General features: G+C 32.9%; 8 protein-coding genes and 1 pseudogene across 8 annotated transcripts; 8 read left to right on the forward strand and 1 right to left on the reverse strand.

Annotated features, from left to right (window-relative positions):
• The first annotated feature begins 2,114 nt into the window (after positions 1-2,114).
• LOC133193735 (cytochrome P450 2C20-like) lies at positions 2,115-9,136 on the forward strand. The gene is made up of 4 exons (XM_061329680.1): positions 2,115-2,530; positions 4,324-4,830; positions 5,841-6,284; positions 8,284-9,136. The coding sequence occupies exons 1-4, from the start codon at positions 2,212-2,214 to the stop codon at positions 8,460-8,462; spliced, it is 1,449 nt and encodes a 482-aa protein (XP_061185664.1). The 5' UTR covers positions 2,115-2,211; the 3' UTR covers positions 8,463-9,136.
• A 2,547-nt stretch (positions 9,137-11,683) lies between these two features.
• Positions 11,684-17,721, forward strand: LOC133193702 (cytochrome P450 2C20-like). Its single transcript, XM_061329656.1, has 4 exons — positions 11,684-12,066; positions 14,677-15,189; positions 16,917-17,360; positions 17,527-17,721. The coding sequence occupies exons 1-4, from the start codon at positions 11,748-11,750 to the stop codon at positions 17,703-17,705; spliced, it is 1,455 nt and encodes a 484-aa protein (XP_061185640.1). The 5' UTR covers positions 11,684-11,747; the 3' UTR covers positions 17,706-17,721.
• Positions 17,722-22,453: 4,732 nt separating this feature from the next.
• On the forward strand, positions 22,454-35,608 carry LOC133198153 (uncharacterized; annotated as a pseudogene).
• A 9,510-nt stretch (positions 35,609-45,118) lies between these two features.
• LOC133193758 (cytochrome P450 2B4-like) lies at positions 45,119-47,928 on the forward strand. Its single transcript, XM_061329693.1, has 4 exons — positions 45,119-45,434; positions 46,110-46,622; positions 47,048-47,491; positions 47,681-47,928. The coding sequence occupies exons 1-4, from the start codon at positions 45,119-45,121 to the stop codon at positions 47,857-47,859; spliced, it is 1,452 nt and encodes a 483-aa protein (XP_061185677.1). The 3' UTR covers positions 47,860-47,928.
• A 6,379-nt stretch (positions 47,929-54,307) lies between these two features.
• LOC133193723 (cytochrome P450 2B4-like) lies at positions 54,308-56,691 on the forward strand. Its single transcript, XM_061329672.1, has 4 exons — positions 54,308-54,623; positions 55,059-55,571; positions 55,820-56,263; positions 56,451-56,691. The coding sequence occupies exons 1-4, from the start codon at positions 54,308-54,310 to the stop codon at positions 56,627-56,629; spliced, it is 1,452 nt and encodes a 483-aa protein (XP_061185656.1). The 3' UTR covers positions 56,630-56,691.
• A 2,068-nt stretch (positions 56,692-58,759) lies between these two features.
• Positions 58,760-61,646, forward strand: LOC133193683 (cytochrome P450 2E1-like). The gene is made up of 4 exons (XM_061329639.1): positions 58,760-59,214; positions 59,619-60,131; positions 60,671-61,114; positions 61,284-61,646. Exons 1-4 carry the CDS (start codon positions 58,896-58,898, stop codon positions 61,460-61,462), a joined length of 1,455 nt encoding a protein of 484 aa, XP_061185623.1. The 5' UTR covers positions 58,760-58,895; the 3' UTR covers positions 61,463-61,646.
• An 11,827-nt stretch (positions 61,647-73,473) lies between these two features.
• On the forward strand, positions 73,474-77,920 carry LOC133193714 (cytochrome P450 2C18-like). The gene is made up of 4 exons (XM_061329662.1): positions 73,474-73,801; positions 75,624-76,136; positions 76,503-76,946; positions 77,109-77,920. The coding sequence occupies exons 1-4, from the start codon at positions 73,486-73,488 to the stop codon at positions 77,285-77,287; spliced, it is 1,452 nt and encodes a 483-aa protein (XP_061185646.1). The 5' UTR covers positions 73,474-73,485; the 3' UTR covers positions 77,288-77,920.
• A 5,562-nt stretch (positions 77,921-83,482) lies between these two features.
• Positions 83,483-86,120, forward strand: LOC133193692 (cytochrome P450 2E1-like). The gene is made up of 4 exons (XM_061329649.1): positions 83,483-83,846; positions 84,174-84,686; positions 85,160-85,603; positions 85,763-86,120. The coding sequence occupies exons 1-4, from the start codon at positions 83,528-83,530 to the stop codon at positions 85,939-85,941; spliced, it is 1,455 nt and encodes a 484-aa protein (XP_061185633.1). The 5' UTR covers positions 83,483-83,527; the 3' UTR covers positions 85,942-86,120.
• Positions 86,121-128,890: 42,770 nt separating this feature from the next.
• LOC133193577 (eukaryotic translation initiation factor 2A-like) lies at positions 128,891-140,802 on the reverse strand. The gene is made up of 17 exons (XM_061329541.1): positions 140,767-140,802; positions 140,108-140,177; positions 139,891-139,965; positions 139,536-139,654; positions 139,171-139,270; positions 137,008-137,090; positions 136,398-136,498; positions 135,566-135,794; positions 135,012-135,080; positions 134,825-134,926; positions 133,609-133,783; positions 133,165-133,331; positions 132,838-132,942; positions 132,580-132,653; positions 131,030-131,137; positions 130,769-130,834; positions 128,891-129,425 (listed from the first exon to the last, which is right to left on the reverse strand). The coding sequence occupies exons 1-17, from the start codon at positions 140,783-140,785 to the stop codon at positions 129,363-129,365; spliced, it is 1,725 nt and encodes a 574-aa protein (XP_061185525.1). The 5' UTR covers positions 140,786-140,802; the 3' UTR covers positions 128,891-129,362.
• Between the last annotated feature and the right edge of the window lie 3,377 nt (positions 140,803-144,179).

Raw genomic sequence — 144,179 nt, forward strand, 5'->3', positions numbered from 1 at the left:
GTACACAAAGAATTACAGTCATCTTAATTTCAATAAACAAATCATTTAAGTAAACTTTAGTGAACATGTATATAAAGTAATGTATAAGACATAAAAAAATTTCTCCGTTTATCTCCTTTCATCGACAATTATTAATTCATCCCCGACAAAAACTGCGTGTAATTGTATCACTTTCGGAAATCGTAGTCCTTTCTCAAGCTCTGTGGAATTTCGGATACGGCTATCACCTAACAATTTAGGGAATTTAGAGTCTTCAAACCACCCCAGAATTGCCAGTTTTCCAAATCTTTTCTGGAGAACTATGTCCATCAAATATAATCAAATGATATACAGAATGTTGATAATGATAAAAAAGAAAATGAGGATGGAAATTTTCAGTGACCCCCCCCCCCCCTCATACACACAGAGTATGCAGTATGGTCACCTTTTTATTGTCAAAGTTTTGATAAGGTGACTTGTCATTTTTTATTTTCTCCCTACCTCGGCCCAGCTTCCCCCTTCTCCACTTTGTTAATCAATTTTAAGTGTCTGCTTGATGTAGACAAACTTATATTCATCTAGAATGTTTGATCTCTGACACCTCGTACAGTTAAACTTTGTTAACTCAAACCCTTGGATATATCGAAGTTTTAATTGGTCCAATCAAGTTTGAGATAACGAGCGTTGACTGTATGCATTATGGGGAATATGTCTTGTACTGGTAAAGGTTAATTCTAGAATGAAACAATAATATATCCTGATATTGAGAGAGAGAGAGAGAGAGATCTCCCTTGTTGAACCTTTCTTTTATTTTTTAACAATTTAATAAAAATATAGATTACGTATTTTTTTTTACTAATTTTATTTTTTTTAAAATCCTTCCATAAAATGATAGGTGTGAACAGCAACTTGATACGTTTCATTAGAAATATTACTATATATCTTATTTTCCAATGAATGGGATTAAAATCAAACAAGAAACGATGGAAATGTTACCCAACGGTTAAATCATCGGGATCGAGATGCCTCTCATACTTCGATACATAAACGGATACGGATACGTATACGGATACGTCAGATAGAACAATCTCTAATGGGGATAAATCAACTTGTATTATTGATGTAAGGTTTAGTATAACTTTTAATTTTGTTATATAAACTTTAATACTTTTAGAAATGAACACTTTAAATCATAAGACTACATGATTTTACCCATATCTATTTGCTTAACAAAAATATTTCTACCAAAATCAGTTTTTTTGTATCATAAAAAGACACAGGGTCATTATTCTACGGGTTTATTTTTCTACAACCCACACGGAGAAAAATGACCCAAAGGCCATAATTTCTACAAAAAAGTGGGACATTTTTCTAAGTAGAATATTGACAAGGAGGTCAAATTTCTACGTAGAGAAATGACCCACGGTCAATATTCTACGGGGGTCACTTTTGGTCGTTACATCAGCCCACAATAAAGAGTTTTAGCCGTCATCGCCGGTTTACATCTTTCTTGCGTTTTCTGGTAAAACTTTTGAGCATGTCTGGAAAAAGAATTATATAGACTCTAAATGGGGAAAAAACTTGACATCTATTGTTTAAAAAAATATATTTTATTTCACTGATACAATGCTTTGATCGTGGAAAATTTTTTATCAAATATATGTAGAGAACATTTGATGCATATTTGCTAATTTTATTTTCAAAGGAATGCCTCCCAACTCCCGCTGAACGAATCCAAGGATTAACACGATAAAATGGTTTACACTTTGTAGATATACAATCCCCCCAGGCCTCCGTCAACAATTGCAGTGGAACGAGGTTTTTTTTTTCGATTTCCAGCCATGCAGTATCGAAACTACTTATTACTATTAAATTCGTTCTGCACTGTGAAAGTGATTTGAAAATTAGACTCATGATAAACATTTCCATGTACTGTTTGTTAAGTTTGAGAAGTATATCCAAATAAAAGCACCAGGATTTCGAAATTTCTTATAACATGCGTTAAATATTCAAATGTTAATAGGCAGCGCATGTAAAGATTTAGAATTCTTCTTGGCAGTGAAGCATGATACACTTATATAGCCGACCAAGGACGCACTGAGGGGCAAAATCTGTAACGTTTCAGAAAATAAATATTTGTCAGCCCTGGCATTTCACTGATTAGGCTATTTGTCATTCACTATACGTTACTGGGGTAAAGTGTTGCCTGACAGTGTCCATGTTTGCCGCAGTATGTGGGTGACAGTAGCCATTGTTTCCGTGATTGTCTGCTTATTGTGGAGTCTGACTGGTCGACGGAAGGGACTCCCACCAGGTCCGACATGTTATCCAATCATAGGGAATGTCGGACTCATCAAACCGTCAGAAGCCGTGAAAGATCATAGAAGACTAAGGAAGATTTACGGAGATTTCTACTCCTTAATGATCTTCCATAGACCTGTCATTTTCATCCATGGTCTCCATAACATACGGGAACTTTTGGTCAAACACGGGGATGTGTTCTCAGACAGACCAAAGGTGTTTCCATCTGAAGTCCTTGCTAAAAGAAAAGGTAAAAACATTAGCATCATTGATTTTATATTTTCTTCATAAATGTTAGTTGTCCCTGTATTCCATATCAAGCACAAACGAAAGGTATAATCTCAAATTGACTGAAATCTTTAAAACTGAAAATACAGATTTAGGAATTCATACAGAACTAGTACAAGAAACCCAAGCGTGTTAAGATTTTATAATGTTAAACAATTGGTAGTCCCCCACTGGTTGGGTCCATATAGGGCAATCTTTATATGTTGTATCGGTGTTATTTGTATGTCCTGTCAAGTTTGTCAATCATAAAAAATTGAAATTTTTGAATTTATCAAGATTGAAGCTTCTCAAAACTGTATCAAACTTCAAGATAAAGGTCATGAGGTCAAATATCAATACATTTTGAAAGGTCTTGCTATAAGTAGTGCACAGGTGAAAAAAAATATAAAATCCTTTTTCTTCTGGGGCAAAAGTTAAAACTTTTGATATGTAGGTCAAATTTCTAGGTCAATGTCATGAAGTAAAAAATAAATTTCTTTTGAAAGGTGTTGTCATGGGTAATGTTCCTTTAAAATATTAATTCCTTATCTTCTCTTATTCAGAAGTCATTGCCCATGTAAAAAAAATTGGAAAAAGACTAGGTTAAACTTTTAGGTTAAAGCATGTCAAAAGTCAGAGTATATTCGGAAAGGTATTGAAACAGGTAATGTACATGTGAAAATCCTAATCTTCTCTCATTTAAAACTTATAACCAGTGTTAAAGTTTTTGAAAATTTCAAAGATCAAGGTCATTGCGTTAAATTATAGTATATCTGGAAAGGTTTTGTCACAGGTAATGCATATCTCAAATATAAACGGCCTAACTTCTCAATATATTAAAATTTTTGAAAATTAGATCAAACTTCTGGGTCAAGGTCACGGGGTCAAAAATCATAGAACACTTATCATTTCTCATTCAAAAGTTATAGCCAATGTTTAAATTGTTGAGAAGTAGGTTAAACTTCAAGGTCAAGTATACGGGGTGAAAAATCATAGTGCATTTGGAAAGGTCTTGTCACAGGTAATGCACATGTGAAATATGAAAGCCCTATTTTTTCTCATTCAGAAGTTATGACCAAGGTTTAAGTTTTTGTGATAGACAGCCAGGCTGACTGACAGATACACAGAACTGACTGATGAATGAGATTTAATGTTCCATCGCTTTCTCGAAAGCTGGGGACAAAAAAAGAGAAATTCAAAATGAGTTCATCTTTCTTCATCGTCGGAACCCATGGGTTTTCTCTCCGTTACACGTACTACATTCTAGTGTAACGGAGAGAAAACCCGTGGGTTCCGACGATGATCTTTCTTCAAAGATTAAAGTATATCTAAAACACAAGAACACACAAGCAGGGAAAAAATGGAAACACACACACACACACCCTCACACACACACACACACACACACAGAGAGAGAGAGAGAGAGAGAGAGAGAGAGAGAGAGAGAGAGAGAGAGAGAGAGTAATTCCAAAATTCTTATCGGAGAATTAGAACAAACAAATAAGTAGTAAACTTAAGGGGGACGTGAAGGCAATCTGAAATCATGAAATTCTTATCCTCAGTATTTTCAGATAAGTATTTTTTCATGCTGATTATCATGGAACATAAGAAAAAATTAATTTTTAGAACTTTATCTTTCCTTTGTTATTAGTCTTGAAAGCATTTCTTTTTTCAATAAAACCATTTATATATTCAAAGAGATTGCACTTTTTGACAAAATTATTAAAACTAATACTTTGAAAAAATAAAACAGGGATATGTATAACTTTTTTTAAGGTTTGGCCTGGTCTTCTGGGTCATGGTGGAAGGAACAGAGAACATTTGCTCTGACAACGATGCGAAAATTTGGATTTGGAAGACGATGTCTCCAAAGCCAAGTGATGGAGGAAGTGGACTGTTTGATGGAAGAGTTTGAAAAATACGAAGGTCAACCATTTGACATCCAAGAACAACTAAAAATTAGCATATCAAATGTGATATGCTCACTTCTATTTGGCAAAAGGTTCGACTATGAAGACGCAAAATTCAAGCGGTTGTTGGGCTTGTTCAAAACAATATTGAAAGCTTTAAATCTTTCAGCCCCGGCATTCTTTTTTCCTCAGTTGACCCCTTTTACTGGCTTTAACAAAGCACTTCCAGTTATCAAAGCTCTGACTGAATTTGTTGGTGAAATTGTCGAGGAACACAGACAAAACTTTGACGAGAACAACATCAATGATTATATTGACGCCTACCTCGCAGAGCAGAAACGCAGGACTGGTGAAATTAACACCACATTCACAGGTAAACATGGAAAATACAGTAAAATCTTATTATCTCGAACTCGACAGGACAGATATTTAACTTCGAGATAGTTTGAATATATAAGTGAATAGCGTACGTCCCACTCAACGATTCTATTTTTTGTGCAACAGCTTAAACATGAATAGAATCTAACAGAGACCAAAATGAATCTATTACAGAAAAATTGAATTTCAAGAGCTAGATTGTCTAAATCACTGAATTTAGATGAAAGCGTCATCTGGTCGTGTAGATTCTTTTCTAAACATGGCATCAGGAGCAGTGATGAGGCCACAGTTGGGTTAAAAGTTTAGCAGAGAAACTATTTTTTTTTTACTTAAAAATATTATCTAAATCAACAAAGCATACCCAATCATCTCCATCTAGTACAGATCTAAATTCCTGACGTTGGAAATATATAGAGGCATGAAAATTTATATATATATATATATATATATATATATATATATATATATATATATATATATATATATATATATATATATATATATATATATATATATATATATATATATATATATATTCGGGAATCAAATAAAAGTCTACATTTTGAAAAAGTGAATTTTATTTGTAAGCATGCTCCTGTACCTACCACTTCAGCTTTTTTAATCTATGAACTGAGAAAGAAATTGGATTAAAAGGACGAATAATTTCTTTTAGCAAAATTTACCATTTTAAAATTTCAAAAAGAAGAGGGTAATTTATTGTCAATGTAAAATGAAAATGTCTTCATGTAGTTAATTTATTTATTTATTTATTTATTTATTTATTTTATTGTTTGTTTGTTTGTTTGTTTTTTTTGCAATGCTCGGTGGACCAGGGGGAAATTGGTATGTTTGGTTTTTAAGTTTCACAAACTTGTAGGAAAAAAGAACACACGGTTCAAAAACTTGGTCTTTGTGAACATATGGTTTTTAAGGCACATGGGCCTTTAGCCAATGTTTGTTTACTTTATACATGGTTCAAACTGTATATATTCTTTGTTGTTGTAGATGAGCAACTCACTGGTTCTGTTCGAGATTTTTTCACTGCTGGGACGCAACCGACATCATTAACATTGACTTGGACCCTTCTGTATTTAACTAACTATCCCGAGATGCAGAGAAAACTCCAGAAGGACATCGATAGTGCTATAGGTCAAGGCCAGCCCAATATGGAACATAAAGAACAGTTGCCAATGGTGGAGGCATTTATACTTGAGGTTCAGCGAATGGCGAACATTGTTCCTTTGAACCTACCGCATACAACAAACGATGACTTTTGGTATCAAGGTTATCTCTTTCCAAAGGGAGCAGTTATGTTTTTCTTAATAGATTCTGTGCTGTCTGATCCGAACATTTTTCCAGAGCCTTCGAAATTCAGACCAGAGAGATTTTTGGACGAGAACGGAAAATGTTCTTCAGTGCAGAAAGACAAACTCATTGCTTTCTCAACAGGTTTGTTATTTCAATTTTTCATTTGAGAAGATAGGATTTCAAAAAAATATGTTATGAAAATAGTTGAAACATTTTGCACAGGAATTCATTATTCCTAAAACATTTTTGTCACAACTTTTCATTCAAACCCGTCTTTCTAATTGCATACTAAAAAATATGAGTTGGGACCTTTTCTATGAAATAAATCACTAAACCAATATTTTTTTTCCTTTAAAATCGAAAACTTCACCCCACGAAAATAAGTAATTTTACAGTGCATAGGATATCCTAACAAGTGACTTTACAGCAGCTTAAATACATGATATATACCAATATCTAGGAAATCTTTATGGATTTTTGGGGAAGGATTTTTATCATCGATTTTCAATGTTTTGCATTGTTTCAATAGATAGAGTTCTAGGAGAATACAAGAATAAGGATGGCTTTAAAGGAGAATTTTGTAATGAATATGTGTTGAAAATAAAGCCCGTGAAAAGAAAATGGGTGAACAAGGCGTGCAGAATGCCTATAGCTTCAGATATTAAACAAATCATATTCAGTTTGTGAATTAAGTATTTAAGGTAAAGTTCTCATTATTGAAATTTATGAAATTATGATCAACAAAACTTTTCTGCGAAAAAAAAAGACCTCGGAAAAAATATTCTTTTATTAAAAAATAAAATGGTATTCGTGGGATTCGAACCCCTAACAATAAAAATCCGGAGTATCATATTGCTTTGAGACTAACACGCTAACCACTACGCTACACAGCTCCTAATGAATAGAGGCATTTAAATCATGTTTGTGATATGACCCTTGACTTAGTGGACTCAAGTATTTCTCGGAAAGATGCGAATGCTTTGTCATAAAAATGTACTTTTAAGGTATAGTGGGTCTTTGCTCCATGTTTTTGTAAACCAAAAAATGTATATTTTTATGCCGCGAAGACCCACTCATATCGAAAAATTTTGTTTAAGTATGAGAAAATGATCCTTTTTGTCCTCTTTAGTGTGTGTATGCTATTTCGTAGGCAAATAATTTCAGACTTCGTGAGATTTTTGTAAATTGTAGAGATTTTACATAAAGTATACTTTAATGTTAGATGAAATATCAAAGAAAATTTTGATATAATTGAGATTTTATTTTTTACTTCATGTTTGTCGCACTATAGGCATTTCGCCCGCCTTGTTCACCCATCTTCTTTTAAAAAATTATCATTGGATAATGTTTGGCATCTTCTGTTCTTTATTTTTAGTAGAAAAAATATAAACTTATGGTGAAATATGAAGACAATGAACAATAATCACGCTCAAAAGTCCATTGAAATAATACAAATTTGGAGTAGAGCCTCTAAAACATCAGAGGTTAGATCAGGTGCCACGGAGGAGTAAACATCCCCTGTCGACAGGTCAAACCCGCCGTGCTCCTTGTCATGATCGGACAAACGGGGAAAATCCCTATACAATTCAGCGTGAAAATAATGGCCAAACAATTTGTATGAAAAAACGTCAGTTAGCATTTGACTTAATGAAAGATTGTATTTGCTGACAAGTTCATTGTATTGACCATAGAATTTGCGAAATGCTGACTTGAAATGAGGTTGTCCATATTCTTGTTTCATCAACTTATAAGTGATGAAATTTGAAGATAACGAACATTAATCAAAACTGTTCATTATCTCCTATTTCTCTTACCTCCTTTTAGAAATTGTTCATACGTAGAGCATGCTCTTGCGTATCAAATCAAATGGGAGATATAAACCCCAGAAAACAGATTGTCTTTAAACGTTATTTGTTTTTAAATTTAGACGAATAGAATTAGGCTAGGTGTGTTATTTTTTAAAAGCGTTATTTGTTATTTGTTAATGAATTGAACTAATGAACATTAGGATGTGGTTAGATAAATCCGTAGATTACTATCATAAGTTATGACTTTGATAAAAAAATAAATGGAATGACCCTTTTTTGAAATACAATATCTGTATATTTGTCTGCTGAAACAATTTTATAATGTTTATCAGGTCGCCGAATATGTCTAGGAGAGCCACTCGCCAAAATGGAGCTATTTCTGTTCTTGACAAGAATCTTGCAGAGATTTGATGTAAAGCCAGAAAGCCCTGATTGTTTGCCATCCCTGAAGGCATCACTTGGTTTTGCCAACGAGCCGCAAGCCTTTAATTTGAGACTTGTTAAACGTTGAGACACTACTCTTGTAATGAAGACGAAGAAGTTTCAGTACAGTGTCCAGGAGCTTCAAATGAAGAATCGTTTTCATTGCGACATAAATAACAGCAGATGTAGATATTTTTTAAAAATTGTGTTTGTCTGTTATAGAATAAGTATATACGCCCAAGAAATATATTAAATTGTGTAATGTAGATCATTGGAGACTTATGTTAGCTCCAAAAGTCTTTTTTTGAATTATAAATTTGAACTTATTGTTGACACTTTTTCCGTTTTAAGAACGTAAGTTGTGCTTTTCTGTTTAAGGAAAGATAATGGTGAAACTGGATTGTAAATATAATCACGTTTAACTGTGTTGATGATCCTTTTTAATGTGATTGTCACCGACTTCTGAGCCTTTAGTACTAAATCCAGGGTAACTTGCAAGAGAATTCTTATTGGTTAATGTGCTAGGTGGATAACCTGAATTCAGGCGTAAGTAACTTGAAGTCACAATGCATTGTCTTTCTACTTGCTTTAAAACTATCCTCAGATATTTAACTTAGTACGCATTTCATTCAAATGAAGTAAATAATCAGGCTGCAGGGTCCTTAGGCAATTTTATATTTGATTCAGAATTTGTATTGTGTTTTTGAATTGTATTATAAAACACACATGAAATTTTAATTGTTATTAAACAAATTTCCCTTCCATGTTGTTAATTTGATTTTAAAGTGTTAGTTAAAATTTTTGAGTTGATGAATGAATGAAATTTTGGCTGTCTTAAGAGACTTTTGCATGATCTTGGGGCCAATATGTTCATGCAAAGTGGAACAACTCGTACAATTCAAATTAATTGTACAGATCTGTCTGCCTGTCTAAACATAAATGAAGAGGACTGCAAGTAATGCTTAAGTAAAGTGTAAGTCAGCCTTTATAATTATTAATGCAATGCGATTTGATTTGTATATTTTTTCTGTATGTGCAATAGTTCATTATGTGGCTACGATTAATAAATTATTAATTAATTTTTGAATTAAAATTAAAAATGGCAAAATCCTTGAAACAAATTTTGCTTTCAATGACAATAGTTTTATCTCATAGACTGTTACTCCAGTGTAAAGAGGATATTACAAACAATAAACTAAATATTTACAATATTTACAATAACGCATGCGTGAGGGGAAAAAAATGCTAAGTCAAAAACCAAGATAACCAACACTCTCAATTATAAACCCAATTTTGCACTGTTTAATCCTTTATATAATAAATAATTAATTGCCCAAACTTAAAAAAAAATAGGATTTGTATTATAATATTTGCAAAAAAAAAAAAACAAACAAAAAAAAAAAAACAAAAAAAAAAAAAAAACACGCTAGTATATTCCGGGAAATAGAATTCATTCTTTATGTTTTCTCTTGCAATGTTATACTATCTTCCTGTCTCCAGTCCTAAATCACAGTATATTTCATACAAAGACTAGACGGTAAATTCAACAAGTATTTCTCAAAAGTTTATGATTTTTGTAAGCCATCTATAATGAAGACTTTTTGGCGCATTTTACAAGTCACTATACCAGGTTTTCTTAAAATGATCTACAAGAACAACCGTTCACGGTAGCTCAGACGGTAGAGCGCTCGCTCCGTGATCGGAAGGTCGTGAGTTCGAATCTCGGCCGCGACAGACCTAAGTCGATAAAAAATAGGTAGCAACTGTTCCTTCGCCATGCGTTCGGCACTTTTAAGTGAAAGTTGCGGGTCCTTCGGATGAGACCTTAAAAACCGAGGTCCCGTGTCACGGCAGGCGTTGGCACGATAAAGATCCCTCACTGCTCAATGGCCCTGAGTGCCGAGTAAAGGTCAAAATTTGAAGCCCTTCACCGGTATATGGTGACGTCTCTATATGAGTGAAATATTCTCGAATGGGACGTAAAACAACATACAATCAATCAATCAATCAATCTACAAGAACATGATACACTTTTTTCTTTAACTGCATGTAGTATTTATAGGGCTTTGTTATCATGCATAAGCAAGTCCACAATCATTCAGCATGTTTAAAACAGCAGTACACCATTATAATGTAATGTAAATGTAATTTTTGTAACACATGAAAACCCCCCCTCCTCACACTTAGTACATTTCAAGTATCAACTTTAAACAGTGAGGCGATATCTTAAGGACAGATGATACAAACAAACTTTTATCAAAAATCCTAAAAATAACAACCTAAGTCATATTTATATGAGTAAAATGAATAAGTTTAACCGCATAGATTTTAATTTTTCAGTCAAATTTTCACAATAATGGAATTTTAAGTGACAAAAATTTGTATAGATTAATAAGGATGGTTAGAGGAAGGTAAAATTTTGAACATCATAGAAGGTTTACAATTTCTTCATATTTTAGAATTTTATTATTCACAACATTTACAACCAATATAGGTCAAAAAATATATACCAATTCAGGCATTCATATTTTTGTTTGTATCATCTGTCCTTAATAATCGTGTAGCTCAAGCAGACCGTATCAAAACATTAGGCCGTCTTTACCCAAGCACATGTTTATCACTGATTCTGTACAGGAATGAAAATGTTCACATAATTTATTAACTTATCCCTTACATGAGTCCCATTTTAATCTCTTGTAATTTAAATGCACCTGTATTAAATTAAGAGTTGAAAAATTCATTTACTAAAAATAAAAAATAATTAAGACACAGGCGATTAATTAAGTAACTCTTGCGAAATCTGATTATTAATTTTGTCAAATTTGGAAATATTTTAAACTGAAAATTATCTTAGTACATTCAAGTTAAAAAAAAAGGGAACTTAATACTGGACATCGCTAACCAGTAATTCCGTCTAATATTTAAAGATTTCTGTCCAGATAAAGCCGTCCGTGTTAAAAGGTGGTAAGTGATCACTGAAGCGTATCAAACTTCACAGTAAGACAAAATTAAGTGTCTGTCCCTGTAAAGCAATTTGTAGACCAAAGTTATTATTATATCAGCAAGACACGTTCTATTTCAATACATTGGAAAGAAATTGTTCTAAATATTAGCTTTGAGAGGATTTTCTTCCCGTTCAAAACAAGTTGAACTTGAAACATACTTGTCCAAATAATAGATCAAGATTTTGAAACGGAGAGTTGAAGAAATATAACGACAAATGTACAGACAATATATAAAATCTCATTAAGTAAACAGGTTATGGGCAAAATTTCACGGACTTTACCAACTGTAAGACATTCGCCCTTAGTTAAGTAGCGTTATTAACTAGAGTTTGAAACAGTTTCCGTCAGTCGTTATATCTTGCACGAGTATGTGGGTGACTTTAGCCATTGTTTGTGTGTTGGTCTTTCTAATTTGGAGTCTGACCGGACGACGGAAGGGACTCCCACCAGGTCCGACATGTTATCCAATCATAGGGAATGTCGGACTCATCAAACCGTCAGAAGCCGTGAAAGATCATAGAAGACTAAGGAAGATTTACGGAGATTTCTACTCCTTAATGATCTTCCATAGACCTGTCATTTTCATCCATGGTCTCCATAACATACGGGAACTTTTGGTCAAACACGGGGATGTGTTCTCAGACAGACCAAAGGTGTTTCCATCTGAAGTCCTTGCTAAAAGAAAAGGTAAAAACATTAGCATCATTGATTTTATATTTTCTTCATAAATGTTAGTTGTCCCTGTATTCCATGTCAAGCACAAACGAAAGGTATAAACTCAAATTGGCTGAAATCTCTAAAAGAAAAGGTAGTTATTTGATTCAATTTTTCAGTTTATTTTTTTTTTATTTGAATGAATTGATTCATTTCCTAAGATGTAATTAAACAATAGCAAAATAAAGTGTATTAAGATAAGTAATGGGTGAATTAAAAAAAAAAGGACCACCAAACTGAATTTTTTTGGCAAAATTCAACTGCTTATAAGATATTTTTCACTTATATCATCATATTGCAAATGCATTCTAGTTTAAAATCCTGAAGTGGCAATAGAATAGACAATTGGATTAAAAAGTTTCAGAATTTTGAAAAAAGAAAATATCATTACACCTTAAAGACTTTCTGAAATACAGAATCACAAGAAATTATAGTTTTTTATGCTTCAAAATGGTAAAAGGGGTATAAATGATTAAATCTAGACCTTGAATGAGTATCTTCTTTTGTACATGTGACTAAAAATTGGCTTTTTGAGTGTTATTTTACATTATTTTTTCAATTCTGGTTTGAAAAGTTTTAATATGAAAAAAAATATGAAGCAATAAAATTCCCCAAAATTCACTTTTTTGTCCGTTTAAGTCAATTCTTTAAATCTAAGCCAAAAAAGAATTGTTACATACGAGTTCTCTTACAAAAAATACTAGATTTTGAAGTGACCCTATATGTTACATTATTGTGTTGCACTCCTGACATGTGATATGTATTTTATTTAACATTGTTTTAAAAATTATAACACACAATAACCCATTCTTACTTTGTAAATCAATTTGTCGTGTTGATATTTTTCATCGTTTACAGCAGGTTTTTCATATTTTGAAGACCTTAAAACATGATTATTTGCAAAGTGTAATATATATAAATCGTATTTAAAATATATGTGAAATGATGAAAACTATTCCTTTAAAATTTCTGTAATTTGTTGATAGACATAGTGTTTTGAACATCAAATAGTATCCAGCATTTTTTTTTTTCAACTTATATTTTAGTAAAGATAGTTAAAAAGCATCGGTAATTATGAAGCAGTTTTGTTGCACTCCTGACTGCAGTAAAATTTTAAATTAAAACCATAGAACATAAAAATTCATAAAGTGTTGGCAACATGAAGTGGTAATGAAATTTTGAAATATTTATAGTCCAATACTTCATAATTAAAACATGAAAGTATTTAAAATTCGCATTTTATCTGGAATTGTACCCTATTTTATGCCAAAAAACTAGCTTAAATGTATATTTAGAAGATAAAATATATTTTATAGCATATTTTCCTTTAGAAGACAAACACAGTAACCCACCAGAAAAATTCTACTCATCATTTTTTCTTTATTTTTATTCTTATTGGATGATTTATAATTCTAACATATTTGTTGCACTCCTGACCAAAAGCATTGGGGCCCTTAAAGTAGAATTGTGAAGTGAAAATTACATAAGAACTTGTTCTGTTGTTTCAGTGAAGTTGAGGAGGAATTACTTGAATTTTATGACAATGTTTTAGTGTGTTTATTTTTAACGTTCATTAAAAAAATCACAAAAAAGATAAAAACACATCTGAATTGATAAAATTGAAAAAGGAAGGATTTTAATAATAAAACTGTCAATAATTTATATTAAATTATATAAAGAGATCATTATTAATTAATGAATACTTTTAAGCATGAATAGAAGTCTTTTCGTCACACAACTTGAATCTTCAAAAAAAATGTGTTGCACTCCTGGCCATAGAAATATGGATCTGAAGCACAGACAGATCCTGTAATTGATAAATTTATTTGGTAAAAATGTTCTTTATGTCTTTATTTTCAAAATAAAAATCAGAAAATCATATAATGATAATAGTTTTTTCATGCTTGAGAGCAAAACATCAAATGTTGCACTCCTGACATTTTTGGGTTTGCACATATACTTGACTCTCATTAATGCTGCTTGTGATTTATATAACATTTTTAAGTTTTAAAATGTATATCAGTTATTGTTTTACACTGCAAAAATTCTTTTTTGTCTTAATTTTCTATCAGAATTTTACAATTGATGTTATTTTGGCAACACTAATTTTTTTCTGTTGCACTCCTGACATGGTATAACATTTTTTTAAACATCAGCCATGACCACAACTTGATTAAACGAAAGTTATGACAGTCCACATTTAAAGCTCAATACTTTGAATATTATCAGGAAAGTCTTTATTTTCAACATGAAGCATTATTTTTTATTTCACAGATCTCCACAAAATATTGAAATTTCAAAATGTCACAAAAAGGTGTTGCACTCCTGACAATTTTAGCATCATTTTTGGGCATAACTTTTTTGTCAATTGAGATATCAACGAGATATTTGGCAGGTATTTAGACACTATCTTAAGACATATGCTGAGACATAGAAATCTATTTTCATTGCCTGTATTTTTAGTGTGGGTTGATAAATATGCGTTTGGTCATTTTTTTTTGAATTTACCCTAATTCAACTAAACCAGAATTCAACAAAATCAATCACAATTATCATCTTGAACAATGAATCAAATAATTAAAGGTTTGGCCTGGTCTTCTGGGTCATTGTGGAAGGAACAGAGAACATTTGCTCTGACAACGATGCGAAAATTTGGATTTGGAAGACGATGTCTCCAAAGCCAAGTGATGGAGGAAGTGGACTGTTTGATGGAAGAGTTTGAAAAATACGAAGGTCAACCATTTGACATCCGAGAACAACTAAAAACAAGTGTATCAAACGTCATTTGCTCACTTCTGTTCGGGAAAAGGTTCGACTATGAAGACGCCAAATTCAAGCGATTATTAAATTTGTTTAATACTCTAATAGCAGTCTTAAACTTCTCGTCCCCAGCATTCATCTTTCCGGAATTAGCAAGTTTTAAAATTTTTAATTTTGACAAAGCAGCCCCAATTATCAAAGCCCTGAATGACTTTGTTGCTGAAAAGGTGGAGGAACACAGGAAAAATTTTGACGAGAACAACATAAATGATTATATTGATGCCTACATCGCAGAACAGAAACGTAGGACGAGTGAGATCAATACCACATTCACAGGTAAACTTCAAACATATATATTCTCTATAAATTCATTTATTTTTCACCTGAAATGATATTTGTTTTGTTTTTTTATAGAAAGGCCACACATCATGTGAAATATCAACGTCTAAATTATTTAAGTAATATATATATTATCGGTAATTCATCCATAAAAAGGGGGGAACCCACAAGAATCTTGAAAGCAGAGCACGGCTTTGCTTTCTGCTTTCAGAGATTTTTAGAAAGCGATAGGTCGCAAATATAATACACTCATGTATATAAATAAGTAGAACTTCCCCTTACCCGTCCATCTTCTCCAGAATTGAATCAATTTAGACCGAACATGCTTCAAAGTACCCTTAGATTATGGAAGATTCAAAAGTTGTTCAGATGAAAGATCATGCCTACTCCTAAAATGATATACATAAGTGAAGATAGGTGTGATTTAAAAAGCATAAGAAGCACCGCTGAAAAAAGTAGGTAAAAAATTCTTAATATAGTGAAGATTCAATTAGCTTCAAACATCATCGTCTATGGGAAACTGAGACAACAACAGGAACAGAAGTTGTATATAGAAATAAATGCGGATTTTCTGCTCAGTTCTAAAAGGTCATGTAGTGTAGATGAAAACTATACAATTTAGGGGTCACATATTAGAATATTTACATTTTATATTTTGCTATATATTTCTACTAAGCCAACTGTGAAATTGATTTGAATGCCATTTTCGTGTATACTCACGGGTAGAAATATGCACGGAGAAACTCGCGCTAGAGTGACGTCACAATGAGCTACAGAGACGTTAATAAAAATGTAACGATATAGGGCATCAAATAATTTAAACATTGAGTATATTTTTGGTGCTTTTGAATATTTAAATGTAAATATAAGGAATGTTTTATAGTTTAGTGTGAATTATTGGTGTGCAAATCACACAGACTTGCACGTAGGCATATTTTTCATGAAGCGCTAGCGCTTCATGAAATATGCCTACGTGACAAGTCTGTGTGATTCACACACCAATAACTCACACAAAACTTAAAAACATTCCTTAAATGAAATAAAGGCATCTTGTACTTATTATTTCGTATGAAATTCAAATACAGGCAGGGGTTAAATTTGAATTCTATGCTTCATGGTCGTATCGGCTATTTTTTTTTCGGTGTTAATCACTGCATTTATATAACATCCTCGTTTCTTTTTATATTTCTATGCCTGTTTTTGAAAACAAAAAACATATCAATGAAAAAAACAAAAAAACAAAAATAATATGTTGAAATTTATAAAGATTTCCTTAAAGTTTCATGAGTTCCAAGCGCGAATAGGCCTAATTATGTTATAAATTTCGTTTACATTATTAGTTATCCAGGTCCAATCAAGGGTGTACGGGATTTACCCCGTTTATTCCATACACCCTGAGGCAGAAGGCCGAAGGGTGTATGGAATACAACCCGGGGTAAATCCCCGTACACCCTTGATTGGACCTGGATAACGAATTTATTTCCTATGTACCCAAATAAATTCTTTGTAAACAAGTCCAATCAATTGTGTTTCAAGCTATCAATAAGATTTACTACGTCCTACAATGCATTTGCTTTTTATCATAGAGAAACAATGCATTGTGACGTCACGATTTTTACCCCCGGCTCAAGTCGGGTGTACGGAAATTTACACCCACTTTGTAACCAATCAAAGCTCATGTTACAAGCTACATAGGAAATAATAATTTATATTTTTTCTTATAGACGAACAACTCGCTGGTTCTGTTCGCGACTTTTTCACTGCTGGGACAGAAACGACATCTTTAACACTGAGATGGGCTCTTTTGTATTTGATTCATTATCCCGAGATACAAGAGCAACTCAAAAAGGACATTGATAGCGTTATAGGCCAAGGTCAACCCAACATGGAGCACAAAGAGCAATTGCCAAGGGTGGAGGTATTTCTTCTAGAGGTACAACGCGTGGCGAACATTCTTCCATTGAATCTGCCTCATACAACCAGCGAAGACATTTGGTACAAAGGATATATCTTCCCAAAAGGTGCAGTTATGTTTTTTCTGATAGATTCTGTGCTGTCTGATCCTGAAATCTTCCCAGAACCAGCCAAATTCAACCCACAAAGATTTTTGGATGAGAACGGAAAGCTGTCTGTGGAGAAGAAAGAGAAAGTGACTGCATTCTCAACTGGTAGGTTGTCTGTGATGGAAATTTTTAATCACAATGCATAAAATTTAAAGTTATGAAATTTAACATTAAATCCTGATTTTCTGCATGTGATTTTGCAATGCTTATCAGTAAATCGTTGGTACTGAATGCCAAGTTATAAATATAATGATTTTTCATACTCTTAAAGGTCGCAGGATGTGTCTTGGAGAGCCACTCGCGAAAATGGAGCTATTTCTATTTTTGACAAGAGTCCTGCAGAGATTTGACGTAAAGCCAGAAAACCCTGATTGTTTACCTTCCCTTAAAGGAACATTTGGAGCAACCAATGCCACTAAACCATTCAAACTGAGGCTTGTCAAACGTTGAGAACTTTAGGGTTAACCATGGCAAGACGACCTATAAAAAATTTCTGTTGTTATGGTCACTGGAATCAGTATAGTTTTTCATGACTTTGAGTAGTGTTGAATACGTACTTTTGAGCAATATTGTTAAAACATTATCTTTTTGATCATTGATGAGTTAAAATTTTCACAGAAATTTGGTCCGAATAGACAAGATAAATTAGGATTTGGACAAATATTTGTATGATCCAACAACGACATTTCCGCACCAAACTATAGATATACTTCAATATTAAAAAAGTTAAGGATGATGTACAAGCGAACCAAAGATATGCTCCAGTACTGCATACAGGGTTATTTTCGCCCCGTGCTATTTTCGCCCTTTCAAACCTGCAAATAATTTTGCCCCGTTTCAAATTCGCCCAATCACATTTCTGTTTAAGAAATTATACTGTGTTTTTTGAATTCGCCCCGTTTTAAATTCGCCCCACCTGTGAGTAGGGCGAAAGGGGCGAAAATAAAACGGGGGCGAAAATTTCCCTGTATACAGTATTTAAAATAGCTTTAAACGAAATACCATTTAGTGTAATATACATGTAGATAGCGTTATTAAATGTAAATATAAAAATTAAATGTAAAAAATGTTTTTGTTGAACAATTGAAGACCGTCGTAGATGATGTGGCTACAGGTTAAAAAATTCTCTGTAGACGCTGAGTATAATGTTTATATTTATGAAACAACTTGTGTGTGTCTATTAAAAGATAATAAACTTATTCCTTAAATAATAGACATCGTTTGATTAATTCTTTTCTTTTTGAAGGAGACTGTCGTTCGGTGAATATGAATATTTTAAATCAGCATGGAAAGATACAATGCAATTATATTGCAAACTGAAATTTAACAGAATTAGTCTCCTTCAACCAGGCACAGGGTTTGCTGTTTCAATGTACAATACAAGCAGATTGAGGGAGTTATTAAATACACTGAAATAGTGGCTCTTTGTATATCAGTTAATGTAGAAATCCATTTAAATTTTATGTTTTTGAACAGTGAGCTAAGCTTATAGAAGAACGTATTCAAAAGAAAAAGGGAAAACAAGGTGAGAAAATGTAACGTTTATTTGGTCTCATTTACAGACAAAGAAGACTAATGTGGTCAGTAACAATGAAATAAAGCTTAATTCAACAGGAAAGCAGAAAAGAAATTGTGGTATATTATTGTGGTATATTAAGATAATCAGAGCAACATCTACACTTAAATAAGATTTGCTAGAATCATTCATGACCTGCACTGATAAAAACACTCTCAGATGAGGTAAGTATTCTTTATCACCTTGTACCTAAAAATAACAATTTTTAGTTACATTAAACCCAGAGACCCACAGCCACAATGCTCACTTGATTCTCTCTGTCCCGAGTATTTTATATATAATTTTCGTCTTGATTACCATAAAAAATTTCATCCAATATTGTTGCCCTACTCCAGCTCCAAAGGGTCGTAACATATATAAACATGAAACGTGATCAAACTAGTGATTGGGTGTGTTCTCTATCTCCAAGACAACTTGTTAAGGTCAGAGGATGCTTAAAATTCGGAAAAGTGACTTTTTCACATATGTTTTTGTATTTTATGCTTTTAGATTAAAATTAATTGCTACATGGTGAAATTATAAGTAAATCTACATTTATTTTAGGATATTTATTTTTTTATGTTTTTTCGTTGATTTCGATATAGATTTGAGGAGAATGATAAAATAAGGGTGTTTTGATAAGAAATTTTTGTACTTAATATGTGTTTTATTTATACTAAAGACTGTACAAACTGTTTTACAAATTTTTATAACATATTATTTTGAGTAACTTATACTAAGTATCTTGAACTCAATTGTTTTTACCATTTAAATAAATACAAATGTATTACAAGTATAAGGTTTTTTACTGATTGGACAACCACTGACCAGACCGTGGTCAGCATGCACCTTCCCTAATTTCTATTGTTTTGCCTTCCCACAGGTACCTGCCGGAAGTTCCCTCACCCCATTGTTGACAGTCTTATTCAGTTTTCATCTATTTAAGCCGTTCGCTTATTCGGGTTTTACAACAGCCATGTTTATTAGCTTCGTCAATAAAGAGATTTAATCAGTTCTTTCAATACACCACGTATAACCAAAGTATATCTCTGTAACTCGGTATTCTACGGAAGCCCGTTGAGGCCATTGCAGAGAAAGAAAAATTTTAAACGCAATAATTATTGTAAAACATTGCATTTAATCGTAATAATCATTGCGTTTAAACGCAAAACGTTGCGTTTAATCGCAATGGACACGATCAAACGCAATACTTTTGCGATTTAACGCAATAATCTTTGCGTTTATACGCAATAATATTTGCGTTAAAACGCAATGATCCTTCCTTCTAAGGATCATTTTGCATTTAAACACAATGATACTGTAGTTCAAAAATCAGACATCAATAAGCCAAAGCTAATAATTACTAGGATCCAACACTTTAAAGAAGAACTGTTTGGTTCTCTGTCCTTTTGTAAAATGTTCCAGCTTTTGAGAATTGTAGTAAAACAGTGGCATCCTAACAGCCAGAATGTCTTTAACGTATTAGAACTCAACACTCTTAATGAAGCCTTTGTTTAATTGCTTACGTATCATAACTTATTAAATTAAACGTAGAGATTATTGCGTTTAAACGCAAACATTATTGCATTTAATCCAATGCATATTTTGTTTAATCACAATCTTTTGTGATTAAACGCAAATATGCATTGGATTAAATGCAATCTTTTGCGATTAAACGCAATAGTAATTGCAATTAAACGCAATGTTTGCGTTTGAACAATAAAAAAAACTTCTTTCTCTGAAGTGGCCTCAACGGGCGTTCATAACATTCCAACGTACAATAAATATAAAATAAATGGATACAGTCCACATATACCATTTCCATAGGCGACTCTGTGGTGTCTTTATTTCGAATTCACTGGGATATATCTAGTCCAGATATGAATTGAATCAAATATTTTTAATTGATAAAACGTTGTCGATATATCTGAATGTCGAATTGAAGGTCACAGGAAGGGTATTCTTTTCTGAACATTTTTGAATTAATTCTGCTTCATAGGAATACAAAATTAGATCGGTTAATTATGGAGCACCACAATTTGTGTTCAGAGGAATTCCAACAGATTGTTGGAAGACCTAGTCTCCAAAGAATACATATATGTTGTCAATGAGGAACTCCACCATCCTTTTAATATCAACTTCAGAAAACTTAGACGACTCTTGATAAATGATTCTTTACAAAGTAATTTTGTAGATGACCAAATACGAGATATGAAAATTTCCGAGTTCCATTTTTATTGGAGACGCATTTCTCTATGATACCAAAGAAGCCTAGTTTTTAATTATTCCTGAGGAATAGTTGTTTGTTTGTATGTTGTTTAACGTCCCTCTCGAGAATTTTTCACTCATATGAAGACACCATCACTAACCGGTGGAGGGCTGCAAATTTTAACCTATACTCGGCACTTGGGCCATTTAGCAGTGAGTGATCTTTTTCGTGCCAACACCTGCTGCGACACGAAACTTCGGTTTATACAGTCTCATTCGAAGGACTGGTCTCCACGTCCCACAGTGGATTCAAACCCATGGCGTAATGATCAATTCCTTACCCCACGACTCTAGAGCAGACGCTCTAACCACTACGCCTCCGGGGCGACAGGAATAGTTGTATAAAGTGTCGAAAAATCTTATGTTTTGATGTTACTGACTTTTGAAAGGTTTTGAGATTTTATATTTTCTAAAAGTTCGGTGGTGTTTTAGAGAATCTACATTAAATTTACACTAAGTTTTGGATTTTTCTGTAGTATGTCTGAAGATTCCTCTTTACAGCAGTTATTTTTTTAGGAGTAAAGATAGGGGTATTGTAGGGCATTTGCTGGACCCAGCAATGTATCTTTGTTTGTAAGGTTTAGAAACCTTGGAATTGAATATTGATGTTTTGAGTTTTTTAAAGGAAACGTGGCATTTGAAAGGCATGTGACAGAATATATATATTTTTAATAATAAAATAGAAACGTAGGAATGGTTTTGAGTTACTGCCATATATGTTGTCTTGATCCCTTCCTGAATGATTAATTCTACGGGAAAACAGAAAAAAATGTACCATAATAATAAAGCTGTACTTCAAAATAAACTGAAACTAAGAGTGTTGTCGAATATCGGTGAAATACTGTAGAATGTATCTAAAAATTGTCTGTCATATAAATACGTAGAGAAAAAAGTCCTTACTAGATTTATTTAATAAAATAATATTAAAAAAACTCTAATGAATGATATCTGACCTGGCCATTGACAAGAGATGAAGACTAATATACTGCTTCATCAATCACATTAGTGGCGTTAGCAAACAAGATAAACTAAATATGGCTGTATGTCGAGCTCTGACTGTAGGCCAATCAATAAAGGAAACAGAATACATGAAATCAAGGTGTAAGAATTCAAACAGTGTTTTCTGTCGTTTTTTTTTCCTTTATTTATCATCGGTTTGTATACAGCGGCATATCGTGAGTGAGGTGACTAACTGGAACGTTGATTAATTTTTCAAGGTCGGATATTTTTCGTCAACAGTGTTCAACTTATTTTTGCAGTGCCAGCTTGATAACAAAATATACTTTTCTAGAGAGGGGCGCGAGGTGAATATCTTTTGTGAGGTATATCAATTTAATTTGATAAACTATATATTTCACACAGACCTTTTTGCACCATGTGGATTACCGTGTCCCTTATTGTTGTGTTGGTCTGTTTGATTTGTGGTCTTTGCAGACGTCGGAAAGGTCTTCCACCAGGTCCGACAAGCTATCCAATTATCGGGAATGTAAGACTATTCAAACCAACCGAAGCCCTGAAAGCTCACAGAAAACTAAGGAAGATTTATGGAGACGTATACTCCTTAATGTTTTTCTACAAACCTATGATAATTGTGCATGGATATCATCACATTAGGGAAATTCTGGCAAAGCATGGAGATGTATTTTCAGAGCGACCAAAACTTTTTCCATCTGTAGCTATTGCAAAAGGAAAAGGTTTGTTTGCAGCACATAATTTTCTTAACTAGGCAATGTTAATGTATCCTTTGTAACAAAACAATTAATATATTCCAACACTGAAAAAGATTAATCAATTGAACATTGAATGTAGTCATCGATTCAATATTTTTCTTCGTAGGATTGCTTTGGTCATCGGGTCCGTTATGGAAGGAACAGAGGACATTTGCACTGACAACGATGTGTAAGTTTGGATTCGGGAAACGTTGTTTGGAAAGCCAGATCATGGAAGAAGTAGACTGTTTAATGGATGAACTAGAAAACTATGGACAAGATGCTTTTGACATTCAAAGCATTCTGAACAACTTTGTGTCTAACGTCATTTTTCATTTTATTATTGGTTAAAGGTTTGATTATAAAGATGCAAAATTTAGAAAATTAATTTGTCTGCTAAATGAGCTATTCGCTACTGCCAACGTTTCTTTAATTACCTTTCTTTTCCCTTGGTTACGCCATTTACAGATGAGTAACACTCGCATTAGAATGAAGAAAATTAGTGCTTTGACTGCATTTGTGACTGAAATGGTTGAAGAGCACAGGCTGAATTTTAATAAGAATTACATCAATGATTACATCGATGCTTACCTTCTGGAGCAAAAGCAAAGAGGAAATGAAATAAACACGACATTCTCAGGTAATCAAAATGCAATTAACGCCCAATCTTCTTTCGACTCTTTTAGGTAACGATATTAAATGTAAACGTATTTTGCATGAAGTATGAAGATAACTTGCAGTAATCATGATCAGAAGTCCAAATAAAACAAAACAAAACAATCACTGGCCACTAACAACATCAGATGTGGAATCAGATGCCATGGAGGAGTATTCTTCCCCTGTTGACCGGCAAGATTCGCTTTGTGTTCTTTGTCATGAACGAAAAAAAAACACGTAGCCAATTCAGTGTCAAAATAATGGTCTAACAATTGGTATGAAAGACGTCAGTCAACATTCGACCTAACTACAAATTGTAATTACATACATGGTTATTATATCGACCATAGATCTTCATGTATTGAAAATGGAGGAAGCTTTAATATAAGGCTGAATGATAACTTTCATATGTCTATACGGGAAAATCGATTTCATTGTGTGCTTCACATATGTTGACTTTCTGTCCTTAGAAATTTTGAATTAAATGGGTAAAGATAATGAAGGAATTCTGCTTTTTTCTGAACTCGAAATGTATTGCAGGTCAGAATTCCTCAAAAATAACATGTAGACTATATCCTTTCGAAGTCAAGGCACTTCTAGAGCTGCAAGAAATTCATATAGCCAAGAGTGTTTCCCTGAAAGACAACCGCAACGTAACAAACGGGAAATAAAAAAAAATCTATCATTAAGTTGAATACTGACTGATTTACTTCATACTAATTGTAAGGCCATTATTTAAATATTGAATTGTCTATGGAATTTTTCGTTTGCCCGATCATGACAATGTGCACACGGCGGGTGTGATCTGTCGACAGGGGGTGCTTACTCCTCCATGACACCTGTTCCCACCTCCGTGTTTGCTCTGCTCCCGATTTTTTATTGTTTTAATAGACTTTTTAGCTTGGTTACTGTTCGTTACCTCCATATTTCTTTGAATAGATAAAATTTGTTTAGCGAAGCTTAGTGTAATACATGAAAGATCGATATTTTAACGTAGATAAACACACTTGTTATCATGATGTTTTTGTGGAATATGTAACATTGTTTTCCTAAATATTTCCTTAAAAATTTGGTTCTTGAGAAGATTTTTAAATGACCATACCCTAATTGTTAAGCCATGATTTATATACTGAATCGTCTACGGAATTTTCCATATTTCCCGATCATGACAAGGAACACTTGACGGTTGGGACCGGTCGGCAGAGGATGCTTACTCTTCCATGGCACCTGATCCCACCTCTGATGCTTTAGAGGTCCCTGTTTACTCTGCTTTTGAATTGTATTGTTTGAATAGCTTAAATACTGTTCGTTATCTCCATATTTCACATACGGTGCCGTCCAAAGGATATAGGAGATTTGTCTTTAGTGCAGACATTGTCGTTTTCTAAGAAAGAGTTTTGAAGATTGAGATAATAATCTTTGTTTGCTTAAGCGTCTTGAAATGAAATTCTTTAAATATTAAGAAATACTAGTATACTTTATTCAGAGAGATAAATCTACATTCTGAGTTTCACTTTTGATAGATGAACAACTTGTCGTCAGTGTACGAGACTTCTTTGGTGCTGGCACTGAAACTACTTCTACAACTCTTAGATGGGCGTTTCTCTACTTGATTCATTATCCACATTGGCTAAAAAAGCTGCAGAAAGACATTGATGAAGTGATCGGTCAAGGTCAGCCTAAGATGGAACACAGAGAAAAACTGCCCAAGGTAGAGGCGTTCATTTTGGAAATTCAGCGATTAGCAGATATAGTTCCCATGAATTTGCCACATGCATCCAATGAAGATTTCATGTACGATGGACATCTTTTTCCTAAAGGAGTCGTATTTTGCGTTTTAGATTCTGTTATGTCGGATCCTGAAAATTTTCCTGAACCTTCGAAGTTTAAACCAGAGAGGTTTTTAGATGATAAAGGACTTTGTCAAGGAGAACAGAAAAGTAAGCTGATTCCATTTTCAATAGGTATATACAGAAAAATTTGATAATTGGGTACGGCAAGAGGTCAATATACAAACACATTTTATAAGTCAGTTATCTTGATTAAAACTTAACTGATCTATTTTGATATTACTATAACATATAACTATGTAACTTATAACATATAACATATATACTATAATATATAAGAAATATTTCCTCAGAAATTTGCAAAACATATAAGTAAATATGTCTTTAATTTACTGTTTCAGGACGCAGAGTTTGTCTAGGAGAATCGCTTGCCAGAATGGAGCTTTTCTTATTCTTCACCAGATTTCTACTGAAGTTTGAGATAAAACCAGAGAATCCCGATTGTTTGCCTTCTCTGGGGGGAATCTTAGGGATAACACACATGCCAAAAGCATTTAAAATGAGACTCATAAAACGTTAGATGTTTATAAGTTTGAAAGAAAACCTCTTACATTTATAGACAGGAACCAGCCTTCTTGTTTATATTTATGATGATATAACATAAGTTTGAAAGAAAACCTCTTACTTTTAAATGAGGTGTCAGCATTCTTGTTTACATTCTTAATGATCTATCCTTTAAAAGCAGAACTGATTTTGAGATCAACAATACATAGTCAGATTAATTGACAAAACGTTGTTCCATCAAGCCCTTGCTATAGAAATACTTATAAAGTTTTACGGAAAAACAGAAAAGAAATTTTAGCATTCAAAACTTATGTTTAACATACATTCTTTAACATACATGGCTGTTGCATTTCAATTTAATTAGCCTCCGAGAAAAAAAAATTAATAGAAATATTTACGATATATACGTTGGTAACAAAACTTCATAAAAATATCCTGATGTTTTAGTTTTTTCTGTCCATATCAGAAGAGGTTGACATTCGTTACTCCCTTCTACAAAAAAATAACATGTATGAAAGATCTAGGTTAATTAAAAATCCATCTTTTGCATATCATAGACCCTATTGCAAATGTATCTAATTCTTAGTGGACGTGAGAAGACCTTATCGACGGTTTCGCCATCAATGATCTTTTTAGGGCATATTTGTGATGTAATCCATGCCATCAAATTGAAAAAAAAAATCCTTAAACAAACATTTCATATTAGTTAATAAAATATTTATAATTTATATGATTTTTTATTATACAATGTGCAATATTGCAAACTTCGTCAAACCTGAATCAACGGAAGTGATGAGAAAACAATTTATTACTCATTTCCTCCAAACCAATATGCATACAATAAATGTACACGAGATAAAGTTTTGTTTTTGTACGAATTCTTAACCAGAAACATACAAGACAATATTGTTTCGAATTTTATTTTTACATTTTACACGAAATATCTTAAAAAAAAAATAAAAAAAAATGAGTATTTCAGTAAAATTGTGTTTTAAAGGGCCATAACTCTCAAAAAGAAACCTGCTCATTATATAAATTAAAATAAATAGATACCTTAGGACTAAGATGGAATACTTTGGATACGATTTTTCATCTGAAGGTATCTGACCAAGTAGCAGTCGAGTTGAACGGATCAGCCAGATGGAAACTCCAACGAACCTTACAGAATAAAGCAGATTCACTGTAATGTTAAACTACCTTGGGCAATTTAGTCCCGAGTTAGCCTCATTGATCAGGCCAGGGACAGATCTGCTGAAATCCCGAAGTGCCTGGTAATGGGACCAAACTCAACTAAGCAATTACTCACTCGTGATCCAGTATGGACATGTATGATCCACAAAAGCCGATTTTTTTTCACAGCAGACGCTAGCAGTTTTGGCTTAGGGGAAGCACTTTTTCATCTTCTTATCAGATGCTTGTTTAACTGATTTTAATGAGAGAATCTGACTTTATAATTTTAAAAAGAATGAACGCAGACAGAAACATTCTATCATGTGTCTTTTAATTAAACCTCCATTATTGTACAAAATTGTATCTTCAATACAAAATGCATGTTAATAGGCACACATCAGAAGAGATCAAAATTCTCAGAGCATAATTTTTCTTTATACATATCAAATCAGAAGCTAGACAACGTAACACATGAAAAGATTCTTGGACTATATTGAGATAATTCTTTACAGTATAATGTACATATCGACCATGTGTGTAAATCCCTGTCACATAAAATTTCTACCCTCCGTAGAATTAAAAAGTATTTTCCCACTCAAACACGCAAGTTGTTTTATGATGCATATATCATCTATTGATTACTGCCTTACAATTTGGGGCAAAACATCCCGATCAAATCTTGACAGAGTTCATAAGCTTCAAATACATGCTGCAAGGTATATTTTAGATGCTCCCCCTGATGCACCCTCACGACTTCTTTTTGATGAACTTGATTGGCTAACTGTCTATGAACAACTTACTGTAAATAAATATGTATTACTATATAAATCCCTCTTTAATTCTTGTCCTACTTGTTTAAATGGCATGTTTCAATTTCAAAGTGATAACCAATACAATCTTCTATCGGAATACAAGGTTGACTTGTGTGTGCCAATTCATAAATGTTAACTTTTTGAAAATTCCTTCCAGTACTCTGGTGCCATGTTATGGAATGATTTACCTGTACAGTCATATAAAAATGTCACCAACTCTTAATGCTTTCAAGTAACAAGTAAAACATTATGTAAAACAAAGTCAGAAAAATTTGTGATTCATATTTGTCTTTGTATATTTATGTATATATTTATTATACATATGTATATTTGTATGTGTATAACTATGTTAACTTTATAATGTTTATTGACAGAAGACCCTGGGGAAGAAAAGTGCTTGCACTAATCAGGTTACCTTCTTTAAATAAAGTATCATTGTCCCCCGCTTTAACTGAAAGTGGGGGATATTAATTTAGGTCTGTCTGTCCGTCCGTCCGTCTGTATTTCTGTCTGTCTGTAACTCTTTCGTTTCCGCGCGATATCTCAAGAACCCTTTGAGCTTTCGCAATGAAAATTTGCATAGCATCTCCCTATGGACTAAAGAAGAACCCTATTAATTTTGAGGTCAAAAGGTCAAAGGTCAAGGTCATAAATTTATAAATTCTGTCTGTTTTAACACTTTCGTTTCCGCGCGATATCTCGCGAATTCTTTAAGCTTTTGTAATGAAATTTTATATAACAACTTCCTGTGGCCTAAGGAAGACCTCTATTGATTTTGAGGTCAAAGGGTCAAAGTTCAAGGTCGTAAACTCACAAATTCCATCTGTGTGTAACACTTTCGTTTCCGGGCGATATCTCAAAAAGCTTTTGAGCTTTTGCAAAGAAATTTTATACCATAACTCCCTATGGCATCTCTCGCCCCTCTCAAAGTGTCCCACCCCGGTTTTTTTTATTTATTGTATATTTAAAAGTCGATTGGTACTATTTTTAGCACAGGGGCATATGGAGAGTTATTACGTATAATACAGGTTGTCGGCCGACTTTATATTCTAATTACATCTATTAAAACTGTTTAGTAAAGGCTAAATTAGACAATAAGTAATGTGTAAAATTTTGACAATATCGAACGTGAATATAAACATTATATGTGACCTAATGTTTGCATTTAATCAGACTTAACTCAATATGAGTCATATTATGGAAATGAGTAGATCAACTTCTTGTTACATAGTCAAAGAAGCATAACTCTTACGACATTATCATTACTGACTTTTGTGTGTGACCTAATGTTTGCCTTTAATTTGCTGTATAATCAAGTGCCTCCGTGGTCTAGTGGTATGTTGCTCGCTTCGCAAGCGAGAGGCCCGGGTTCAATCCCAACTGGATTTACTAAATTATACTATTCAACATGTGAAATGAAAAAGTTATGATGTCTGGCGTGTACAAACTCATAAAATCATTATTACAGTGTGATAAATATTCTGTATATTAAAAAGAATTTTCTATACACATATTAAAGAATAAGCAATCAAATCTTTCTATCCATATTGGCATTTTTTTAGTTTGCTTCAATATACATGTATACATTTAATAATTCTACAAATACAGGGGGGCAGTGTGACCCCCCCCCCCCCCGAACTGCGCATGCTCTTCTTTTTTCCCTAAGCAGGGGACACAAAAATTTTAAATTAGCCACAGGTACTTGTGGACAGGACCCCCCCCCCCCCCCCCCGATATTCAACCCCGAGGCTTGTTGGACATTTTTTACACAAATTATATTTATTGCACTTATTTATCACGTGTACCATAGGAATAAATCGTGAAAACCCCGAAATAATCTTCCACACAAAAAATACCCCACTATACATTATGAAAGAGAAAGGTATGCCACTCCGGTTTGTTAACGTTGTACCCCCACTGGTCTTTCTGGGTTTAAAAACAGGTATTTATTTTATTTTAACCTAAAATATCGGTTCACACTGTCTCTACATATATTTCTGTCTTAGTTCATGCTGTCGGATTAGTTCATGCTGTCGGATTGACTCTGCTCCTCGTAAGAATCCCACAATTTCTCCTTAAACAGCATTGAAGTCGGTGCCTTGAAAAATCCTTAGGTAAACGCAACGGAAGTACATAGACAATATATTACCTATTATGATAACGCCCGAGAGAGTTTTGGCCTGACGTAATAATCTCTCTCGGGTATCAGATGGATGTTGAAATTTCGCATTAAGCGATTGAGGGGCGATATGAAAACCATCTATCCTTCTGTTTTCCACAGTGCAGAAGTGAAACAAAAATTAGATAGATTATACGATCAGTATGTACTGGTCCCAGCTGACGAAACGATACTAACATTATTGTCTTTGTTTGTAAGGCTCATTATTTGAATTGTATTCTAGAGGAACTAGGATTTAATTCTGCAAATGGTAATCCAGCTTTTACTCATAGATCCCTTTCTAAGGAAGAAATTTTTCGAAAACATATGTCAGTTTAAATATTTGTAATATTCCCAGCAATCAAAATGAATTTGAATTACAGTACCTATACTGCATTCCAATACGTACGACTTTTCAACACTTCGTACAACCAGTTAAAGTCCAGGCTTTTTAACATCATAGACAGCTGCTTTTTCAATACAAATGGAACTCGTAAATATCATAACCTTGTCATTGGTCATTTGCAAAAATTATTTTGTTAAAAACATTCTGATTGTACACACAAGTACTCTGAAGTTGATATTAAAAAAATGCTGGAGTTTCTGACTGACAATATCTGTGTAGTTTTTGGAGAGCAGGTCTGCCAACATTCTGTAGGAATTTTCATGGTATTTATTGTGTCTAGTTCACATTGGAAATCCTACGGATTTTTCCTTTTACCCGATCATGACAATGAGCACAAGGCGGGTGTGACAGGTCGAAAGGGGATGCTTACTCCTCCATCGCACGCGAGCCCGCTTCTGATGGTTTTTGAGGTCCATGCATGTTTGCTCTTCTCCGGATTTGTATTGTTTAAATGGATATGGGCTGGAATACTGTTCGTTATCTCCTATTTCATTAAACTCTACACAAATGTTTTCAAGGTCGGATATTGCGTAGGAAAGATGTAAACTTATCTCATATATGAAGTATCATATTTCAGATCGTCGGCTGTGATTATGGCAGTCGCTTTGTACGACAATTCTGTGTAAAACAAAATTCATCGTAATTTCTTTTTTTTTTAAACAAAATTATATTTCCATTTATCTTAATGTTACTCATATTCTTTAAATTGTATATTAAAAATGTCAGCGCATAAAAGCAATCTCCGTGTCTTATAACAAATTGCTTTTCAAAACCATTATTTATCTTTGCATTACATTTGCAATCAGAACACATTTTAGTGCTGACATATGATTTTAGAGTAAGTTGATCTAACCCTACCTTCTGGATTTTTAAACTTCACAAAAATCCTTACAAACCTTACAGATATATTGCCGGGTCCAGCAAATGCTCTGAAAAGCCTATATACTTATTCCTTACAAAATATTAACTGCATTGAAGGAAACTTCTATATAGAAAGAATAAAACACTTGCTGTGGCCTTCAACTCGACATTCAGATGTATCGACTACGTGCTCTCGACTAACAATAGTTACTTCCATTTATATATCGACTCGATATATCCGAATTTGAAATAAAACACATCACAGATTCTTCACAATTAATTCATTTATTATAGCTAATATGCAGCATCAGAGATGTCATGAGAATTATTATTAAACCCAGAAATGTAGAAAAAGACTCAATAATCTGTTTTCATATAAAAACCATGGCTTTTCAGTCTCTGATGATCTATTGCTTACGGACCGAAATTCCGAAATCTTAACTGTATCTAAAATATCTAAATGACATGACTATAATGCCCCTTGAAAAACAAGCATTTATGAATAATATGGTTAATACTTTGCAAAATGCTCTTGATTACCTTTAAAAGATTAAGTATTCTATGACAATTGCTTTATCCGGAAGGAATAACACAACTGGATTCTCTTTAAAGAGTACAGGTATAGGAAGTCATATTAAGATATACTGACAAAATAAAGGAAAATAGTGTTATAGCACAAAAGTGCATCCATACATTTAGAGTTCAATGAATGTAGGACACCATTTACAACATTCGGCATTATGTGGGTGTTTCTGGCCATCGTAATTGTTTTGATCTGTTTCATATGGAGTCTAACTGGACGACCAAAGGGTCTCCCCCCTGGTCCTACATGTTACCCAGTCATCGGGAATGTCGGAAGCTTCAAACCATCAGAAGCTTTGAAAGCTCATAGAAGACTGAGGAAGATTCATGGAGACATCTATACCATAATGATCTTCCATAAACCCATCATATTTGTACATGGATTCAACGACATACGAGAATTACTGTTTAAGCATGGGGATGTCATCTCTGATCGACCAAGATCCCTTTCCGTTGATATTACAGAAGGAAATGGTAAAGTTATAGCACTTTAAAAATAGCTAACATTCTGAAGGATCTATGGAAAGATTTTGTCATATAAAGTACTACTAAGAGCCGGAATGCTCGGAACGATGATGAACCTTTATTGCATTGTCCGAATCGTAAGTAATATTTTGTAATGTGAGCAAAGCTGGTGCTACATTCATAAAATTCATATGACTTAACATTTGATTTTATTTGGTGAAGTCACTTATTTTGATTTAACATATTATTTAGTTAAAGCATAACTGTGGACGATATCACATACTAAATTATCATTCTCTGTTTAATCAACATTTTTAATTTCTTATTTTTAGGTGTGATGTGGTCATCAGATCCGATATGGAAAGAAACAAGGTCATTTGCATTGACGACATTGCGTAAATTTGGGTTCGGGAGGCGTTGTCTGGAAAATCAAATCATGGAAGAAGTAGACTGTTTGATGGAGAAATTAGAAAAACATGAAAACGAGGCTTTTGATATTCAAAGGGTACTGAATGCATCCGTGGCTAACGTTATTTGTTCGCTATTGTTCGGTAAAAGATTTGATTATGACAATACAAGATTCAAGCGTTTAATTGATCTGGTGTCAAGATCATTCAGTAGCGTCACTCTGTCTTCACCAGTATTTATTTTTCCATCTTTACGGCACACTAGAATCTTTAACATTGACATATATTTGGAAAATGTAAATGCTATGAGAGCATTTCTATATGAAATGATAGAAGAGCACAGAAAAAATTTTGACGAGGACCACATCAATGATTTCATCGATGCTTTCCTTCTGGAACAAAAGCAAAGATCAAACGAAATCAACACTACATTCACAGGTAATTGATCGTTTTTTATTATGCTATTACAACGTTTTGAAATATATTCTCTATCAATAAAGGTATTTCACTCTACAGTCTTTGAAAACTATTTGACCAGAACCTCTCACATAAAAATTATTCATTAGAATTGAAATATAAATAAATTTATAGCATATTTATATTTAAAAAAAAAGGCAATTTATACAACAACAAATAAAAAATGACGCTCACAAATTCAAGTGGACAAAATTTATGAATGACTTTTTATTGTAGTGGAGGGACATATAGGAGAAAATTCTCAAAATGTACACATATGTTTTATTCGATGTATAGAAAATTTGGTCCTTCATCTTTTAACTCGTAGAAATTTTATATCATTAAACGTTTGGAATATTCATTTAAGGTTCTAAATGATATTTTGTACATATTTTATAATTATTGTTATGATTACAGCTGGTAAAATATGAAAAAGGTTAAAGTAATTAATTTTATCTTTGTTCAGAAATATGTGCATCCCACTACTCCTGTTTACAGAGTTCTGACCGTCATGAAATCGTTGAATATTTTTATAATGAACAGGTCATTTGATTAAATAACAATGCAAGAAAGAGTGCTGTATATATGAAATTCAAATAAAAAAAATACTGGATTTTGTTAGGCAAAATATGCTAAAATTCTCATTATAACTTCCAAAATAATATAATAGATAAATATCAAGAATATGTATATGGCAGAATGGTCACACATTTTGTAGTTAGTTTACAGTGTGAAGCAGGAGGTGTGATTTGAAAGTTTTTGTTATGAGGAGGCAATTAGGGGTCTTATTGTGGTTGATGGGTTGATGAATTGTGCCAAGTATAAATTATCAAGTGATTAATGAGTTTTAGTAATAAAGGTTACGAAGTGGTACAATCTTATACGTGAGAAGAAGAAAACATTTGTTGTGGCCTTCAACTCCAATTTTAGATATTTCGGCGGCGTATTGTCAATTAACAATAGTTACTTCAATTCATATGTCGATTCGATATATCCCAATGAGTTTGAAATAAAAGATACCACAGAGTCTGACACATATGTTTCATATTTGGATATTTAACTAATTTCAGGAGTGACAAACCTATTCCTGTCCTCTGATTGGATAGTGCTGTGGAGATAACCTATTTTATATTACATTGTATATGCCATTTAAATTAATTTGAGATTATTTATTGCTTTAGTTTCTTTCTTTTTTTCTTTTTATTTAAAATAAATTTTTTATTTTTATTTTTATTTTTTTTTAGGAAAGGACACAAAGAAAGACAAATTACAAAACAAATTTTCTTTGTTTTTCTTCAATACTACTTGGTAGTCAATAGACATTTTGACATATGTGCATGTTCTTAATGAAATATAAAATACTTTTCTGGAAGGCATTTTTTATTTTGAAATGTCATGCTATTATACTTCTTCTTTTACAGATAAACATCTGAACCAAATTTTAAGGGACTTCTTTGCAGCAGGAACTGAAACGTCTTCCACAACATTACGATGGGCGTTTCTATTTTTACTACACAATCCACATTGGCAGAAAAAACTTCAAAAAGAAATTGATGACGTCATAGGTCAGGGACAACCCAAGATGGAACACAGGGATCTATTGCCATTGGTAGATGCATTCATTCTGGAAACACAGCGACTTGGAAATACTACTCCCATTACTGCTCCACATGCCCCCAAGGAAGACATCACGTACAAAGGGTATCTATTTCCCAAAGGTACCACATTACTGTTTCTTTTGGATTCAGTATTGATGGATCCAGAAATATTTCCCGAGCCTTCAAAGTTTAAACCAGAGCGGTTTTTGGATGAAAACGGGAGATGTCGCGGAGAGCTAAAAGACAAGTTAATCCCCTTTTCAGTAGGTAAGAATATGATTTTTTTTTTTATTTTGTTGAAAACATCTAGAAAAAAATATGAAAAAAGTATTTATCATTGACAATAGTCAAATTAGTCTAAATTTGAAGTAAATAGACACGTGGAATTAAGGCATTTGATTATACAGTTTGTTATTCAGAAATCACTCTAAATTTTTTTTAATGCTCCGACAGGACCGAGGATGTGTCTAGGAGAATCACTTGCCAAAATGGAGCTTTTCCTATTCTTCACCAGATTTCTACAGAAGTTTGAGATAAAACCAGAGGATCCGGAATGTTTGCCTTCTCTCGAGGGAAAACTTGGTTTAACTTACACGCCACAATCCTTTAACCAGAGACTTGTAAAACGTTAAAATTCAATAGTCTGTGAACTTTACCGCTACTTCTGTGTCACAGAATTGTTGCCGGGTTCACAAAGTAACAATGTTAATGTTTCACTCTTTTATATAGATGTAACCAATATTCAACAGTCTGAAATAAACATAGACATTATTTAACACACACACACACACACCCTCACACACACACACACACACACACAAAATACACAAAGAGAGATAACTCTTCCTGTTTCTTAATACAAGCTATTCAATAAATATATCTTGCATAAATGTTATTTTTCACTTTACTATAATATTGAGATTATTCCTACAAAACTAAAATTTACTTTATATGATTTACTTTCTTTGTATATCATAATTCTTATAAACTTCAGTGAAGTAAAATACGACAGCAGTAATTCAAATGTAAATCACTACTATTAATGGAATAGAAATGTTTCATGTTATGATTCACATAACAATGGAATGTAAATACATAATATATAGACTCACATTACACCTACAACATATACATCACATATCATACCCAATATATGGTATCAATATTTTTATACCACTGCTTCTTTTACAGATGAAAATAATCATTTGAAATATTAAATTTTAAAACATAGTCTTTCAAAGATGGTTTTAGCATGAATGCCCTTATAAGATTCCATACTTTTCGTATCATTTATCAACAGGGAAAATTAAAGTAAAAGTCGTGGATTACTGCTGCACGTGAGTTTAAATTCCTATGCATGTTCAAAAGATGTCACCTCCACGAAACCAAGCTATGAAATTTTCTGTTTTTGAACAAATAATAATATAACTTATAAGGGAAATATTCACATCCGTTTGAAGAATACTCCTGATGTCGTACGATTAAATCTCATCTTACTCCCGTCTGCAGCACTGAAGGATCGAAATTTTTTGTCAGCGAGCTTGGTTTAATAAAGTTTAAACACATCACGTCGTATTTTTCTTTTATTTAATAAACGGATTTGGGGCATTATTTTAAAATTATGACGAAAATTCCTGTATAGAGTAATGTTTTATTACTGAAAAGAGGAATAATCCCGTTTTATAGTAATACTTCCCCGAAAATGGAACTGTGCCCAACCTGTTCAAGATAAAAATAACATGACAAAATTTCAGCCAACCAAAGCAAGAAATCAGTGATCCATGAATAACTGATCAGAACTAGTATGGAAATCCATTTCTGATATAATATTTAAATAGAATGTGAATAAATTTATGGAAAGCTGTTACTGTAATAGATTAATGTTTAAATTGATTTGAATTTATGTCATAATCTGATTGAAATAAATCAACTCACACACTACTACAGAATGACTAAAATATTTATCAAGAAATAGAAAAAAATTATCAAATCACCACTTTTTTACGAGAGTCCATTAGTACCAATCTGTATATTTATAAAGGAAAAGCTATATACAAAAGCAAACTTCTTATATAAAGAATATGCGACATTTTTCACACAAATTGTTAGGCCATTATTTACAACAGAAATTTCTACAGATTTTTCCGTTTACCTGATCATGTCAAGGAGTACACAGCGGGTGTGACCGGTTGACAGTGGATGCTTTCTCCTCCATGGCACCTGATCCCGCCTCTGATGTTTTTGGAGGTCCGTATTTGCTTTGCTCCGCATTTGTTTTGTTTGAATGGACTATGAGCTTGGATACTGTTCGTTATCTCTATATTTCATTAAACAAAATCTTAGAATATATAAAGGAAAAAATCTGATTTCATATATAATTCATAAGAAATTCTAGTTTTAATTCAAATATTATTTTACGGTTGTTTATTTATGACTTCTTGAACGTCATGGCTGTATCATATGGACTGAAAAGGTGGTGTAGTGGGCTTCTTGACTTTTCGTCGTTGATGTTTACGTATTTTAGAAAACAACTTTTTAATGATTTGTTTTTGAATAAATATAAGATAACTATCAATTGTAAACGAAAGTTGTGTCTTTTGAACATACACAAGCCTTCTTTTACGAGGTTTTATTCAGTATATCATGTTTCATACACTTTGATCGCACAGGTGACCAATGACAAGATCACTTATCTCTCAATGCTATACTTACTATACATTGGATACATTCGGTTTATCTAAACATGAGGGATGACCGGAATAATGCCTTGTAAAAGGGACTGTTGGAATTGAACTCCTATCTTTGATTTATCAAATAAATTAAAACAATTTGCGAGAATCCGAAATGTATTATTCCATAGGTCTGTCTACAAAGGTATATTGAAAATATATATCATGACAAATTGAATGTTGATTTAAATGACGTATTTCTAATTTCTAAGTCGGATATGGTTTGAAAACATCATTGATCGTATTTTTAGCCTTTATAATACTTACGTGTTAAATAAGGAAATATGATCGTTTGATTGTTTGCCTTTACCAATTTGTAATGTTACTCTCAGCATTAGCAACACGCTTAATAATGATTAACATAAGTAACTTAATCATATTCATCTTTAATTACTGATATATATGTTGCTATTTGTATATGACTGCTGTCTTAAATTTTGTTTCTATCTTTTGGATCTCTTGTCCTCTCTATTGTTTATCTGTTTGTTCTTTTATTTATGTTTGATGTTGTTCTCATATGCCCTTCATAGGCCAAAATTGGAAATAAAGATTTTACTTACTTAAGGGTAACGTTAAATGACTGTAATTCATGCGCCTACGATTCACACAACATGTCCATTGTGCGAATAAATATAAGCCAAATAACCGTCCACCGATACAGAGGAGTGGTTTGACAATGATTTTCTCTCGGTCTGTAAAATTTCTCTGTAGAAGGTTGCAAAAACGAAAAGTGCTCCGATATCTTTTGAATTATGAGTTACTGTATCCGATGTTGTTTTTTTCTTCATATGTTTGATACAGAGTCTAACTGGAGGACTGAAGTGTACCACACTTCTTTGCTTGTGGCACTGAAATTACTTCCACAACGCTGTACTTGAATCATTATCCATGTTGACAGAAAAGGCTCCAAAAAGACTTTTATGAAGTAATAGGCCAAAATTTATTCTCGTATGAAAACATGGAACAGCTATCAATGGTAGACGCATTTACTCTGGAAATTCAACTCTTGGCAAACATAGTGTACGAAGAATATCTTTTTCCCCAAAGGAGTCCTGTTTTGCGTTTTAGATTCTGTAAGGTCGGATCCAGAAGTTTTCCCTTAGCCTTCAAAATTTAAGAAGGCTGGGTTATCAACAAATAACCCAGGAGACCCACCTAAAATATAATATTTCTAGCCATAAACTATTATTCATTAAAGGAAAACTTATATTAATAGCAATTAGATATATTATATTTAAAACAATTTCCTTTATATGTATACAGAGTTCTTCTTTTAAAGAAGATTGAAATAGTCTAAAAATGACCATGAACACTCAAACTTCTGTACAAGAGAGGTTTATAGACAATAATGACCGTTGTTAAGGAGAGAAAAAATACGCAGTTTTTGCTTTCAAAAGGAATGGAGTGTAAATATCAAAAGAATATTTGACAATTATGTACGACAAGAAAACGGATCGAGAAATTCATTTAACAAGTCAATTATTTAATCAAAAAATAAGAAATAAAAAGATTTGGTGTAAAACAGGAGTAAACTTTGTTACACTGGATTTGTCCCATTCTGTTTATTAATGTAGAATCTGATCACGTCAGCTTGTGTAGAACTCTACAGAACAGATCTAAACACTCGCTGACTGTTCTCTCAAATATTGAAACCCTTACTATTGACATTTCTTCTAAAAACAGAGGTTTTAGGGTTTCCGATCCTCAGGTTCTGAAAATCAGCAGAAGAGTTCTCAAAAATGTCTCTGAATTCAATAGGCAAAGAGTATCGTACCAAGGTATTTCTTCAAAATTTATCATTATAGTTAATCATAATTATAAAGGGAAAATAATCATATCTGGAACATTGAGATGCATAAAATGAAAATTGTTGCACGAAAAGATTTTGATTCATTTTGAGACTTTTAAATTAAATAATAAATCTATGAGTTATCATTCCTGGCTGAGGAGCGGATATCCTCCAGATATTAGTCGAGTCTAGCATAGATTGACTACTCCTAAACATTAACAAGCCAGACATTAGCGGTTTGAATATCTTTCAATAGGTCTGTGACATACTGTTCATAGTTCATTGTCTCATTTAGATCTGGACCCGGGAAAATCAAATTTACTGACCCGTTTCTTTCAAGCATGAACATATTTCATGTAAATCCAGTATTCTAATCCGAAATTATTGTATAATCCAGTACTTCTAATCCCAAATTATCATACAGCACTTGTCTGTTGTGGAAGGTACTAAGCACACTGTGTTTGAGATCTGATTGCAAAAAATCTCACAGCATCCTTGAAGGTTCTATTAAAACTCCTTACCTGTTTGGTTGCAGGAGGTCTAGAATCTGTGGTTCTTGTCTTGTAAATATGTAACATATCACAAGTTGTTGGAACAAGTTACTCTCAAAGTTAGTACCTCTGTGAAAATTTGGTAAGGAAAACAAAAACAACCCAAGACCTGTTTCCTGTATCTTTCCTCTTTCCTTTGCTGATTGATTATTGAAGAAAGTAAAAAGTGAATGTTTCTGAAGATCTATTGAAAATTATCTCAACATATAGCTAAAAATGTCCTTAATTTTCATCTACAGGACGCAACATGTGTTTAATAAAATCGCCTTCTAAAATGGATCTTTTCCTATTCTTCACCAGATTTCTACAGATGTTGAAGATAAAACCAGAGAATCCCGAATTGTTGTTTTCTCTAGAAGGAACCCTGGGAATAGCTAACATTCCGCAAGCCTTTAAAATGAGACTTTTAAGACTTAAAATTTCTAAACAAAATTTATTATTGAATTGCATTTTTCTCATCTTATGTTTGTTTATTTTATTTGGGCATAGGATACACCCTGATCATGAGTTGGCTTATGGAATTTGGGAATAGACTAGGAAGTGTCATTTATAAGAAAAGCAACCATGGTGCTACAGCTCTCACTTCCTTTTCGACTCCTGAGGTTGATAAATATATAGAGGATATCTAGATTTTGTGATTTGATATTTGCTTTATACAACAAGTTGAAATGGTTATATTCGCGAGGCTTGCCGAGCAAATATATATACACCATTTCAAAGCGTTGGATAAAGCAAATATTAAATCACACTATTATAGATGTTCTTTTATCTCATAGGATTTCATTTTAACAAAACTTTGACATACCCCTGTGAAACTATGTTGATTGATTTCTGTTTTTAATATTAATAACCATTGTTAAGATTATCTAATTCTTAACAACTGGCCAACTGACAACTATGACAAATCAGATGACTTCACTTTTCCATCGTCACCTCTCCTTATTTATGTAGTTGCATTCCGTTATCACCAGCATATGGTGTTTATGTCTCACACCATCGATAAACAAGAACAGGCTAATGACAGAAAAGTTTATGTTACAGGAATTTAAACATCCTCGTTTAAAGTTAGCATTTCAATTTTATTGTCGTTAGTTGGACCACCTTGTTGGCAGATATAACGTTACATTGTGTCGTATTTTGACTGACGCATTTGATACCAATTGTTAGGCCTTTGTTTTTAAACTTAATTTGAATACGGAATGATCCGTTTACCTGATCAATACATAAGGCTCACGGCGTGTGAGACCGGACAACAGGGGATGCCTACTCATCCTAGGCACCTTATCCCAGCTCTGGAGTTTCCAGGGGTCCGTGTTTCATGCCCTCTTCACAGTTTGTATTTATAGATTTATTTTAGATAGATCACTGTTCGTTATCTTCACCTTTGTTCATTCATGAAATAATAGAAGAGCCTAGAATAAACTTTGATGAAGGAAACATCAATGATTTCATCGATGTTCTCCTTCTTGAATAAAAACAAAGATCAAAGGAAATCAACACTACATTCAAAGGTTCGTGTATTTTGCCCTGTTCACAGATTTGTATTGTTGTAGAGTTTTTTGAGATCGATCACTATTACTTATATCTTCATATTTTTTCATATCACAAAGAAATTAGTTCCTTTGACCAATAACCTAACTCTTAAAACAAACTCAAAATCAAGGATGAAAGGTTTGTAATTCGAAAAAAAAAAATACTTACTTGTCTTATGTTTCCAAACTAAATAAATGTTTTTGAGGACAAATCTCTACCACTATCTGGAGAGATAAGTGACATTGTTTATCTCCTTGTCCCTAAAAATGATAATTTTTTCACAAAAGATCTAGATCAATAACATATTATTGATACAATAGTAACGTAATTAATTCTCTATAATGGATAGTGCTAAATTACTACGTGTCACCTTCATTCATGTTTAGTATACTATAATCCAATTTCATTTATAAATCTGTTGATCACTAAAGAACACAAATTAACTTCCATCTTTGTACCAAATTGTTTCAATTGTTTTTTTAGTTTTATCTTATTATTTATAAACATTATTTTTATTCGCCTGCCGAAAACACCGGGAGGGGGGATTACGTGTCTGTCCGACCGTTTGTCCCTCTGTCTGTCAGTCTTTGGTTTTCCGCATTGTTTCTTAATGCTTGCAGATGGGTGTGTTTGAATTGTATTGTTGATTCAAATAATTTATTTCTCTTTTAGATTTACATATAAACTTTGTCAAATTAGTCTTCTTTTTGATTGCAAATTACAATTTGTTTTCGTTGGTGTTGTTGTAATAATAAAACTGTTATTTCTGTGGTTATTTATGTTTTTGTCCGAGCTGCATGGGACTTATTTCAATTCATAAGTATTGTAGTCACTTAGTGAAAGTTCAATGTTATAAGTTCAAGACCTAAAGGCACTATATATAAGCTTTATTTAAAAATTACGTTTTTATGCCCATGAAATCAAAGATTTGGGGGACATATATATTTGTGTCCGTGCGTCTGTCTGTTTCTTTCTCCGCAAAAACATTTATTTTGAACAGTTGGTACTAAGGCTGTCATATTTTACATGTGTATTTATTGTGACACTCTTTGAGTGCTAAAAATTTTCATTTCATGATCCTGACCTTGGAGTTACTTATAAAAACTTTAACCTATTGCCGATAACTTCTGAACAGTTGGTGCTATGGCTTTCACTGTGTATTTCTTGTAACAAGACCTTTCCTTGGGTATCAACATCTTTGACCCTTTAACCTTGACCTTAGAGATTGACTAGTTACTTAAAAAACTGTTATCTTGTCAGAAACGTTTGTGCTACAGCTTTCATTTTTCACATATGCATTCCTTGTGACAAGACCGTTCACAGTAGCTCAGTCGGTAGAGCGCTCGCTTCGTTATCGGGAGGTCATGAGTTCGAATCTCGGCCGCGACTGACCTAAGTAGATAAAAAATGGGTAGCAATGAAATATATGGAGATAACGAACAGTATTCAAGCTCAAAAGTCCATTAATCAATACAAAATAGGAGCAGAGCAAACACGGACCTCCAAACATCAGAGGTGGGATTAGGTGCCATGGAGGAGTGAGCATCCCCTGCCGACCGGTCACACCCGCCGTGTGCTCCTTGTCATGATCGGGAAATAACGGAAAAATCCGTCGACAATTCAGTGTGTAAATAATGGCCTAACAATTAGTGTTAAAAACGTCAGTCAGTATTTGATACAATGATAAATTGTATTTGCTGACAAGGTCATTGTATCGACCATAGAACTTACGAAACGATGACTTTAGACGAGACAGCTGATATTCTTGTTTCGTCAACTTATTTGTCAATAATTTACCTCGTTTTAGAAATTGTACATACGTAGAGTATGCTCTTGCGTATCGAATCAACTGAGAGATATATACCCCGTATGCAGGTGATGAAGGTATATTGCTGCATAAGTAAGGGAAGTTGACGATTGAAAAGTTAAAGTCATCACGTTTATCATAAAGCTTGGTTGTTAGATTACCATTAACGTCTTTTTCAAGTAAAATATCCAAATATGAAACAGATGCGTCAGACTCTGTGGTATCTTTTATCTCAAGTTCACCAGGATATATCGTACCGACATAAGAATGGAAATAGCCATTGTTAATTGACAATACGTCGTCGATATATCTAAATGTCGAGTTGAAGGCCACAGCAAGTGTTTTCTTCTTTTCACGTACAAGATTTTGGACAAATTCTGCTTCATATGAATACCAAAAAAGGTCTGCTAATAACGGGGCGCAATTGGTACCCATGGAAATTCCAATAGATTGTTGGAAGACTTGGTCTCCAAAAACCACATAGATATTGTCAATCAGAAACTGATCCTTCGCCAAGCTCTCGGCACTTTGAAGTGAAAGTTGCGGGTCCTTCGGATGAGACCTTAAAAACCGAGGCCCCGTGTCACGGCAGGCGTTGGCACGATAAAGATCCCTCACTGCTCAATGGCCCTGAGTGCCGTGTAAATTTGAAGCCCTTCACCGGTGACGTCTCTATATGAGTGAAAAATTCTCGAATGGGACGTAAAACAACATACAATCAATCAATCAATCCTTATGATAAGACCTTTCTTTGGATGCCAAAAAAATTATCCTATTGACGTATTTTTGTAAAACTTTAACCTTGCCAATTACTTTTGAAACGCTAGTGCTTTCTTTTTTCAAATATATATATATATATATATATATATATATATATATATATATATATATATATATATATATATATATATATATATATATATATATATATATATATATATATATATATATATATATATATATATATATATATATATATATATATATATATATATATATATATATATATATATATATATATATATATATATATATATATATATATATATATATATATATGGCTTTGATCTTGAAGTTTGTTAATCATGTAAACAATCTTCGATATTAGTATTGTTTTTAAGAATGAAACATAAAGATAACAAACAATATTCAAGCTCGTAGTCCATTTAAACAATACAAATCGGGAGCAGAGCAAACTTGGACCTCCATCAACATAAGAGGCGTTATCAGGTGCCATGGAGGAGTAAGCATCCCCTGTCGACCCGTCACACCCTCCGTGTACTCCTTGTCATGATCGGGTAAACGGAAAAATTCGTTTCAATTCTAGCGTGTATATTAATATTCAAACAACAAGTATGGAAAACGTCATTCAGCATTTGACGATCAGACATGAAAAAAATGTTTCTTGCAGCATCCATTACGTTTATTTTTACATTCACAACCGTTGCAAAACTATACTATAGCAAAATCCAGAAATGTGGAAAGAGCTTTAATATTCTGCTTTCTTTTAATCCCATTTTGCAGCTGTAAGCCAGGTATCGAAATTCCGAAACCTCACTGCATACCTTAATGACATGGCCATTCATATGCAAAATGAATTCGCTTTCTTCCTGTAAAAACGAGAGAGAGGTTTCTGTAACAGCTTTTATCGAAACAAATCCTTTAGGTCCTGCAAAGCCCTCAAGCCTTTAAATCAAAGTTTCAAAACCATGCATATTTAAATGAAAATGTTTAAAACTTTGCAAAATGATTTGGCTACTTTTATATTTTAAAAAAATTTAAGAACTCATAAAATTTCTGGCAGATGGAAGGGATAACAATGCTAAACAATTTTCCTTTTTCAATGAGAGCATATATGAAATATAAAAATAACGAACTGTAAAATTAGAGATTAGAATTTAAAAAATAAAATAAGGAACATAGAGTTTTGGCACGGAATTGCAACCATACAGTAAAGTTCAATGAATGTAGGCCGTCATCTACGACACTTTGCATTATGTGGGTGACTTTGGCCATTATTGTTATTTTAGTGTGTTTGATATGGAGTCTAACTGGACGACCAAAGGGACTCCCGCCTGGTCCTACATGTTACCCAATCATTGGGAATGTCAGAATCTTCAAACCTTCAAAAGCTATCAAAGCTCACAGAAGACTAAGGAAAATTTATGGAGACATTTATACCATAATGATCTTCCATAAACCCATCATATTTGTTCATGGATTCAATAACATACAACATTTACTGGTTAAGCATGGCGATGTATTCTCTGAGCGACCAAGATCACTTGCTACGGATATTGCAAAAGGAAATGGTAAAACATTATATTAATCTTACAATCAGGGTGATAAATAAAATTCATGCTCATTGGTATGCTCAGGACAATAAGGAACCTTTATTGTAAATTAAAAACTGCACACAGAGCCTATGATGATAACGGAGAAGTGAGAGTAACTCGATCCGAAGAGCCGTACTATTAAGAAAAAGAGATTCTGAGTTGACTTAAATTTCCATAGAAACCATTCAACATCATGTTAAGGTCTGTCAATCGATATTGGCAGTTCTTTTCATCAACTATAATTTTTTTTCAGTGAGTTATGGTAAATTTAATTTTGTTTTCTTGTTAAGCATGATCTTTCTAAATCTAAAATGATATACAATAATTCCAAGAAAGTGTTGAATTTGTACACTGTATAATTAATTAATTTGACTTACGTGGTAATTTTGTTACAATTTTATGCAGGAAAAATATGAATGTCCCATCAAAATTTGTAAAACGTTTGTTTGTCCCTAAAGAATGCAAGAGTTCATGTCCCATCATATCTTGCACCGATCTCACCCTGTGATGAATATTGCTTTATCCTTTTGATATCAGTTATTTTGATTATAAAAAAAAATCTATTAAAGCATCACTAATAGAGGGTTCCCATATTATCTGATTATTCTGATTTTAATCAATATTCTTTATAATTTATTTCTACTTGTTTAGGTGTGATATGGTCATCAGGTCCGTTATGGAAGGAAATGAGAACTTTTTCACTGATGACATTGCGCAAGTTTGGATTCGGGAGACGTTGCTTGGAAAGCCAAATCATGGAAGAAGTAGACTGTTTGATGGAGAAATTGGAAAAATATGAAAACGAGGCTTTTGATATTCAAAGTTTATTAAATGCATCTGTGTCAAACGTTATTTGTTCGCTTTTATTTGGTAAAAGATTTGATTATGGTGATACAAGATTCAAGCGTTTAATTGACCTATTGTCCAAGTCCTTCCGCAGTATTTCTTCATCGTCGCCAGTCTTTATTTTTCCCTCTTTACGCCATATTAGAATATTTGACATCGACTTAGTTAAAAAAAATGTTAATGCTATGAGAGCATTTGTCAATGAAATGATAGAGGAGCACAGAAGAAATTTTGACGAGGACCACATCAATGATTTCATCGATGTTTACCTTCTGGAACAAAAACAAAGAGGAAATGAAATCAACACTATATTCACAGGTAATTTGCCACATATAAACTTACCTGTTCAAAAATATCGTGGGTATTTGTTGGAAAAAAAACTTTTCTTTTTAAATTGTGTTTAACGACATGTTCAGACCATATTTTAATTGATAAAACCTGCACGACGATTCTATGGAGCTATGAAAAGAATCTAATTTATACTGTATGTAATTTTTCAAAAAAATATGTGATACTAAATATATAAAAATTGCTGTAATTTCCATTTTAGAGTAGACTTCACGAAAGGTTATTAGTATGTGAAATCATTTTTTAGCAATACTAGACCAAAAAATGCAGTCTGAAGTCTGACCCATTTGGTCAAAGTACAATACCGCTATCTTTATTTTCTTATTTAACCAAAAACATCCTTATTATGGAAAGCATCATTTATTATAAAATGTGTTTTACTTCTATTTTTACAGATGAAAATCTGAACAAGACTTTAAGGGACTTCTTTTCTGCAGGAACTGAAACTACTTCTACGACATTGAGATGGGCATTTCTGTTTTTACTTCATAATCCAAATTGGAAGAAAAGACTTCAAAAAGAAATTAATGACATCATAGGTCAGAGACAACCCAAGATGGAACACAGGGATCTATTGCCATTGGTAGATGCATTTTTACAGGAAACTCAACGTCTATCAAATATTTCTCCCCTAAATGCCCCACATGCAGGAAAGGAAGACACGACGTACAAAGGATTTCTCTTTCCAAAAGGTACAACAGTATTTTTTCTTTTGGATTCTGTATTGATGGATCCAGAAATATTTCCTGAACCTGCAGTGTTTAAACCGGAGCGATTTCTAGACGAAAGCGGGAGTTGTTCTGGAGAGCTAAAAGACAAGCTTGTCCCCTTTTCGTTAGGTATGAATATGAAATAAATGTTTTCAGTGTTAATAAAGTGTCGAAGAAAACAATGAACAAGAAATTATCACGGACATTGCCTAGTTTGATCTAAATTTTAATTGTATAAAACTAGGATATTTGTTTTTATTGTATATTGTATAGAAATTATTCTTGAATTGATGAAATGTCTTCTTTTTGCTCCAACAGGACCAAGGGTGTGTCTTGGAGAGGCACTCGCTAAAATGGAGCTCTTCCTTTTTTTCACCCGATTTCTACAGAAGTTTGAGATAGAGCCAGAGAATTCCGAATGTTTGCCTTCTCTGGAAGGAAACCTTGGGATAACTAACACGCCTCGCGATTTTAGGATGAGACTTGTTAAACGTTAACCTTCAGTAATCTGTGAACTTTATTGATACCTCTGTGCCACACATTGACTGATATATCGGGTTGTTATCATGCAGGAAATACAAAAAAAAATTATTTTTATATAGTTAATTGATTTTACATTTTTATAAATATTCTATTATTTGATATAATTTTTTTCCCCCGGTGATTTATAATCATGGATACGTTCTTCTGACGGATGTTTACTTTGGACTGGAAAGGGATCCTCAGTGGGTTCCCTTACCCCGTTCTTGATGATTATACATTGTAAAAGAATAACTTTTCGGGGAATTTTTTTTCAAATAAGCAATTTGGAACTATTAATTTTAGACCAAAGATGTGTACTTTTGAACATACACATACTATACACTATAATTTATATACCATTGTTTTATATAATGTACTGTTTTATACACTAAAATGTTTTAAATTCTATTTAGATGGATTGGCGCATATAGTATAATACTTTAAAATAAATTTATATACAATATACTTTACAACTATATATGTACTCTCTTTACAATTAATGACTTCTTCACTTGATACTATTAATTAAATTTTACATACAAAAGTTTCTATATTTCATTGGGCGTGGTCTTAATTAAGCTTGAATACTTTCTAAAATAGAAAATTAACAAAACATATTCTCCCTTAAACAGACAGAAATATTATACCAAATTGATATGTAACCAAAAGTTCCTTTTCAGTCACAATATATTCAATATGACAAAGGTATATATTTATATATCTTTTTTAAAAAAAAATCCCCTATTTATTTCCTGACTAAGTCACAATGTACTTCATATCGACAAATACATTGTGTCACGTGTTCTTCAATTTTACATGTGCACCCTAACAAAAAAATACTATAGTTAACTATAGTTTACTATAGATAACTATAGTAAATCAAAGTGTCAAAGTTATCACAATAGTAAATCAAAGTTTTCATACTGATCTATATAGTAAATCAAAGTTTTCATAGTTATCACTATAGTGTCATAGTGATCACTGTAATAAATCAAAGTGTCACAGTTATCACTATAGTTAACTATAGTTAACTATAGTATACAGTTATGGAATGGGTATGAGGGAAATAGCAAATTTATGGTTCCCCAAGGGAGGAAACTATTTCCCGAGGTGGCGAAGCCGCCGAGGGAAATAGTTTCCTGCCGAGGGGAACCATAAATTTGATATTTCCTGAGTACCCATTCCATAACAGTTTTATTATACCGAAACAATCATGGGAGATTTATTCAACTAGAGACTCAGACATTTCTTAAAACAATATAAAGGCATTTAAATAATCAAAAATGCATGTGTTTAAAAATATTGTAAGATAACTAATGCATCAATACCGAGGAAAATAAAATTATCAAAAAATATATAATAATTTCACAGACACTTCGAAGGATTATCGTTGTCTTCATTTTGCTAACTTAGAATTCCACATATGATTTTGACATAGCATGTTAAAATGTTTTGACGTCATAGTTACATTCCTAATAACATTACGTCACAGACTCGAGATTCCTTGAACGCTCCGCCCACTGTTCATTTTAATTGGTTAAAATTATTAATAAATATTCATGAGGGAGTAGTCTCAGGGAGTAGCTTCGATTTTTCAGGGAGTAGTCTCCAGATGAGGGAAGTAGTATCTTCTCAGGGAAATAGACAGTTTTATGGTATTAATTTTATATAGAGTAATAACAGTAGAGGTATAATAATAAACTATAGTTGACTATAGTATTTTTGTTAGGGTGAATACACGTTCGTAGTAAGTTTTAATGGGTGAAGGTCGAGAGTTATTTAACACCTCTTGTTCAGTAAAACTGTAAATGTGAAAAGTTTGTTTATTCCTTGTTTTAAAAAGATGTTGAATCTTAAGTTTACATATTCGTATCCTTATTTATCGGAATTGTACATTGCACAAAAGAAAGTACATATACTTTGTAAATGATATGTCATGTGACTGACATATCGCTGTTCAATAAACTTGCTTAACTTTCTCGATAGAGCTGTATATTTCTATATCTTTAAGAAAAGAAACGGTTATTTACTCGAAAGAAAAGAATGAATATAAAGTAAATATATAGAGGATATCCAATTTTTTTGTAATTGGATATGGAATTTATTTAACGAGTGGGACAGTATTTTACATTTATTTTCAGGAGTGGAAAGCACCAGTGAAAATATTTTTAAAAAATATCACGAGTGAAACACATTCCACATCCAACTACAAAACATTGGATGTTTTGTTTATTACATTTTATTTGATTTTTCTTTCGCCCATCTTTTCGTAACGCAGTGTCGTAGACACACATTGTAAATATGGGTTTTAATAAGAATTTGAAGAAACGTTGGAAGATTTAGATTGTGTCAGGATTATTTATTTACTAGTATTTTTGCTATCCATAGGGAGTATAAAATTTCTTTATAACTTTATAACATTCTTTGTGAAGGGCAGGAAAATTAACAGTTTTGCCGAGATTTTTATATTTCACAGTGAAAATATCAGTTTTGACATTTTCATTTTGAAAATATCACTTGCCAAAATATCACTTTTATTGAAGGAATAAATTACAGCATTTCACTACAGAAAATAATTTTTTTAATTGTGTTTTTATTGTCATCATATCGGATGCTTTTCATGACGTTGTTTCGTGTCATTTAGTTTTCCTACAATGTTTGCAAGATAAGTTTCTTTACTAGATAAAAAACTTTTCTGAAACTAGATTTCAACTTTTCAGTGGAATTTGTTAACTTGACCAGATGTATTGACTTTTCAATGAATAGGAGTCTTTTTCAAGTGCTCTTTGTCATGATCGGGAAAACGGAAAAATCCGTAGACCATTCAGTGTGTAAATAATAGCGTAACAATTTGTATGAAACACGTCAGTCAACATTTGATTTAACGACAGATTGTATTTGCTGACACGGCCATTGTATCGACCATAGAATTTCCGAAATGACTTTAAACGAGACAGTTGATATCCTTGTACCGTCAACATATTTGCCAATAGCTTGCCTCGTTTTAGAAATTGGTCATACGTAGAGCATGCTCTTACGTATCGAAATAACTGGGAATCAACTCATAGGTAATTCAGATATAAAATTTCATTCCAAAAGCTTAATGACTTTTAGAGATATCCGGAAACGAAGTATACAGATAGACAGAATGACGGACAGACAGACCCAAATCAATTTTTCTGTACTTAGCAAAAGCGGGGGACGAAGTCTATTGCATGACAATGTGGACATGTCAGCCGATTTCATCATTTGTATGTATGCCATTTGACCTACGGCAGGTGAGACTAGTTGAGAGGGGATGCTTACTAAACCATGGTACCTTATCCCACCTGTTGTCTTAGGGGTTCCTGATTGCTCTGCTCCCGATTTGTTTTGTTAATTGTATTTTTGAGTTCAATCACTGTAACCTACTTTATACCATTTCTAGAGGTCCGCGTTTCCTATCCTCCCAATTTGTTTTGTATAAATTATATTTTTTTTATCTTAATTAATGTTCGGTATCTTTACATTTCATGTATTTAAATATTTTGAAAATATTTTAAGTATAAGTTTGTTTGGACGCCCTCATCCCATAACTATAACCCGAAAAGTAAAAACACATTTTTGAGGTGAAAAGTTTATTGATCAAAATATGATAATATTTTATCATATAAAGCACTAAACAAACAATGGACAGACTGGAACTGTGTAGCTGAATTTACAATAGTCAAGTTAAAAAGTACATTCTAAAACTCAATGCACCACATAATGAGTATATATAAACCATGTATTTAAAAAAAAAAACTTGAAAGTTTGTTTATTTCGGTCCTCTTTCTTTTATATAACATTAACCTTTGTGTTTAATTTAGTGTTTCATTTTTAGTCTACCTACAATATTACAAAATTATCTTATTGTCCATTAGTAAAATCTTTGCATTTCACAAATAATAACGTTGTTTGCAAATACAACCTATGACTGAGTCGTATTTTAAATGACATGTTTCATACCAAATGTAAGGCCATGTTTTATACTTATTACTCCGTTTACCTGATCATTACAGAGGGTGTGATCTGTCAACAGGGGATGCTTACTCCTCCGAGGCACCCGATTCCACCTCAGGTATCTCCTCTGATATTTCCAAGGGTTTTAAGTTTCTCCTCTATTTATGACTGGTATTGTTTACAGAATTTAACGGATTTATCACTATTCGATACCTTCAGATTTTTTATCGCCGCTTTTTCTTATTCTGAAAATGTGGCGATATACAACATCCGGCACAGGTCATTGTAACGACCATAGAATTTACTAAATGCTTATTGCATAAATTGGGGAAGTTTCAAAGTTAAATCAAGACAAGGATAAGAATTTCGCTCAATTTTTTTCCTTCAAAAGAAGTTACGTACAATAAACTCTTTAAAAAATTATAACATATTTAAATTTTGACAAATCGATCTGAAAATACCAGACGCGCAAGTTCAAATGGTTCACATTAAAGCTACTATATTTGAAGGGAAAAAAATGATTAGAATCAAAAAAAAAATTCTACAGGCGGTTGGACAGACAGACAGCTAGACAGACGGACAGACTGACAGACAGACTTGGTTGATACCAGTTTAACTCTTCACAGTTTATTCTCACTATTTTATGTGATCTGAAAACACTTAAGATTTTTTTACGCGAGGTATGGCTCCGTAACCACTGTTCAGGAAGCAAATTGAAGACACCTGTAGTCACTAGGTGACAAGGTCAGAATGTCAGAATAACAAGATGTAAGAGCACTTATATAAACTTTTTTCGGGGGTGTTAACATAAAAACACAGCTCTTAGGTTAATTACTAAACACATTCCTATATTACCCAAACAAACTTAGTTTTGTTAATACCGGATGAATTCCTTTTCCTGTGATTAATTGAACATTGTATGACTATTTGCTTGAACAATTTTGTAAACACAAAAAATTTTTAAAATACATTATACTGGATATTGAAAGTAAAATAATGCCAACTAAACCTTGAATGTGCTTTATTTCCAGTAACTTTATTTTACAAAAATATAGAAAAATATTCTACACAAAAGCACGAAATTTATTTTATGTCAAAAACATACAAAAGCGATCTGGCTGTCCGCTCGTTGCCATAATATAGCTAAAAGCCTCATCCCGATGACCTCATTACTGGTTACATGGTGCTTCTGATATAGTTAGTAGGGTTCTCTAGATGATACTTCTACACAAGATTAATCAAAATTAGACTTAAAATGTTTGGAATTTCCTCTAATATTTCAAGTTAGTATATTGAGTGCGTATTGCGGCATCTTGAACATGATTGACAATATGCTTTTTTCAAATCATCAGGAAATTAAGGGACTAAGGAATAAACAAGGCTTCAGAATTCAACCTGATCTCACACTGCAGAAAATGTTTCTTGCAGCATCCAAAACGTTATTATAAATATTATAAAATGCATCGGAAACTTCAGCATTCAATAACGAAATGAAATGAAATTCTTAAATCCAGAAATGTAGAAAGAGTTCCAAACTTCCAAAGACCTTGTTACACAGAGAATCACATACTTCGCGAGCTCAGATACTGGGATCCAAATTCCAAAACCTCGCCGCACATCGAAAAGCTATGACCATTCATATTTTAAAATATTTTGATTTCCTTTTTTTTCAATAAAACTGTAGAAAGAGTTCATGTAACAGCTTAATTTCTAATCAACACCATTTTAGCACCTTAAACACATCGCAATTTTATAGGGTTATTGAACCTATATTGGTGAATATTGGCACGAGTTGGCTGTACAAATGCACGAGGTTGCGAGTGCATTTGTACAGCCAACGAGTGCCAATATTCACTAATATTAGTTCAATATATAGTCTAAACATTTCCCATTGATATATATTAATTATTGCAATTAAATCACCCAAAGTTAATGAGATTTTTTAGTATCGGTAATTAAATTAAAACGTCAGCGTCTTTCCTGTAAGTGTTCAATATTACATCATTCCAATCACCCTATCAAGCGTTATCATTTACTTATTGAGGTTTTTATCGAGGCTAATAGGTACTAAATTATCAATTAATTTATTTCAATTTTTAATAAAACGCTAAGATCCTGAGGGCTAAAATTCTCTAGACTTTTAGCAGTTTTTTTTTTATTATTATAAACTATTTATTAGCTGTATGATAACAAAACTTATTGTACATTTACATCATATGCATGTCATCTTTAATACTCAATTTGCAAAATGAATTTTATGTAGGAATTCTCCTGAAAATTGTGACAGACAGAGAGGATAACGACAGTATAATGAATTTCCCTTGAGGTAGTGCAGGTATACAGATTTATATCAGATTTTATAAAAATAGAATTGTAGCACCAAAATGCAACCATACAATAAGTTCAAGGAATGTAGGCCTTTTATGTACGACATTTTACATTATGTGGGTGACTTTGGCCATTGTTATTGTTTTGATTTGCTTGATATGGAGTCTAACTGGGCGACCAAAGGGACTTCCGCCTGGTCCTACATGTTATCCAGTCATCGGGAATGTCGGAATTTTCAAACCATCAGAAGCTGTCAAAGCTCACAGAAGACTGAGAAAGATTTATGGAGACATCTATACCATAATGATCTTCCATAAGCCCATCATATTTGTACACGGATTCGACAACATACGAGCCTTACTGGTACAGCATGGGGATGTCTTCTCTGAGCGACCAAGGTCACTTGCCACTGATCTTGCAGAAAGAAATGGTAAAACTGTAGCATATTTCATTTTTCTAAAGATCAGAATATTATGAGAAAAGAATACATCTTCAAGCCTGAAGGATCGGTTGTATGGAAATGCACTGAACAATAAATAATCTTACTGTTTTGGCATAAATACCTTGTATAACTGCAAGTAGAGCCTCTGATGATATCAGAGAAATAACTTCCGTGGGAGATGAAACAAATCTTTATCAGGATTCTCTTTACAAATCAGGGTTCTCTTTAATTTTTGAGATAGCAGGTGATTCTCAGACTAGGAGCAGGAGAAAGCCAACCCAGTGCCAAAGGTGCAAGGTCTCTTTTGGGGTCGGGGCATGAAATTTATTATCCCGTAGTAGTATCACTGTAAGGAGGTGTCATGTATTAATTTTTATTATTCTGAGTTAATTAACATTCTTTAATTTCTTATTACCTGCCCAGGTGTGGTGTGGTCATCGGGTTCGTTATGGAAAGAAATGAGAACTTTTTCACTGATGACATTGCGCAAGTTTGGATTCGGAAGACGTTGCTTGGAAAGCCAAATCATGGAAGAAGTAGACTGTCTGATGGAGAAATTAGAAAAATACGGAAATGAGACTTTTGATATTCATAGTGTACTAAATGTATCCGTGGCAAATGTTATTTGTTCGCTTTTATTTGGTAAAAGGTTTGATTATGAAGATGCAAGATTCAAGCGTTTAATTGATCTGTTGTCAAGATCCTTAAGCAGCGTCACTACATCATCACCGGTCTTTATCTTTCCCTCTTTACGCCATATTAGAATATTTAACATCCACTCAATTGAAGAAGATTCTAATGCTATGGGAGCCTTTCTTAATGAAATGATAGAGGAGCACAGAAGACATTTTGACGAGGAACACATCAAAGATTTCATCGATGCCTACCTTCTGGAACAAAAGCAAAGATCAAATGAAATCGACACTACATTCACAGGTAATTTATCATGTACACGTTCTATGCCATTTAAAAACTTGATACAGATATGAATAATATAAAATCAAGATGGTTGCGTAAAAGGTTTGCTTTTCTGGTTTCTGAGTAAAATTACAAAAGATTACGTACAATTTAAACCTTTTCATCAATACTACGAGAAATAGATGGGTTGAAATCTGTTCCATGTAATGATTATTTAATCCAAAATACAATGTATCTCATTATGGAAAGAATCATTACTTTTACAGATAAAAATCTGAACCAAATTTTAAGAGACTTCTTTATCGCGGGAACTGAAACTACTTCCACAACATTGAGATGGGCATTTCTGTTTTTACTTCATAATCCACATTGGCAGAAAATACTTCAGAAAGAAATTGATGATGTCATAGGCCAGGGACAACCCAAGATGGAACACAGGGATCTTTTGCCATTGGTAGATGCATTCACTCTGGAAACTGAGCGACTAGGAAACATCACTCCACTAAATGCTCCACATGCAGCCAAGGAAGACTTCACGTTCAATGGGTATCTCTTTCCCAAAGGTACCACAGTACTTTGTCTCTTTGATTCCGTATTGATGGATTCAGAAATTTTTCCTGAACCTTCAAAGTTTAAGCCAGAGCGGTTTTTAGACGACCACGGGAGATGTGGCGAAGAGCTGAAAGACAAGCTGGTCTCCTTTTCGTTAGGTATGAATATGAGAAAAAATGCATGCAGTATTGAAAATGTCAATGAAAAAATATTCAAAAGTAATTGTCATGGACAATACCTAATTTAATGTAAATATTTGAATTTGAATAATTAAAGTTAGCACTTTTGCTATATTGCTTTGAAATTACTCCTGAATCTACCAAATGCCTCTTTTTGCTCCGACAGGGCCCAGGGTGTGTCTAGGAGAGGCACTCGCCAAAATGGAACTATTCCTTTTTTTCACCAGATTTCTACAGAAATTTGAGATAAAACCAGAGGATCCCGAGTGTTTGCCTTCTCTGGAGGGAAACTACGGGATTACTAACACGCCACAAGCTTTTAATATTAGACTTTTAAAACGTTAAGCTGCAGTAATCTGTGAATTTTAGCATACATTTATGTCATACAGTCCAAAATAGTTGTTAAATACTGCATGTTTTTTTTTATTTTCACTCTTTACTGGTTACAAATTTTATCAAAAAATTCTATACTAGTAGCTTATGCTAATTTTTTTTTTTCGAGAATGATAAAGGATTTTTCTTGTCCTTGATTTTCATGGCTGTTTGCTATTGGATGGAGAGGTTTTGTCGTTAGGTTCCCCGAACCTTTGTCTTTGGTGTTTATATCTTGTAGAATATAACTTTTAATTATTTATTTCAAATAAATATTATGCAATTATTGCTGTTTTTGAGGTCAATACGATGAATTAGCCACCTGAGGAGTACAATATTTACCGAGCCCGAAGGGCGAGGTGATCTTGTACTTCGAAGGTGGCTAAATCATCGCATTGACCTCAAAAACAGCAATAATTGTTTTATTATATGATTCAATGATTTAATGATACGAACTTATTATTCATTAAGCAGTTCACGTCGTCTTACTTGTTTACATTTGCAAAAGTTCTAGCTAAATGCAATGAGAGAAGCTAGGTTAAATAAATATTACCAGTCGTGTTAATTTGGAATATTTAAAATCTGCTTAGTTCCTATGAAAAAAAAAAAGAAATTATGTCAGGCTCTTTTATAGAATTGATTTTGAAAGGGGGGACATTATCAGGGAAAAATGACAGTTGAAAAAAAATCTTTGATAAGCCCTCACAAAAGGAGAATTCTTTTAACTTCAAATTTTGTTTTAGGGTTGGGGTGGTGTTAGGGGTGGGGATTAAGGTCCATAAGTGGGGGACCAGTCTTTCAATGAATATCTTTAGTCTGAATCAAAAGTATAAATTTACGTTCAGGAAAAAAATGTTAATTTATATATTCCCTAATGTTATGCTCACCTGTGTGGAAGTCAGTAGCAATTGAAATAGCTTTCCAAAACTATTTGTATCAATTTGGAATTTCACGATCTTTTTTTAGACCAATGTTGAGAAAATAAATCCTTATATTCACCTGGAAGGTCACGTGCAGGTGAATATAACGTAGTATTTTTCTACATTGTTGGATCTCAGCCAGAGAGATGGGAATTATTCAGTCATATAATAAATTGTATATATCAACAGTAAACCAAAATGTAAATATGCACTGAGCTATAATCTAACAAATCTACATCAGTTTTTTTTTACACGAAAGTTAATATTTTCTAGTATATTTACAATCATTGGCAAATAAACTTTACTCATATTGCACCTTACTACATTGCATGTACGTAGTTTCTCTATAATTATTTACTCTCTACTTTAGATTAATGGTTAAGGCAATAAATACAAAATTACTTGGACAACTTTTCTTGGACATAAAATAACGTAAAATTATTGAATACAGCTTTAAAAAAAATTTTAAAATAGCATTCAATCTATTCTCCTTTAACCACAAAGAAATTTTATATGACGTTAGGCAACATTTCATTCCAGAATTCATTGACTTACTCCAATGTTTGTTGGTTCGTTTAAAACGTCCCTTCGAGCCGGTGAAAGGCTATACTCGGTACTTACGATCTTTTTCGTGCCAGCACCTACTACGAAACGGGGCTTATTCCAATGTAAAAATATAATGAGGGAATGTTTCTTGTACAATGTAACGCTATTTTGTAAATTTCTAGAGTAAATGATGCGGATTGATTTTTGTAATTAAGTTACATAGCTGAACACCCGTAATTTATTATGCTAGAAGACATCGATGTTTATTCATCTCTTAACTGTTTGTGTTGTGAAGGGGGGGGGGGGGAGGCGGTGTAAAGAAACTATAATGACTCGGAGTATGAAAATCCCCATACATAATCATTTGCACTCTTCTGAGAACCCCCCTCCGCGGAGTAATACGAGCCTGTATCACAGAAAAAGGTTGAATGAATAAAAAGAAGTTTTACGATAAATCGTTTTATAAATGCCTCCATACAGTCAAATAAACGAAATCTAGTTCTGAGAATTCCAGCTGTGATGTTCTGTCCTCTGCGTGTAAGGTTAATCGTACGCGGGGTGATAAACTGGAACGTTTATTTAAATGACAGCATTTACTTTTCTTAATATAGAAGGTCGGAAATCGTACAAAACAACATTCATCGTACATTGCAATGTTAGCTTAAGTAAATAGAAATACTTCTCTAGAGAAAGGGTCAACACGAATACGAGAGATATTAACAGTTCATCAGATTTTTGGAGTAAAAAAATATAAGTACAGGACTTTTTGCACAATGTGGATTACTGTGGTCATCATTGTTGTGTTGGTCTGTTTGATCTGCGGTCTTTCCAGACGACCGAAAGGTCTCCCACCGGGTCCTACGTGCTACCCCATGATCGGTAATGTAGGACTCTTCAAACCCTCAGAAGCCCCGAGAGCTCACAGAAGACTAAGGAAGATATATGGAGACATATACTCCTTAATGTTTTTCTACAAACCTATGATAATTGTCCATGGATATCACCATGTAAGGGAACTTCTGGCAAAACATGGCGATATGTTTTCAGAGCGACCTAGGGTTCTTCCTTCTGTAGCTATTGCTAAAGGAAAAGGTTTGTTTACAGCGTATAATGTACTAATCTAACCACCGTAACAAAAGTGACCATTCTAACCAAACAATACATTGCTATTGCTAAAGGAAAATGTTTGTTAACAGCATATAATGTACTAATCTAACCACCGTAATAAAAGTAACCACTGTAACCAAACAATACATAAAAAGGTTTGTTTACAGCATATAATGTACTAATCTAACCACCATAATAAAAGTAACCATTGTAACCAAACGATACATTACTATTGCTCAAGGAAAAGGTTTATTTACAGCATAAAATGTAATTATATAACGACAGTAACAAAAGTAACCATTCTAAACCAAACAATATATACTTTAAACAGGAAAATCAGCGTAACATTGAATGTATCCTAGTCATCAATTCAATATTTATCTTCGTAGGATTGATCTGGTCATCGGGTCCGTTATGGAAGGAACAGAGGACATTTGCACTGACAACGATGCGTAAGTTTGGATTCGGACGACGTTGCTTGGAAAGCCAGATTATGGAAGAAGTTGACTGTTTAATGGATGAACTAGAAAAATATGGACAAAAGGCTTTTGACATTCAAAGCATTCTGAACACCTCGGTGTCAAACGTTATTTGTTCACTTTTATTCGGTAAAAGATTCGACTATGAGGATGAAAAATTCAAGCGATTGATTTATATACTCAATGAACTGTTCTCTACTGCCAATGCTTCTTCAATCGGTTTTCTTTTCCCTTGGGTACGCCATTTTCAAATTAGTACCACTCAAACGATAATGGAAAACACCAGTGCTATGAGTGCATTTGTGACTGAAATGGTAGAGGAGCACCGACTTAATTTTGATGAGAACAATATCAATGATTACATTGATGCTTATCTTCTGGAACAAAGTCAGAGAGGAAATGAGATAAACACGACATTCACAGGTAATTTTAAAAACAGCCTCCATCCTCCGTCTTCCCAAATTAACACTATTGAATCTATATGAATAACACGTGTAATGAAATGGAGGAAAACCTAATGCTAGGATGAAATGTATGTTAGGCAAATAAACGTCAATGTGGTCCTAAGCCTTCAGTCATAGGAAATCTTTGCATTTAGCAATGAATTTATTAATCCAATAGTTGTATTATGAAAAGGTGAAGATAACGAACAGTGACCGATTTCAAAGTTCTTTAAAACAGTACAAATTTGTGAACAGGACATAATCACAGAACCCTGGAAACTCCAGAGGTGGGATCAGATGCCAATATGAAAAACGTTAGTATTGGCATGGATATGTTTTGGCAGTAAGTTTCGTTTGAAATAAAGGACTTCAGGCTTAGCTTGTGTGTTTTACATGACATAATGTCGAAGTGTGAGGGAATAATCTTTGATTACTTAAGCCTACCTATAATGCAGAATGTTACAATTTAAGAAATGTATCATTTAAGAATATTTCTACTGTGACCTTCACTTTTGATAGATGAACAACTTGTAGTCAGTGTACGAGATTTCTTTGGTGCTGGCACAGAAACTACTTCTACAACACTTCGATGGGCGCTTCTGTACTTGATACATTATCCTCATTGGCAAAAAAGTCTCCAGAAAGACGTTGATGACGTGATTGGTCAAGCTCAGCCTAAGATGGAACACAAAGAACAGCTGCCAAAGGTAGAAGCGTTCATTCTAGAAATTCAGCGCCTTGCAAATATAGTTCCCATGAATGTACCACATGCCTCTAGCGAGGATTTCGTGTACGATGGACATCTCTTCCTCAAAGGTGTCCTTATATTTTGCGTTTTAGATTCTGTAATGTCGGATCCAGAAAATTTCCCTGAACCTTCAAAGTTTAAACCAGAAAGGTTTTTAGACGAAAGCGGAAGATGTCAAGGAGAGCAAAAAAATAAGCTGATTCCATTTTCAATAGGTACAGTGTGAATATAGATAAAGGTTTGATAATTGGGTACGACAAGAAAACTATTCGAAAATTCATTTTACATTTTGATTATTTTGATTAAAAAAAAGTTCGAACATCTATTTTGAAATTATTATGACATATACATGTATTTAAGTATATCCTTATTTATCTTCTACAGGACGCAGAGTATGTTTAGGAGAATCGCTTGCCAGAATGGAGCTTTTCCTATTCTTCACCAGATTTCTACAGAAGTTTGAGATAAAACCAGAGGATCCCGAGTGTTTGCCTTCTCTGGAGGGAACCTTAGGAATAACCCACTTGCCACCAAACTTTAAAATGAGACTTTCAAAACGTTAAAACTTAACAACTTTATCCCCCAAATTTTAGCATTATAGAAAGGCTCTATGAATATTAATGTTGATGTAATTATCTTACTGTACATTTGTAGATTTATCCTAAATTTGAAATACCAACATGCCACAAGCTTTTAAATAAGACTTTAAAAACGTTAAAAGTTCAGATCTGAAGTTTATCACTCAAATAATAGCATTATGAAAATATTTTATTAAATTATGTTTTAAGTTTTCTCATTATTTACAGTATGTACTTGTAGATTTATCTTGAATGTAAGGGTCCCTCCTTAAAAATAGGAAGAGGCCAGTAGGCCTTAGTATCCAGCTTAGCCCATTCTAGCCCTTGTGGTGATTTATAGAAATCTACATGTACTCTTTTGGACTGTTAGATTTTAATATGATCAGATCAATTGTTTCCCAGCATTTCTTAAAGAAAGATTAGTAAAGATCTAGAATTTTCGCATAAAATTTAATATAAAAATTTCCAATTTCCTTTTCGGAATTTTTTTTCCTTTGGTCAAAATTTAATTAAAAAGGATAGAAAAGTTAGGAAATGACTCCAGACAAACAAATTGATGACAAACTTCGATTAGAAATGCTCAACAAAGGCACATATGAGCTAAAAATAGGATCATCATGATTGATTTTTTTTAATTTTTTAACATTTGTGTTCATCCCTACATACTTTCTGCTTCCTGTTGGCACAGAGGCATGTTGCATCTATATATGGTTTTAAAACTAAGAACTTAGTGAACAAATAGCAAAAAAGCTAATTCTTTTATACATTTGATTTACAATTTATATATAAAAAAAGAAGAAATTATTTTAAGCGTGTGAAACTTTTCTACAATAATTCTAATTTTGAATCTTGATATAATGTAAAAAGTAAAGATAACGAACAGTGATCGATTTCAAAAAATCTAACAAGGTCATTATAACGACCAAAAAATTTACGAAATGCTGACTTTAAACGAGGTTGTAGAAATCCCTGTAACATCAACTTATCATTGAGTAGCCTGCCTCGCTTTAAAAATTGATAGTACTCAGAGCAAGCTCTTGAGTAGCGAATAAGTTGGGAGACACAAACACCATAAGCAGGTGATAGTGAAATATTACTAAATAAATAAGGAAAGTTGGCGATGGAAAAGCTAAAGTCATCTCGTTCGTCATTCAATTTAGTTGTTAATTGGCCTTTATCGTCTATAGTCAGTTAAAAATCTAAATATGAAACAGATGTGACAGATTTTGCGGTGTCTTTTATTTCAAGTTCACTGGGATATATCGATTCGACATACGAATGAAAATAACTATAATTTATTGGTAAAACATCATCGATATATCTGAATGTCGAATTGAAGGCCACAGCTAGTGTTTTCCTCTTCTCGTGTAGAAGTTTTTGAATAAATTATGCTTCATAGGAATATAAAAACAGGTCAGTTAATAAAGCAGTACAATTAGTGCCCATCGGAATTCCAACAGTTTGTTGGTAAACTTGGTCTCCAAAGACTACATGAATGTTGTCAATGAGGAATTCCGGCATCTTTTTAATATCAGCTTCAGAGTACTTGTGTGTACAATTAGAGTGGTTTTAAAATTTTACCGAAGTAATTTTGCTTATTACTAATCACAAGATGTGAAAATTTCCGAGATCCGTTTTTATTTAAGAAACAGTTGCCTGTGATATCAAAGAGTCTAGATTTTAATTTATCATGAAAAAAATCTTGTATAAATTTATGATTTAAGGAGGAATGCTACATCAATTATTATCCAGTGAATCTTTAATACATGCCTTTCAATAATTGTTTTCAGCATTAAAAGACCAATATTAGTTCTAAATTATTTAACATGACTTTTTTCTTCATTTTTTTCAGAGAAAATATAAAATTCGTCTCTTTTAACTGCAAATAAGATGCTTCTAGAGTTTAAAATTTGCTGTTAATAAATGCATAATGTTAACAGTTAATAAAATATGTCAAGAAAAGTCATTTTGTAATAGAAAATTTAATTTGTGATACTTAAAAACTCCAAAGAACTTTTGGAAAATTTGAAATCACAAGATTTTACCAAAATCAACAGCTTAAAAACTTACGACTTTTCAACTTTATACACAACCATTTCCCACGATAAATTAAAGTCCAGGCTTTTTGATATCATTGACAACTGCTTTTTCAATAAAAATGGAACTCATAAATTTACTTACCTTGTCATTGGTCATTTGTAAAATTATTTTGTTAAAAAAAACATTCTGATTGTACACACAAGTACTCTAAAGTTGACATTAAAAAGATGCTAGAGTTTCTGATTGACAATATCTATGTGGTTTTTGGAGACCAGGTCTTCCAACAATCTATTGGAATTCCCATGGGTACCAATTGCGCCCCGTTATTAGCAGACCTTTTTTTGTATTCATATGAAGCAGAATTTGTCCAAAATCTTGTACGTGAAAAGAAGAAAGCGCTTGCTGTGGCGTTCAACTCGACATTTAGATATATCGACGACGTATTGTCAATTAACAATGGTCATTTCCATTCTTATGTCGATACGATATATCCTTGTGAGCTTGAGATAAAAGATACCACAGAGTCTGACACATCTGTTTCATATTTGGATATTTTACTTGAAAAAAACGTTAATGATAATCTAACAACCAAGCTTTATGATAAACGTGATGACTTTAACTTTTCGATCGTCAACTTCCCTTACTTATGCAGTAATATACCTTCATCACCTGCATACGGGGTGTATATCTCTCACTTGGTTTGATACGCAAGAGCATACTCTACGTATGTACAATTTCTAAAACAAAATAAATTACTGACAAACAAGTTGATGAAACAAGAATATCAGCTGTCTCGTTTAAAGTCATCATTTCGTAAGTTCTATGGTCGATACAATGACCTTGTCAGCAAATACAATTTATCATTGAGTCAAATGCTGGCTGACGTTTTTTATACCAATTGTTAGGCCATTATTTACACACTGAATGGTCGACGGATTTTCCCGTTATTTCCCGATCATGACAAGGAGCACACGGCGGGTGTGACCGGTCGACAGGGGATGCTCACTCCTCCATGGCACCTGATCCCGCCTTTGATGTTTGGAGGCCCGTGTTTGCTCTGCTCCTATTTTGTATTGTTTGATGGACTTTTGAGCTTGAATACTGTTCGTTATCTCCATATATTTCATGCAGAAATTATGAAAATAAAACCCATTTTTTGTGAATATTTAAATCTTTGGATAATATATTCCAGAAAGAAGTCGCAGCTTGGAAGAATATGATCATCCGTCTTTTAAAAAGGAAATTGAAATGAAATTGCGAAATGTTAGGGTTTTGTTTTTTTTGTTTTTTGTTTTTTGTTTTTTTTTTGGTCCAATCCCATGGGAAGTTAAAACTGATCTCGATCAAAAGCAATACACAAAAAGTATAATAATAATTTATTCCTTTTTTATACATTTGCCGCTGGAAAATAATTAATTGGTGATAAGCTTTAAATAATATACACTTTTTTATTTATCTTATTTTTATTATTCTGATTTGGAATAATTACCTTTTATTTAATCTTTATAAAATAAACAAATAAACTGAAATACAAATGATTGATCACCGCGTCATCTTGCTGAGGAGACAGAGGTGAACATTTCTTGATGACTGATTATACCTGTACTGTAATGTCAATATACTAGTAGTGAAAACAAGAGAATTAAAGAACATTGTATCATAAAGGAAAGGAGCGGTTTGGTTTATAATAGAATCTGCTGAGAGCTATAACATTAAACAAATTTAAAAATTGGAGGACTTGCTAATATAAAGAATATTCATAACTAAGACATACTGGTTTTCTTTAATTTGCATACAACACTAGACATACATTTTTAGATGTCGTACAGCTCCATTTTTTTTTGTCCAAACATGCTTTTCTGAACTAATTAGATAACTAGTCGTAGTTTGACTGGCATATTTCATAACAATTGTTAGGCCTTTAATTATATATAATGTATAGTAGTGGTGTCCGTCCGTCTGTCTGTACTGTTTTATAGGTCATTTAGACGGAATAATCAGTAGTTAAATTTAGTGTAAAACTAGAGGAACTGTGAGCTCACAAAATGATACCCCGCCTCCCTTATATATTCATATTGCAAAGTTCATGTTTTGCTTTGGGAGATCTGAAATAAGTGCCTGATAAAAAAGTAAAATAGTAAGCCCACGATGGCACTATGTAATAAAAATTCTGTGAAAGTATCATTAAATCTCATTGAGTGGTATAGGAGGAGTTGCGGATAAGAGATGGGTATCCCTCAATATTATAGCAAAAATGGCAGTGTTCTATGTCGTGATATTGGAAACCCGAAATATGTGTCCGATCAAAAAGTAAAATAAGATTATTATTAAATAAGGTGCACAATTGCACTTTGTAACAAAGATTCTGTGAAAGTATCATAAAATTTTATTCAGTGGTTTAGGAGGAGTTGCGGATAAGAGATGTGTACCCCAAAGCGTAACAGACGGACGAACGTACAGACGAGCTCACGGCGGGAGTGACCGATGGTTAGGAGATGCTTTCCCCTCCTAGGTACCTGATCCCACCTCTGGTATTTCCGGGGGTACGAATTTAATGCCCTGTTCACAGATTTGTATTGTTTGTGGGTTTTGTTTTGAGTTCGTTCACTGTTCGTTATCTTCACTTTTTCATACACAGATTGGAAAATAATATATTGATATTTAATAGAGGAACAACAGATAGGATGAATTTTGTAAACGTATTTAAATTTTGATATTCTTGATAGATTATTTACTTTAAATTACTTAGTCTCCCCTTTCTGAACGAATAACAACCTCCATTTTATGAATGTTCTTCACTGGACTTTGTTTTGGAATTGAGTACCTTTCTTGCAATGTCTCCACGTGTCTTTATACCCGCACTTTCTAAAGAAAGTTCGGGTATATTGTTGTTACTCATGTCTGTCCGTCCGTCCGTCCGTCCGTCCGTCCGTCCGTCTGTCACACTCTTATTTCTCAAACTCCTCTTACATTTTACACAGTAGCCTAATCATCTTTTGGGAGGTGTTTGGTGGTGTCATGTAGATGTGCAGTAAAGTTTCGGAATTTTCATGTTCACCCTGGGGGTCAAATGGGGGTCGAAAAATGACGTTTTTTATGCAAAAAGCCCCTGGTTCCCTGAACTCCTCTTACATTTTACACAGTAGCCTAATCGTCTTCTGGGAGATGGTTGGTGGTGTCCTGTAGATGTGCAGTAAGGTTTCGGAATTTTCATTTTCACCCTGGGGGTCAAATGGGGGTCAAAAAATGACGTTTTTTATGCAAAAAGCCCCTGGTTCCCTGAACTCCTCTTACATTTTACACAGTAGCCTAATCGTCTTTTGGGAGGTGGTTGGTGGTGTCCTGTAGATGTGCAGTAAGGTTTCGGAATTTTCATTTTCACCCTGGGGGTCAAATGGGGGTCGAAAAATGACGTTTTTTATGCAAAAAGCCCCTGGTTCCCTGAACTCCTCTTACATTTTACACAGTAGCCTAATCATCTTTTGGGAGATGGTTGGTGGTGTCCTGTAGATGTGCAGTAAGGTTTCGGAATTTTCATTTTCACCCTGGGGGTCAAATGGGGGTCAAAAAATGACGTTTTTTATGCAAAAAGCCCCTGGTTCCCTGAACTCCTCTTACATTTTACACAGTAGCCTAATCGTCTTTTGGGAGATGGTTGGTGGTGTCCTGTAGATGTGCAGTAAGGTTTCGGAATTTTCATTTTCACCCTGGGGGTCAAATGGGGGTTGAAAAATGACGTTTTTTATGCAAAAAGCCCCTGGTTCCCTGAACTCCTCTTATATTTTACACAGTAGCCTAATCGTCTTTTGGGGGATGGTTAGTGGTGTCCTGCAGATGTGCAGTAAGGTTTCGGAATTTTCATTTTCACCCTGGGGGTGAAATGGGGGTCAAAAAATGACGTTTTTTAAGCAAAAAGCTCCTGGTTCCCAGAACTCCTCTTACATTTTACACAGTAGCCTAATCGTCTTCTGGGAGGTGGTTGGTGGTGTCCTATAGATGTGCAGTAAGGTTTTGGAATTTTCATTTTCACCCTGGGGGTCAAATGGGGGTCGAAATATGACGTTTTTTATGCAAAAAACCCCTGGTTCCCAGAACTCCTCTTACATTTTACACAGTAGCCTAATAGTCTTTTGGGAGATGGTTGGTGGTGTCATGTTGATGTGCAGTAAGGTTTCGGAATTTTCATTTTCAAGTTTTTGATGCAGTGGAAGAGCTCTCACTAATACATATCAGCATATTACTATTAGGTTTGATAAAAATATCTTGAATGATTTATTTAAAACTGAGCTTAACACTTATTTGAGAAAAGAGAGGTCAAGGTCAACAGAAAGGTTGAGGTCAAAATGTTGATGCAGTTGAAAAACTTATATCAGTATGTATTTACTATTAGCATAGAAGTTCAACAAAAATATCAGAAATGGTTTATTTAAAATGTAGATAAGGCCAAATAAAAAAATATGTGTGGTTCGGGTTACCCGACCTTCCCTATTTTATACCCCCGACCCTAAACTTTTTTTTGGCAATTTTCATATTTTTCCGGAATTTCCCCCAATTTCCATCAATGGCTCCAGTTTAAGTTTTAGTTTCAGCAATGACGGCCTCCTTGCAAAACATAGTGCAAGTGTTTAATAGTGTTAAATCCAAAGCAAGCTAGCATGTAGGTGTCCCCTACCAATATTGACTAGTATATTATCACACCACATCTAAATGCCATTTGCAAAGCAGTGATAGGTACTATTTAGAAAAAAAAAATTAAGAAAATCATTTTGTTAAAAAAAAAAAAAATAAAAAAAAATAAAAAAAAAAAATAAAAATCCCTACCTACCTACCCTAATTTTTTTTGGAAGTGTAACCGGAACCACACATATTTTTTTGTTTGGCCTAAACACTAATTTAAAAAAGTGAGGTCAAGGTCAAAGGAAAAGTCAAGGTCAAAAAAGTTGATGCAATTGATATCTCTCAGCAGTATAATTATATCAGCATATGAAGTTTGATAAATATATCTTGAATTGTTTATTCAAAACTGATCTAGACACTAATTTAAGAAAAGTAAGGTCAAGGTCAAAGGAAAATTCAAGGTCAAAAATTTTGATGCAGTTGAAAAGCTTACATCAGTATGTATCAGCATATGACGTTTTATTGAAGTCGGACATGACAAACACTATATGCCTCGGCCATATTCATGGCAGGGCATAAAAAACTTGAATCTACACTATATGAGGATGTTTCCATATCAAAATGACTAACAAGCAAATTCAAAGAATTGTGGTCCCCTGCTTTCCGTGTCCTAGTGGATGGGATGCCATTATTTATGACATATTGTTTCAAATATGCACGCCCTATCATATGTCATTCAAAAGTAATCACCAAAGTTAAAATTTTTGAAAATTAGGTAAAACATCAAGGTCAAGGGGTAAAAAATCATAGCATGCTTGGAAACATATTGTTACAGGTAATGTACATGTCAAATATAAAAGTCCTATCTCTTCTCAATCAAAAGTTATAAGGAAATATAACATTTTTGAAAAGTAGGTTAAACTTCAAGGTCAATGTCACAGAGTCAAAAGTCATGATATATTTAGAAAGGTCTTGTCACAGGTAATATACATGTATAATATGAACGCCCTATCTTTTCTCTTTCAAAATGATCATTTGAAATAATGTTAAATTTTTTGAAAAGTAGGTCAAACTTCAAGGTCAAGGTCATGGGTTCAAAAATCATGGTATGTTTAGAAAGTTCTTGTAGGTAATGTACATGTGAAATATGAAATCCCTATCTCTTATTATTCAGAAGTTATGACCAAGGTTAAATTTATTGTGACAGACGGACAGACTGACAAACGGACAGACTGACAGACAAATGAGATTTAATGTCCCCTAGGTCCCTTTTGTGAAAACGGACGACAATAATGCCCTTGCTATTCATGAGAAGAAGATTTATGATGGAAAAAATCCCCTGCATTTTTCTATGTAAATCATTGGATCCCCATATGTGGCCCCATCCTACCCCAGTGGGTCATAATTTTAACAAATTTGAAGCTACACTGTCTATGTAAAGAAAGTTTCAACTTTTTGGGCCCAGTCAGTGGTTCTTGATAAGACTTTTTTAAAATGATACCACCAAATTTTCACTAATTCTTGATTATCCCCCCTTGAAAGAGGGTGTGACCCTTCACTTGAACAAACTTGAATCCCCTTTACCCAAAGATGCTTTGTGGCTGGGTTGGTTGAAATTGGCCCGGCGGTTCTAGTGAAGAAGACAAAAATGTGAAAAGTTTACAGGCGGACAGATGAATGACAAACAAAATGTGATCAGAAAACCAGAAAAACTCAAGTGAGCTAAAAACTGATGATCACAAGTACTTGGAAAGAGTTACAGTATTTGAAAAGCAGTTTTTTTTTTCATGCATTAATTGTTTTCAGAAGCTGAAAAGGTATGACTTGTATCCATGTTGAAAAAACTTCACATTTCAGAAAACAGTATGATTAAAAATAGTTAATCAAGGTGCTTTGAGTAGCAAAATAAGCTAAACTGGTATAGCTAATTCAACCACAGAGCTTAGTGAATTTTAAAATGCACAACCTTTTCAACTCTTAATCATTCTTAAAATATTTATATCATCATTTCTGATTCAAGGGAGAACTAGAGATATGATCAGAAGTATATCCATTGACTAATAAACATGTACATGTATATTGTGTTTTTTAAGTCATTAATGTTTGTTTGTTGTTAAATGTCCCTCTTGGGAATTTTTCACTCATACGGAGACACCACCACTTAAAAATAATGAAGACGTACAAGTCGGATTTAAGGTTAACATTCATTTTAGGAATTTTCAACAATTAATTAAGACATAAAGAGATAACTCCTTCCCCTTGCCCCTTCCCTTTCCCAGACCCCAGTTTGTTCATGTATGCAAACTAGTCTAATACTTTGGTTTGACATAAAAAAAATGTGAATACATACAAATAGTTTAATGGTCCATCTCTTTGAATGATTTTCATTCCTAATTCTAGGTTGACCCAAATTCATGAATGAAATGTCAAGTAATCTTATCATTGATGCACTTCTATTTAATTTGATGTAGTCATATTATGAACAAGAGAGTGGGGATGACCTCAAGGGTTCATAACCTTAAACCATTAGATGTACATAACATAATAACACAAGAAACAAAATTATGTCTAGTCAAATGGAAAAATTTTCTACTATTTAGGAGTCGCATGATCATTTGTCATTTCAGGGACAGGGAGACTAGGGAGATTGGAACCCCCCCCCCCCTGGAATTTGCAGAGTTATTTAAATAGGACTATATACTGATTTACAGAAGCAAATAAAAAATGACTTTGGATGCCCTCCCCCTTTAAAAACATGGACCCCACCATCATTGTTTTTATTTTGTTTGTTTGTTTGTTTTTTTTTTTATTTTGCTCCTCAGGAAATTCTGGGCTGGAATTTTTTTGGACCGAGGTGTGGACCCCCCTCCCCCCGGAAAAAAATTCCCGGATCTATGCCTGTAACTGAATGTAATGTCGACAACGGGAGATAACTCTTCAGAATGTGAAATTCGTCTATTGTGGCATCGATGATCCACTCTCTACCATCGGCTCATACATTCAGCGTCTGAGAGAGAAACGAACGACAACTCTGCATAGGAGATTGCCGATGATCTTTGATCCTTTTTAAACTTTAACCTAACCATTTGCATTTTGGTTTATTTTACCCCAATCTATACTTAAAGTTGTACTTACCGACTGTCATAGGTCCTGTCAACTTCATGAAATATAATCCAATTAAAACACAAAATGAATTAATTTCCACTGATATACATGTAACACTGCACCATGTCACATGGCATGTGCAATCTAAAAATGATAATGGTAAAACTAGTACTAGTACTGGTAGGGTGACGCAAGCCCAATGTGATGTAGAAATTTTCAAAAAGGTGTTCACATACATGTACAGTACAAGAACAAATTTTAAATTATCATAACAAACGATGTTTTAACATAACTTTGCCATCTAGGCCTATTTCCAAAAACAGGCAAATTGTGTGTGTGTGAATTTGGGGGGGGGGGGGACACATATAAATTGATTGGGTATGGCTTTTCAAGGAGGTTTTTGCCTAATCAAATACTAAAAGAAGTTTGCACATTTTGATAAATTCATCAAAAACGCTTTGTACTAAAATAATATTATTTGTTGTTGAGAAGATAAATTTAATTTAAAAAGTTCCAATTATGGGCCAAAAATTTATATCCCCCCTTTTTATTAAAACCTAATTTACAACATTAATTAAATTCTGATATTTCAGACTGGTAATGAATTAAGTATATGAAATGCGTATAAGAGGTTCATGGGTCACATGGTCACCTGAGCATTTTATGCTCGATTTGACGAATACATGTACTGTGTAAATTATAGAATTATTTGGACTTTTTCCTTGGTAAGCCCAATATGAAGGAGTGTGCATTTAGAGGCAAACACCTTAGTGCGGGTATTACTGTCTCATGACAGCATCTAGTTTGATTTGTTCGTATGTTTTCAGTAAAGTACCGTCTTCGTTATTTGAATTCAAATGTATTTATTTGGGTTTTAATCAGAACTCTTTCAGGGCAAGGGAAGTGTGGAGACTATATCATGTCTAAGAAACCCTAGACCTCTAGTGGTTTTTGGCATGCTGCTAAATATTACATACAAATCGTTTTCTGTGTAATACTAAACAAGTAAAATTGGTACTAACATCTTTCAGTATCTCCTTATGAGCACATGAGAGTTTCTCAAATGCAATCCATTATTCACACTAATGCGACCGGAAAGCAATCCTTAGTGAAACTCAGTCTAAAACATTTAAGGTGAAATATACTTTGGAATGGAGACTTTGGATCAAAAAATGTCAACTGCTAAAAAAAAAGACATGTGGTAGACCCTTCAGTGGGAAGGGTATTCAATTGCGAAATCGTTCTTTAAAATTTTAATTCATAGCAAACCTAGTGACACTACATGCAAAAGAGGGAGAACTGAATACTAGAAACGAAAATTTGATCAATCATGATTGTAAAAAATTAAAACAAAATTGCAAAAATCATCATATCTTTTGTTTGCGACTTTGGCTTTGTTTAGTAGCAAAATATTTATTTTCGAAATGTGCATATAATCAGTTCACAAAAGCATGTCAACTTTAAAAGTGATTTGAGATTTATATTCAAAAATATTTTATAAATCTATACATTTGAATGTTTCCATGCATGTGTTTTTTTTATGTTTTATCGCCTTGGACCTCCTGGTGTACTGGAAAAGGGTCGTCTTTGGGTTTTCCATCTCTGTCTGCTATGTAAAGTCTTACCTCGGTAGGCTGACTTTTATATATATATATATATATATATATATATATATATATATATATATATATATATATATATATATATATATGAATGTTATAATTCGGACGTACTCAGTCTATATCCTTTTGCCTTCCTTCACGGCGTCTTAAGAATGCATAATTTGAAAAGAAGGCCATTAAGTTGTTTTAAAGGAAAATGCATTTCTAATGATTGAAACCCTGGTGCACTTGGAAAAGAGATCCACATTCTAAAACCTCATGACACATTATAATGATATGACAATTTGTAAGGTAAGGATCTCTAAACAACATCCTTTAAATCCCAATTAAAAAAAAAAACTCCTCAGCATCAAAATCTAAATTTTCAAACAGTATTGGACATCTACATGTCATAGTTCATATTATTTTGCACAAGGATTTTGGTTTCTTTTTTTCAAAAAGGAGCAATTCTTGTAAAATAAAAAAAGGGGGATGACACACTGAATTATTTTGGAAAATGTAGGTATAAAGATTTAGATTAAAATTTTAAAATCAAAAACAAAGAAAAACAGAATTTTGGCACAGATATACAACCATACAATAGAGTTAAATGAATGTAGGTCACCATATTCAACATTTTGCATTATGTGGGTGACGTTAACCATTGTTGCTGTCTTAATCTGTTTGATATGGAGTTTAACTGGACGACCAAAGGGACTTCCGCCTGGACCTACATGTTACCCCATCATCGGGAATGTCGGAATCTTCAAACCATCAGAAGCTGTGAAAGCTCACAGAAGACTGAGGAAGATTCATGGAGACATCTATACCATAATGATCTTCCATAAACCCATCATATTTGTACATGGATTCGAGAACATACGACAATTACTGGCTAAGCATGGAGATGTATTCTCTGAGCGACCAAGATCGCTTGCCACGGATCTTACAGCAGGAAATGGTAAAACTGTAGCACATTCATTTTGTCTTACAACAAATGTGTTCAAAACCTTTTATTTTTCTGTGTTCAACAAATTATAATGCCCGAGGAGATCGAAGTAGCTCTGGCGAGATTTAGTGAGACTACAGCGAGACTGTTGATATATCAGGTAAATTATTCACAGAAGTGTGCATGGGAAGTGACTAGCACTTGGAGAAAAGGTAAACAGAAGAGTTATGTAATGTTTCTGTTTTCACCATTTCACAATGGAATCTTCAGGGCTTTCGAAATCTCAATCAATGTCGGCATTAAAAAAATCCTGGGTCATTATAATGACCTTTTTAGAAAATACATTTATTTTTCAATATTCTCTATTTTGTAAAGTTAATAATATATTACACACTTTGTAATTTTTGAATTTTAATGATAAATTTACAAAAATCCATGAAGGCCAATTTTTTTTAAAAATAAGGAATATAATACAATAGTATGGTGCCGTTGAAGCACAGAAAAAATATATAATCGTTCGGACGAATTTGATATATGTTCTGACAAGTTTGTTCTTCTTTTTGACATACAAAATATTTGTGTGGACTAATAAATTCTTCCTTCGCACAAACAAAATACACTTAAAGAAAGTAGATTAAATTGTTTTTAATTGGAATTGTTCGGACGAACTGGATATTTGCTTGGACAACATAGTGAATTACATATTTGATATTTCTTCTATATACAAGATTTATCAATCCTCTGATGAAGGAAACAATCCAAATCAAAGATGGTGTATGTATAAAGCACATGGATTAATTGCACTTTGGGGACGAGGTATGGATATCTGCATGATCAATTTTCATTGACTCCATTCCTTTGCGGTTCTGGGGTTTTCATAGAAGTTTAACTTGCAGTTTAGGTTAAAACTGCTTGCATCTCAACTTTTGTTTGCCATATACAAAGGATAGTTAATTAATGCTTGCTCTTTCGTTTTAATGAAAATGTACCAAAGGTTTCCAAAACACATAAAGTTTCTTATTCAAATTGTAAGAAAATTTTGCTGTATGTCCGAAAATAAAATGCATTTACACTGTTAAAATCATTAACTTAAAAATACATGCTCTTAAAACAACTTGATTAAAAGGTAACATAGTAAACTACTCTCTCTCTCTCTCTCTCTCTCTCTCTCTGACATATTAGCGAATATATGAATTTAAAAAATCTTAAAAACAATGATACATTTATCAAACCAAAATGGAGGCATTTCCACATGGACATCATGTAGATTGAAGTCGATTAATGTTGTCAGTTTTTAATATAAGACATATCATTTTATTCGAAAAATTTCATGAGAGCAACATATCAAACCTGTATCCTCATTTATACCTCAGGTGAGCGTTTTGGTCAACGGTCCCTTTGATTTATAATTCTTAATCTTTTTAACCAGAAAGAGAAATACATGAATATCCCAATCAACATCTACAACGGGGGATTATTCTACGGGGATCATTTTCCGTCACGTAGGGTATGCAGATTTTAAGGGTGATGCCACTATTTCTACGGCAAAAGGGTCATTATTCTACATACTCTTCTTTACACTGGCGGTGTGCGCAGAACAATATTGCGTAAATCCATTGTACAAAATCTAACTTTGACACTGTACGTAGAGCGGATGACATATCGAGAAATAATAACACTGTTAGATTTTTAAGTTCTGAAAAATTTATGTCACTGATTATAACAACAATTATTGATCTCATCATCATGATTATTCAAAATATCCCATTATAGTATCACTGTTAGGTTCCGTATTGACTGTTAGTTTAATCTACATCTTTTTTTTTCTGTCCAGGTGTGGTGTGGTCATCAGGTCCGTTATGGAAGGAAACGAGAGCGTTTGCACTGATGACATTGCGCAAATTTGGATTCGGGAAACGTTGCTTGGAAAGCCAAATCATGGAAGAAGTAGACTGTTTCATGGAGAAATTGGAAAACTATGAAAGCGAGGCTTTCGATATTCAAAGTGTCCTAAACGCATCCGTGGCTAACGTTATTTGTTCGCTTTTATTTGGTAAAAGGTTTGATTATGAAGATGCAAGATTCAAGCGTTTAATTTATCTACTGTCAAGATCCTTAAGCAGCGTCACTACATCATCACCGGTCTTTATCTTTCCCTCTTTACGCCATATTAGAATATTTAACATCGACTCAATTGAAGAAGATTTTAATGTTATGAGGGAATTTATTAATGAAACAATAGAGGAGCACAGAAGACATTTTGACGAGGACCACATCAATGATTTCATCGATGCTTTCCTTTTGGAACAAAAACAAAGATCAAATGAAATCAATACGACATTTACAGGTAGTTTGTTATGTACACATTTTTAGGGCTGGGTTTGTGTCTTTTCTAAGCTTTTTCTGAACTTATAGGAATTTAAAACCCACTTGGATGGTGCAATGCAAACAACCTTTTCATATTATATGCAATCTTAAAAACTTGATACACACGTGATACATATGTAAATAATATAAAATCAAGGTGATTAGGATTGCCTATCTGGTTTTGCAATAGAATCACAAAAAAGAAATACATTTCGAACGTTTTCTCAGTGCTACATGGAATAGACAGTCTGATTTGTTCTATTTGTTAAAGTGTAAAACCAATATTTAATCCAAAATATAAATCATTGATTATGAAATGTTCCAATATTTTACTTCTATTTTACAGATGAAAATCTGAACCAAACCTTAAGAGACTTCTTTGTCGCAGGAACTGAATCTACTTCCACAACACTTAAATGGGCGTTTCTGTACTTGATTCATTATCCACATTGGCAGAAAAAGCTCCAAAAAGAAATTGATGACGTCATAGGTCAGGGACAACCAAAGATGGAGCACAAGGATCTATTGCCATTGGTAGATGCATTTATACAGGAAACTCTACGTCTAGCAAATATTTCTCCTCTAAATATTCCACATGCAGGCAAAGAAGACATCACGTACAAAGGGTATCTCTTTCCTAAAGGTGCCACAGTACTTTTTAATTTGGATTCCGTATTGATGGATCCAGAAATATTTCCCGAACCTTCAAAGTTTAAAACAGAGCGATTTTTAGGTGACAGCCGAAGATGTCATGGAGGGCTGAAAGATAAGTTGGTCTCCTTTTCGTTAGGTATGAATGTAAAATAAAATTTCTCAGTGTTGACATTATGGACAATGCCTATTTTAAATATGAATATCAAATAGATAATTCAAACTAGGACTTTCGCTATTACTGTGTATTGTTTAGAAATTACTTCTGTATCAATTATATATCTTCTTTTTGCTCCTACAGGACCTAGAGTTTGTTTAGGAGAGGCACTCGCCAAAATGGAGCTCTTTCTTTTTTTAACCAGATTCCTACAGAAGTTTGAGATTAAACCTGAGGATCCCAAATATATGCCTTCTCTGGAGGGAAACCTTGGGATAACTAACACGCCACAAGCTTTTAAGATGATACTTCTAAGACGTTGAACTCCGATAATCTGTGAATTTTAGCATATATTTATGTGACGCAATCCAAAAAAGTTGACAAAAACTACAGTAATTTTATTTTTCTCTCATTCTAGTAATTTTGAACATTTTTCTCCCTGAGAATTAATCACCGTTTTGTTCGTGGATTTCACGGCTTGATTTAAGGAATGGAGAGGTGGCATCGTCAGGTTCCCCGAACCTTCCTCTTTTGTGTTTATTTCTTGCAGAATGAAATATGTAGATAACGAAGAGTAATCAAGCTCAAAAGTTCATTAAAACAATACAAATTTGGAGCAGAGCAAACACAGACCTCTTAAAACACCAGAGGTGGGATCAGGTGTCGAGGAGAGTAAGCATCCCCTGTCACACCTGCCTTGTGCTCCTTGTCATGATCGGATAAACGGAAAAATCCGTAGACAATTCAGTGAGAAAATAATGGTCTAACAATTTGTATGAAAAACGACAGTCTAATGATAGGTTGTATTTGTTGTCAAGGTCATTGTATCGACCATAGAATTTGCGAAATTTTGACTTCAAACGGGAATATGTTTTAAGTATTTATTTTAAATAAAAATATTGTTGATAGAAAACCAAACTTATGTGCTATTGAAATAAACTTACACTATGCTATAATCTACTCTGGTTTATACATTAAGATATTGAGCAGAGCAAACACGGACCTCATAAAACACCAGAGGTGGAATCAGGTGCAATGGAGGAGTAAGCATCTCCTGTCGATCGGTCACACCCGCCATGTGCTCTTTGTCATGATCAGGTGATATTTTAGTTTGTGTAGAATCTATGGCAGTTTCATTTACCAAATGATCGAATCCTAGCAAGGATGTCGGAAGTCCTGAGCTCCATTCTAAGTATCTAGTTTATTACTATAAATTGAATCAGATAATAAAATATATTGAGTTAATCCTTATTATAAAACATGTGAATTTAAGAATTCTTTTTAATGAAAAGATAATATTCAACATTACATATTAATAAAATTAAAAATATTTTCATTGAATCGTTAACATTTAAGTAGTAAGAAATATATATGTGTCCACGGTATTTAATTTCAAATATTGTATTTACGGCACATTTTGTGTGCACGGGATATCAAAAATTTGTATTTGTGGCTTTCTTTTCATGATGGTAGTGCATGTACCCATTATTGATTTCTTACCTGAAGCCATTTGAATGTGTCTTGTCAGTGGCCCGTGACTGTTAAACAGTTAAATCTCTTATAAAAACAAAGAGAGCTTGCGATAAATTTTAACTATGAGATTTTTTTGCAAAAAAGCAATTCAATCTTGAAATAATTGATATTAATATCGGAAAGAAACACCTTTAAATTACGCTCAAAACTGTCGCCAAATTTACAAGTTTTTACAATTATGTTACAGCTGTTTAATTATTCTTAATTAATAGTTGCGTTATGCAAAATCGTATGGAATTGCAGGTTCAAACTTTAGAATTTGGATCTGACATCTTTTAAGTATTCCAATGCATGTATGCCGAACAAAAGACGACAAGCAAATATTTTCTTTGAACAATTAATGAAGACGGTTAAGCCTTACGGTTACCCTGAGTTTTACTCACGAAATCACCAATTCGTTACTAAATAAACAGGGCGGGTCCATTTTTTTTACCTTGAATTTAAGATTAGTATTAATCAGCAAATTTTAATGAATAACCGACTAAAAATATTGTAGTCGATAGTCGGTATGATCGAACGATAGTCGAGTACTCGAATATTCGTTGACATCCCTTATATATATATATATATATATATATATATATATATATATATATATATATATATATATATATATATATATATATATATATAATTGTTATAGATAATACATATATGTTAAATTTTACACACACACACCGTTATGGATCGACTCCTGATCCCAAGATCACCATTTTAACAAAGTTAAGAAGGGGAAAAAGGGGGCAAAGTTTCCCGTTATTTAGTGAATTTCGACATAGAGCTGTTTATAAAAGACCAAAAGGATTTATCTTTTCATGATGTGCAAACGCTGTCCATGTTGAGAAGTTTAAATACTACGTCACATTGTCACTACACCAAAGGAAGTAAACGAGTTTGCGTCTCCCCCACGCTGAAGTCAGTGACCTGCAATATACAGCATGTCTAGTGGGTTCTTTTTATTAAATTGCCAGCCCCCTCCCTTCTCAAAATCAATTGGTCATCCTCTAATTTCACTAAAAAATACACAAAATATTTATGCCACAAGTACAATTATCGTCACGAATGCATCCATCCAATGTGTACTAGATGGAAGTAAAACAAGTGCATTTTTCTTTATCCCATAATCCCCCCTCTTTTTATCCATCTCTCTCTTTTCTGTCCTTTCACTATTCCAAGCATCGTTTTTTCACAGTTGGGAGTGGGGTGGGGGATGCAGAAAATAATTGACAGGCAAAAAGGTCAGCATAATTATTGAGAGGACATCGCAATTTTAGGTTTTGCTTTGTTTTCTATCGTATAGTATACATTGTGTATACCCTCAAATTTATTGGAGGAATGGCAAACCCGAGCTTCCCCCAGTTCCTACAGGAATAGTGTGTTTGGACATTTTTTTCTTCTTTTGCTTGTCAGCTTTGTCCAGGAAAGAAGGAAAATAATTAATCTGTCTTTGGTCATCTTTGAAATAAATATTCTTTCCTTCGAAACCATTAAAATAAATAAACTGACTAAACTAAATTTGCCAGCTCCCCCCCCCCCCCCATCAATTGGCCATCCTTAAACAGATTTAAACAATGTCTTCTGATAATTTGAATTGAAATATATGTGTAATTTTAAAAAAAAACTAAATAACAAGGCATTATCATTTTTCAAGACGACTTTTCTCTGTAGAAGTCATTTCAATTTTATATATAATATGCAAACTATATTTAACCTTATCAAATATCGCTAATTAATTAATAATGCATGAAAATCTCAGAACATATACTTTTTACATACAGTGCCATACATTAGAAAAAATATATTTTTAAAGCTTTAAATTACGTGAATATATCCTTAAAAGCGTGTTTTAGTATTCGTAGAATTTGTCATATAACCCTGTATGTTGCATCTCACCGACTTCAGCGTAGGAGAGACGCAAACTCGGTTTCTTTCTTTGATAAGATGACAATGTGACGTAGTATTTAAACTTCTCAACATAGAAAGCATTAGCACGTCACTTACAGAGAAATCCTTATGGTCTTTTGCAAAAAGCTCTATGCAGTTGTAAAGGTAGCAATATAATGGTTGAAATTATAAAATGCCTACAGTAAAAATTTTGCTAAGATGCACGCTGAACGAATAGTAAACTTACATGTACGACACTTCAAAATATAATAAATAAAATATGTCCGTTTTTTCTGATCAAATGTACATGTACATGCCTATCCTAGATACATGTGTATGAAACACTTTTTTCTGCATTGAAAAGTGACCTGGGCATGTTCCTATTCTACGGAGTCATTTTTGTCTTTAGGGTGAAAAATGACCACCAAACTGAAATTTTTTGGAAAAATTCAACTAATTATAACATATTTTTCCCTTATATCATCATATTGCACATGCATTCAAGTTTAAAATCCTGAAGTGGGAATATAATAGACAATTGGATAAAAAAAAAAGTTTAAGAATTTTTATTAGTAAAATTTCTTTTGAAAAAAGAAAATATCAATACACCTTAAAAGACTTTCTAAAATACATAATCACAAGAAATTATAGTTTTTTATGCTTCAAAAGGTAATAGGGGTATAAATGATTAAATCTAGACCTTGACTGAGTATCATCTCTTGCATATGTGACAAAAATTGGCTTTTTGATTGTTATTTCACATTATTTTTTCAATTCTGGTTTGAAAAGTTTTAATATGATAAAAATATGAAGCAATAAAATTACCCAAAATTCACTTTTTTGTCCGTTCAAGTCAATTCTTTAAATCTAAGCCAAAAATGAATTTTTATATACGAGTTCTCTCACAAAAAATACTAGATTTTGAAGTGACCCCATATTACATTATTCTGTTGCACTCCTGACATCTGATATGTATTTCATTTAACATTGTAACGCACAATCGTCATTCGTACTTTGTATATCAATTTGTCGTTTTGATATTTTTCATCGTTTACGGCAGGTTTTTCATATTTTCAAGACCTTAAAACATGATTATTTGCAAAGTGTAATATAATTATATAAATTGCATTTAAAAATATATGTGATAGGATGAATACTATTCCCTGAATTGACTGTAAAATTTCTGTAATTTGTAGATAGACATAGTGTTTTGAACATCAAATAGTATCAAACTTTTTTTCAACTAATTTTTAGTAAATATAGTTAAAAAGCATTGGTAATTATAATTAAAGCAGTTTTGTTGCACTCCTGGCTGCAGTAAAATTTAGAATTAAAACCATATAACACAAAAATTCATAAAGTGTTGGCAACATCAAGTGATAATGAAATTGTGCAATATTTATAGCCCAATACTTTAGTATTAAAACAGATGAAAGTATTTAAAATTCGCATTTTATCTGGAATTATTCCCTATTGAAGCCCCCCCCCCCAAAAAAAAAAAAAAAAAAACTAGCTTAAATGTATATTTAGAACATAAATTATATTTTATAGCATATTTTCCTTTAGAGGACAAACACAGTAACCCATCAGAAAAATTCTACTCATCATTTTTTCTTTATTTTTATTTTTATTGGATGACTTATAATTTTACCATATTTGTTGCACTCCTGACCAAAAGCAGAATTGTGAAGTGAAAATTACATAAGAACTTGTTCTGTTCTTTCAGTGAAGTTGAGGAGGAATTACTTGAATTTTACAACAATTTTTTAGTGTCTTTATTTTTAATGTTCATTGAAAAAATCACAAAAAGATAAAAACACATCTGAATTGATAAAATTGAAAAAGGAAGGATTTTAATAATAAAACTGTCAATAATTTAGTATCAAATTATACAAAAAGATTGTTAATAATTAATGAATACTTTTAAGCATGAATAGAAGTATTTTCGTCACACAACTTGAATCTTTAAAAAAAAATGTGTTGCACTCCTGACCATAGAAATATAGATCTGAAGCACAGCCGGATCCTGCAATTAATAAATCTATTTGGTAAAAATGTTTCTTTGTGTCTTTATTTTCAAAATAAAAATCAGAAAATCATATAATGATAATAGTTTTTTCATGCTTGAGAGCAAAACATCAAATGTTGCAATCCTGACTTATTGGGTATGCACATATACTTGACTCTCATTAATGCTGCTTGTGATTTATATAAAATTTTTAAGTTTTAAAATGTATATCAGTTATTGTTTTACACTTCGAAAATTCTTTTTTTGTCTTAATTTTCTTTCAGAATTTTACAATTGATGTTTTTTGGCAACACTACATTTTTTTCTGTTGCACTCCTGACATGGTATAACATTTTTTTAAACATCAGCCATGACCACAACTTGATTAAACAAAAGTTACTACTGTCCACATTTAAAGCTCAATACTTTGAATATTATCAGGAAAGTCTTTATTTTCAACATAAAGCATTATTACTTATTTCACAGATCTCCCAAAAATATTGAAATTTCAAAATGTCACAAAAAGGTGTTGCACTCCTGACAAATTTAGCATCATTTTTGGGCATAACTTTTTTGATAATTGAGATATCAACGAGATATTTGGCAGGTATTTAGACACTATCTAAAGACATATGCTGAGACATAGAAATCTATTTTCATTGCCTGTATTTTTAGTGTGGGTTGGTAAATTGATCACTTTTTTTAATTCACCCTTTACAATGGCCTACGAAGTCTTATGAAAATGACCATATAGATGTTTAATTAATGACGAAAGACTCCCTCGAGTACTACGATCCTGTATAACAGAGAAAACATGTCGTTATGTGACATATAACGAGACATGCCTGTGGGTCAGTCAATAAATGGAATAAACTAAATCCATGTGTGAGAATTCTATCGCCTGCGTATTTATCACAGGTAAATTACACGCCGAGTGATGAATTGGAACATTGATTTAAATGACACACATCCGACCGCAAGGTAGGATATCGTTTGCAAACAACGTTCACGTTTATTGCAATGTTAGCTTATTTCTCCTGAGAAACGTGCAAAGTGAATATAGAGGTATTATCAGTTCATCAAATTTAAAGAAAATATATATATATATATATATATTTCGCAAAAGCTTTTTTGCGCTATGTGGATTACTGTGGCCATTATTGTTGTGTTGGTCTGTTTGATTTGGGGTCTTTCCAGACGACCGAAAGGTCTTCCATCGGGTCCTACATGTTACCCTATCATCGGTAATGTAGGACTCTTCAAACCCTCAGAAGCCCCGAAAGCTCACAGAAGACTAAGGAAGATATATGGGGACATATACTCCTTAATGTTTTTCTACAAACCTATGATAATTGTCCACGGATATCACCATATCAGGGAAATTCTGGCAAAACATGGCGATGTGTTTTCAGAGCGACCTAGGGTTCTTCCTTCTGTTGCTATTGCTAAAGGAAAAGGTTTGTTTACAGTATATAATGTACTAATCTAACCACCGTAACAAAAGTAACCATTGTAACCAAACAATACATTGCTATTGCTAAAGGTTTGTTTACAGCATATAATGTAATAATCTAACGACCGCAACAAAAGTAACCACTGTAACCAAACAATACATTGCTATTGCTAAAGGAAAATGTTTGTTTACAGCATATAATGTTTTAATCTAACCACAGTAATAAAATCAAGCATTTTAACATGAGTACAAAAAAACAATATGTGTTTTAAACAGGAGAATCAGCGTAACATTGAACGTGGTAATCAAATCAATATTTTTTTTTTTGAAGGATTGGTTTGGTCATCGGGTCCTTTATGGAAGGAACAGAGGACATTTGCACTGACAACGATGCGTAAGTTTGGATTCGGGAGACGTTGTTTGGAAAGCCAGATTATGGATGAAGTAGACTGTTTAATGGATGAACTAGAAAAATATGGACAAGAGGCTTTTGACATTCAAAGAATGCTGAACACCTCGGTGTCTAACGTTATTTGTTCACTTTTATTCGGTAAAAGGTTTAATTATGAGGATGAGAAATTCAAGCGATTGATTTATATTCTGAATGAGCTGTTCTCTACTGCCAATGCTTCTTCAATCGGCTTTCTTTTTCCTTGGGTACGCCATTTTCAAATTGGTAGCACTCGCACAATAATGGGAAATATCAGTGCTATGACTGCATTCGTGACTGAAATGGTAGAGGAGCACAGACTTAATTTTGATGAGAACAATATCAATGATTACATTGATGCTTATCTTCTGGAACAAAGTCAAAGAGGAAATGAGATTAACACGACATTCACAGGTAATTTTACTGGAGGAAAACCTAATGCTAGGATGAAATGTATGTTAGGGAAATAAACGTCAATGTGTTCCTAAGACATATTAGGCTTCAGTCATAGGAAATCTTTGCATTTTAGCAATGAATTTATGAATCCAATTGTTGTACATGTATTATGAAAAGGTGAAGATAACGAACACTGACTGATTTCAAAATTCTTTAAAACAGTACAAATTTGGGAACAGGACATAATCACAGAACCCTGGAAACTCCAGAGGGGGGATCAGATGCCAATATGAAAAAAGTTAGTATTGGTATGGAAAAGTTTCGTTTGAAATAAAAGGACTCCAGGCTTAACTTGTGTGTTTTACATGACATAATGTCGAAGTCTGAGGGAATAATCTTTGATTACTTAAGCCTATCTATAATGCAGTATGTTACAAACTAAGAAATGTATCATTTAAGAATATCTCTACTATGACTTTCACTTTTGATAGATGAACAACTTGTCGTCAGTGTACGAGACTTCTTTGGTGCTGGCACAGAAACTACTTCTACAACACTTCGATGGGTGCTTCTGTACTTGATTCATTATCCTCATTGGCAAAAAAGTCTCCAGAAAGACGTTGATGACGTGATTGGTCAAGCTCAGCCTAAGATGGAACACAAAGAACAGCTGCCAAAGGTAGAAGCGTTCATTCTAGAAATTCAGCGCCTTGCAAATATAGTTCCCATGAATGTACCACATGCCTCCAGCGAGGATTTCGTCTACGATGGACATCTCTTCCCCAAAGGTGTCCTTATATTTTGTGTTTTAGATTCTGTAATGTCGGATCCAGAAAATTTCCCTGAACCTTCAAAGTTTAAACCAGAGAGGTTTTTAGACGAAAGCGGAAGATGTCAAGGAGAGCAAAAAAATAAGCTGATTCCATTTTCAATAGGTACAGTGTGAATATAGATTAAGGTTTGATAATTGGGTACGGCAAGAAAACTATTCGAAAATTGATTGCACGTTGATTATTTTGATAAAAAAGTTCGAACATCTATTTTGAAATTACTTAGATATATAATTAAATATATCCTTAAATTTACTTCTACAGGACGCAGAGTTTGTTTAGGAGAATCGCTTGCCAGAATGGAGCTTTTCTTATTCTTCACCAGATTTCTACAGAAGTTTGAGATAAAACCAGAGAATCCCGATTGTTTGCCTTCTCTGGAGGGAACCTTAGGAATAACCCACTTGCCACCAAACTTTAAAATGAGACTTTTAAATCGTTAGAACTCTTCGACTTTATCCCCAAATAAAAGCATTATGGAAAGGCTTTATGAATATGTTAATGTTGTAATTTTCTTACTGCACATTTGTAGATTTATTCTAAATGATATGCCTACGTATTAGTAAATAGTAAATTAGTTACTTTTGGCACATATTAGCTAAAAATTAGGTTATCGTGGTGTATTTTTAAGGTCTTCCGACTTCCTTCGGAAGACCTTATTGTTTTCCGTCTGTTTTCTATTATTATTATTAGGGCTTTTCGCTTTCAGGCGAAAAGCCCTATTGTTTTCGTCTTTTTTATTAGGGCTTTTCGCTTTCAGGCGAAAAGCCCTATTGTTTTCGTCTTTTTTATTATTATTATTATTATTAGGGCTTTTCGACTTTTGGCGAAAAGCCCTATTGTTTTCGTCTTGTTTTATTATTATTATTATTATTATTATACCTAACACTTTTACGTTTCGGATTTAAAGAAAACCTTTGGTTATATGTATTTTATGATAAAACCGTTAGATAGCATATCTAAATGTCTCCCGTATGTAAGGTTTTGTACATCCGGAAACGTCACTTCCGGTATTTACAAGTAGAAAACTAAGATTTCTTTAGGAGCTTAAAAAAATCTTATTTTTCATGGAAATTCATTCAAATTTTAGGAATAGATTCTTTAAATTAAATCCTACAAAAAAGTTAGCGACAGCGATATTGTACCTATGACACATTTTTGTGTTATAAGACTCCAAACTTAGGAAAAGGGGGGATGGAAATTTAAAAATTGAAAAACTATGTAGGAAAAATATTTTGAAGACTACAAATTCTTACAATTGAATAATAAAACATGTTCTGTAAGTTTCAAGTCAATCCAAGAGTAACTTCCGGTTTTATGAGTCTCCAAACATTGTCTATGGAAGTTTCTATGTTAAATTGAAATCACGCATGTTCCATTATCTCAAAAAGGAAGCAAGCAATTCTTGTAATATTTAAGTAAAATATTTATTTTTACATTGTCTTTAGTTGATTAGGTGATGAAAAGAGAATTTCAAAAAATTAGGGATTTTTAGGGGCCAGTACAAAAAACACTTTTTTCCCTGTAACTTTTTCATTTGTTAACCAATCTTCAAACTGATTTCGGTTTTGAATTTAGCATGAAGAGTGCAATTTAAAAATTATGGTCCATGGGTCACTTTCTGACCCCTTATAGGAGTTTTAGAGAATTGAAAAATAGTAAAAATTAGCAATTTCAGAAATAATCAAGTAAGAGTTATCTCCCTTTGTACAACTGTTCAATGCCCTACATACTCTTTAGGATTCCATTTTAGTAAGAATCTGAAAAGTACTTCCGGTTTTATTAGTCTACTAAAAATGTCTATGAAAGTTTCTATGTTAAATTGGAATCACGCATGTTCCATTATCTCAAAAAGGAAGCAAGCAATTCTTGTAATATTTAAGTGAAATATTTACTTTTACATTGTCTTTAGTTGATTAGGTGATGAAAAGAGAATTTTAAAAAATTAGGGATTTTTAGGGGCCAGTACAAAAAACACTTTTTTCCCTGTAACTTTTTCATTTGTTTACCAATCTTCAAACTGATTTCGGTTTTGAATTTAGCATGAAGAGTGCAATTTAAAAATTATGGTCCGTGGGGTCACTTTCTGACCCCTTATAGGAGTTTTAGATAATTGAAAAATAGTAAAAATTAGCAATTTCAGAAATAATCAAGTAAGAGTTATCTCCCTTTGTACAACTGTTAAATGCCCTACATACTCTTTAGGATTCCAATTTAGTAAGAATCTGAAAAGTACTTCCGGTTTTATTAGTCTCCTAAAAATGTCTATGGAAGTTTCTATGTTAAATTGGAATCACGCATGTTCCATTATTTCAGAAAGGAAGCAAGAAATTCTTGTAATATTTGAGAAGAACACTTCTTTTAACATTGTCTTCAAGTGATTAGGTGATGAGAAGAAAATTTAAAAAAAATTAGGGATTTTTAGGGGCCAAAACAAAAAACACTTTTTTCCCTGTAACTTTTTTATTTTTTAACAAATCTTCAAACTGATTTCGGTTTTGAATTAGGCATAAAGAGTACAATTTAAAAATTATGGTCCGTGGGGTCACTTTCTGAACCCTTATAGGAGTTACAGAGGACTGAAATAATGTAATTTTTATTCATTTCAAAAGTAATAGAGTAAGAGTTATCTCCCTTTGCACATCTATTGGCAGGCTTACATACTCTTTAGGTTTCGAATTTGGTATGCATATGACAAGTACTTCCGGTTTTATGAATCTCTAAATTTGTCTATGGGAGTTCCCATGTTAAATGGAAAAATGCACATGTCACGATATCTCTTCAACTAAATAAGATATTCTTGTGAAAATTGAGTGATATAATGACTTTGATATTACTTCAACCCCTATAGGGCCTAAATATAAAATTCTGAAAAATAAGGGAATTCAAGGGGCTTATATTGAAAACAGATTTTCCCATGTAACATTTTTATTTCTCAATAAATTTTTAAACAGTTTTCGGTTCTGAGTTCTGCATAAAGGGTACAATTTGAAAATTATGGTCCGTGGGGTCACTTTTCGACCCCTTATAGGTGTTTTAGAGACCTGAAATATAATAACTTTTAGTAATTTTCAAAATAACATTGTAAGAGTTATCCCCCTTTGCAGAGCTCTAGTGAGGATTACATACTCTCTAGGTTTCCGTTTTTATAAGCTTCTGAAGACTTGATCCGGTTTGAAAATTCTTTATATGTTTTTTATTTTGTTAGAGTTATCGCTCTTTAAGGTCCTTATGATTTTAAGCGTCGAAAAGCCCTCCGTTTTTGTTGAACGACAAAAAAGGTCTAGTTATTATTATTATACTGAACACTTTTTTCGTTCAGCATTTGAGGAGTACCTTTGAAAATAAGATTTTTCTCTTATAACCAATAATTAGGAAATGTAAATATCTCGCGTATGTAAGGTTTTGAACTTCCGGTTTAGTCACTTCCGGTTTCTACTAAAGGAAAACTAAAATACCTAAAGAAGTTAAAATCTTTCTTATTTTGAATGTCTAGACTCTCAAATTCAAGATATATATTCTAAATACCAATACCTACAAAAAAGTTAGCGAGGGTGATTTTCGACCACTGATACTTTCTGAGATATAAGACTTCAAACATTGAAAAAGGGGGGATGAAATTTTTAAAAGTCACAATTAAGGTTTGAAAAATATTTTGAGCATTGAAATACGTTAAGACTAGTTAGTTGAACATATACTGTAAGTTTCGTATCGATCCGAGCCGAACTTCCTATTTTAGGGGTCTTTGAAAATTGTCTATGGGAGTTTCTATGTTAAATTGAAATCAGTCGTGGCACATTTTCTCTTAAAATAATCATCATATTCTTATGAGATTTTAAGTGTAGAATGACCTTGATACGGTACCGACCTCATTAGGTCATTGAAAGATAATTCGGGAAAATAAGGGATTTCTAGGGGCAAACATTGAAAACAGACTTTTCCCTGTAACTTTTTTATTTCTCAATGAATTTTTAAACAGTTTTCTATTCTGGGTTCAAATCAAAGAGAACAATCTAAAAATTATGGTCCGTGGGGTCACTTTTTGACCCCTTATAGAAGTTACAGAAGACTGAAATAATGTAATTTTTAATTATTTAAAAAAAAATGAAGTAAGAGTTATTTCCCTTTGAACACCAATTAACAGGCTTACACACTCTTTAGGTCTCAAGTTTGGTATGCATATGACAAGAACTTCCGGTTTTATGAATCTCTAAATTTGTCTATGGGAGTTCTCATGTTAAATGGAAAATTGCACATTTCACGATATCTCTTAAAGTAATCAAGATATTCTTGTGAAAATTGAGTGGTATAATGACTGTGATATTGTTTCAACCCCATTAGGGTTTGAAAATGAAATTGTGGAAAATAAGGGATTTCTAGGGGCCAACATTGAAAACATACTTTTTCCTGTAACTTTTTTATTTCTCAATGATTTTTTAATCAGTTTTCTATTCCGGGTTCAGATCAAAGAGAACAGTCTAAAAATTATGGTCCGTGGGGTCACTTTTTGAACCCTTATAGGAGTTACAGAAGACTGAAGTAATGTAATTTTTAATTATTTCAAAAATAATGGAGTAAGAGTTATCTCCCTTTGCACATCTGTTGGGGGGCTTACTTACTCTTTAGGTTTCAAGTTTGGTATGCATATGACAAGTACTTCCGGTTTTATGAATCTCTAAATTTGTCTATGGGAGTTCCCATGTTAAGTGGAAAAATGCACATGTCACGATATCTCCTAAACTAAATAAGATATTCTTGTGAAAATTGAGTGATATAATGACTTTGATAATGTTTCAACCCAATAAGAGTCTAAAAGTGAAATTCTGAAAAATAAGGGATTTCAAGGGGCTAATATTGAAAACTGATATTCCCATGTAACTTTTTTATTTCTAAATGAATTTTTAAACAGTTTTCGATTCCGAGTTCAGCATAAAGGTTACAGTTTAAAAATTATGGTCCGTGGGGTCACTTTTTGACCCCTTATAGGTGTTTTAGAGACCTGAAATATAGTAACTTTTAGTAATTTTCAAAATGACATTCTAAGAGTTACGCGCCTTTGCAGAGCTCTAGTGAGAATTACATACTCTTTAGGTTTCCATTTTTATAAGCTTCTGAAAACTTGATCCTGTCCGATTATTTTTTTCATGTTTTTCATTTTGTTAGAGTTATCGCTCTTTAAGGTATTTGAGATTTGAAGCGTCGAAAAGCCCTCCGTTTTTGTTGAACGACAAAAAGGTCTAGTTATTAGGGCTTTTCGCTTTCAGGCGAAAAGCCCTATTGTTTTCGTCTTTTTTATTATTATTATTATTATTATACTGAACACTTTTTTCGTTCAGCATTTGAAGAGTACCTTTAGAAATAGGATTTTTTCCTTATAACCAATAAATAGGAAATGTAAATATCTCGCGTATGTAAGGTTTTGAACTTCCGGTCTCTTCACTTCCGGTTTCTACTACAGAAAAACTAAACTACCTAAAGAAGCTAAAATCTTTCTCATTCTGAATGTCTAGACTCTCAAATTCAAGATATATATTCTAGAGACAAATACCTACAAAAAAGTCAGCGACGGTGATTTTCGACCACTGATACTTTCTGAGATATAAGACTTCAAACATTGAAAAAGGGGGGATGAACTTTTTAAAAGTCACAATTCAGGTTTGAAAATCATTTTGAGCATTGAAATTCGTTAAAACTAATCAGTTGAACATATACTGTAAGTTTCATATCGATCCGAGCCGAACTTCCGGTTTTAGGGGTCTTTGAAAATTGTCTATGGGAGTTTCTATGTTAAATTGAAATCAGTCGTGGCACGTTTTCTCTTAAAATAATCAAGATATTCTTGTGAGATTTTAAGTGTAGAATGACCTTGATGCGGTACCGACCTCATTAGGTCATAAAAAACAAGTTCGGGAAAATAAGGGATTTCTAGGGGCCAACATTGAAAACAGACTTTTTCCTGTAACTTTTTTATTTCTCAATGATTTTTTAAACAGTTTTCTATTCTGGGTTCAGATCAAAGAGAACAATCTAAAAAATATGGTCCGTGGGATAACTTTTTGACCCTTTTTAGGAGTTACAGAAGACTGAAATAATGTAATTTTTATTCATTTCAAAAGTAATGGTGTAAGAGTTATCTCCCTTTGAACATTAGTTTACAGGCTTGCATACTCCTTAGGTTTCAAGTTTGGTATGCATATGATAAGTACTTCCGGTTTTCTGAATCTCTGAATTTGTCTATGGGAGTTCCCATGTTAAATGGAAAAATGCACATGTCACGATATCTCCTAAACTAAATAAGATATTCTTGTGAAAATTGAGTGATGTAATGACTTTGATAATATTTCAACCCAATAAGGGTCTGAAAATGATATTCTGAAAAATAAGGGATTTCAAGGGGCTAATATTGTAAACTGATTTCCCAATGTAACTTTTTTATTTCTAAATGAATTTTTGAACAGTTTTCGATTTCGAGTTCAGCATAAAGGGTACAGTTTAAAAATTATGGTCCGTGGGGTCACTTTTTGATCCCTTATAGGTGTTTTCGAGACCTGAAATATAGTAACTTTTAGTAATTTTCAAAATAACATTGTAAGAGTTACCCCCCTTTGCAGAGCTCTAGTGAGAATTACATACTCTTTTGGTTTCCATTTTTATTATCTCCTGAAGACTTGATCCGGTTTGATTATTTTTTTTATATTTTCATTTTGTTAGAGTTATCGCTCTTTTAGGTCCAATAAGTTTTAAGCGTCGAAAAGCCCTCCGTTTTTGTTGAACGACAAAAAAGGTCTAGTTATTAGGGCTTTTCGACTTTTGGCGAAAAGCCCTATTGTTTTCGTCTTGTTTTATTATTATTATTATTATACCTAACACTTTTTCGTCACGGATTTAAAGAGAACCCTTGGACATATGTATTTTATATTAGGACCGTCAAATTGCATTACTGAATGTCTCGCGTATGTAAGGTTTTGTACTTCCGGAAATGTCACTTCCGGTATAGACAAGCAGAAAACTAAAATTTCTTTAGAAGCTTAAGAAATTCTTATTTCATATGGAAATTCATTCAAATTTTAGGAATTGATTCTTCAAAGTTAATCCTTCAAAAAAGTTAGCGACAGCGTTATTGTACCTATGATATATTTTTGTGTTATAAGACTCCAAAGTTAAGAAAAAGGGGGGATGGATATTTTAAAATTTAAAAACCATGTAGGAAAAATATTTTGAAGACTACTTATTGTTAAGAGTGATTAATAGAACATGTACGGTCAGTTTCAAGTCAATCGAAGCAGGACTTTCGGTTTTATGAGTCACCAAAAATTGTCTATGAGAGTTTCTATGTTAAATTGAAATCACGCATGTTCCATTATTTCAGAAAGGAAGCAAGCAATTCTTGTCATATTTAAGTGGAGTACTTACTTTTACACTGTCTTCAGGTGATTAGGTGATGAAAACAAAATTCCACAAAATAAGGGATTTTTAGGGGCCAGTACAAAAAAACAGTTTTTTTCCTGTAACTTTTTTGTTTCGCAACCAATCTGTAAACAGTTTTCAGATTTGAGTTAAGCACGAAGAGTACATTATAAAAATTATGGTCCGTGGGGTCACTTTTTGACCCCTTATAGGAGTTTCAGAGGCTTGAAAAACAGTACTTTTAGAGTTCTCTTGATTTCATCGCGTAATTAGAGTTGTCGGTCTTTGCACGGTTGGCGAGCGTAGAAAGCGAAAGTAAGCTTTGGTCCTGTTGGCTGCGTAGCTATACTTTTTCAACAAGCGCTCTGCTAGACTCGCCATGTATCCCATGATGGTTCCTTTCATTTTGCTATATCGAATATCACATCAAACATAAGAGATCTCAGTGTTTTAAGATATTTGGCCGGGACTTTAGTACGAAACTAAATTCGCTGCCACCTAAAATGCGTAGAACAAAAATACGGGGGTGGATCCTCAAGTGTTTCGTAGACGGACTTTCATAGATTAAAGTCAAATCATGTAAAGTTAGAAGGTACAGGGGAAAAAAAAACATGAATCTCATTTCAGGATCACAAAAATCATATTTTACAAGATGAATTAATTCTAAATAAAATTCAAATAAATTTGAGGTTTGAAAAAGAAGATAAATATCTGAAAGGAAATTAACTAATCATAACAGAAGAAACAAATGACATCAAAGATATTTGAAGAAGTTCTAGATAAAATGTATATCTTGTTTCTCCGATCACCAGAAAAGAAATTTTAGGCACTTCTGAATTTCTTGTTCTTGCCGATAAAGTTTATATCTTCTAGGTAAATGAGACAATGCCTTTTAAACTTTCCAGAAAGTTTTTATGGGGTGTTTTGTAAAGTATTCTGAAATTTTAGGTTGATACGATGTCTGGTTTAGAGTTTGGAGAAAAAATCTACGTAGCCATTGCGCAGTGGAAAAAGAGGGGGGGGGTGAAAGTAAAGTATGTTTATGTATATAAAGAATATACATTACAGAAATCTTAGCTTCCTAAAGGGTTTATTGTGTTCAAAAGGTCAAAGGTCAAGGTCCTCTGAATAAAAAGGATGAAAGTGAGTTTTTTTTTTTTTTTTTTTTTTTTTTTTTTTTTTTTTTTTAGATTTGAATTATATTAATGGTAAATAATAAAAGGCTAAGGGAGTAGAGTCGAAAAGCACTTCAATTTTCGTTGAACAACGAAAAAAGGTCTAGTTATTAGGGCTTTTCGACTTTTGGCGAAAAGCCCTATTGTTTTCGTCTTGTTTTATTATTATTATTATTATTATTATACCTAACACTTTTACGTTTCGGATTTAAAGAAAACCTTTAGTTATGTGTATTTTATAATAAAACCGTTAGACAGCTTATCTGAATCTCTCCCGTATGTAAGGTTTTATACTTCCGGAAACTTCACTTCCGGTATTTACAAGTAGAAAACTCAGATTTCTTTAGGAGCTTAAACAATTCTTATTTTATATGGAAATTCATTCAAATTTTAGGAATAGATTCTTCAAAGGAAATCCTACAAAAAAGTTAGCGACAGCGTTGTTGTACCTATGATACATTTTTGTGTTGTAAGACTCCAAAGTTAAGAAAAAGGGGGGATGGAAATTTTAAAATTTCAAAACCATATAGGAAAAATATTTTGAAGACTACATATTGTTAAAAGTGATTAATAGAACATGTACTATAAGTTTCAAGTCAATCCAAGCAGAACTTTCGGTTTTATGAGTCCCCAAAAATTGTCTATGAGAGTTTCTATGTTAAATTGAAATCACGCATGTTCCATTATTTCAGAAAGGAAGCAAGCAATTCTTGTCATATTTAAGTGGAATACTTACTTTTACACTGTCTTCAGGTGATTAGGTGATGAAAACAAGATTTCACAAAATAAGGGATTTTTAGGGGCCAGTACAACAAAACAGCTTTTCCCTGTAACTTTTTTATTTCTCAACAGATCTGTAAACAGTTTTCCGATTTGAGTTAAGCACGAAGAATACATTTTAAAAATTATGGTCCGTGGGGTCACTTTTTGACTTCTTATAGGAGTTTCAGAGGCCTGAAAAACAGTACTTTTACAGTTCTCTTGATTTCATCGCGTAATTAGAGTTATCGTTCTTTGCACGGTTGGCGAGCGTAGAAAGCGAAAGTAAGGTTTGGTGCTGTTGGCTGCGTAGCTATACTTTTTCAACAAGCGCTCTGCTAGACTCGCCATGTATCCCATAATGGTTCCTTTCATTTTGCTACATCGAATATCACATCAAACATAAGAGATCTCAGTGTTTTAAGATATTTGGCCGGGACTTTAGTACGAAACTAAATTCGCTGCCACCTAAAATGCGTAGAACAAAAATACGGGGGTGGATCCTCAAGTGTTTCGTAGACGGACTTTCATAGATTAAAGTCAAATCATGTAAAGTTAGAAGGTACAGGGGAAAAAAAAACATGAATCTCATTTCAGGATCACAAAAATCATATTTTACAAGATGAATTAATTCTAAATAAAATTCAAATAAATTTGAGGTTTGAAAAAGAAGATAAATATCTGAAAGGAAATTAACTAATCATAACAGAAGAAACAAATGACATCAAAGATATTTGAAGAAGTTCTAGATAAAATGTATATCTTGTTTCTCCGATCACCAGAAAAGAAATTTTAGGCACTTCTGAATTTCTTGTTCTTGCCGATAAAGTTTATATCTTCTAGGTAAATGAGACAATGCCTTTTAAACTTTCCAGAAAGTTTTTATGGGGTGTTTTGTAAAGTATTCTGAAATTTTAGGTTGATACGATGTCTGGTTTAGAGTTTGGAGAAAAAATCTACGTAGCCATTGCGCAGTGGAAAAAGAGGGGGGGGGGGGGGTGAAAGTAAAGTATGTTTATGTATATAAAGAATATACATTACAGAAATCTTAGCTTCCTAAAGGGTTTATTGTGTTCAAAAGGTCAAAGGTCAAGGTCCTCTGAATAAAAAGGATGAAAGTGAGTTTTTTTTTTTTTTTTTTTTTTTTTTTTTTTTTTTTTTTTAGATTTGAATTATATTAATGGTAAATAATAAAAGGCTAAGGGAGTAGAGTCGAAAAGCACTTCAATTTTCGTTGAACAACGAAAAAAGGTCTAGTTATTAGGGCTTTTCGACTTTTGGCGAAAAGCCCTATTGTTTTCGTCTTGTTTTATTATTATTATTATTATTATTATACCTAACACTTTTACGTTTCGGATTTAAAGAAAACCTTTAGTTATGTGTATTTTATAATAAAACCGTTAGACAGCTTATCTGAATCTCTCCCGTATGTAAGGTTTTATACTTCCGGAAACTTCACTTCCGGTATTTACAAGTAGAAAACTCAGATTTCTTTAGGAGCTTAAACAATTCTTATTTTATATGGAAATTCATTCAAATTTTAGGAATAGATTCTTCAAAGGAAATCCTACAAAAAAGTTAGCGACAGCGTTGTTGTACCTATGATACATTTTTGTGTTGTAAGACTCCAAAGTTAAGAAAAAGGGGGGATGGAAATTTTAAAATTTCAAAACCATATAGGAAAAATATTTTGAAGACTACATATTGTTAAAAGTGATTAATAGAACATGTACTATAAGTTTCAAGTCAATCCAAGCAGAACTTTCGGTTTTATGAGTCCCCAAAAATTGTCTATGAGAGTTTCTATGTTAAATTGAAATCACGCATGCTCCATTATTTCAGAAAGGAAGCAAGCAATTCTTGTCATATTTAAGTGGAATACTTACTTTTACACTGTCTTCAGGTGATTAGGTGATGAAAACAAGATTTCACAAAATAAGGGATTTTTAGGGGCCAGTACAACAAAACAGCTTTTCCCTGTAACTTTTTTATTTCTCAACAGATCTGTAAACAGTTTTCCGATTTGAGTTAAGCACGAAGAATACATTTTAAAAATTATGGTCCGTGGGGTCACTTTTTGACTTCTTATAGGAGTTTCAGAGGCCTGAAAAACAGTACTTTTACAGTTCTCTTGATTTCATCGCGTAATTAGAGTTATCGTTCTTTGCACGGTTGGCGAGCGTAGAAAGCGAAAGTAAGGTTTGGTGCTGTTGGCTGCGTAGCTATACTTTTTCAACAAGCGCTCTGCTAGACTCGCCATGTATCCCATAATGGTTCCTTTCATTTTGCTACATCGAATATCACATCAAACATAAGAGATCTCAGTGTTTTAAGATATTTGGCCGGGACTTTAGTACGAAACTAAATTCGCTGCCACCTAAAATGCGTAGAACAAAAATACGGGGGTGGATCCTCAAGTGTTTCGTAGACGGACTTTCATAGATTAAAGTCAAATCATGTAAAGTTAGAAGGTACAGGGGAAAAAAAAACATGAATCTCATTTCAGGATCACAAAAATCATATTTTACAAGATGAATTAATTCTAAATAAAATTCAAATAAATTTGAGGTTTGAAAAAGAAGATAAATATCTGAAAGGAAATTAACTAATCATAACAGAAGAAACAAATGACATCAAAGATATTTGAAGAAGTTCTAGATAAAATGTATATCTTGTTTCTCCGATCACCAGAAAAGAAATTTTAGGCACTTCTGAATTTCTTGTTCTTGCCGATAAAGTTTATATCTTCTAGGTAAATGAGACAATGCCTTTTAAACTTTCCAGAAAGTTTTTATGGGGTGTTTTGTAAAGTATTCTGAAATTTTAGGTTGATACGATGTCTGGTTTAGAGTTTGGAGAAAAAATCTACGTAGCCATTGCGCAGTGGAAAAAGAGGGGGGGGGGTGAAAGTAAAGTATGTTTATGTATATAAAGAATATACATTACAGAAATCTTAGCTTCCTAAAGGGTTTATTGTGTTCAAAAGGTCAAAGGTCAAGGTCCTCTGAATAAAAAGGATGAAAGTGAGTTTTTTTTTTTTTTTTTTTTTTTTTTTTTTTTTTTTTTTTTAGATTTGAATTATATTAATGGTAAATAATAAAAGGCTAAGGGAGTAGAGTCGAAAAGCACTTCAATTTTCGTTGAACAACGAAAAAAGGTCTAGTTATTAGGGCTTTTCGACTTTTGGCGAAAAGCCCTATTGTTTTCGTCTTGTTTTATTATTATTATTATTATTATTATACCTAACACTTTTACGTTTCGGATTTAAAGAAAACCTTTAGTTATGTGTATTTTATAATAAAACCGTTAGACAGCTTATCTGAATCTCTCCCGTATGTAAGGTTTTATACTTCCGGAAACTTCACTTCCGGTATTTACAAGTAGAAAACTCAGATTTCTTTAGGAGCTTAAACAATTCTTATTTTATATGGAAATTCATTCAAATTTTAGGAATAGATTCTTCAAAGGAAATCCTACAAAAAAGTTAGCGACAGCGTTGTTGTACCTATGATACATTTTTGTGTTGTAAGACTCCAAAGTTAAGAAAAAGGGGGGATGGAAATTTTAAAATTTCAAAACCATATAGGAAAAATATTTTGAAGACTACATATTGTTAAAAGTGATTAATAGAACATGTACTATAAGTTTCAAGTCAATCCAAGCAGAACTTTCGGTTTTATGAGTCCCCAAAAATTGTCTATGAGAGTTTCTATGTTAAATTGAAATCACGCATGTTCCATTATTTCAGAAAGGAAGCAAGCAATTCTTGTCATATTTAAGTGGAATACTTACTTTTACACTGTCTTCAGGTGATTAGGTGATGAAAACAAGATTTCACAAAATAAGGGATTTTTAGGGGCCAGTACAACAAAACAGCTTTTCCCTGTAACTTTTTTATTTCTCAACAGATCTGTAAACAGTTTTCCGATTTGAGTTAAGCACGAAGAATACATTTTAAAAATTATGGTCCGTGGGGTCACTTTTTGACTTCTTATAGGAGTTTCAGAGGCCTGAAAAACAGTACTTTTACAGTTCTCTTGATTTCATCGCGTAATTAGAGTTATCGTTCTTTGCACGGTTGGCGAGCGTAGAAAGCGAAAGTAAGGTTTGGTGCTGTTGGCTGCGTAGCTATACTTTTTCAACAAGCGCTCTGCTAGACTCGCCATGTATCCCATAATGGTTCCTTTCATTTTGCTACATCGAATATCACATCAAACATAAGAGATCTCAGTGTTTTAAGATATTTGGCCGGGACTTTAGTACGAAACTAAATTCGCTGCCACCTAAAATGCGTAGAACAAAAATACGGGGGTGGATCCTCAAGTGTTTCGTAGACGGACTTTCATAGATTAAAGTCAAATCATGTAAAGTTAGAAGGTACAGGGGAAAAAAAAACATGAATCTCATTTCAGGATCACAAAAATCATATTTTACAAGATGAATTAATTCTAAATAAAATTCAAATAAATTTGAGGTTTGAAAAAGAAGATAAATATCTGAAAGGAAATTAACTAATCATAACAGAAGAAACAAATGACATCAAAGATATTTGAAGAAGTTCTAGATAAAATGTATATCTTGTTTCTCCGATCACCAGAAAAGAAATTTTAGGCACTTCTGAATTTCTTGTTCTTGCCGATAAAGTTTATATCTTCTAGGTAAATGAGACAATGCCTTTTAAACTTTCCAGAAAGTTTTTATGGGGTGTTTTGTAAAGTATTCTGAAATTTTAGGTTGATACGATGTCTGGTTTAGAGTTTGGAGAAAAAATCTACGTAGCCATTGCGCAGTGGAAAAAGAGGGGGGGGGGGTGAAAGTAAAGTATGTTTATGTATATAAAGAATATACATTACAGAAATCTTAGCTTCCTAAAGGGTTTATTGTGTTCAAAAGGTCAAAGGTCAAGGTCCTCTGAATAAAAAGGATGAAAGTGAGTTTTTTTTTTTTTTTTTTTTTTTTTTTTTTTTTTTTTTTTAGATTTGAATTATATTAATGGTAAATAATAAAAGGCTAAGGGAGTAGAGTCGAAAAGCACTTCAATTTTCGTTGAACAACGAAAAAAGGTCTAGTTATTAGGGCTTTTCGACTTTTGGCGAAAAGCCCTATTGTTTTCGTCTTGTTTTATTATTATTATTATTATTATTATACCTAACACTTTTACGTTTCGGATTTAAAGAAAACCTTTAGTTATGTGTATTTTATAATAAAACCGTTAGACAGCTTATCTGAATCTCTCCCGTATGTAAGGTTTTATACTTCCGGAAACTTCACTTCCGGTATTTACAAGTAGAAAACTCAGATTTCTTTAGGAGCTTAAACAATTCTTATTTTATATGGAAATTCATTCAAATTTTAGGAATAGATTCTTCAAAGGAAATCCTACAAAAAAGTTAGCGACAGCGTTGTTGTACCTATGATACATTTTTGTGTTGTAAGACTCCAAAGTTAAGAAAAAGGGGGGATGGAAATTTTAAAATTTCAAAACCATATAGGAAAAATATTTTGAAGACTACATATTGTTAAAAGTGATTAATAGAACATGTACTATAAGTTTCAAGTCAATCCAAGCAGAACTTTCGGTTTTATGAGTCCCCAAAAATTGTCTATGAGAGTTTCTATGTTAAATTGAAATCACGCATGTTCCATTATTTCAGAAAGGAAGCAAGCAATTCTTGTCATATTTAAGTGGAATACTTACTTTTACACTGTCTTCAGGTGATTAGGTGATGAAAACAAGATTTCACAAAATAAGGGATTTTTAGGGGCCAGTACAACAAAACAGCTTTTCCCTGTAACTTTTTTATTTCTCAACAGATCTGTAAACAGTTTTCCGATTTGAGTTAAGCACGAAGAATACATTTTAAAAATTATGGTCCGTGGGGTCACTTTTTGACTTCTTATAGGAGTTTCAGAGGCCTGAAAAACAGTACTTTTACAGTTCTCTTGATTTCATCGCGTAATTAGAGTTATCGTTCTTTGCACGGTTGGCGAGCGTAGAAAGCGAAAGTAAGGTTTGGTGCTGTTGGCTGCGTAGCTATACTTTTTCAACAAGCGCTCTGCTAGACTCGCCATGTATCCCATAATGGTTCCTTTCATTTTGCTACATCGAATATCACATCAAACATAAGAGATCTCAGTGTTTTAAGATATTTGGCCGGGACTTTAGTACGAAACTAAATTCGCTGCCACCTAAAATGCGTAGAACAAAAATACGGGGGTGGATCCTCAAGTGTTTCGTAGACGGACTTTCATAGATTAAAGTCAAATCATGTAAAGTTAGAAGGTACAGGGGAAAAAAAAACATGAATCTCATTTCAGGATCACAAAAATCATATTTTACAAGATGAATTAATTCTAAATAAAATTCAAATAAATTTGAGGTTTGAAAAAGAAGATAAATATCTGAAAGGAAATTAACTAATCATAACAGAAGAAACAAATGACATCAAAGATATTTGAAGAAGTTCTAGATAAAATGTATATCTTGTTTCTCCGATCACCAGAAAAGAAATTTTAGGCACTTCTGAATTTCTTGTTCTTGCCGATAAAGTTTATATCTTCTAGGTAAATGAGACAATGCCTTTTAAACTTTCCAGAAAGTTTTTATGGGGTGTTTTGTAAAGTATTCTGAAATTTTAGGTTGATACGATGTCTGGTTTAGAGTTTGGAGAAAAAATCTACGTAGCCATTGCGCAGTGGAAAAAGAGGGGGGGGGGTGAAAGTAAAGTATGTTTATGTATATAAAGAATATACATTACAGAAATCTTAGCTTCCTAAAGGGTTTATTGTGTTCAAAAGGTCAAAGGTCAAGGTCCTCTGAATAAAAAGGATGAAAGTGAGTTTTTTTTTTTTTTTTTTTTTTTTTTTTTTTTTTTTTTTTTTTTAGATTTGAATTATATTAATGGTAAATAATAAAAGGCTAAGGGAGTAGAGTCGAAAAGCACTTCAATTTTCGTTGAACAACGAAAAAAGGTCTAGTTATTAGGGCTTTTCGACTTTTGGCGAAAAGCCCTATTGTTTTCGTCTTGTTTTATTATTATTATTATTATTATTATACCTAACACTTTTACGTTTCGGATTTAAAGAAAACCTTTAGTTATGTGTATTTTATAATAAAACCGTTAGACAGCTTATCTGAATCTCTCCCGTATGTAAGGTTTTATACTTCCGGAAACTTCACTTCCGGTATTTACAAGTAGAAAACTCAGATTTCTTTAGGAGCTTAAACAATTCTTATTTTATATGGAAATTCATTCAAATTTTAGGAATAGATTCTTCAAAGGAAATCCTACAAAAAAGTTAGCGACAGCGTTGTTGTACCTATGATACATTTTTGTGTTGTAAGACTCCAAAGTTAAGAAAAAGGGGGGATGGAAATTTTAAAATTTCAAAACCATATAGGAAAAATATTTTGAAGACTACATATTGTTAAAAGTGATTAATAGAACATGTACTATAAGTTTCAAGTCAATCCAAGCAGAACTTTCGGTTTTATGAGTCCCCAAAAATTGTCTATGAGAGTTTCTATGTTAAATTGAAATCACGCATGTTCCATTATTTCAGAAAGGAAGCAAGCAATTCTTGTCATATTTAAGTGGAATACTTACTTTTACACTGTCTTCAGGTGATTAGGTGATGAAAACAAGATTTCACAAAATAAGGGATTTTTAGGGGCCAGTACAACAAAACAGCTTTTCCCTGTAACTTTTTTATTTCTCAACAGATCTGTAAACAGTTTTCCGATTTGAGTTAAGCACGAAGAATACATTTTAAAAATTATGGTCCGTGGGGTCACTTTTTGACTTCTTATAGGAGTTTCAGAGGCCTGAAAAACAGTACTTTTACAGTTCTCTTGATTTCATCGCGTAATTAGAGTTATCGTTCTTTGCACGGTTGGCGAGCGTAGAAAGCGAAAGTAAGGTTTGGTGCTGTTGGCTGCGTAGCTATACTTTTTCAACAAGCGCTCTGCTAGACTCGCCATGTATCCCATAATGGTTCCTTTCATTTTGCTACATCGAATATCACATCAAACATAAGAGATCTCAGTGTTTTAAGATATTTGGCCGGGACTTTAGTACGAAACTAAATTCGCTGCCACCTAAAATGCGTAGAACAAAAATACGGGGGTGGATCCTCAAGTGTTTCGTAGACGGACTTTCATAGATTAAAGTCAAATCATGTAAAGTTAGAAGGTACAGGGGAAAAAAAAACATGAATCTCATTTCAGGATCACAAAAATCATATTTTACAAGATGAATTAATTCTAAATAAAATTCAAATAAATTTGAGGTTTGAAAAAGAAGATAAATATCTGAAAGGAAATTAACTAATCATAACAGAAGAAACAAATGACATCAAAGATATTTGAAGAAGTTCTAGATAAAATGTATATCTTGTTTCTCCGATCACCAGAAAAGAAATTTTAGGCACTTCTGAATTTCTTGTTCTTGCCGATAAAGTTTATATCTTCTAGGTAAATGAGACAATGCCTTTTAAACTTTCCAGAAAGTTTTTATGGGGTGTTTTGTAAAGTATTCTGAAATTTTAGGTTGATACGATGTCTGGTTTAGAGTTTGGAGAAAAAATCTACGTAGCCATTGCGCAGTGGAAAAAGAGGGGGGGGGGTGAAAGTAAAGTATGTTTATGTATATAAAGAATATACATTACAGAAATCTTAGCTTCCTAAAGGGTTTATTGTGTTCAAAAGGTCAAAGGTCAAGGTCCTCTGAATAAAAAGGATGAAAGTGAGTTTTTTTTTTTTTTTTTTTTTTTTTTTTTTTTTTTTTTTTTTAGATTTGAATTATATTAATGGTAAATAATAAAAGGCTAAGGGAGTAGAGTCGAAAAGCACTTCAATTTTCGTTGAACAACGAAAAAAGGTCTAGTTATTAGGGCTTTTCGACTTTTGGCGAAAAGCCCTATTGTTTTCGTCTTGTTTTATTATTATTATTATTATTATTATACCTAACACTTTTACGTTTCGGATTTAAAGAAAACCTTTAGTTATGTGTATTTTATAATAAAACCGTTAGACAGCTTATCTGAATCTCTCCCGTATGTAAGGTTTTATACTTCCGGAAACTTCACTTCCGGTATTTACAAGTAGAAAACTCAGATTTCTTTAGGAGCTTAAACAATTCTTATTTTATATGGAAATTCATTCAAATTTTAGGAATAGATTCTTCAAAGGAAATCCTACAAAAAAGTTAGCGACAGCGTTGTTGTACCTATGATACATTTTTGTGTTGTAAGACTCCAAAGTTAAGAAAAAGGGGGGATGGAAATTTTAAAATTTCAAAACCATATAGGAAAAATATTTTGAAGACTACATATTGTTAAAAGTGATTAATAGAACATGTACTATAAGTTTCAAGTCAATCCAAGCAGAACTTTCGGTTTTATGAGTCCCCAAAAATTGTCTATGAGAGTTTCTATGTTAAATTGAAATCACGCATGTTCCATTATTTCAGAAAGGAAGCAAGCAATTCTTGTCATATTTAAGTGGAATACTTACTTTTACACTGTCTTCAGGTGATTAGGTGATGAAAACAAGATTTCACAAAATAAGGGATTTTTAGGGGCCAGTACAACAAAACAGCTTTTCCCTGTAACTTTTTTATTTCTCAACAGATCTGTAAACAGTTTTCCGATTTGAGTTAAGCACGAAGAATACATTTTAAAAATTATGGTCCGTGGGGTCACTTTTTGACTTCTTATAGGAGTTTCAGAGGCCTGAAAAACAGTACTTTTACAGTTCTCTTGATTTCATCGCGTAATTAGAGTTATCGTTCTTTGCACGGTTGGCGAGCGTAGAAAGCGAAAGTAAGGTTTGGTGCTGTTGGCTGCGTAGCTATACTTTTTCAACAAGCGCTCTGCTAGACTCGCCATGTATCCCATAATGGTTCCTTTCATTTTGCTACATCGAATATCACATCAAACATAAGAGATCTCAGTGTTTTAAGATATTTGGCCGGGACTTTAGTACGAAACTAAATTCGCTGCCACCTAAAATGCGTAGAACAAAAATACGGGGGTGGATCCTCAAGTGTTTCGTAGACGGACTTTCATAGATTAAAGTCAAATCATGTAAAGTTAGAAGGTACAGGGGAAAAAAAAACATGAATCTCATTTCAGGATCACAAAAATCATATTTTACAAGATGAATTAATTCTAAATAAAATTCAAATAAATTTGAGGTTTGAAAAAGAAGATAAATATCTGAAAGGAAATTAACTAATCATAACAGAAGAAACAAATGACATCAAAGATATTTGAAGAAGTTCTAGATAAAATGTATATCTTGTTTCTCCGATCACCAGAAAAGAAATTTTAGGCACTTCTGAATTTCTTGTTCTTGCCGATAAAGTTTATATCTTCTAGGTAAATGAGACAATGCCTTTTAAACTTTCCAGAAAGTTTTTATGGGGTGTTTTGTAAAGTATTCTGAAATTTTAGGTTGATACGATGTCTGGTTTAGAGTTTGGAGAAAAAATCTACGTAGCCATTGCGCAGTGGAAAAAGAGGGGGGGGGTGAAAGTAAAGTATGTTTATGTATATAAAGAATATACATTACAGAAATCTTAGCTTCCTAAAGGGTTTATTGTGTTCAAAAGGTCAAAGGTCAAGGTCCTCTGAATAAAAAGGATGAAAGTGAGTTTTTTTTTTTTTTTTTTTTTTTTTTTTTGTTTTTTTTTTTTTAGATTTGAATTATATTAATGGTAAATAATAAAAGGCTAAGGGAGTAGAGTCGAAAAGCACTTCAATTTTCGTTGAACAACGAAAAAAGGTCTAGTTATTAGGGCTTTTCGACTTTTGGCGAAAAGCCCTATTGTTTTCGTCTTGTTTTATTATTATTATTATTAGGGCTTTTCGCTTTCAGGCGAAAAGCCCTATTGTTTTCGTCTTTTTAGGGCTTTTCGCTTTCAGGCGAAAAGCCCTATTGTTTTCGTCTTTTTAGGGCTTTTCGCTTTCAGGCGAAAAGCCCTATTGTTTTCGTCTTTTTTAGGGCTTTTCGACTTTTGGCGAAAAGCCCTATTGTTTTCGTCTTGTTTTATTATTATTATTATTATACCTAACACTTTTTCGTCACGGATTTAAAGAGAACCCTTGGACATATGTATTTTATATTAGGACCGTCAAATTGCATTACTGAATGTCTCGCGTATGTAAGGTTTTGTACTTCCGGAAATGTCACTTCCGGTATAGACAAGCAGAAAACTAAAATTTCTTTAGAAGCTTAAGAAATTCTTATTTCATATGGAAATTCATTCAAATTTTAGGAATTGATTCTTCAAAGTTAATCCTTCAAAAAAGTTAGCGACAGCGTTATTGTACCTATGATATATTTTTGTGTTATAAGACTCCAAAGTTAAGAAAAAGGGGGGATGGATATTTTAAAATTTAAAAACCATGTAGGAAAAATATTTTGAAGACTACTTATTGTTAAGAGTGATTAATAGAACATGTACGGTCAGTTTCAAGTCAATCGAAGCAGGACTTTCGGTTTTATGAGTCACCAAAAATTGTCTATGAGAGTTTCTATGTTAAATTGAAATCACGCATGTTCCATTATTTCAGAAAGGAAGCAAGCAATTCTTGTCATATTTAAGTGGAGTACTTACTTTTACACTGTCTTCAGGTGATTAGGTGATGAAAACAAAATTCCACAAAATAAGGGATTTTTAGGGGCCAGTACAAAAAAACAGTTTTTTTCCTGTAACTTTTTTGTTTCGCAACCAATCTGTAAACAGTTTTCAGATTTGAGTTAAGCACGAAGAGTACATTATAAAAATTATGGTCCGTGGGGTCACTTTTTGACCCCTTATAGGAGTTTCAGAGGCTTGAAAAACAGTACTTTTAGAGTTCTCTTGATTTCATCGCGTAATTAGAGTTGTCGGTCTTTGCACGGTTGGCGAGCGTAGAAAGCGAAAGTAAGCTTTGGTCCTGTTGGCTGCGTAGCTATACTTTTTCAACAAGCGCTCTGCTAGACTCGCCATGTATCCCATGATGGTTCCTTTCATTTTGCTATATCGAATATCACATCAAACATAAGAGATCTCAGTGTTTTAAGATATTTGGCCGGGACTTTAGTACGAAACTAAATTCGCTGCCACCTAAAATGCGTAGAACAAAAATACGGGGGTGGATCCTCAAGTGTTTCGTAGACGGACTTTCATAGATTAAAGTCAAATCATGTAAAGTTAGAAGGTACAGGGGAAAAAAAAACATGAATCTCATTTCAGGATCACAAAAATCATATTTTACAAGATGAATTAATTCTAAATAAAATTCAAATAAATTTGAGGTTTGAAAAAGAAGATAAATATCTGAAAGGAAATTAACTAATCATAACAGAAGAAACAAATGACATCAAAGATATTTGAAGAAGTTCTAGATAAAATGTATATCTTGTTTCTCCGATCACCAGAAAAGAAATTTTAGGCACTTCTGAATTTCTTGTTCTTGCCGATAAAGTTTATATCTTCTAGGTAAATGAGACAATGCCTTTTAAACTTTCCAGAAAGTTTTTATGGGGTGTTTTGTAAAGTATTCTGAAATTTTAGGTTGATACGATGTCTGGTTTAGAGTTTGGAGAAAAAATCTACGTAGCCATTGCGCAGTGGAAAAAGAGGGGGGGGGTGAAAGTAAAGTATGTTTATGTATATAAAGAATATACATTACAGAAATCTTAGCTTCCTAAAGGGTTTATTGTGTTCAAAAGGTCAAAGGTCAAGGTCCTCTGAATAAAAAGGATGAAAGTGAGTTTTTTTTTTTTTTTTTTTTTTTTTTTTTAGATTTGAATTATATTAATGGTAAATAATAAAAGGCTAAGGGAGTAGAGTCGAAAAGCACTTCAATTTTCGTTGAACAACGAAAAAAGGTCTAGTTATTAGGGCTTTTCGACTTTTGGCGAAAAGCCCTATTGTTTTCGTCTTGTTTTATTATTATTATTATTAGGGCTTTTCGCTTTCAGGCGAAAAGCCCTATTGTTTTCGTCTTTTTAGGGCTTTTCGCTTTCAGGCGAAAAGCCCTATTGTTTTCGTCTTTTTAGGGCTTTTCGCTTTCAGGCGAAAAGCCCTATTGTTTTCGTCTTTTTTAGGGCTTTTCGACTTTTGGCGAAAAGCCCTATTGTTTTCGTCTTGTTTTATTATTATTATTATTATACCTAACACTTTTTCGTCACGGATTTAAAGAGAACCCTTGGACATATGTATTTTATATTAGGACCGTCAAATTGCATTACTGAATGTCTCGCGTATGTAAGGTTTTGTACTTCCGGAAATGTCACTTCCGGTATAGACAAGCAGAAAACTAAAATTTCTTTAGAAGCTTAAGAAATTCTTATTTCATATGGAAATTCATTCAAATTTTAGGAATTGATTCTTCAAAGTTAATCCTTCAAAAAAGTTAGCGACAGCGTTATTGTACCTATGATATATTTTTGTGTTATAAGACTCCAAAGTTAAGAAAAAGGGGGGATGGATATTTTAAAATTTAAAAACCATGTAGGAAAAATATTTTGAAGACTACTTATTGTTAAGAGTGATTAATAGAACATGTACGGTCAGTTTCAAGTCAATCGAAGCAGGACTTTCGGTTTTATGAGTCACCAAAAATTGTCTATGAGAGTTTCTATGTTAAATTGAAATCACGCATGTTCCATTATTTCAGAAAGGAAGCAAGCAATTCTTGTCATATTTAAGTGGAGTACTTACTTTTACACTGTCTTCAGGTGATTAGGTGATGAAAACAAAATTCCACAAAATAAGGGATTTTTAGGGGCCAGTACAAAAAAACAGTTTTTTTCCTGTAACTTTTTTGTTTCGCAACCAATCTGTAAACAGTTTTCAGATTTGAGTTAAGCACGAAGAGTACATTATAAAAATTATGGTCCGTGGGGTCACTTTTTGACCCCTTATAGGAGTTTCAGAGGCTTGAAAAACAGTACTTTTAGAGTTCTCTTGATTTCATCGCGTAATTAGAGTTGTCGGTCTTTGCACGGTTGGCGAGCGTAGAAAGCGAAAGTAAGCTTTGGTCCTGTTGGCTGCGTAGCTATACTTTTTCAACAAGCGCTCTGCTAGACTCGCCATGTATCCCATGATGGTTCCTTTCATTTTGCTATATCGAATATCACATCAAACATAAGAGATCTCAGTGTTTTAAGATATTTGGCCGGGACTTTAGTACGAAACTAAATTCGCTGCCACCTAAAATGCGTAGAACAAAAATACGGGGGTGGATCCTCAAGTGTTTCGTAGACGGACTTTCATAGATTAAAGTCAAATCATGTAAAGTTAGAAGGTACAGGGGAAAAAAAAACATGAATCTCATTTCAGGATCACAAAAATCATATTTTACAAGATGAATTAATTCTAAATAAAATTCAAATAAATTTGAGGTTTGAAAAAGAAGATAAATATCTGAAAGGAAATTAACTAATCATAACAGAAGAAACAAATGACATCAAAGATATTTGAAGAAGTTCTAGATAAAATGTATATCTTGTTTCTCCGATCACCAGAAAAGAAATTTTAGGCACTTCTGAATTTCTTGTTCTTGCCGATAAAGTTTATATCTTCTAGGTAAATGAGACAATGCCTTTTAAACTTTCCAGAAAGTTTTTATGGGGTGTTTTGTAAAGTATTCTGAAATTTTAGGTTGATACGATGTCTGGTTTAGAGTTTGGAGAAAAAATCTACGTAGCCATTGCGCAGTGGAAAAAGAGGGGGGGGGGTGAAAGTAAAGTATGTTTATGTATATAAAGAATATACATTACAGAAATCTTAGCTTCCTAAAGGGTTTATTGTGTTCAAAAGGTCAAAGGTCAAGGTCCTCTGAATAAAAAGGATGAAAGTGAGTTTTTTTTTTTTTTTTTTTTTTTTTTTGTTTTTTTTTTTTTAGATTTGAATTATATTAATGGTAAATAATAAAAGGCTAAGGGAGTAGAGTCGAAAAGCACTTCAATTTTCGTTGAACAACGAAAAAAGGTCTAGTTATTAGGGCTTTTCGACTTTTGGCGAAAAGCCCTATTGTTTTCGTCTTGTTTTATTATTATTATTATTAGGGCTTTTCGCTTTCAGGCGAAAAGCCCTATTGTTTTCGTCTTTTTAGGGCTTTTCGCTTTCAGGCGAAAAGCCCTATTGTTTTCGTCTTTTTAGGGCTTTTCGCTTTCAGGCGAAAAGCCCTATTGTTTTCGTCTTTTTTAGGGCTTTTCGACTTTTGGCGAAAAGCCCTATTGTTTTCGTCTTGTTTTATTATTATTATTATTATACCTAACACTTTTTCGTCACGGATTTAAAGAGAACCCTTGGACATATGTATTTTATATTAGGACCGTCAAATTGCATTACTGAATGTCTCGCGTATGTAAGGTTTTGTACTTCCGGAAATGTCACTTCCGGTATAGACAAGCAGAAAACTAAAATTTCTTTAGAAGCTTAAGAAATTCTTATTTCATATGGAAATTCATTCAAATTTTAGGAATTGATTCTTCAAAGTTAATCCTTCAAAAAAGTTAGCGACAGCGTTATTGTACCTATGATATATTTTTGTGTTATAAGACTCCAAAGTTAAGAAAAAGGGGGGATGGATACTTTAAAATTTAAAAACCATGTAGGAAAAATATTTTGAAGACTACTTATTGTTAAGAGTGATTAATAGAACATGTACGGTCAGTTTCAAGTCAATCGAAGCAGGACTTTCGGTTTTATGAGTCACCAAAAATTGTCTATGAGAGTTTCTATGTTAAATTGAAATCACGCATGTTCCATTATTTCAGAAAGGAAGCAAGCAATTCTTGTCATATTTAAGTGGAGTACTTACTTTTACACTGTCTTCAGGTGATTAGGTGATGAAAACAAAATTCCACAAAATAAGGGATTTTTAGGGGCCAGTACAAAAAAACAGTTTTTTTCCTGTAACTTTTTTGTTTCGCAACCAATCTGTAAACAGTTTTCAGATTTGAGTTAAGCACGAAGAGTACATTATAAAAATTATGGTCCGTGGGGTCACTTTTTGACCCCTTATAGGAGTTTCAGAGGCTTGAAAAACAGTACTTTTAGAGTTCTCTTGATTTCATCGCGTAATTAGAGTTGTCGGTCTTTGCACGGTTGGCGAGCGTAGAAAGCGAAAGTAAGCTTTGGTCCTGTTGGCTGCGTAGCTATACTTTTTCAACAAGCGCTCTGCTAGACTCGCCATGTATCCCATGATGGTTCCTTTCATTTTGCTATATCGAATATCACATCAAACATAAGAGATCTCAGTGTTTTAAGATATTTGGCCGGGACTTTAGTACGAAACTAAATTCGCTGCCACCTAAAATGCGTAGAACAAAAATACGGGGGTGGATCCTCAAGTGTTTCGTAGACGGACTTTCATAGATTAAAGTCAAATCATGTAAAGTTAGAAGGTACAGGGGAAAAAAAAACATGAATCTCATTTCAGGATCACAAAAATCATATTTTACAAGATGAATTAATTCTAAATAAAATTCAAATAAATTTGAGGTTTGAAAAAGAAGATAAATATCTGAAAGGAAATTAACTAATCATAACAGAAGAAACAAATGACATCAAAGATATTTGAAGAAGTTCTAGATAAAATGTATATCTTGTTTCTCCGATCACCAGAAAAGAAATTTTAGGCACTTCTGAATTTCTTGTTCTTGCCGATAAAGTTTATATCTTCTAGGTAAATGAGACAATGCCTTTTAAACTTTCCAGAAAGTTTTTATGGGGTGTTTTGTAAAGTATTCTGAAATTTTAGGTTGATACGATGTCTGGTTTAGAGTTTGGAGAAAAAATCTACGTTGCCATTGCGCAGGGGAAAAAGGGGGGGGTAAAGAATGTTGATGTATACAAAGAATATACATTACAGAAATCTTAGCTTACTAAAGGATTTATTGTGTTCAAAAGGTCAAAGGTCAAAGGTCAAGCTCCCCTGAATAAAAAGGATGAAAGTAATTTTTTTTTTTTTTTTTTTTTTTTTTTTTTTCCAGGTTTGAATTATATTAATGGTAAACAATAAAAGGCTAAGGAAGTAGAGTCGAAAAGCACTTCAATTTTCGTTGAACAACGAAAAAAGGTCTAGTTATTAGGGCTTTTCGACTTTTGGCGAAAAGCCCTATTGTTTTCGTCTTGTTTTATTAGGGCTTTTCGACTTTTGGCGAAAAGCCCTATTGTTTTCGTCTTGTTTTATTAGGGCTTTTCGCTTTCAGGCGAAAAGCCCTATTGTTTTCGTCTTTTTTATTATTAGGGCTTTTCGCTTTCAGGCGAAAAGCCCTATTGTTTTCGTCTTTTTAGGGCTTTTCGCTTTCAGGCGAAAAGCCCTATTGTTTTCGTCTTGTTTTATTATTATTATTATTATACCTAACACTTTTTCGTCACGGATTTAAGGAGAACCCTTGAATACATGAATTTTATATAAGGACTGTTAGATTGCATTCCTAAATGTCTCCCGTATGTAAGGTTTTGTACTTCCGGAAACGTCACTTCCGGTATTAACAAGTAGAAAACTCAGATTTCTTTAGGAGCTTAAAAAATTCTTATTTTATATGGAAAATCATTCAAATTTTAGGAATTGATTCTTCAAAGTAAAACCTACAAAAAAGTTAGCGACAGCGTTATTGTGACTATGAGATATTTTTGTGTTATAAGACTCCGAAGTTAGGAAAAGGGGGGATGGAAATTTTAAAATTGAAAAAGTATGTAGGAGAAATATTTTGAAGACTACACATTGTTAAGAATGATTAATAGAAAATATACTGTTAGTTTCAAGTTAATCAAAGCGGTACTTCCGGTTTTATAAGTCTCCAAAAATTGTCTATGGAAGTTTCTATGTTAAATTGAAATCACGCATGTTCCATTATCTCAAAAAGGAAGCAAGCAATTCTTGTAATATTTAAGTGAAATACTCACTTTCATATTGTCTTCAGGTGATTAGGTGTTGAAAATAGAATTTTCATAAATTAGGGGGTTTTAGGGGCCAGTACAAAAAACAGTTTTTTTCCTGTAACTTTTTCATTTGTCAACCAATCTTCAAACTGATTTCGGTTTTGAATTTAGCATGAAAAGTACTATTTAAAATTTATGGTCCGTGGGGTCACTTTTTGACCCCTTATAGGAGTTTTAGAGAATTGAAAAATAGTAAAATTTAGCAATTTCAAAAATGATCGTGTAAGAGTTATCTCCTATTGCACAACTGTTAAGAGCCTTACATATTCTATTAATTTCCATTTTGGTAAGCATCTGAAAAGTACTTCCGGTTTTATTAGTCTCCTAAAATTGTCTATGGGAGTTTCTATGTTAAATTGAGAATCACGCATGTTCCATTATCTCAAAATGGAAGCATGCAGTTTTTGTAATATTTAAGTAGAATACTTCTTTTAACATTGTCTTCAGGTGATAAGGTAATGAAAAGGAAATTTTAAAAAATTAGGGATTTTTAGGGGCCAGTACAAAAAACACTTTTTCCCCTCTAACTTTTTTATTTATTAACCAATCTTCAAACTGATTTCGGTTTTGAATTAGGCATGAAGATTACAATTTAAAAATTATGGTCAGTGGGGTCACTTTTTGACCCCTTATAGGAGTTACAGAGGACTGAAATAATGTAATTTTTATTTATTTCAAAAATGATGAAGTAAGAGTTACCTCCCTTTGCACATCTGTTGGCGGGCTTACATATTCTCTAAGTTTATAGTTTGATATGCATATGACAAGTACTTCCGGTTTTATGAATCTCTGTATTTGTCTATAGAAGTTCCCATGTTAAATGGAAAATTGAACATGTCACGATATCTCCTAAACTAAATAAGATATTCTTGTGAAAATAAAGTGTTACAATGACTTTAACATTGTTTCAACCCCATGAGGGTCTGAAAATGAAATTCGGAAAAATAAGGGATTTCAAGGAGCTAATTTTGAAAACTGATTTTCCCACGTAACTTTTTTATTTCTCAATGAATTTTTGAACAGTTTTCGATCCTGAGTTCAGCATGAAAGGCACAATTTAAAAATTGTGGTCCGAGGGGTCATTTTTTGACCGCTGATAGGTTTTTAAAGGGACCTGAAATAAAGTAACTTTTAGTAATTTCAAAAATAACAATGTAAGAGTTATCCCCCTTTGCGGAGCTAAAGTGAGAATGACATACTCTTTAGGTTTCAATTTTTATAAGCTTCTGAAAACTTGATCCGGTCTGATTATATTTTTTTTTTTTTTATGTTTTTCATTTTGTTAGAGTTATCGCTCTTTAAGGTCCTTGAGATTTAAAGCGTCGAAAAGCCCTCCGTTTTTGTTGAACGACAAAAAAGGTCTAGTTTATTATTATTAGGGCTTTTCGCTTTCAGGCGAAAAGCCCTATTGTTTTCGTCTTTTTTATTATTATTATTATTATTATTATTATTATACTGAACACTTTTTTCGTTCAGCATTTGAGGAGTACCTTTAAAAATAGGATTTTTCTCTTGTAACCACTAAATAGGAAATGTAAATATCTCGCGTATGTAAGGTATTGAACTTCCGTTTTAGTCATTTCCGGTTTCTACTAAAGAAAAACTAAAATACCTTAAGAAGCTAAAATCTTTTTCATTTTGTATGTCTAAACTCTCAAATTGAAGATATAAATTCTAGAGACCAATACCTACAAAAAAGTTACCGACGGCGATTTTCGACCACTGATACTTTCTGAGATATAAGACTTCAAACATTGAAAAAGGGGGGATGAAATTTTTAAAAGTCACAATTAAGGTTTGAAAATTATTTTGGGGATTAAAATATGTTAAGACTAATAAATTCAACATATACTGTAAGTTTCATATCGATCGGAGCCGAACTTCCGGTTTTAGGGGTCTTTGAAAATTGTCTATGGGAGTTTCTATGTTAAATTAAAATCAGTCGTGGCACCTTTCCTCCTAAAATAATCAAGATATTCTTGTGAGATTTTAAGTGTAGAATGACCTTGATACGGTACCGACCTCATTAGGTCATTAAAAGATAATTCGAGAAAATAAGGGATTTCTAGGGGCCAACATTGAAAACAGACTTCTTCCTGTAACTTTTTTATTTCTCAATGAATTTTTGAACAGTTTTCTATTCTGGATTCAGATTAAAGAGAACAATCTAAAAAATATGGTCCGTGGGGTCACTTTTGGACCCCTTATAGGAGTTACAGAAGACTGAAATAATGTAATTTTTAATTATTTCAAAAATAATGGAGTAAGAGTTATCTCCCTTTAAACATCAATTAACAGGCTTACATACTCTTTAGCTTTCAAGTTTGGTATGCATATGACAAGTACTTCCGGTTTTATGAATCTCTGAATTTGTCTATGGGAGTTCTCATGTTAAATGGAAAATTGCACATGTCACGATATCTCTTAAAGTAATCAAGATATTATTGTGAAAATTTAGTGATATAATGACTGTAATATTATTTCAACCCCATTAGGGTTTGAAAATGAATTTCTGGAAAATAAGGGATTTCTAGGGGCCAAAGTTGAAAACTGATCTTTGCCCATAACTTTTTTAATTCTGAAAAAATTTTTGAACAGTTTTCTATTCTGGGTTTAGCTTAAAGAGTAAAATCTAAAAATTATGGTCCGTGGGGCCACTTTTTGATCCCTTATAGGAGTTACAGAGGACTGAAATAATGAAATTTTTATCTATTTCAAATATGATGAAGCAAGAGTTATCTCTCTTTGCACATCTGTTGGCGGGCTTGGATACTCTTTAGGTTTCAAGTTTGGTATGCATATGACAAGTACTTCCGGTTTTATGAATCTCTGAATTTGTCTATGGGAGTTCCCATGTTAAATGGAAAAATGAACATGTCACGACATCTCCTAAACTAAATAAGATATTCTATTGAAAATTGAGTGATATAATGACATTGATAATGTTTCAATGCAATAAGGGTCTGAAAATGAAATTCTGAAAAATAAGGGATTTCAAAGGGCTAATATTAAAAAATGATTTTCCCATGTAACTTTTGTATTTCTCAATGAATTTTTGAACAGTTTTCGATTCCGAGTTCAGCATAAAGGGTACACTTTAAAAATTATGGTCCGTAGGGTCACTTTCTGATCCCTTATAGGTGTTTTAGAGACCTGAAATATAGTAACTTTTAGTAATTTTCAAAATAACATTGTAAGAGTTACCCCCCTTTGCAGAGCTCTAGTGAGAATTACATACTCTTTAGGTTTCCATTTTCAAAAGCTCCTGAACACTTTGTTAGAGTTATCGCTCTTTAAGATCCTTGTGATTTACAGCGTCGAAAAGCCCTCCGTTTTTGTTGAACGACAAAAAAGGTCTAGTTATTATTATTATACTGAACACTTTTTTCGTTCAGCATTTGAGGAGTACCTTTAAAAATAGGATTTTTTTCTTATAACCACTAAATAGGAAATGTAAATATCTCGCGTATGTAAGGTTTTGAACTTCCGGTTTACTCACTTCCGGTTTCTACTAAAGAAAAACTAAAATACCTAAAGAAGCTAAAATCTTTCTCATTTTGAATGTCTAGACTCTCAAATTCAAGATTTAAATTCTAGAGACCAATACCTACAAAAAAGTTAGCGACGGTGATTTTCGACCACTAATACTTTCTGAGATATAAGACTTCAAACATTGAAAAAGGGGGGATGAAATTTTTAAAAGTCACAATTAAGGTTTGAAAATTATTTTGAGCATTAAAATACGTTAAGACTAACAATTAAAACATATTCTGTAAGTTTCGTATCGATCCGAGCCGAACTTCCGGTTTTAGGGGTCTTTGAAAATTGTCTATGGGAGTTTCTATGTTAAATTGAAATCGGTCGTGGCACGTTTTCTCTCAAAATAATCAAGATATTCTTGTGAGATTTTAAGTCTAGAATGACCTTGATACGGTTCCGACCTCATTAGGTGATCAAAAGTAAATTCAGGAAAATAAGGGATTTCTAGGGGCCAACATTGAAAACATACTTTTTCCTGTAACTTTTTTATTTCTCAATGAATTTTTAAACAGTTTTCTATTCTGAGTTCAGATCAAAGAGAACAATCAAAAAATTATGGTCCGTGGGGTCACTTTTTGACCCCTTATAGGAGTTACAGAAGACTGAAATAGTGTAATTTTTATTTATTTCAAAAATAATGGAGTAAGAGTTATCTCCCTTTGAACATCAGTTAACAGGCTTACATACTCTTTAGGTTTCTGATTTGGTATGCATATGATAAGTACTTCCGGTTTTATGAATCTCTAAATTTGTCTATGGGAGTTCTCATGTTAAATGGAAAATTGCACATTTCACGATTTCTCTTAAAGTAATCAAGATATTCTTGTGAAAATTGAGTGATATAATGACTGTGATATTTTTTCAACCCCATTAGAATTTGAAAATGAATTTCTGGAAAATAAGGGATTTCTAGGGGTCAAAGTTGAAAACTGACCTTTGCCTATAACTTTTTTAATTCTTAATGAATTTTAGAACACTTTTCTATTTTGGGTTTAGCTTAAAGATTGCAATCTAAAAATTATGGTCCGTGGGGTCACTTTTTGACCCCTTATAGGAGTTACAGAGGACTGAAATAATGTAATTTTTATTCATTTCAAATATGATGAAGTAAGAGTTATTTCCCTTTGCACATCTATCGGCGGGCTTACATACTCTTTAGGTTTGAAGTTTGGTATGCAAATGACAAGTACTTCCGGTTTTATGAATCTCTGAATTTGTCTATGGGAGTTCCCATGTTAAATGGAAAAATGCACATGTCACGATATCTCCCAAACTAAATAAGATATTCTTGTGAAAATTGGGTGATATAATGACTTTGATAATGTTTCAACCCCTTTAGGGTCTGAAAATGAAATTCTGAAAAATAAGGGATTTCAAGGGGCTAGCATTGAAAACTGATTTTCCCATGTAACATTTTTATTTCTCAATAGATTTTTGAACAATTTCCGCTTCTTAGTTCAACATAAAGGGTAGAATTTAAAAATTATGGTCCGTGGGGTTACTTTTTGACCCCTTATAGGTGTTTTAGAGACCTGAAATATAGAAACTTTTTATTAATTATAAAATAACATTGTAAGAGTTATCCCCCTTTGCAGAGCTGTAGAGAGAACTACATACTCTTTTGGTGTCCATTTTTATAAGCTTCTGAAGACTTGATCCGGTTTGATTATTTTTTAAAGTTTTTCATTTTGTTAGAGTTATCGCTCTTTATGGTCCTTGAGATTTAAAGCGTCGAAAAGCCCTCCGTTTTTGTTGAACGACAAAAAAGGTCTAGTTATTATTATTATTATACTGAACACTTTTTTCGTTCAGCATTTGAAGAGTACCTTTAGAAATAGGATTTTTTCCTTATAACCACTAAATAGGAAATGTAAATATCTCGCGTATGTAAGGTTTTGAACTTCCGGTCTCTTCACTTCCGGTTTCTACTTCAGAAAAACTAAAATACCTAAAGAAGCTAAAATATTTCTCATTCTGAATGTCTAGACTCTCAAATTCAAGATATAAATTCTAGAGACAAATACCTACAAAAAAGTCAGCGATGGTGATTTTCGACCACTGATACTTTCTGAGATATAAGACTTCAAACATTGAAAAAGGGAGGATGGAATTTTTAAAAGTCACAATTAAGGTTTGAAAATCATTTTGAGCATTGAAATTCGTTAAAACTAATCAGTTGAACATATACTGTAAGTTTCATATCGATCCGAGCCGAACTTCCGGTTTTAGGGGTCTTTGAAAATTGTCTATGGGAGTTTCTATGTTAAATTGAAATCAGTCGTGGCACGTTTTCTCTTAAAATAATCAAGATATTCTTGTGAGATTTTAAGTGTAGAATGACCTTGATGCGGTACCGACCTCATTAGGTCATGAAAAACAAATTCGGGAAAATAAGGGATTTCTAGGGGCCAACATTGAAAACATACTTTTTCCTGTAACTTGTTTATTTCTCAATGATTTTTTAAACAGTTTTCTATTCTGGGTTCAGATCAAAGAGAACAATCTAAAAAATATGGTCCGTGGGGTCACTTTTTGACCCCTTATAAGAGTTACAGAAGACTGAAATAATGTAATTTTTATTCATTTCAAAAGTAATGGTGTAAGAGTTATCTCCCTTTGAACATTAGTTTACAAGCTTGCATACTCTTTAGGTTTCAAGTTTGGTATGCATATGATAAGTACTTCCGGTTTTCTGAATCTCTGAATTTGTCTATGGGAGTTCCCATGTTAAATGGAAAAATGCACATGTCACAATATCTCCTAAACTAAATAAGATATTCTTGTGAAAATTGAGTGATGTAATGACTTTGATAATATTTCAACCCAATAAGGGTCTGAAAATGATATTCTGAAAAATAAGGGATTTCAAGGGACTAATGTTGAAAACTGATTTCCCAATGTAACTTTTTTACTTCTAAATGAATTTTTGAACAGTTTTCGATTTCGAGTTCAGCATAAAGGGTACAGTTTAAAAATTATGGTCCGTGGGGTCACTTTTTGACCCCTTATAGGAGTTACAGAAGACTGAAATAATGTAATTTTTATTTATTTCAAAAATAATGGAGTAAGAGTTATCTCCCTTTGAATATCAATTAACAGGCTTGTATACTCTTTAGGTTTCAAGTTTGGTATACATATGACAAGTACTTCCGGTTTTATGAATCTCTAAATTTGTCTATGGGAGTTCTCATGTTAAATGGAAAATTGCACATTTCACCATATCTCTTAAAGTAATCAAGATATTCTTGTGATAATTAAGTGATATAATGACTGTGATATTGTTTCAATCCCATTAGGGTTTGAAAATGAATTTCTGGAAAATGAGGGATTTCTAGGGGCCAAAATTGAAAACTGACCTTTGCCCATAACTTTTTTAATTCTTGATGAATTTTTGAACAGTTTTCTATTCTGAGTTTAGCTTGAAGAGTGCAATCTAAAAATTATGGTCCGTGGGGTCACTTTTTGACCCCTTATAGGAGTTACAGAGGACTGAAATAATGTAATTATTATTGATTTCAAAGATGATGAAGTGAGAGTTATCCCCCTTTGCACATCTGTTGAAAGGCCTACAAACTCTTTAAGTTTCAAGTTTGGTGTGCATATGACAAGTACTTCCGGTTTGATGAATCTCAGTATTTGTCTATGGGAGTTCCCATGTTAAATGGAAAATTGCACATGTCACGATATCATCTTAACTAAATAAGATATTCTTGTGAAAATTGAGTGATATAATGACTTTGATAATGCTTTCAACCCAATAAGGGTCTGAAAATGAAATTCTGAAAAATAAGGGATTTCAAGGCGCTAATATTGAAAACCGATTTTCCCATGTAACTTTTTTATTTCTAAATGAATTTTTTAACAGTTTTCGATTCCGAGTTCAGCATAAAGGGTACAGTTTAAAAATTATGGTCCGTGGGGTCACTTTTTGACCCCTTATAGGTGTTTTAGACACCTGAAAAATAGTGACTTTTAGTAATTTTCAAAATGACATTGTAAGAGTCCCCCCCCCCCCCCCCCCCTTTGCAGAGCTCTAGTAAGAATTACATGATCTTTAGGTTTCTATTTTTATAAGCTCCTGAAGACTTGATCTGGTTTGATTACTTTTTTTTTATGTTTTTCATTTTGTTAGAGTTATCCCTCTTTAAGATCCTTGTGATTTTAAGCGTCGAAAAGCCCTCCGTTTTTGTTGAACGACAAAAAAGGTCTAGTTATTATTATTCTTTTTTTCATAGTTATGGCGATATCTCAGCTGTGAGTGAGCAGATTTCAGAGATTTTTTCGCGGAAGATGAATCATGTAAATATCTCCAGACGTGTTTTTCATTTTTTCAAAAATCACTTCCGTTCGCGATTTTTGGGGAAATTTGTATTTTTTAAATGGCATTTTGTCCAGAATTTTTCTCGACAACGGCTAAAGATATGAAATTGAAACTCAATGAATAAATAGAACATTAAATTCCAATATGGGGAACGACCTTTATTTTTCGTCGTCGGCACTTCCGGTCGCAAACGGAAGTGAATTCAAAAAGTCCAATTTTTCAACTTTTTTGTTTTTCAATATTTTTCTTTAGGATTTACAGGGTTTATAGAGTGTTTTACAAGAATTCTAAATATGTATTCAATATTTTGATGCGTGCATTTATTGCAAAGATATGACCGATCCAAACTTTGTCCCACTGTCTGGGGTTCGAATCCTGCTGGAGGTAGTTAATTTTTTTTTCTTTGTTTTTCTCTTTTTTTCAGTTGCTAATGACTTCTCTCTCCTTAAAAACATGTATGGTAGTTTTTGCTGATTTTTAAAAGCTTTTTTGTCAGAGATTCTGTAGAAAACCTTTCGACATATACTGAATATCTTTGCATCTATGATATGTCCTTCTAAAACTATTTTAAGATTTCATTCTTGTCCCCAAAGCTTGACCCATTCAAAAGTTGTCACCCCTTTTGCAATAAAACCTTGTTATCGCTACTCCTCCGAAACCGTAAAACGTAGAGATTCCAAGCCTTCAGCAGTGTCTTCGACTCATTTAATACTCTCTTCATTCTATCATTGCAAAAGCATTCTTTGGTCCCTTGTATGAGTTACTGCCCCTGAAAGTTTATGCTGCTTACATTTAATGAACCTTTTTTAAAACGGTGTATCCTAGAGACATGGGACCAACTGCATCGGCATGTTTGACTTTGACCTTGAAATATAGGTCAAGGTCAAAGTCATTTAAAAACATAAGAAATTCCTTATATATGTGTGAAATATAGCAATTCACCAAATGACCTTGAACTTTGACCTTGACCTTTGGCCTTGACATTGGGTCAAATGAAAAAGTAAGGACATGCATCCAGCTCCAGTATCAGGTAAAAACATAGAAAGTAAAGATTTCCTTGTTTTGTTTTGTTTTGGTTTTTTTTTTTTTGAAATGGTCCTGACCTTTGATCTTGACCTTTGATCTTGACCCAAAGGTCACAATCAGGCTTAAAGATGTGAAAGTAGTTACAATTCTTAGTTTAAAAGAGGCATAAAATAAATAATTCATTCCCCCCCCCCCTTCTTAAAAAAAATCACATCAACAACAACGTAGAATATTTCTGTAAAATTCAAACCAGACCTCGGATCGACAACATATTTGGTACATTTGTAGTATAGACCTCAGAGAAACTTTCTTGAGAGTTTTACGATGAGTCTTATAAGTTTATAGAAGTCATGAAGTTTCACGGCAAAAACTACAAGTTCTGTTGTGTTTGAAATTAAAGTGCAGGTGAACGAAGAAATGAACTAAACCTTTTATCGGCTATTTCTTCAGATGTCGTTAGTAGCATTCGATTTTCCTGATATGATACGACATTTTAGTACCAAGCATTCTCTCTTTCTTTTACATTTGGAATTTATTTGATTTTTATTTAGAATTAATCAGTTTCCAGAAATAGCGATTTTCGGTATATTAAAAACAATTCTCGCTTTCATTGTCGTGTTTCCCTTCTAAAAATGCATGTTGGGAGTTTAATTTGTGCTACACATATTTAATTTAACCCAAAGAAATGCTTATTTAAATGTTTCATATTTATTTCAGGATATTCAGTCAGAAATGTTAAAATCCGAACCCGATCTTTTAAGCTTACAACAAAGCTATTTTCAAAAAATTCAGCGTGCTCACAATATCGATGAATCGGGCTACAGTCCATTAATACATTTTCATTAGGGAACAGTGTTAACGTTTTCTCACGCAGTCCGTCCCTTTTTATTAAGGTCTTCCGACTTCCTTCGGAAGACCTTATTGTTTTCCGTCTGTTTTCTATTATTATTATTATTATTATTATTCTTTTTTTCATAGTTATGGCGATATCTCAGCTGTGAGTGAGCAGATTTCAGAGATTTTTTCGCGGAAGATGCATCATGTAAATATCTCCAGACGTGTTTTTCATTTTTTCAAAAATCACTTCCGTTCGCGATTTTTGGGGAAATTTGTATTTTTTAAATGGCATTTTGTCCAGAATTTTTCTCGACAACGGCTAAAGATATGAAATTGAAACTCAATGAATAAATAGAACATTAAATTCCAATATGGGGAACGACCTTTATTTTTCGTCGTCGGCACTTCCGGTCGCAAACGGAAGTGAATTCAAAAAGTCCAATTTTTCAACTTTTTTGTTTTTCAATATTTTTCTTTAGGATTTACAGGGTTTATAGAGTGTTTTACAAGAATTCTAAATATGTATTCAATATTTTGATGCGTGCATTTATTGCAAAGATATGACCGATCCAAACTTTGTCCCACTGTCTGGGGTTCGAATCCTGCTGGAGGTAGTTAATTTTTTTTTTCTTTGTTTTTCTCTTTTTTTCAGTTGCTAATGACTTCTCTCTCCTTAAAAACATGTATGGTAGTTTTTGCTGATTTTAAAAGCTTTTTTGTCAGAGATTCTGTAGAAAACCTTTCGACATATACTGAATATCTTTGCATCTATGATATGTCCTTCTAAAACTATTTTAAGATTTCATTCTTGTCCCCAAAGCTTGACCCATTCAAAAGTTGTCACCCCTTTTGCAATAAAACCTTGTTATCGCTACTCCTCCGAAACCGTAAAACGTAGAGATTCCAAGCCTTCAGCAGTGTCTTCGACTCATTTAATACTCTCTTCATTCTATCATTGCAAAAGCATTCTTTGGTCCCTTGTATGAGTTACTGCCCCTGAAAGTTTATGCTGCTTACATTTAATGAACCTTTTTTAAAACGGTGTATCCTAGAGACATGGGACCAACTGCATCGGCATGTTTGACTTTGACCTTGAAATATAGGTCAAGGTCAAAGTCATTTAAAAACATAAGAAATTCCTTATATATGTGTGAAATATAGCAATTCACCAAATGACCTTGAACTTTGACCTTGACCTTTGGCCTTGACATTGGGTCAAATGAAAAAGTAAGGACATGCATCCAGCTCCAGTATCAGGTAAAAACATAGAAAGTAAAGATTTCCTTGTTTTGTTTTGTTTTGGTTCTTTCTTTTTTTTTTTTGAAATGGCCCTGACCTTTGATCTTGACCTTTGATCTTGACCCAAAGGTCACAATCAGGCTTAAAGATGTGAAAGTAGTTACAATTCTTAGTTTAAAAGAGGCATAAAATAAATAATTCATTCCCCCCCCCCCCCTTCTTAAAAAAAATCACATCAACAACAACGTAGAATATTTCTGTAAAATTCAAACCAGACCTCGGATCGACAACATATTTGGTACATTTGTAGTATAGACCTCAGAGAAACTTTCTTGAGAGTTTTACGATGAGTCTTATAAGTTTATAGAAGTCATGAAGTTTCACGGCAAAAACTACAAGTTCTGTTGTGTTTGAAATTAAAGTGCAGGTGAACGAAGAAATGAACTAAACCTTTTGTCGGCTATTTCTTCAGATGTCGTTAGTAGCATTCGATTTTCCTGATATGATACGACATTTTAGTACCAAGCATTCTCTCTTTCTTTTACATTTGGAATTTATTTGATTTTTATTTAGAATTAATCAGTTTCCAGAAATAGCGATTTTCGGTATATTAAAAACAATTCTCGCTTTCATTGTCGTGTTTCCCTTCTAAAAATGCATGTTGGGAGTTTAATTTGTGCTACACATATTTAATTTAACCCAAAGAAATGCTTATTTAAATGTTTCATATTTATTTCAGGATATTCAGTCAGAAATGTTAAAATCCGAACCCGATCTTTTAAGCTTACAACAAAGCTATTTTCAAAAAATTCAGCGTGCTCACAATATCGATGAATCGGGCTACAGTCCATTAATACATTTTCATTAGGGAACAGTGTTAACGTTTTCTCACGCAGTCCGTCCCTTTTTATTAAGGTCTTCCGACTTCCTTCGGAAGACCTTATTGTTTTCCGTCTGTTTTCTATTATTAAGGTCTTCCGTCTTCACGGAAGACCTTATAGTGATTCTACTGTTTCTTATTATTATTATTATTATTATTATTATTATTATTATTATTATTATTATTATTATTTTTCATTTTTATTTTTCTGACCTTTTCAAATCGCGATATCTCAAAAACTACTCAATCATTTTCAGCCAAATTTTCAGGAATGATGTGTTATCTCATGCCATTTTGAAATATTGAAAAAGTTTGGAAAAAATTACTTCCGGTCAGGAATTATTACGATTTTTCACTTTTTCCACTAAAAATCTAGTCCGTGAATGTTCTCAGAAACTGTTAAAGGTAGGAGTCTGAAACTTTCAGGTATGATAGAATGTCGTTTCTAGATGTGTGATCGAAACATTTCGTGTGTCGTCGCCACTTCCGGTCGTCACAGGAAGTGATTTAAAAAAGGCAATTTTTTGAACTTTTTTGTTTTTCATTATTTTTCTATGATATTTACAGGTTTAACAGAGAGTCTTACCAGAATGCTAATTATGTAATTTATTAAAAAATTGATTAACCCAGACTCTAAATATTTATCATTTTTCAATTTTAAGCGATGGTCTTCGATAGCGTAATGGTAAGTGCGTTGAATTTTCACGCAGGCGACCAGGATTCAATCCCCAGGATGTCCGAGTGTTTACTCACTTTTCGGGGGCCCAAAATATAATTTTTTTCTTAAATGGGGGGGGGGGGGGCTATGTCCTTCGACATCAGAGCAGCGGTGTTTGACGTCACATTAACGGCGTGTCTTTTTAGTCCTTCATAAAGTGTTTGCAGTTGACATTTGCACTAATGCATACATGTATATGCAGTTGTGATATATATATAAATGAGGTACACATGTATATGTAGCTAGGTACATATGCAATTGTATCACAAATTGAAGACTTGCCAACTTGTTTTTTGTAGAATTTATTATTTTCTCATGATGATTATTAATAGAATTACATAAAGCAATTTCAAATGAGAAAAAGAACTTAATGACATTTAGTTTAGAGCAAGATCCATCATAATTAAGAGCTCAAAGCGGCTAAGCATAAAAGGTAATGTCAATTAATGATAAACAGTGTATTTACAAAATAAAACTACTCGAACATTATGTGAAAAAAATATGCTTTCACGAAATACATCAGTGAATTGTCAATCAGTTTCTTATGTGTGAGTGGTGCTGACTCGGAGAGACAGAAGAGCATATGCGATAATAAGGTGTCAGTCGTCCGTCCGTCTGTCTGTCTCTAAACGATTTTTCAAAATGCTACTCCTCCTACAGTTTTCGTCTGATTTAAATATAACTTGGCACAAAGTAGACTACACTAAGATACATAATTCTGTCTAACGGTTTTTGATTTCGATGAACGGTGTCGTCATGGTGACGAAAAATAGAAATTTCTGTGATATACTTCCAAAACACTACTCCTACAGTTTTACTCTGATTTTGGTATAACTTGGCACACAAGTAGACTACACTAAGAAACATAATTCTATTTATCGGTTTTCGATTTTCATGAACGATGTTGCCATGGTTACTAAAAATAGAAATTTCTGTGAAATACTTTCAAACGCTACTCCTCCTACAGTTTTGGTCTGATTTCAGTTAAACTTGGCAAATATGTACACTACACAAAGAGACATAATTCTGCTTATCGGTTCTTGATTTCAATGAACGGTTTTGCTATATGGTTACTAAAAATAAATTTTCACAATATAAACGTTTAATCATATTTTATGTGTGAAGGTGTCAAAGGGAATGTAAAACATAACAAATATTGTTTAGTGAGAAAGCAACTTCTCTTATGACAAAGAAGGGACGGAAGACCTTCTTGTTGCCATGGCAACAAGGTTCTAGTTTTTCTTATTTTTGGTCGTCCCATTTAGTTAAACTTTGGGTGTATACATTTAGTTTTTAATAGACATTGTTTTACGCCTTTGAGTCTAGATGTATCTACAATAATTCTGGTTTTGAATCTTCGTAAAAATCTATGATTTGAATTATTACTTGGTGATGAAATTGAAAGATTTTACTATTTTTCTCATTAGCTCACCTGAGCCAAACGCTGAAAGTGAGCTTTTCTGATCGAAATTTGTCCGTCGTCGTAAACTTCTCACATTTTCATCTTCTACTCAAGAACTACTGGGCCAATTTCAACCAAACTTGCCACAAATTATCATTGGGTAAAGGGGATTCAATTTTTTTCTTCCAAGGGGAAATAATTATGAATTTGTGAAAAATTAATAGCATTTAAAAATCTTCTCGAGAATCACTGTGCTGAACTATATGAAACTATGTGGAATCATTGTGAGGTAGATTCAAATTTGTTCAAATCATGACCCACGGGGGTAGGGTGGGGCCACAATGGGCAATCAAAGTTTACATAGGAATACATAGGAAAAAGTCATATTTCTATGGAAGCATCCTCAGGTAGTGTATACATAGAATCAAGTTTGTTCAAATCATGACCCCCAAGGGTAGGGTGGGGTCACAAAGGGTGATTAAAGTTTTACATAGGAATACATAGAGAAAATCTTAAGAATTCTTCTCAAGAACAGCAAAGCCATGATTATTCATAATAATATAAAAACATCCTCAGGTAATGTATATTCAAATTTGTTTAAATCATGACCCCCAGGAGAATAGAGGGGCCATAACAGGGGATCATAGTTATAAAATAGGAATATAAAGGATAAATCAATAAAACTTTTCTTCTTAAGGATCAATGATACTCTGATAAGAGAGATAACTCTTAATTGGATGAATGTCTATTCTTCCTTTATAAATTTGTCAAGTTTAAATGCCTTTTTGTCCAATTTTGCCCCGCAAGCTATGCCAAAATTGGACGCAATTTACTTGTAAAATATTTTTATTTTGGAAAATCATAAGCGTTAGAGAAACATTTCATTTGAGTGAACAGAGGGTTAACAGCAAAGCCATTATGTGTCATATTAATTCAAAAGCATCCTTAGAAAGTGTAGATTCAAGTTTGTTCAAATCATAACACCCCCTCACTTTTATATTTAAAATTTTTCAATACTTAACCGCCTTCTGTTTTTCCTAGCCAAAGTGCTCAGGTGAGCGATGTGGCCTTGGGCCTCTTGTTTGTATTATTTCGACTTGAAATAAATACCTATAATTTTTTTAATAAATAAATAAATGAAATATAAATGATTCATCACTGCGTCACCTTGCCGAGGAGGCAGGGGTGAGCATTTCTTGATGGCTGGTTATACATGGAGTGTAATGTCAATATAGTGAAAACAACAACGAGAATTAAAGAACATTGTATCAAAGGAAGAAAGAGCGGTTTGGTTTATAAAAGAATCTGCTGGAAGCTATAACATTGAACATAATTAATAGCTGGGGGACTTCCTAAGGAATAGTCAAACTTAATACACAATGTTTTCATTTTTTTTATCTGCCCAGTATTCTTAAGATTTTTTTAGCAACCACTACTTTTTTTTTATTTCGCTAATTTATCTCCCGTTGATAAAAGGTCAGATTCCTACTTTTAGTACAAGTGAAAGCTCTTGATCTAAGGATACTCTGTCACAAATTCGACAAAAATTGACAAAGGCGTTCTTGAGATACGGCCCATATTCCAAAAAGTTGATGCACATCGCACAAGTAGCCATAGCATTAGCCTTTTGACAGCTGTTTTAGCCAGCTGATACAAGTAAATTCATATTATGTACTAATTTCTGATTGGTAAATATTTCGACTGATGGAATAGAATAATTTTTTCATTAAATTCTTTGAAATTTAAATGTAGTCTTTCAAGATTATATACATGACAATTCTTGAAAACAAATGCATTCGCATGAACAGAAATCTGATTGGCTAATATTCATACGGTAAACTGCGCCATGATTCGAAAATTGTACTTCGGCAAATATGTAAAGTTTTATCATACAAAAATATTGCCTTATTCGTATTTCAAAGCTTGTAGGGAATGGGGCACCATAAGGGAGTAGGGGAGCCATATGGGGAACATTTGTAACGGTTCCCTTGCACAATTAGTGCTAGTTTAATTTGAATTTTATTACTATGCATTAGTTTCTTGCAAAATAAAAATTTAACTAATATACATGTTAACAGGACATTTGATTTCAGGATGTCATCTGAAATTGCTCCATTAATGACACAAAATCAATAGCAACAGACTCCAACTTTTTAATAACTTGCTTGAGCTTGATTAAACATTATAGATGGAAAAAAAATTCACAAACAATCAAACATGGTCTAATTTCACAAACATAAACAACCATAGGCAGCTTCATTAAATAAAAAAAAATTCTCATTTCATTTAAGAAATTGATGAACAAATTATCTTTTAGAAAGGTTAACAATAATTTCTCTTGACCTCTTTCTATCTACTGTACATTTACATTCTTCAATCATTGTAAACTAAAGAATATCACAGTCTGGCAGAGACTTAGCACTTTACAATACCATTGTACCTCTCAGAAAAATCTCTCAAATCAATTATTTCCAGATCCATACAAGTTCATTTTAACACAATTCTAATCAGAAACAATGGGTCACATGACTACATCATACTGCCAATGTAGACTGCCATTGAAATATATAAGTTCTCAGAGGTAGTCATAGACTCCTAAAATGACTGCATCAGCTGACTTCAAGGGCAGCTAACTCTTTAAGAAGAGAATCCTCTGTTTTAATTTTTTCAATCTGAAAATATGAGATTTTCATTATTTACTGCATACATGTAAACAACCAAATACTTTTACCCCTTTTTCAAAAAAAGGTCCATAAATCTAAATCTGGTTGTTATTATCATAAATCTACCTTAAATTAAAGTACCTTACCTACTCAATTAAAATTAAAGTCAGAGAACATGTTCCTCAATTATATATATTTGTGATTCAAGAACTGCTCCCTTAATAAATTTCTTCACAAAAATTGGAGGTACATTAACCAGACATTTATGTAAGATTTCAGGATGGTATTTCTGTAATATACTCTGAACTTAAAGGAGCCTAGGAGGTAGCATTGCTAACTGTGTTTTACTTTTGGATTTTTAAACATGTAAATATGGCCTCTGATGACAACTGTAATAATTAAAATTAGTATCAACTGCAATGTTGTAGAAAAAACACCATTCCAAAAAAAAGAACTATTTTTCATTCTAATCACAATAGCCTTTAGTGGCTGCTTTAATCTTTTGAAGAATGATGTTGGTGTAGCCTGGAAACAATACTTTTCATACTTCATTTAGTAGCCAAACAGAGCATATGTCATGGTTCAGATCTAAAACAAGTTTTATTTCTTGAAACAAGATTTGTATTTCCCACAAGGATGGAAAGTGAGAGAAAAGTTACAAAATAGTATAGAATGAAAACAGATTCCCTTTTAATCTTTTATGAACAAAGGCAAAAGTTTTCATCCTGAATCTAGATAGCATTATTTTCATTATTCTTGGTGAAGATGGCAATAAATTTATTGTAACCAATGTAATCATGGAAACGTGTGCACCTCTCATTGTCAAACACTGTGTTTGAAATCCATCTTGAAATTGGTATGAAAAAGTGTTTGTATGCTCCCAATTCAATTAATAACTCATGTTATATTAAAATCCAACAAGATTTAGTATGATATTAATTGAGTGGCTTCCAAAACAGCTACCCAAGGAAACCAAAAATAGATATTTGAATAAAACGGTCGGTCAGAGATGGAGCAAAAATGCAAATACATACAGTAGACTTTCATGTCAAGCAGTAGAGTTGACATGTAGGACTTTATGAGACTGATCTCACTGATCATTATCTTCACCTTTTACCTTACTGGGATACAAAAATAATCAAGGAACTTGTGGTTAGACCTTAAAGAAGTATTTGTCTTTCAAATTTTCAATCTCTTTCAATCCCTCATATTGTTTACAAATATTTTGCCTTACCATTTTGAATGTGGTTACTTTGAGAAGAAAAAGTTACATAAAAATCTCAAACATGGTTTTTCTCACTCAATACAGATATTACAAAATGTTGGACTTAGAATTAACAGATATATCAAACCTGATTAAGCTCCAATTGTTTTCCAGATCTTTGTTGTTCTTTTAATTTTTCTACTTGTTGAATCTTCTACAATATCAACAAAATTTCACATTTTAAAATACATTTATATACATGTAAATTTAATCTGTGTATTATTAATGCATTTATACTTTGAAATTTCCTCTTGGAATAATAAATCTGCACTTTGTAATATATTGTTCTGGCTTGATTTTTTCTTAACTTATTACCTTTAGAAAAAAATCAGACATTTTTTTTTTTTACCTTTTTGAGATTCCTGATTCTCTTGTCCTTTTCTCTATCCCCCGAGGACGTGAAATCAGCAGGCTGTGACACACTGGAGGAAGCTGATGGCGAGGACTCTGGTCTGACCTGTGTTTATACAGAATAAGGAATTTGATAATCAGAAGAACTTTTCAGGAAACATATTAAACAAGATGACCCTAGGCCTTGGTGGTCACCTCTGATGCACTGCTTTCTCAGGCTGTGATCAACAAAGCCCTGTCTGTGACTGGAACTCTAGAATCACGCAACAAGCATTGGATTTTTGAAAATTTTCTTTACTCCTGAGCATTTAGGAAACAAACATCATGCCATTGATAATGATAATAAATGTTCTGCCAATTTGTAAAATTTTTCACATGTAATTTCAATTTTGTTCCCCTGATGATTACATTGGAGTCAAGGTTTGATATAAAAAAAAAAAATATAGGAAATTCTTTTTTTGAATCTTCCCCTAGGTAACAAATCCATATTGAGTCAAACTGATATGCAAAAAGTCCCTATCAAGAGTATATTAAATTTTGTTTAATTACAAACCCAGGGCTAGGGTGTGGTCACAACTATGATAGCTTTAATTAGGATAATTAGGACAATTAATTCTTAGTGTACCTGCCTATGTAGAGTACAGTAACTCTGAATGTACATGTACCTGCCTAAGTAGAGTAACTCTGAATGTACATGTACCTGTCTATATACAGTAACGCTGACTGTACATGTACCTGCCTAAGTAGAGTAACTCTGAATGTACATGTACCTGTCTACATACAGTAACGCTGACTGTTCATATACCTGCCTATGTAGAGTACAGTAACTCCCGACTGTACATGTACCTGCCTAAGTAGGGTAACTCTGAATGTAATTGCCATTTAAAGTAGAGTAACTGAAGGGGAGTAACTCTGAATTTACCTGTCCATCCTGCTGTACTTTAGCTTTCTTGGCCTAGAGCAACTCTGAATGTTCCTGTACCTGCCTTTGTACAGTAACGCTGACTGTACATGTCCCTGCCTATGTAGAGTTACTCTGAATGTACATGTTCCTGCCTATGTAGAGTTACTCTGAATGTACATGTTCCTGCCTATGTAGAGTTACTCTGAATGTACATGTTCCTGCCTATGTAGAGTAACTCTGAATGTACATGTTCCTGCCTATGTAGAGTAACTCTGAATGTACCTGTACCTGTCTTTGTAGAGTAACTCTGAATGTACCTGTACCTGCCTATGTAGAGTAACTCTGAATGTACATGTTCCTGCCTAAGTAGAGTAACTCTGAATGTACATGTACCTGCCTATGTAGAGTAACTCTGAATGTACATGTACCTGTCTTTGTAGAGTAACTCTGAATGTACATGTTCCTGCCTATGTAGAGTAACTCTGAATGTACATGTTCCTGCCTATGTAGAGTAACTCTGAATGTACATGTACCTGCCTATGTAGAGTAACTCTGGATGTACATGTACCTGCCTATGTAGAGTAACTCTGAATGTACCTGCCATTTAAAGCAGAGCAACTGAAGGGAAGTAACTCTGAATTTACCTGTCCATCCTGCTGTGCTTTAGCTTTCTTGGCCTCTCTCTTCTTTTGATTCTTTGTCAGAGGTTTGTTGGGATCTGTTGATGAGATGAGGACAATAAAATTCTGTGAACTGAATTTTACATACATGTACATATCATATATATACTGTGTATATATATCCTTTCTAAAACACATCATAATCTGGTCCAAAGAGAACTGGCTTGATTGATTTCTACCATTCTCCAGTTATACTGACTTAAATGGTTCTGACAATCTTACCTTGTGAGACTTTTTTATTTGGATCAGAAGGCGCTTCATATTCATGAAGTTTTATAGATGCAGATGTCCCTCTTGCCTGTGGGGGCCGGTAGGCTTGCACTTTTGCTGCAAAATGAAAAACTGTTAAATTCATTTGAAACAAAACACACTGTTGACTGAATTACCATGAAACACTGAATTCATTAAATAAGGCCAATATCAAGGTCTTTAATACCAATTCTGCCTCTTAATTGTGGGACATTAAAAAAATATTTTCTTTTCTGAAGTAACACCATCTATGACTTCAGTGTTATAATTTATACACTGTTTATGACGTTTGTGACTTACGTTCAGGAGGAGACTGTGCGGCGGCTGCAGTTACGCTGCCCGCTGTAACAGCAGGCATAGGATAGACACCCTCTGCTGCCGGCTGCCATACCGCTTCCCATAATTCCTTTTCCTTGTCAACCAAAACCTGCTGCAGCATTTTACCAGAACAATGCCAGACCCGGTATCTAATCAAATTAAATTACCAAAGCAGTACGAAACACGGTATCTAGCCAAATTAACTAGTGGATACAATTTTGAATGCAAGTAGTTCTTGATCATAAATCATGCTGAGCAATTTTATTCCATACACAATCGGAACACATCAAAGTTGTTTCATTTGATGGATTATCTCCTTTGCAGAATACTTTACTGTTTACAAAAAGTTAATTTTTTCAGAAACAGATTACCAGATTTTTTTTTCATTCAGTGAAGGAAATTTTGAACTTAATTACATGTACTTACCCATTAGCAACACGTAACCTTGGTGACGTGGTGGCTGTAAGAATATGTTCCCCATCAGGGCACCACTCAAAACTAGTTGTATCCGGGGACTGGGTCTGTGACATCAACTTTCTAGATCTCATATCCCAGAATTCCAGGTTCCCACGAAGATTTCCAAAGCCAGCCAAACATAGAAGTAAGTTACATAAGGAAAACATTCTCAAAATTTAAAAATTCACTGAATAGATGAACAATTAAATATGGTGTGTACATGTAAATAAGACATTGAATAAATTTCAAAGCAAATCTTGATAAAAATTTTCACTAAATCCCATTTTTGTTTATATCAGTAGATAAGGAGTCACAAGTTTTACACAAATGAGTTATGTGCATTTTTCCACACAAAATTACCTGTTGTAAGATAATTTCTTTTTTTAAAACTATTACACCATTTTCTTCATTCCATTGCATTTGTGAGTAAATTCAAATAACAAAAACAATTTATCAAAGATAAAAAGTACAAGTTCATTATCACTGATCCTCTTTTGTAGCCCCTTCCTTGCCCAAGGGCCATGATTTGAAAAAATCTGTATTTACACTTCATAAGGATGCTTTATGATTGAATGACTAATGATGGTCCTGCTATTCCATGGAAAAGCTTTTTATATAGATATTTCTCTGTAACTTTATCCTCCTACTGTAGTAGGTTCCTAGCTTCAGCGGCCTTGATTTGAGCAAACATGACTCTAAATTTCAGCAATGTTATCTTTTTTGAAAATTAGGTCAAATTTCGAGGTCAAGGTCATGGTGTTAAAAAATCAAAGTAGTGTGGTAATGTCTCATCACAGGTAATGCAAAGGTCAAAACTGAATGCCCTATCTTCTCTCTTTTAAAAGTTAGCGGAAATAATGACCAAGATTTATGACCAAAATTAAGTTTTCGTGACAGACTGTCAGATGGACAGACTTACAGATTGACAGAGGAATGCTTAATGTCCCCTTGCTTTCACGAAAGTAGGGGACACAAATTCATTGACATACCTTAAGCAGTTTTAATTTTATGGTGCCTGTCCATAAACGTTCTGATAATCCCTCGTACTTAATGATATGCACTTATTCATACAATCATTGATCAGAAAAGCTAAGGTGATACTACAAACTTTAAAAAAAAAATGAATTTATTCATGAGAGAGCAATCAAACTAGATCAAAGGATGTGGACTAGACAATAAAGGATATTATTTCCATGTGGGTTGAAGTAGGCCAAATTCCTAGGACCTGTTCCAAAGTCAAAGATAGGCTCTGCTTTCAGATTAAATAAGCTCACCTTGGCCGGCATAACTGACAGTTAAGGACAACACATTCTGACAGGGTAAAAGAAGCTTTAAATTGACAACAAATCAATATAGAACTGATAGAAGGATACATCCATAAACAACAACAAATTCTGTAGAGCGGGGGCTCCATTCAATGTGATATATTGGACCATTCTTTGCTGTAATGAAATAAAGGTATAAATAAACATTTACTTTAAACACATTTCTTTAAAAAATAACTTTTATTCATTACTATGAAATAGATTTGGAAATTTTTATCAAAATTCATACTCAGATTCTCTGAACTGATAACCTAATGTATGAGTGGAATTGTTAAAGAGATGCAAATTTAGCAATTTGTCCATAAAAAAAAATCAATATTTAATTTTAACAAGGAGTAATTTTAGCCATTTTCTGACATTTTCTGTTCACCACCAATATGGAATGAATTGTTAGTGATATTCAATTTTAGAGATCTCAAGACCCTCACTAAAATGCTATTTTTGAATCCTTGCTAAAAATTGTGCCTATATGATATTTCATTTTTAACTGACAAACAGTCAAAACTGTACATGTATTTGAATTCTTAAGTAAAAATCTACATTTTTTCCAAGTTTACAATTTCATTTAGGAATTTCAATCTGAATTAAAACAGTAACCTTACACAGATTGACAAGACTACATTCTCCATTAGTTGCCATGAAATGAAGGCCCTGGTCGCCATAGTAACTCTTATCAGACGACTCTGTGGAAGTGAGAACCAAGAGGGCAGACCCAGCTTTGTTCCACTTCATCTGAACGTCATCCGCTTTAAAGAAGCTTTTATTTGCTAGAGCTGCCTGAGGCCCCGCAAAATTTGGATATCTGTAAATTCTAACAAAAGATGGTTGGCCCTGAAATTAAACAAAGGTAGAAATAATTGGAATATTTTTTTTATTCATTTATATCTACACAGTAAAACACTTGTAGAGAATCACCAAGAACAACTGAAATGCATTATACAAGGTAAATACTAGTAGTGAATGTATATCGAGGACAAATATGATTTCTTTATAATCATCAAGTGATATGCCATATTCAGTAATTAAAATATGTATTTTGAAATTCAATAATTTTCCTAAATTCATACCTATATTTACAGATATTAACAGATATATGTATTAATATCTTATACAGTGAAGCCTTGTTATTCTGGACACCAATATTCCAGACACTTCACCTTCCAGACAAAATTTACATTTATGCCTACCAATTATAAAAGGTACATTTCAGTAATCCGGAGAGGCTTCATTAATCTGGACTATTTGCTTGGTAACACAAGCATCCAGAATAATGATGCCCTACTGTATACTGTAACCCCATATTAAAAAATCCATTCCTTGGACTTTTGAAAACTTGCCAGGGTTTTTCAAGAGAAATTTTAACCACCTTTGACCCAGGCATTTATCCTGCTATTTGGTATGGTAGACCACTCACTGGGATGTACATGTACTTACCTTTGACCCAGGGACATATCCTGCTATGTGGTATGGGGGGCCACTCACTGCGAGGGCAAAGGTTGACACTTTCTGTATGTGTAACTTTGTTTTGATGGCATCTATAAATAATGTACATAAAGAATTATATGTAAAACTCCTTAATTAAACATGAAGGCTTATACATATACATTGTTTTTAAGATATATTACCCAAATTTGTAAATTTGCAAATTTTTAAATTGAACCATCTGGCAAGACCAATTTTTTTTTTTTTTTCAAATCTCTCTGCACTTTTGACAGAAATCCAACAAAAATGTTCAGTTTTTTGCCAGCAGAATTATTGAATTTTTTTTTTTTGCTTACTATTTTCAGTACATGTTTATCATTGACATTTTACATTTCATGTAAATGAATAAAAAGAAATAAGTACATGTATGTACAATACTCAGGTTTTTTTAGCCCATTATCTTAATAATCTCCATAATGAAATTTTCCTCATCTCACAAAATTCTGCTAAAATCGTATGAAACACAGATTATATTCAAGTACTCTTAAAAGAATTCATGAATTATGAATTTGACTCTGTAAATTCAAAATATTCTTGAGAAATAAACATATAAGTAAAATACCAAATTCATTCCCTTCAAAGAAGTGAAGTTCATTGTTGACATTTCTACAGCAGATTCCTTCATCATCTGTCCACTTGGGATCCCTACATTCAAATACACATACAGTAAAACACTCTTATAGCAAAAATGCTTATAATGAATTGACGCTTACAGCGAAATGATTTTCATATCCATGGCTTTAAAATATATTGTGAACTTAACATATATAACAAATTACGCTTATAATGACGCAAAATCGTCTTTTCCCTGGCACTTCTTTGTAAGCATTTTTTACTGTATTTCCATCTATGTATTAATATTCTTTTGTTACATACTGTTGTTAATCATACCTTGTTCCACAGAAATACATGTAAATCTATACATCATTTTATAAGACTGTTTTGACGTAAAAAATTAAGATGTATATTTAAGCCTAACTTTGTGTGATTGTTTTGATATAAAAATAAAGTTCTCTTTGGAAGTACCAACTATTATTTGCCAAGTGGATGATACACAAAAATTTTGTCTTGCAAATAAATTCTGTGTTTTTCTCTTAAAAAACTCAAGTCACACCACATACAAGTAAGTCATAAGCAAATTATTATAAATTATTACATGCTTTTCCTTTGTTTCAAAGATCTGATGAATTCTTACTGTGCCTCTATTGATAAAACATTTCAAAAAATGCTTGTACTTAAACATGAACATTTGCATTTCTGTCATACAATTCAAAATAAACTATATGGTAAATTCAGCTCTCTCTCTCTCCCTCTCTCTCTCTCTCTCTATATATATATAATACAGCTAAACTTCGAAATCTCGAACACGGATATCTCGAATACCCCGGATATGTCGAAGCTAGGCCGCGGTCCCGACGAAATTTGCTATATAAATGATTAAAATAAACCTCTCTATGTCGAACACGGTAATGTCGAATACCCCGGTTATCTCGAAGTAAAATTGTGTACTCATTCATTAAAATCACATGCGTTATCTCGAAGTCAGGATAATTTTCCGCACTGATGATCAAGTCCGTTCGGTAAACTGGACGCTCTATTGATAACACCCACCTGTCTGTCACGCACGGATTACCTGTGTTCCTGTGATCAACAAATAATAGCGCGATAATTATACGAAGTGTATGTATGGCTTACCCTGATTTTAATTATGCAAGCCAAGGTTGTGTATATTGGTCTAATGCATACGCGTGGATGACACGTTGTTTTGTGGCTTGGGTACGTTTATCTTGATAATCGCTATTTAATGCTATGTGAAATATGCGCGCATACATAGTTTATCCATATGAAAGTGAAAATCATAAACATCGAAGTAAAACAAAATTCTGTAATTTAATTAATGCAATTAGAATTTATTTTTCCTACATGAGCGTGCAGAATTTACAATCGTCCATACACACCATCATGTGAGCGTGTGTCGCAGTAAAAACTTGTGCTATAGTGTCCTGTGATTCAGTGTTGTTCTGTTGTTAGACAAAAGTGCATGATTTTTCTTTTGCTTTTGATTTAATTATGGTAAAATAATTTTCTTTTAACTGATTTTACATGTATGAACATGTTTTTCTTATAAAAAGAAAATGTATATATTTCGTTTCCGTTATTCTGACAGCGACCGGTTTTAAAGTTACAATGAGTAGACGATATCCGGTTATGTATACATGGGAAATGATGCTAGCGGTTGACATGCCGCGTTGGTAGAAAGATCATACTTCTCTGCATATTATACAAAGTTTTTTTTTATTTTGTAAATTATAAAGAGGATGCAAAAATCTTTTTATTGTTAAATACATGTACATGTTTATTAAAGAAATCGTATACAGAATTTCAAACGAGAAGGAATTTGACATGTTTTTACTATTAAGTACATGTTCACTGCACTAAGTTTATATGAAGTTCATTTGAATTATAACCCTCGATATGTCGAACCCCCGGATATCTCGAAGTTCATCAACGGTCCCGTCAACTTCGAGATAACGAAGTTTAACTGTGTATATATATATATATATATATATATACAGTTGCTCTGTTTCTTCTGAATCAGACTTTTGATAAGGTCCCCTGTCTGTGCATTTTACATGTGTTTAATTTTTTTTAAATGACAATCTAATGTATATATACCAGTTGCTCTGTTTAATGTTGTTTTTAAGACAATGTATTGTATATATACCAGTTGCTTTGTTTCTTCTGCATCAGACTTTTGATAAGGTCCCCTGTCTGTGCATTATACAGGTGGAGATTGGGGTTCCCCTGGTTCGTTTCTTTGTTCACTGAAATCAGATTAATAAAGTAATTTTCCAGTGTTTTGCTTTAGTTCATTTCTTCTTTCTTTTTCTCACTGTCACATATTTCAGAGGAATACTTACAGGAAGTGTCAGTGACAATTCAAAATAAATTGTTACATAAAATTATTTCAATCTAAATATATATTGAGCAAACATAGAAGAAGTGGATTAGTTCAATGAAAGTCAGAATTGTTTTGTAGTTATACTTATAAAATATTCTTTGATAGAACCTGTAGATTCGTATATTTACCAGTGTAGTTCTCCCATAGCGCAAGTATCATTCCTTTGGGAGAGAATTTCAGACAATTGACTTTTGCTTTATCAATCTGTGCTAACTGTTTGAAATCAGATGTTCTCAGTACTAATGTTCTACAAACAAAGCATGTTAGGTGTGATGAAACATTGATGATTAAGATTTCTAATGCTGTTTTTAAATCCAAGGAACATAAAAATAAAATCTCTTCTTTTTTTTTTACTCTGCTTTAAGAATATTAACAAAGCTAAATATTGTGAATGCATAAAAAATGATTTTTTATTGCAATTAATTATTTTATTCAAGTCTGGATTAGAATTGAGATGCTCTTTATTCCACAATTGTCACTGACTTCTCTCCATTACACCAGCTCATTAGAGAACCATCAGGACTGAATGCAAGCACTTTGCACCATTTACTCTTATCTCTGAAAAAGTAAATATTCATGTCATTTTAATTTCTTTCCAAAATTTTGACTCGTACTTCTTTTTATGCATTTACTTCATCTATCAATATTGTGTAGCATAATTTTTCAAACACATGTATAAAATGAAACCGTAAAGACTCACTCTGGAAAATTGGGTCTAGATCCAAGGTTTGGTGGACCATTTACCATCCATATGCCATCAGAACCTCTCACTGGATGTTAAAATATACATCTTAAATTTTAAACAGGTGATGAGACTACTACTAAAATATCAAGTTTATGACTTTCACTGCATCATTTAACTGTTAAAATCTTGTTTAATTATTCATGTCGTTTTTTTTTTTTTTTTTTTTTTTTTTGCTGTTTGTCATTTGACTTGTTGTCTTGTCTGTAAGCCAACATCATGATGCTAATAAATTGAATTACATAATTTTTTTCATCAGCAAACATTTCTTTTTTCTTAGTGTTATTTTAAAGTACTCTGTTATTAGTAACACTAAATAGTCAGCTGAGCAGTAGTGATTTAGACTTTGTAACTCATGCATGGCACTGGAAGTTCCTTTTTTAGACATGCACATACTCAATTAGTTAATATTTACAAGATGAACTTCCAGTGCCAGTGGTGTAACTGAAACAGGACTTTGTAACAACAGGTGTTTACTAATACTTGATCCATTTATTTACTTTTTTGTTTCTTTCGTCCATATTTCTTAAGAAATAGATTTTGTCTCAAGCATTATATGGATAAATTATAATTTTCTGCTGCTATTTAAACAGAAAATATATTTTTTGGCAACTCACATGCTATGGGAGGCGCCATTTTTTTCTTTCGGGTTCCTTTAATCTGCTAATGAAGTCAGAGAAATTCCGAAAATCTGTTATGACCTCTCACTGACACGTTTTACCGGGTCACATTGCTTATAGTCCATATATTCTTACACTATTTTTTTTAACCCATAGTTGTTTGCTAGAAATATATGCAGTAAAATATTTCATAAGGTTTTGACATTGTATGTAATTATTCTTATTTCATTAGTCTAAATCAATTTTATTGGCAATCATTAAAATTATTAAGATCTATATTTTTAAAACATACGCTGACCGCATTACTACTTCCTTTTTAAAAGAGGCATATTGACGTGTGTGGTGAATACTGTGTACAGTAGTGTTTTTAAAGTTGTTAATCTCATTCTAACAGAAAATGGCTGCTAAACAGAGAATGAGATTAGCCAACGAAAAGCACAGCAAGAACATCACTACAAGAGGCAACGTGCCGAAGACACTGGTAAGAATTTTTATGTAATTATTATGTTTATCTCATGAGAAGCTCCCATATGTCATAATCTTTTGACGCGATTTGTTTTGACCGACATGAATGATTCAAAGTATAAAAATAACTATCAAACATCTATGTATTAGAAATATTGTTCATCTAACGACTGAAGCATGTAATTACAGATAAAATGAAAGTTTTAGTTATAAACAAATCTGAAAATCACTCAACATATGCGGGCACGCCGATTGGCCCCAAATGACATCCCAAATAGACAAGTTATATGTACTATATTTTATGTAAAAAAAAAAAAATTACATTCAATATATTCATATAAGCTTAAACATGTAATTCATTTCATAAACAATTTGTTCATTTGTAAGATTTAAGAAAATTAATTTAGTATTGTTTGTAGTTAAGTTTGTCATGTTTCTAACAATTAATGTTACGTATGTACCTGTATATTGTAGTGTTATCATAGTTATATTATCTTTCGATAGTTTAAAATACTTCTATTTTCAAACATATGATTTCTTAAAGAAACTTTTATTATTTAGAGTCTCCGTTAGTATCTAAATTCATGGGGACATCATTTGAGTAAATCAACAAACCACAACATGTGCATCACTGTACATTGACATAAATGATGAAATGTAACAATGTGGCACAGGGTTTTTCTTTGCTATGGCTAGCCATAAGCGATACTAAACCTTGCAATTGTAGGAGCCCACATCAAAATTATTCATCCATAAATTGTCACACCTTAAATTTAGGAGAATTAAGCCGACCCATTTTTTTTCTTCTTTTTTATAAGAAAATCTTTCATATCAACTTTGTTTTATATTAGAAAAACTTTCATATCAACTTTTCTTTCAACTGAAAGTTGAAATGGTTATTAAGTAATAAGATGTAGAGTACATGGGTAACATGGCATATTTTCATTCACAAATAACATCAGTAGTGTTGGTTTCTTGGATTTGCTGACCCCAATGATGCCACATTTTGTTCATCACTATCACAAAATATTTGGACAAAATTGGAAGAAAAAAAAATATTTATTGTAAATTTTCTTATCTCCATGTGAGCAACAGGAACATAATTTTAGGTCAACCACATGGAAAATTATTTGCAAATAATGAGTGGGCAACTGTTAATTTCAAATATTGTCAGGTGTTATAGATAGTGATACTGTATCTTGTATAGTTTTAAGGATTTATAGTGACTTATTTCCCATCATATTTTATGTATACTTAAACAAATGATGCAGAATATGAATTTTAAAAAATAAAATGTTGATGTAATGAGTTTCCATTTTTAATATTGCACTTTTTGTCAAATGAAAGATTTATGGCCTCTTTTCACTTCCATCAAACATTTAATTTGCAAACATTTTTGTTTTTGCAATCATTTCTCTCTCTCTCTCTCTCTCTCTCTCTCTCTCTCTCTCTCTCTCTCTCTCTCTCTCTCTCTCTCTCATGATTTCCAACTACTCATTCATTTTATTGAAAAATGGAAAAAATTGGAGGAAATCATATGCTAAGCGTGGAAATGGCTATATTAGCTTGCCTATAAATACACTTTTTCCAAATTTTTCTCACAAGAGTGAATAAGACTTTTAACTTTATATTTTCCTTTTATAGTATTTAGTCCATAAAAGTTTACATTATTTCAGAAAACTTAGAAGTAGTAAATGTCCTTTTTTTTACTATGTAGAAACCAGCAGAGGACAAGTATGCTGTGGGACCTTGGTTATTAGCTCTTTTCGTCTTTGTTGTCTGTGGATCAGGTGAGTTTATTATTTTCATTTGTATACACAGTAGGAACTGAATGTTAAAAGCAGTTTTATACTGGCATGTTTCAAGAAATGCAATACTAAGTAATGAAAAGTCTTGGCACATATTCTTTATAAACTTTTTTAAAAGTGTAATTTATTTCAGGTTTGTAAATTTGGAAGATATGTCTTATCTTTGAGTGTTCTATCAAAGTACACATTTGCCTAAACTGGTTTACTGGTTACAGTTCAGAGTGACATTTTTAATTTTTTTCTTTTCCTTCTTTTGCAGCGATATTTCAGATTATACAGAGTATTCGCATGGCATAACGACAGAAACGCAACAAGATCTCATGAATACATTTTAGCTAAAGGACTTGCTGAATTTGGACCAGGACTAAACAAATTAATGGATTCATAAACTCAACCCTGACAGTTTATTTTGTATATATTGTTTCCTGTAACATTTTTACAATTTGTTGTCATTGTCGGGGGTCATTTTCTTTTTAATGCCATGTCTTTTTCTCAGCGAGTCATTGGTCATTTTTTAGACCTGTTTACATTAAACATGGTACACAGCATTGAAAACATTGTCATGCAATATTTAAGAATTATTTAAGGAGATATTAAATGTTTTAAAGAAAAGGTTGTTTGGGATGTTTTGTTTACTCCATTTGACGGAGTATATCAATTACCAGATGGTGATTATTGTTGATCAGATGGTATGATTTTTCTCTCGTCAGTAGTAGACTAGTAGTGTTCCTTTGTACAGTTCTTGTTTGTTCAAGGAGGAAGCCTTGACCTAAAGCCTCTGTAATATTGGTCTGGTTACCTAGTGACCCTTTTCCTGATATTAGAATGAATGACACAGTTTCTCGAATGAAAATTACATGAACAGTATATATTCTGTTACTTAACATGGTCAATCTGCCATACAAAATATAAACTAAACTTTGGTTGAAAAATTTGGAATGGGGCTTGGTAAGTCCAGGGCCCAGGATCATGAAATTTAATTAAAAATGTATACATGTATTGCGTGTACTGAAATATGTGCAGAGGTCAAGCAAATATGTTTTCCATTTTTGCATCACCAGAATGTTACATCTGCAAATCTCGAGTTTCAATTCCCATAACATTTTACATAGTATTGACATTTTGATTTATGTTCAA

Source organism: Saccostrea echinata, unplaced genomic scaffold, assembly GCF_033153115.1.
Source record: "Saccostrea echinata isolate AGI-Se365-2 ecotype Australia unplaced genomic scaffold, CSIRO_AGI_Sech_v1 ptg000001l, whole genome shotgun sequence".
Lineage (NCBI taxonomy): Eukaryota > Metazoa > Mollusca > Bivalvia > Ostreida > Ostreidae > Saccostrea > Saccostrea echinata.

Excerpts from the sequence above, each read along its gene's own strand:
- LOC133193723 (XM_061329672.1), top strand. The coding sequence starts at position 54,308 with ATGTGGGTGACTTTGGCCATTGTTATTGTTTTGATTTGCTTGATATGG. Across the intron at positions 54,624-55,058 it reads TGATCTTGCAGAAAGAAATG|GTGTGGTGTGGTCATCGGGT; the intron begins GTAAAACTGTAG and ends TTACCTGCCCAG. Across the intron at positions 56,264-56,450 it reads GCTGGTCTCCTTTTCGTTAG|GGCCCAGGGTGTGTCTAGGA; the intron begins GTATGAATATGA and ends TTGCTCCGACAG.
- LOC133193683 (XM_061329639.1), top strand. The coding sequence starts at position 58,896 with ATGTGGATTACTGTGGTCATCATTGTTGTGTTGGTCTGTTTGATCTGC. Across the intron at positions 59,215-59,618 it reads AGCTATTGCTAAAGGAAAAG|GATTGATCTGGTCATCGGGT; the intron begins GTTTGTTTACAG and ends TTATCTTCGTAG. Across the intron at positions 61,115-61,283 it reads GCTGATTCCATTTTCAATAG|GACGCAGAGTATGTTTAGGA; the intron begins GTACAGTGTGAA and ends TATCTTCTACAG.
- LOC133193692 (XM_061329649.1), top strand. The coding sequence starts at position 83,528 with ATGTGGATTACTGTGGCCATTATTGTTGTGTTGGTCTGTTTGATTTGG. Across the intron at positions 83,847-84,173 it reads TGCTATTGCTAAAGGAAAAG|GATTGGTTTGGTCATCGGGT; the intron begins GTTTGTTTACAG and ends TTTTTTTTGAAG. Across the intron at positions 85,604-85,762 it reads GCTGATTCCATTTTCAATAG|GACGCAGAGTTTGTTTAGGA; the intron begins GTACAGTGTGAA and ends TTACTTCTACAG.
- LOC133193735 (XM_061329680.1), top strand. The coding sequence starts at position 2,212 with ATGTGGGTGACAGTAGCCATTGTTTCCGTGATTGTCTGCTTATTGTGG. Across the intron at positions 2,531-4,323 it reads AGTCCTTGCTAAAAGAAAAG|GTTTGGCCTGGTCTTCTGGG; the intron begins GTAAAAACATTA and ends ACTTTTTTTAAG. Across the intron at positions 4,831-5,840 it reads AATTAACACCACATTCACAG|ATGAGCAACTCACTGGTTCT; the intron begins GTAAACATGGAA and ends TTGTTGTTGTAG.
- LOC133193702 (XM_061329656.1), top strand. The coding sequence starts at position 11,748 with ATGTGGGTGACTTTAGCCATTGTTTGTGTGTTGGTCTTTCTAATTTGG. Across the intron at positions 15,190-16,916 it reads GATCAATACCACATTCACAG|ACGAACAACTCGCTGGTTCT; the intron begins GTAAACTTCAAA and ends TTTTTCTTATAG. Across the intron at positions 17,361-17,526 it reads AGTGACTGCATTCTCAACTG|GTCGCAGGATGTGTCTTGGA; the intron begins GTAGGTTGTCTG and ends ATACTCTTAAAG.
- LOC133193714 (XM_061329662.1), top strand. The coding sequence starts at position 73,486 with ATGTGGGTGACGTTAACCATTGTTGCTGTCTTAATCTGTTTGATATGG. Across the intron at positions 73,802-75,623 it reads GGATCTTACAGCAGGAAATG|GTGTGGTGTGGTCATCAGGT; the intron begins GTAAAACTGTAG and ends TTTTCTGTCCAG. Across the intron at positions 76,137-76,502 it reads AATCAATACGACATTTACAG|ATGAAAATCTGAACCAAACC; the intron begins GTAGTTTGTTAT and ends TCTATTTTACAG.
- LOC133193758 (XM_061329693.1), top strand. The coding sequence starts at position 45,119 with ATGTGGGTGACTTTGGCCATTATTGTTATTTTAGTGTGTTTGATATGG. Across the intron at positions 45,435-46,109 it reads GGATATTGCAAAAGGAAATG|GTGTGATATGGTCATCAGGT; the intron begins GTAAAACATTAT and ends CTACTTGTTTAG. Across the intron at positions 47,492-47,680 it reads GCTTGTCCCCTTTTCGTTAG|GACCAAGGGTGTGTCTTGGA; the intron begins GTATGAATATGA and ends TTGCTCCAACAG.
- LOC133193577 (XM_061329541.1), bottom strand. Across the intron at positions 135,795-136,397 it reads GATATGTCCCTGGGTCAAAG|GGCCAACCATCTTTTGTTAG; the intron begins GTAAGTACATGT and ends GTTTAATTTCAG. Across the intron at positions 134,927-135,011 it reads ATTTGTTGTTGTTTATGGAT|TTATGCCGGCCAAGGTGAGC; the intron begins GTATCCTTCTAT and ends CTTAACTGTCAG.